At 40.4% G+C, this 108,795-nt stretch overlaps 2 protein-coding genes across 2 annotated transcripts; both read left to right on the top strand.

Moving 5' to 3' along the window:
• Nucleotides 1-5,225: 5,225 nt before the first annotated feature.
• On the top strand, nucleotides 5,226-58,700 carry megf8 (multiple EGF-like-domains 8). Its single transcript, XM_088326748.1, has 43 exons — nucleotides 5,226-5,532; nucleotides 7,234-7,423; nucleotides 8,820-8,983; nucleotides 9,726-9,935; nucleotides 9,995-10,175; nucleotides 12,757-12,845; nucleotides 12,969-13,182; nucleotides 14,024-14,207; nucleotides 16,109-16,254; nucleotides 16,327-16,437; nucleotides 16,503-16,654; nucleotides 18,093-18,194; nucleotides 19,793-19,940; nucleotides 21,315-21,478; nucleotides 22,715-22,912; nucleotides 24,701-24,898; nucleotides 24,982-25,242; nucleotides 25,905-26,023; nucleotides 26,105-26,236; nucleotides 26,315-26,428; nucleotides 27,182-27,265; nucleotides 27,342-27,581; nucleotides 28,879-29,063; nucleotides 29,140-29,353; nucleotides 30,045-30,288; nucleotides 30,386-30,518; nucleotides 31,261-31,505; nucleotides 32,706-32,816; nucleotides 32,894-33,012; nucleotides 34,601-34,823; nucleotides 36,277-36,612; nucleotides 36,705-36,840; nucleotides 38,172-38,403; nucleotides 39,557-39,683; nucleotides 39,766-39,973; nucleotides 42,263-42,477; nucleotides 43,632-43,827; nucleotides 43,897-44,065; nucleotides 46,707-46,899; nucleotides 48,361-48,531; nucleotides 48,611-48,741; nucleotides 54,047-54,179; nucleotides 55,235-58,700. Exons 1-43 carry the CDS (start codon nucleotides 5,503-5,505, stop codon nucleotides 56,708-56,710), a joined length of 8,628 nt encoding a protein of 2,875 aa, XP_088182874.1. The 5' UTR covers nucleotides 5,226-5,502; the 3' UTR covers nucleotides 56,711-58,700.
• A 2,372-nt stretch (nucleotides 58,701-61,072) lies between these two features.
• On the top strand, nucleotides 61,073-66,855 carry LOC148372065 (uncharacterized). Its single transcript, XM_088326747.1, has 2 exons — nucleotides 61,073-61,606; nucleotides 63,770-66,855. The coding sequence occupies exons 1-2, from the start codon at nucleotides 61,339-61,341 to the stop codon at nucleotides 65,149-65,151; spliced, it is 1,650 nt and encodes a 549-aa protein (XP_088182873.1). The 5' UTR covers nucleotides 61,073-61,338; the 3' UTR covers nucleotides 65,152-66,855.
• The last annotated feature ends 41,940 nt before the right edge of the window (nucleotides 66,856-108,795 follow it).

The raw sequence follows: 108,795 nt of genomic DNA, 5'->3' as shown, positions 1-108,795 counted from the left end.
AATAATACAGCATTTAAATTTGAATAATAAATAAAAAGACATGAACAATCATTTAAACCTACATTTTTAAATTACTCGTAGGTGGAGAATTTGTATTTATTTTACATAACATGACCCTCACCTAGAGGGAGATGACATTGTCCGCCATTTTGCTGGTGCGGGTATTGAAAAAAAAACATAAAGCTTACGACTGATCAACAGGCAATAGAAGAAAAATTGGTCACTTGGAGTCTCTGTAGTTTGTTTTCCTCCTCCTGCTTTTTAGTACTCAATTGCATGACACAATATCGCAACACTTAGTGGCCAGTGTCACTTTAAGACTCAAATTGCACTTTTGGGATTTCAGTGATTGCGCTTTGATACCCGTCACTGTCATGTGAAAATATCCCAAAATTTGAATTCTGTACACCTAAAGGGAAGTGACATGTGCTATAAGAGCCCAACTGACTTTTTATGTCCTTGTAGACTACATATTTATTTATTCAACCACTGTTACATGAAATTGCTTTGTCATCATGTTTACATCTTTCTCTGTATTTTAATTGTTGTGGTAAAACTTGTACTGTTTCATACACTGCCCACAGAAATAAACCAACACATTTTTCAGAAAAACATACTTTTAAAGCCCCAGTGTGTATCACATAGGAAACTTTAGTGGTGTGAAAAATACTTTATTTATTTAAATATAAAAGTATTCATTAATTAACTATTAATTCAAGTTTTAAGCAAAAACAGATGAACTATCTCGGAAACATGGTTTTAGGCTTGGAAAATTGTAATTACATTACTCAATTTGAAGAAGCTGAGGTGTTTGGCTGCCATCTTAGCAGACATGGGGACTTGAGACTTAGTGACTTGGACTCGAGTCGACTCGAGTCGCTGTTTTTATGACTTGTGACTTGACTTGGACTTGGCAATCTAAGACTCGGGACTTGACTTGTGACTTGACTTGCCCAAGAAAAAAATACTTGGGACTTACTTGGGACTTGAAGGTGAAGACTTGAGACTTACTTGAGACTTGCACATGTGTGACTTGGTCCCATGTCTGCATCTTAGTACTGCGGAAGCTTGTATGACCATTTCGGAAGGTAGCTCGTTCTGGTGATGCTATTGGCATTTAATGGACACTTGCCGCACACTGCTGAGTCCCAAAACTGATGGTGGCCAAGTCTTCTCATTCAGGCTTCTTTACTGCCCTTTTTTAGTAGCTTCTCCCAGTAGCTGCTAAAGTTAGCCATTTACACCAACTCGTACCCACTCCAGCTATATCAAATAGGCCCAATTTTTTCAAATGGTATTCTTTGGGCTTCCGTAGTTTGCCTTTTTCTATAGTGCACGCTCCAGCTACAGTACATTCCAAACACAACAACCTCTATTAGTGAATGATTAAACACCGTCATTTTAAAATAATGTGCAGAACTGACAGTTTTTGACATTTTTTTATTTTCTCAAACATAATTCTCTACATGTTATGGCCTTATAGATGTATTTGTAGGATGTGAAGAAGCAATATTCCAAGAAAAATGAAATTGACAAGGTAAAAAGTAGCAAATGAAAAAAACAGACTGATATATTTACCAGAAATAAACAACCTTTGAATCCCACGGGCGTTGATTTAAGTTTGTGTTATTTGTTTATATTATTTGTAGCACTACAATCCTTTTGAGGGCAGTGACATCAGACTTTAAAAATCAGTTCCAGATTCAAAACGTCTATCAATTCATTTTTTATTGTATTTTTTCTGACTGGGCAGTATATTTGCTTATAGTATAGTAGCTAAATATTATTAGAAAGATAAGAGAAAGATAAGCTTACATCCTTATCAGTGTTCCCGTCATCTCAAATGTTGCACAAGTGCTCGACAGAGTTGAAATAACCCGTCTTTTTTACTCTATCAAGCAATAATATGATAACAGTCACACAGTTTCTCAACTGATGAAAAAAATATAGGAAATAACGTCAATTATTATTTTTTTAAATGTTATAAATTCTTCCACTGAAAATATTTTTAAATTCTCTCAAAACCGCACATTACTCTTTTAATACGTGTAGTTTTTCTATATTTGCTGATCATCTGAGTTTTTTCTTCTTCATTTATCATTTTCATTTTTGGGAGAAATTGTAACTACTATTTTTTTCTTCTGAGACATATGCTTTTTTGTTTTTGCAAATCATGTCACAAAAATATGAGTTTTCTTGCATAAAATGTTGGGTCTCTTTTTTGCTAAATTTTCATTTCATAAGGTCACATTATTACAGTTTTCCTGTATTCAAATTTGCAACTTGAATTTGCAGGTTCTGTGGTTTGAAATTATTATTTTATTTTATTTTAAATGTGTGACTAGTTTTTGGGCCAAAATTATAAATCTGCAATTGTTTTGTGGGGAAAGTTGTCCTGTTATAATGTAGCAAAACTCCCTGTTTCTTCTTCTAAATGATTGCCTATTTACGACATCATTTTACAAGCCTTTGTCATAATGTCGCAAAGCTACAATTCTTCTTATTAATTTGTGTTCTTTATATGCCACACAAATCTGCAAGTTTTTTGGGGGTTAAATTGTTATTTTATGATGTGGAGAAACTTCTTATTTTTATTTTTATTCGTTTTATATTTGTATTTGTATTTGTTTTTTGTGAGGCAAATGTGCCAAGTTCTCATTTTTGTAATCTCTCTTTTTGGTGGGGGAGTTTGTAATTTTATTACGTAGAAAAACTTGTTATGTTTTTCATTACAAATTTGGGATTTTTATTCTTACAATATTCGACAACATTGTTAATTTTTGTGAGAAATTTGTAAATATATAATGTGATAAAATTACAATATTTTCTTCTACTAAAATTATTTTCTCTCAAATTTTCCACATATTAATGACTTTTAGGGAAAAAAATCATTGTGCTATAACATCACAAAACTACAATTTGTTTTTGAATGTTGTTGCTTTTTTCCGTGCTAATTTTCTGTAAATGTGCTGATATGCTTTATGAATTTGTTAAAACCTGGCTGTTTTTCTCTGTTGAGCTTGTCCAAATGACCCGCCACTGCCAGAAGAAAACCTTAATTATTATCTAAGTTTAAATGCCATGACTTTTCTTAGATTGGTCCCAACAACAGAAAACAATGAAATGTTATTTTCATTCACATTTCAATGTTAACTGTATAAAAAAGTACAAAAAAAATGATCTTTAAAAAGAGGTCATAACAAGGGTTAAGCAACACTTTGATAACAGCTACACAGTTTTGCAACAGGCATGTTTCAATGCCGAGGAATTTCCTCCTGGGCAAATCCCAAGATACTTTAAAAAAGTACCAGTATGTTTTTGGAGCCAGAAGATCCATGGGTGTGATGTCATAGGTCATGTTTCTATGAAACTATTAAAAGCTTCTGTGTTTGGACTCGCCGTCGATTTGAGAGGGTTTGTCTCTCGCTGCTAACCAGACTAACCTGATTTGCAAGTCGAAATCGTGTTAATGCAAAGACGCCGTTTACAGAGATGTCTCTGTGTACAAGAAGAGGAAGAACCTTTTACGGTGTTTATAAAGTTTCTCTGGTGGCTGCACAAAATGTATAGAAAAGGTCATAACACATGTTGTGGGTTCATGTGGGTTCATGTTCTGTGTTAGCAAAGACAAAAAAGGAATGTGAAGAACCACTGTATAGCTGCTTGGTGTTTTTGTTTTGTTTTGTTTCTTGTTACTATCCTAGGAGACATTTATGTTAAAATCATTAAAAGTCTGCATTGCAAAATCGTTTTTCTCTGTACACAGAATTGTTTTTTTGTTTTTTACATTGTATAATGCACAATATGTATTATTTAGTGACTTCTGGTGGTTAAAAAACATTAATTAAAAGTAAACAATATTGTTTAAATAATTAGCAAAAATACATAAACTCATACACACATGCTGTTTTTAAAAATACTATTTTGTGTTAAATTTACATATCATGAACTTCACCAAGAAGGAGCTCCCATTATTGTCCGTCATATTGCTACAAAGGGTACCACAAAAAACAAAAACTTTGTAAACGGCTGGTAAAAACAAGAAGAGTAGAGCTTTTCGGCCTTTGTAGTTTGTATTCTTCCTTGTGCTTAGTAGCACGCGTTATTTGTTGCACTGCACAAGACGGCAATATCTAGTGGTCAAAATATTACACATTGTCCATTTACTATTCAATCCTCATTCTTTCAAAATTTGCTAAAGACTCTAAAACTGAAACTTTTACTTTAAGATAACAGAAAGTGGCCGCACATGAGATATCATAATATAATATATACTGTAAAATACTTATTATAACATTTGTTCTTCAAACACAAAATCAATGACTCAATATCATCTTAATAATTTGGACTTGCTAAAAAATAAAACTATATGTATTCCCAATCAATAAACAGTAAAGTGTACTGAAGTAGTTTGCAGACAATATACTGCATTGTTTAGCCAACGTTAATGGTCTAAAGTTTTTGAAACATTTCAGTTTAAAGCTGCACATAGTGATAAGAAGAACGTTTTTTTCTTCACCAAATATATTACATCAAATCACTCTAGATAACAAGTTTTTCCTAGAATATGATTGCATCACATTTCCATCCATCCATCCATCCATCCATTATCTGCACCGCTTATCCTCAGTAGGGTCGCAGGGGTGCTGGAGCCCATCCCAGCTATCTTCGGGCAGTGGGCAGGGAACACCCTGAACTGGTTGCCAGCCAATCGCAGGGCACACAGGGACAGTCAATTTGCTCGCTCATTCACACCTAGGAACAATTTGGCCCTGTCAATTAACCTGCATGTTTTTGGAATGTGGGAGGAAACCCACGCAAGCACGGGGAGAACATGCAAACTCCACATAGGAGGTTTGATCTCACGACCTCAGAACTGTGCCGCACACGCGCTAACCACTGCGTCGTACTGCCCTGCGTCACATTTCTAATAAAATCAACATAGTTGCAACGTTTGCTGCAAGAAAGCAGACGGTTGCCTTGACGATGGAGGGAGCGCTCTACTGCTATCTGCTGGAGATTTTATATTACAGCAACACCCACGAGAAACAATTCCTGTATTTTTTACGAATTTCTTTTGTTTTGTTCTTCCAACAAAATTCAAACTTCAAATTAATACGTTTGAATTAAATGAACAAATGAATAGACTCCAAAATAAATGTGTTTTTTTCTGGATGCGGTGCGCCATCGCTCCTAGGTTACGCCACTGAGTCAGTTTTTGTGTCTGTGTCGACCATCACCACAACAACAACGAGCATCCGTATTGGCAAATATAAAACAGCTTTTTGGTCTCATTTTAGTCAGTTCCAAGAGCGATGCCCTAAATCAAAAATGATCGATCCGGAGTAAGTCCGCATCTGGATCGTGCACAGTCGCCGCCTAACGGATGCAGCCGTGTTGTTGTTAGCATTCTGCTAGCTAGCCGGTTTTCTTCTTGCTGTCTCCTCCATCACGAGGACGTTTCGCTTAGGAGACCGACACGGAGAGAGACAAAAGATGTAAATGGCGAAGGAGTCGGGGAGACGGGAATTGGTGCGTAGGAAATGTGGAAAAAATACAACATGTTGAAAAAAATGGCATAGAGTAGATGCGAGATAGCTAGCTAGCGATTAAGCTAACGGGCCATGGCTGGGTAACGGTGTACACCTCTTTAGAACACTGTGTGTTTAACATTTTTATCGTTATACATTTAATATTGTTTGTTTACTCTGCCAAATATAACAACAACAAGCGGGTAATAATCGTTTTTTATTCTACTCAACTCAATTGTGTGTCTATGGCATATTAAATCAACCATTGTTGCGTTTTAAATAAGTTTTTAAAGAGCAATTTGCACCAAATTATATATCCCCCGAAATGTCACAACAATTAGAATCCAAAGATACCATATGTGTATTTTATTCTAACTTGTGCATAATGTCGCTCCTAATCTCTTTGTATTAAGTAGTACAATTCACGATGCACTTGAGCCAGTCTTCAAGCTCTACCTTGTAAATATTGCCTACCTAAATAATATTATTATTTTATCGTGGTTATATTGAAATATCCTATTAAAGTTTTATTGTGCAGTGCCACTTGAATCCTGTTGTAAACAATGTATGCTACGTTGTAATAAATTTCTATAAATACATCTTTTTTTCACACTTTAAATAATTGTAAACTTGATTTGTATTACAATTTGTTTCATTTTCTCACGTAAAATTATTTAGAAATATATAAAAACGTCTATCCAGTCCATTTTTTTTTCAATACAAAGTAAGAAAATAAAACAATTAACCACAAGTCAAGTCAAGACATGTTTATTTGTATAGCCCTATATCACAAAGAGTCTCAACGGGCTGCACAGAGCACATATTATTGTAAACCACAGATTATTATTACACCATCCCTTGATCTAAACCCTACATAAGAGCAAAGAAAAACTCAAAAACCTCAACATGAGGAAAATGAAGAAACCTTGAGAAGGGACTGCACATGAGGTAATCCCCCTTCCAGGATGACCAGGCTGCAATAGATGTTGCAATAACAAATAATAAATAGACATTGACAACATAAAATATTGGTTATTCAAAATAATATAAAACAGCTGTGTATAATTGCAATATACTAAATAACATTCCCCAAATAAAAACATATACCTAAAAAGAGATGATTGACCATTCCAGTCCATGTAGAATTTAGAATTTACTTTTTATCGTCATTCTTTGTAACCATGCACGCAGAACAAAATGTCGATACACCTGACCCGTACAGTTAAACTGTAGCGAGTCGATGCAGCCGCAGCCAAACAGGGCTGCCGCCATTTTAGACCCAACTGCTGTTTTGGGAGTCATTAGGTGACCAAACCCCCCAATTCCAACCCTTAATGCCGAGCGCCAAGCACGGAGGCAATGAGTACCAATGTTGTAAGTCTTGTATGACTCGGCCGAGGCTTGAATCAGCGACCTCCCAGTCTCGGAGTGGGCGCCCTGCCATCTAGACTACCGAGCTGGTATACCAACATGCTCTACACTCTGACACTGTAAAAGGATACCACCTTTTTTTGTCTCGGTTACTAACAAAATAAAGCATTTGGATTCATCTTCAAATATGTTGATGATGCAGAAAAATGGTCGTTTAGACTTGTTTACCTCTGGGTTGAGTCTACAAACTGTGGCAGCATTTTTGCATTGTCACTTAATTGGTAATTCCCTATGTACACATATTAAAACATCCACCATTTTTACCACCCAGACAGCACCAGGGATGGCTTCCCCCCTGCCCGTCTGCTTCCTTCTTGTGCTGGCGCTGCTGGCCGGTCCGCCCACATGCTGGGCGGGGGACTGCAAGGGCAACCGGCAAGTCTTGAGGGGCCCACCAGGCTACGTGACAGATGGACCTGGGAACTACTCGGTTAATGGCAACTGCGAGTGGCTCATCAAAGGTTTGAATTTTTATATTTTATTATATAATTGATTTACATTTGACCCCGGGATACAACGTTGTCTGTTCTAAAGTGGGAATCAGAAATGGGGAATTGCAGTATAGCCGGGGATAGGAACCCATTATAATGAGCTAAAAAAACACGGTTCCCCTGATAAAAACATTAAATTACAATATTGTATTGCTGACTTGCTAAGTCCTTACGAATAATCCAATAGGACAAGAGTGTCATAGTCAAATAAGCGCAGGGCCAAATAAAACATTTTGAAACTAGCCGAGGTCTGGACAGATCAACTATTCATTGAAACTCATTGAAAAAATTACACATATAGTCTAGTGAACATTCTGAAAACTACAGAAATACATTTAAAAACACTTTGATAAAAAAAGCAATATTTTCTTATAACAAACATTGACTTTGAGGATGTTTGCAAATTTATTAACAACAAACCTCTATGTAACACAAAAATAAAATAAAAAATCTTCTTGAAAATGATTGTCTGTTACATGTACATACTGCAGAAAGGAGCTAGCCAAAAACATTGAACGGCGGATGTATTTCCTGTTCTTTCTCTTGTCTGTCTCTCCAGTATCACTAATGCATTGTGGGGGGATTTTTGCGTATAAAAGATCTGCAGGCTTTCTGCAGTCTGCAGCCCTGTTTTATTAATGACTTAAGACTTTTACATATGTGCAAGATCATATGGGTATTTTTTTCTATCCTGGTGCTTAATTGATGTATAGATAATAGCATAGAGGGAGTACGCAGATGAGTGACTAGCGTGTCTGCGGCACAGTTCTGAGGTCATGAGTACAAATCCAGCTACCAGTCTTCCTGTGTGGAGTTTGCATGTTCTCCCCATGCTTGCGTGGGTTTCCTCCCACATTCCAAAAACATAAATGTCAGGTTAATTGGCCGGTCCACATTAGGCCTAGGTGTGAATGAGAGAGTGAATTGTCTGTCTCTGGCTGGCAACCAATTCAGGGTGTCCCCCGCCCACTGCCCGAAGATAGCTAGGGATGGGCTCCAATACCCCCGTGACCCTAGTGAGAATAAGCGGTGCAAATGATAGATGGATGAATGGATAGCTTATATATTGTATATCTATATGGATGTATTTATTTATCTGGGTATTTATTAGCACTTATTTATTATATGTATAATTAAAGAACTATCTACAGGTTTATAACCTAACTAATGTGGACATGGGACTAACATAAATCAATATTTTGAGTTGTATCTGACGCCTGCTCATTTGGCACCCTTTTTGGCGGGCAAAAACAGTCAAAGCCAAACAGGGAGAAAAAACATATCTTGATGGTCTACTGTATGCAAAGATCTACTTAATAAGTTCTGCTGATGTCATTCAGTGATATAAACCTCCTGATCTTTCCAGCTCCGAGTAGCAGCTACCGCATCGTGCTGAACTTCACCTTCATGGACACAGAATGCACTTACGACTACCTTTTTGTGTACGACGGAGACTCCTACCAAAGCCCCTTACTTGGCAGTCTGAGCGGCAACACCCTGCCCGAGACCATCGAGGCCACGTCTGGGAAGGTCTCACTCATTTTAGCCATTATACAACCCAATCTTTTCAAATGGCGTTCAACCTTGTGATTTTTTTATTACTGTCCTTAAAGTGAAACTGCACCTCTACTCCCATTAGGGGTTAGTGGCACTCTTATTTGCAAAGTTTGCCGTTGTTCGCACTGAGCATTTGCGCTTTGCACATAAGACTGAAGTGTAGCTAATAAGTATAGAAAACCTTCCAGTTACACCATGAAAAATAATGAACAGAAATGAAAAGACTGGCGGAGAATGGCGGCGGTAAATAGACAGGCAAGTGTCCTTCGAAAAAAACAAGAAGAGAAAATATGACAAATCCTATGTAGCGCTTGCCTTGGCTAATCACCAATCCAGACATCATCTTTGATTAAATTATAAATCAGCACTAATGATTTTATATATTTTTGTTTTGCAGGTTTTTAATATTGTGCTCTCTAATGATAACGATCAGTTTGAATGCATTTTTTTTTTATTTTAGCAATTTTGATTTTCAGTAACCTATGGTTTGACATGGTCAGTCAAAAAATGTATATAGTTTATAAAGATTTGTATTTGATATTTGAATTTAAAAGGCACATATGTACAATTATATGTACAAATATGGGAGATGAGGCCTCGGGCGTTCAACAGGTTTTCTTCTTACTAGGAGGCATGACAGAAAACAATTGTGAACCAATGTTTAATTTAAATCCTGAGTTTTCTATTTGTGTTTTCATTTTCTTCTTTTTTTTAGATGCTGCTTCATCTGTTCAGTGACGCCAACTACAACCTGCTCGGCTTCAACGCAACCTACGTCTTTTCTGTGTGCCCTGGAGCATGCGGTGGGCACGGGCGCTGCGACCCATCCACACACAAGTGCCACTGCCAGCAGGGTTGGGGCGGACCCTCTTGCACAACCCCACTGTGCTCCCACACCTGCTCGGCACATGGTCAATGTGACAAGGTAAGGCTTGGGATGAACACGGGAGGGATAGCAAATAACTCGTGTGTGTTTCCCATCAGAAAGGAGAGCGCTGCTCGTGCCAATCCGGATTCTTGGGCCAGAGTTGCCAGCTCGGTCTCCATGACGACGTAGGGGCGGGGCAGTGGTGGCGCGTCAGTGATGGAGACCCCTATATGTCCTCGAGGACAGGCTCGGCTGGCGTCTATCTTCACTCTACTGGAGCTATGTACTTGTTTGGAGGTGAGATTTAATTATTCCTGATTTGTTTTAAAAACCTCGTGTGTGTTATATAGAAAACCACTAGTGATTTAAAACGTATGTCATTCTTTTATATACTACAAGGCATACAGGATTATAAAATAGTCTTTTGTCATAATTGTTTTTATACATAAGGCGGACTGGTCTTTAAGGCGCAAAGAATTAAAACTTCAGTAAGAGCAACCGTATTCATTCATGTATAACTGTTGCCTGGTTCATAAAACTAACAGCATTTATTAGTCCAATGATTGATCAGTCATAAAACTTCACTTATCGATATCACAAAATATTGGATGCAATGAGAATTGAATTGATTCGCGGCAGTTAGCGCGCCCACACTTAACCCCTAGACCGTCAGTGATACAGATGACATATGAGAGGGATTCAATGTTAACTCATTTATTACTCTGCTTTTACCCACGGTGCCAGAAACGAATGATAGAGACTTTAGAAAATAGAAATTAGTCCTGAAAGATGTAAATAAATGTAAAAATGCACAACAAGGGAAACAACTCCTAGGTGTGTCTGATATTGGATCAGACTTTGCGATTATTTGTATCTTTTAGGCAATTATCTTCATTTTGTAATATTCGTTTCGGGCATTGTAGGTGAAAACAGTGTGATAATGAGATAAGATATAATGCCTAGTCATATGTCATCTGTATCACTGGAGTTATATTGGTTAAGCAGCGCCGTTTTCAGCGTCACAACACTGGTTCGATTTACAGGACTGTCTCAGAAAATTAGAATATTGTGATAAAGTTCTTTATTTTCTGTAATGCAATTAAAAAAACAAAAATGTCATACATTCTGGATTCATTACACATCAACTGAACTATTTCAAGCCTTTTATTATTTTAATATTGCTGAATTTGGCTTACAGCTTAAGAAAACTCAAAAATCCTATCTCAAAATATTAGAATATCATGAAAAAGTATACAAGTAGGCTATTCAACTAATCACCTGAATCATCTAATTAACTCGAAACACCTTGCGAGGGTTTCCCGAGCCTTAAAAACACTCAGCTTGGTTCAGTAAACTAAATCACAAGTATGGGGAAGACTGCTGATCCGACTGCTGTCCAGAGGACCATCATTGATACTCTCCATCAGGAGGGTAAGACACAAAAAGAAATTTCTCAAAGAGCAGGCTGTTCACAGAGTGCAGTTTCAAAGCATATCCACAAAAAGTCTGTTGGAAGGGAAAAATGTGGCCGGAAACGCTGCACAACCAAGAGAGATGACCGCAGCCTTAACAAAATTGTGAAGAAGAGCCCCTTCCAGAATTTGGGGGAGCTTCAAAGACAGTGGGCAGAAGCTGGAGTCCAGGTATCAAAAGCCACAGTTCACAGACGTGTCCGGGAAATGGGCTACAATAGCCGTATTCCCATGGTCAAGCCACTTCTGAACTCAAGACAACGGAAGAAGCGTCTGACTTGGGCTATGGAGAAGAAGCACTGGACAGTTGCAGAGTGGTCCAAAGTCCTCTTTTCAGACGAAAGCAAGTTTTGCATTTCATTTGGAAGTCAAGGCGCCAGAGTCTGGAGAAAGGCTGGAGAAGAGCAAAATCTAAGTTGCTTGAAATCCAGTGTGAAGTTCCCACAGTCAGCAATGGTTTGGGGAGCCATGTCAGCTGCTGGTGTTGGTCCACTGTGTTTCATCAAGTCCAGAGTAAATGCAACTGTGTACCAAGAGATTTTAGAGCACTACATGCTTCCATCTGCTGAAAAGCTCTACGGAGATGAGTATTTCATTTACCAGCATGATCTGGCACCTGCCCACAGTGCCAAAACCACCAGTAACTGGTGCACTGACCATGGCATCACTGTCCTTGATTGGCCTGCTAATTCCCCTGACCTGAACCCCATCGAGAATTTGTGGGGTATAGTTAAGAAGAAGATGAAAGACACCAGACCTACAAATGCAAATGAGCTGAAGGCCGCTATCGAAGCATCCTGGGCATCAATAACACCTCAGCAATGCCACAGGCTGATTGCCTCCATGCCACGCCGGATTGATGCAGTAATCCGTGCAAAAGGATTCCCAACCAAGTACTGAGTGCATCAATGGACATTTTCAAATGTTTGATTTAGTTTTGCTGTTATAAAATTATTTTTTTTACTTGGTCTGAGGAAGTATTCTAATATTTTGAGATAGGATTTTTGAGTTTTTTTCAGCTGTAAGCCAAAATCAGCAATATTCAAATAATAAAAGGCTTGAAATAGTTCAGTTGATGTGTAATGAATCCAGAATGTATGACATTTTTGTTTTTTTAATTGCATTACAGAAAATAAAGAACTTTATCACAATATTCAAATTTTCTGAGACAGTCCTGTATGTTGAAAAAAAAGTTTTGCGATTTAGGTTAGCAATGTTTTTCGATTGAATTATTATATATAGTATAGTATTATACCGTAAAACCTCTTGTTCTTGGAATGCGCACACTTCAGCTCCATTCTAAGCTACAAAGACTAATAGTGACATATTACACACTATCACGTTGAAGTTTTTTTTTTTCAATATTAATTTTGTTTTCTTGTCTTCCCCATCCCACACAATTTTAGGATTTGACCTGAACAGAGCACTTGGTGACTTGACAAAATACAACTTTACATCCAACCAATGGGAAAGCAGGTCATATGGTCATTCCCCTGTAAGTTTTGCCAATTCTACTGACCTCACCTTTATTAACATTAGCTTACTGTTAGTTTTCGACAATGAGTTTATTTTGAGTATAGCAAATTGTGTTTTATTCATATTTCAATGCTTCTTTCAGTTGGCCCGGCACTCTCACACTGCTGTGGAGTGGGCTGGAAAAATGGTGGTTTTTGGTGGGGAGCTAGCCAACGGCTCCTTAGCAAGCGACGTTTGGGTGTACCGTCCCCTGGAAGACGACTGGCAGCAGCTCGGCTTTCCCAACAGCGGCGGCGCTCCCAGTCTTGCTAATCATGCCGCTTCCGTGGTAGACAACTACCTCTACGTGTTTGGAGGTTGGTTTTACAAGTCGATTTATTCCATCCACTTTAACCTATCAAAGATGAAGGCCACGAAAATCAGAGCTTTTCTTGAAAATTAAACTGTATTGTCAACACCTGATCAATCATGATTACTTTAACCCAGTGCATCTCAATTATTTTGTCGTGCTCCCCCTCAAGAGAAGAAACACTCTTGCGCCCCAACAAGAAACACCTAATATCCGTGGTCACATGGTACTCTATTATTATATTTTGTTGATATATTGTCAATATTATTGTATTTTTTGTACTTTTATTTCTATAGGTGGTATTTGGTGATTTAATAGCCCTAGCTATGAGTCTCCTCCTTATTTACTTATGATCTGACGTTCACGTTGTCAGTATGTCGAGCTTTGTTTTCGAATATGAGTTTATTTTTAGTCAAATGTGATTAAATACTGCTAATGAGAAAAGTATAGGTGTATTACCTTGGATTCTGAAACACTATTTGGCCATTTTTTACCTTGGAGGGGTAAAGATTTTTCCTCCAGTCCGTCAAAAAGTTGTCAATCTCGTCTAAAAGTTTAAAATCTTAAAAAGAATGCAAGGGACTCAAGGTTTTCTCATTTTCATATATTTTTTGAATTTCAATCAAACATAATCTCCTTAAGAATTAAGGAAATTAAGCAGAACACCATAATGTGTTCATTCGAATGCATTACATTAGTTGGGAGGCTAGAAAAAAGGTGGTAAAACATATTAAAACATATAGACATCCTTCCGTCACAAGTGGGTTATAAAAAAAAAAATCATCATGTTAGCGTAGCGATTAAGAGCATAATTCAACTTCACTTTTAATCCTGATTGTCAATTCCAGGTCGCACTGTAGAAGACATGTTTTCCTCCACCCTGTATCGGTTCAGCCTGCAAGGTTCTGGGCAGTGGGAAATCGTCCAGCCCACTGGCGGGAAGCCCCCGGCAACCGCCGGCCATTCCATGGTGTTCCACAGCCCCTCCAGGACATTGTTGGTTTATGGAGGTCACCGACCGACCACGGCCAGGTAAAAAAAAGAAACATGAAATTAAGATTTTTCATATTAAAAGTCCATCTGTGGCACTTAAGGAGGCAGCTAGCACTAGAACAGGGGTGGACGACCCACGGCCTGCTGGCCCATATACAATCTGCAACCTCAGTGGAACTGCTTAAATCTAGGCTGACAACACACTTGTATTCTATGGCTATAAATGACCTATATTTCATGTTGACAATATCTATGTATTGTTTTTTTATTGATACATTCATTGCAACCTGGTCATCCTTTTGATTTTATTTTTGATTTTATATTATGCTTTCATTATTTTATATATTTTTTTAATTTTATTGTTTGCATTCACTGCAGCTTGGTCATCCTGGAAGGGGGATTACCTCATTTGCGGCCCCTTCTCAAGATAACTTCTCGCTGAGGTTTTTGAGTTTTTCCTTTCCCTCATGTAGGTTTTAGATCAGGGGATGGTGTAATAAGTCTGTAGTTTGGAATAGTCTGTGGTCTGTGCAGCCCTTGTGATTAAGGACTATACAAATAAACTTGACATGACTCGACATATGTTGGGCTTTTAATTCAGGTTCGCGAAGCAAAAATGGTAATATAGTTTTCCTTCAAGTGTCTTTGCCCCCCCTATTTTTAATTGGCATTTTTTCATTGCAGAGTTGGCATCTGGGTATAAATTTAGGGTGTGTCAACAACAGCTCATACTTATTATTTTGGACCGCCAAAAAAGTAAAGAGAAATTGTGTTAATAATAAACAAACATATAAAGTAATGTTAAATAAAGTTTTACTAATTTATCTTGTTGTTTTGGTGTCACTCCTGTCCTCAGTGTCCCTTCGTGGGCCCCTGTTATATATCCATCGTTTAATCTATTATATGCACTGCTTATCCTCAGTAGTATTGCGGGGGTGCCCGAGCCCATCCCGGCTGTCTTCGGGCAGTGGGCAGGGGACACCATGAACCGGTTGCCTGACAGTCACAGGGCACACACAGGCAGACAACTCACTCGCTCATTCACACCTAGGGACAATTTGGACTGGACAATGAACCTAACATGTTTGTTTTTGGAATGTGGGAGGAAACTGGAGTGCCAGGGGAAACCCACGCAGACACGGGGAGAACGTGCAAACTCCACACAGAGAGGCTGCTGTAGCTGGACTTGAACCCTGAACCTCTGCACCTTTGGGCTGCACGCTAACCACCCAGCCGCCGTGCCACTCCCATTAAAAAAAAAAAAAAATGTGTATATATATATATATATATATATATATATATATATATATATATATATATATATTTTTTTTTTTTTTTTTTTTTTTTTTTAATGAATTATTCATGTGTACTGCACTTGAAGCTTACATCTAAAAAGCTTCCTACATTTTTTTGAAAGTTGTTATTTTTTTAATGACATATTTATTTTATTGAGCAAGATATGTATCAAATACCATGCAAGAAAGACAAAAAAACAATTGAGCTAGTTATAAATTGTAGCGCTTAAAAAGGGACATGATACCTGGCTTTAATTCTGAAGGTTTTAAAAGCAATTTGACATTAATTAACAAGTTAATATAAATTGAAATATAACGTTTACCTGTACATACTTGCATTTATATTTATTGGTTAATGCATATGAGAAGAAATTGATGCACCAACATATTTTTTCTTCCTCATGTCTTGCTGAGGTATGGGATCAAGATTCGTTTTTGACAGATACAAAAAAAAATTAACATTCAATTTTGTTTTTTTTCCTGGCCCGGCCCCTCTGTCAATTCATTTAGCCCAATGTGGCAAGTGACTAAAATAGTTGGCCTACCCTTGCGCCAAAAGCTAACATAAAAGTTTAAAAATGTGCTCTAGGATTGTTTTTTAAAGCAACGAAAAGTGATATGGCACAATATTTTGCTATATTTTAGGTTTAGTGTGAGGGTGAACAACACTGACGCTTTCCACGTTGACCAACGTTTTTGGACTGCATTCCGCTCCCGTTACCCAGCAACGGGACCTCGAGAAAGAGCCTTCCACACGGCCACTGTCATCGGAAACTACATGGTAGTCTATGGTGAGACAAAATGGAGACATAAACCAGTTCGTAAATCTTCTGGACATCAATGAGCTTCAACTGCTCCTCAAGGTGGGAACGTTCACATCCACTACCAAGAGGAAAAGTGCTACGACGAGGAAATCTTCTTTTACCATTTGGGCTGTCATCAGTGGGTGTCGGCTGGCGAAAGATGGTCACTCAGTGAGTTTATATTTTCATATGGCTTTTTCTTGTTGGTCTGGTTTAACTTGCATTGTTTCCTGTAGGTGGGGAAGGCATCAAGGGGCGCTATTCCCATGTGGCTGCAGTGATGGAGGGACGGGTGTTGCTTGTTGCCAGCGGTTACAACGGCATCGCCCAGGGAGACCTTATGGCTTTCAAAGTCCCGCTGTTTGTCACTAGCACCGAAGGTGATAGGGTAAGAGAAAAGTAACGCTTTGACCTTGCAAATCCATTAACCAATTTTTTTTACTTGTTTGAAAAGGCCTGCACCTATTTTATTTTAGTTGTATTTGTATCTTGTATATATTAGATCTGGACGTTTATTACAATTTAATCTGGATCAGGTGTCACCAACCTTTTTGAACATAATGGCTACTTTCTTGTTACTGATTAGTGGCTATTTAAAACAAGTTATCTTCTTATTACTATATAATTACTATGCTACTAATACGTTATTACCCTGTTGTAATATTTAGAAGTAGGCTTAAAACAGGCTCAGGCAGCCACTTAACATATGCCTTGTAAAAGGTCACGAGAGATTTGAATATGCACATGCTAATTTTAAAAATAATTGTGTAAGAAAGAATTGCTCATGTCACTGATTTCTTATGCCAGTTGGGTATCAGATTTCCTTGAAAATCACAACGACCCATCACAGGTGGGCTATTTATTCATTGTGGTACCACTTTGGTGACCCCTCATTTAGCTAAATCTTATTTCAATTCTGGTGTTAATCTAGATTAATCCAAAAAGCTTCTATTGAACATTTGTATACATCGGTATAGCTCTGTTTTTTAAAATGTATTTTATTTTCTATTATTATTTTTTTAAATAAAATAATTCATTTTAATTCTGATTTATGCAATATGTGACAAAAACAACACCACTGTATTTTCACACCTATTAGGCGCAGTGTTTTAAAGGGTGCACTCCCTTTGGTTCAAATAATTTCTCTGGAAGCTCATATGGCGCACTGTCTAATAACGAATGTCTCACACGACCGCCTTTAATACCACAACAAGTGTACGTATAAAAAAAGGACAGGTAACATAACTGAGTTTGGTTGCGGTTTATTTCGTATTTATCACAAAGTAAAAACCAGAGTACAGGGAAAAAAAAACACAATTAAAATTTTCGCGTAGAATCCTACACTGCTGTCTGTCACGTCCGCAATAAAGGCGCGCTGTGTGATAGGGCGCGGCTAATATTTTGAATTAAATTATAGATTTTTGTGTGCGCCTTACGGGTGTGAAAATACATTCTATAATTTTTTTTTAATAATGTGAAATAATTTCAATTGATGTCTTGTTTTGTCAAGTACCTGATAAAGCCAGGAAAGAATCAATTCGAAAGTCCAAATCAACAATGCTAATAAAATCTTGGTATACCAGCATGCACTGTAATTCTGGCCACATTTGAGTAGATTATGTTATAAAAAATGTTATACCAGACGTTTTTTCTTTGGGCTATGTGTGTGTTTCTGATCCATGGTAAATTCTCATAGCATCATGTAATACATATATATATATATATATATATATATATTACATCTCTGACATTTCTTTTTATCACAGCAATAACGCCAAATAGGGCCCAGGTCTAATTTATATCTCATATATATTCTTTTTAAATAGGATGCTCTTTGTGCCGAGGCCTTGGATGAAAGCATGTGTCTGAAGAACCCAGAATGCAGCTGGTGTGAAGGCCGCTGTCGAGAGTATCAGCCCACCAATCAGGTAAAGTGCCACTCAAATCAAAACAGAGCGTCTCACGAGGAAGGACGCTTCTAACACTTGCTTCAAAATCTTTCCTTTTCTCTTCTTCACTCCCTTATGGTATTGCTTTGGATTCTACTTAGTTTGTATTTTAATTCCAACAAACTTAAAGCCCTAGCTTTTAATATTTGACCACTAGATGGCACTGTTTTCCAATGCAAATAAAAATCAGTGCCACAGCATGCAATAAGGCGTAAGACAAACATGGTGACGAACTCAGTAGGGATTCCACTCTGTAAAAGAAATACACGTTTCTCAAACCATGATTTTTTTTTAATAAAACTGACATTGGTATAATAGTTTTTGTATTTATGCCTAGTATTCAAATCGATGTTTTCTTTTGTTTTACTGAAAGTTCTTTTGTGCCACTAGGAATCTCTAAATATACACACCCTCTCTTTAAATATTAACTTACAAATGTCCAAAGAAAGGAAAGCTGATGACTTCTAATTGATTAAATCAGCTTTGGAAGGATTGACTCGGGAAAAAAACACTCTACATCCCCAGCTCTTGCTGGAACACTGGAGGTTATCAATAAAGCAATTGCTAAAAAAAACTGTAATGGAGATCTTTGTTGATAATAAAACATGTTTTCATTAATCTATATTAATCAATAATCTTAAAAACTTTGGAATCAGATGTGTTGTATTAAGTTGGCTACAGAGCTATCTAGAAATACATTTAAACAATATCACCAATATTGAAAAAGTTGTGAATATAATGTTCACCGTAGACATGCAATCACTAATTACAAGACCCTCCAGAATTTTGACATATAGTGCAACCCTCATAGACAGCATATGAAATGAAATGAAATGATCTGCATTTATATAGCGCTTTTTAAGTCAATGACTTCCCAAAGCGTTCTACAATGTGCTCCGCATATCCCAATAGCGGCCTTGCAGCCATGTAACCTGCTTATTGGGGGTATTAGGGGTTCAGTGTCTTACCCAAGGACACTTCGACATGTAACACTGACGAGCCGGGATTCGAACGGGGATCCCTTGATCCCAAAACGAGCGCTCTACCTCCTGAGCTACTGCCGCCCCATATAAACAAACATAATAATAAATGAGACAGAAAGAGGGACGTTGATCAATTACAAACTCAGATCATTTACCGGTTTTCACGCACTTTGACTGGAAACAACATACTCCAAAAATAAGGCAATAAATTGTCTATTAAAGATTACAGACCTAACAAAATATAACTGCTATTAAAAATGAGTCACGATGAGAAGGATGGGGAGAGAAAAACGCTTATCTGTAAAATATAGAATGTGATTCAAACAATCTGATCATTTCAAAATTGACTAACAAATGACATAAGATATGATCATTTTTTTTAATTTATTGATAGAAGAAGCGTCTAAAGTAATTTTTGGGGGACAGGTCTCTCAAAAAAGGGTTCGGCTTAAACCTGTCGACCCATTTTTCTTTTCAGATTATTTGTTAATTTTGAGATTTTGTGGTTTTGTGTTGTTTGTTTCAACATAATTGTAATGAACAATAAACAATAAAATACAAAATAAAAAACAACAATATGTGTCGCCCCCCCAGTGCGGCAGCACCGGCTGCCTGGGCCTGTCGCGCTTCCTGTCCGACTGCCAGTCCTGCCTTGTGTTCAGCGGCACACCGGCCAGCCTGGCCCGAGCCCCCGGCGAATTCGGCTGGTGTGTTCAGAACGAGTCCTGCCTGCCTGTTTCAGGTGAGGGGCAAAGAAGGGAGGAAGGAGGGCCGGTATGCTGAAAAAAATATTTCGGGAGGGACTCGATTATGGGTCGGGCGCTTGTCAGAGATCAAACGTTTATGGGTGTTTTCTCTGTGTCAAAGGCAGGCACCTCAAGTAGATAAAGCATTCGGTGAATTTTGCATTATAAAACTTCATTAACATATCTACAAAAAGTACCGTAAAAAAAAAGTAAAGCTTTCCAGTGCCTCGTGCACATTATGAAGAGACGCAGAGGAGACACAACCACGTTGTGCCACTACTTGTATAAAGAAGTAACGGATCTTTCTAAGTGGTGTCTGCTAATTGAATATTATAGCAGGGCGTCAAGTGACTAAAAGGGATAAGAGAGGGGACACACCCAAGTTGTTTAACTACTTCTCTAGAAAATCAAAATATACTCAAATGAGCTACAAAATTTTTTTGAATTTTTCTCACAAGTAGTGTCGGCTTTTTGAATATTATAGCATTGCTCAGATGACTAATTATCTCTCAGGCGTCTTGCGCACAATAAAAAGAGGTAATAGAGGAGACCCGGCCATGTTGTGCTACTACTTCTATAAAAAAATCAAAATATGTATAAATCAGCAAATGCTTCTAATTCTTTCTAAAAAGTAGTGTTGGCTGATTGAATAATAGTGACTTATGTTAAATATGAGCCACATGAATGCTTAGAATCTATTTAACAAATATCAGCTCATTAAATATTATACCGTGGCGACAAGTCACTAATTATCATGCCTCTCTGCTGTTTCATGCACAATACAAAGATATAGAGAGGAGACACAACCAAGTTGTCACACTACTTCTCTAAAATAATCAAAATATAGTTTAAAGCGGAGCATAAATGCTTCAAATCTTTCTAGCAACTTATGTCAGCTAATTGAAAATCATAGCGTGGCGTTAAGTTACTCATTATCGGGTCTTTTTTGTATCGGACTGATAACTTTGCTCATTTACATTGATCTATGACATTTGTTTAGATTTTGAATAATTTTCTTATCACCTCAATAAAGAAAATCACAATAAAAATACAAACAAAAATTAACGATTATTAATTTATCTTGAATTGATCTCGTTATCTCTGAATAACATTTTGCACTGATAGAGAGCAGCCTCATTGACACTGCAAAACACCAACACTTGGCTGAATTGCGCCTGGGTGCAATAGTAGACGTCCTTCAAATTCTTTAAAAAAAAATGCCATGCCTCTACTTTCTCAACAGCGTAGCTTGGCAGAGTTCCTCCACTCTGACTCTCGCCCGACCACAACCGCCGTAATATCATTGAGATCTCACGAGGTCAGATTGTTTTTTCTCGCCTGTTGCTGACCTCTCCCTCTCGATCTCGCAGAGCAAAGTGCGTGCCGTGTGGACCAGATCTCAGGGGCGTACGGCTGGTGGGGGGAGCGTACCCTTTTCCTAACCTCCCTCCACTCCTGTCGCACCGAGAACTATGTCCCGGGACTGCACCTGCTCACCTACCAGCACCCCCGCAACGACTCCCAGCCTGACAAGGTACGGAGTCCGAGTGTTGATTGCTTGTGTTAAGCTGCCCTTCCTTCCTCCAATTCTGCTTTGATACTTGTGGCTGGGATTTGCATACGTGTGAACCATTCATGACAAGATCATAAAAAAAAAGTTCAAGTCTTTAAAGTTTGCCATGTACTCTTCTTTCATTGATACAAGCATCTATTTTTTCTTTACTTGCTGAATTATTCATGTGTTATTTTTCAAGTGTCACCAAGACCGTGTGGTTTAAATAACAGCCTACAGTTGTTTTCTTTGTTTTTTTTTTGGCAATTTACACACCTTTCCTTTTTTTCTGTCTTCTAATAATTTCATATCGATTGAGGCATGTTTTGTGCACCATTTTAGCATGATCTTGTAGGGTTGTCTCGATCCAACATTTTCACCCCCGATTTTATACCAATTTTCAGTTCCCGTGTTTTCTCATAACTGGTATAATCCAATCTGATATCAGCTGGAATTAGCCTGTGTATTTTTTTGTACTTTTTTTTAAACTCATTTTCTTTAGAAAATTGAATTGGGATCGCCATAATTGGATCATTAATTTTGTATTTGTAAACATCCTGAAAATAAAAGAAACATAAAAACAGCATAGTTTAGCTAAGTTGACAATTTTTTGCGCCGGTTATTTTTTTTAAACAGCAAGTTTTTACTCTTTATGATAATTGCTATGTATTTATCCAAAGTTATTTTTAGACAACATATATAAAAGCAATAAAATCAAAGGAAGAAAAATAAACTAGGAAGAGATATGACTTTTTTCTCAGCAAAAATGATCTTCCATGGAATACTTTTTTTTTGTTCTTACTTTTTTTTGTAGAATAAGAAAATTATATTCATGATCAGTGAAATTGTGTGCAATATTTCTATCTTATTTGATACATTTTATCTTTTGCATCTCTATCTTGAACAGTTTTCTCAAACAAAATAACGTATTATTTATACTGAACTACTTCACAAGCAGATAATGAGTATGTAAAAGAAAGTTAATAGTAATCTGCTGCCACCTACTGAAGTAGAAAGAAACTAAAGATGGTGAACAACGGCAAGCATTATTGCAAGGACAAAGCTTTGCAATTTCTTGTGGACACTAGACAAGCTGTCATGGTACACTCGCCTGCCCTGGCTCAATGCTTAAAAAACGCTGCTATATAGAATGGTGCCTCTGTTGATGTCTTCACCCTCCCTGTCCCATCATCCGCCGCCCCCCCGTGCTTTTGCCAGGTGTCCATCCTACGAAGCACCACCATTATCCTCAGCCCGACAACCGAAATGGACGTTGCCCTGCAGTTCAGGGGGTTCATCCATCCCCTTTGGGGGGCCCCGACCAGCCATCACGCCGAGACGGTCTCCATGTGGGCACGCATCCAGAGGCTCCACTTTGAGGCTCGCGTGGCATCGGGCCCTAACTCCAGCCAACTTGTGAGAATAAAAGAAAATTCAGTAGACCGTTGGGATACGACATGAATCTGTTCTAAGGTTGGGCTCATGGGGATAGAAACAGTTTCAAACCCCAGTTACCTCAGATAAAAACATTAAAATAACAAGTTGGTTTTGAGTAAGTATTCAAAATATGTGTATATTATTAAATAAGATTTGAAATATACATTTAAAGAAAAAAAAGACATTTAATTTTAGTGTGGTACAGTGGAATTAGCGGGTGGATGCAGCTGGGGATGATACAACGGATTGAAATAAAAGCTATTTTTAAACTTTCTCATCCACTCTGACAAGAATTTGTCGCTTTCATCGCTTCCATATTCTTAACAACTCTTGCGATTAGCAATTGTTTACAGCAGTGGTAGGGAACCTTTTCAACCCAAAGACCCAAAAATGCAAATTATTGCGAATTTTTTTTTTCTTTTTTTTGGGGGGGAGAGAAAGATACTGAGAGAGCCACGCCATATATTTGAAGACCAAACAAAACTGCCGAACCCGCACTCAAGACAAAAGCTAATTCTTCCGCATGTTTTATTTTACTGTGTGATGTTGGATAAGTTGATTAAATCTATGAAATAATTATAATAATGCCAGAGCCCGTGTCCCATATAAATATACCACTTAAAATTTGTTACTTAGCTTTAAAGGCACTCGAAAGTGTTGTCACATTTTGACTGCAATTTTTGTGGTTTCAAAACATGGTGCAACAGAGATTTTTTGTAAAAATGTCGTATAATACTTCAAACGAGGATACCACTGTATTTACCTTGAGTGCAGATGGTGCTGGGCGAGAAGAGTGAGACACCCTGTGTATAGCTTCGCTTAATTTCCATTTTCTCTCCGAGCCTTATATGGCTCATGAGCCATAGCTTCCCGTGTCCCGGGTTACAGCCATATTCCTTAACAAGGATAACTATGCGCGTCTCAGGACGATAAATAGTTCAGCATATTCAAATTTGTTACATAGGATTCTGAACTGAACAAAGAGATAGAGAAAGGCATTGTGGGAGGTAGTTCAACCAATAGCATATCTGTCTTTTATGACCAACATTTTATATGGCATTGACCAAAATAAATGTCTTTACTATCATTGATATCAATGTTGTGAAACATTGTCATGCAACGGGATTAAACATGGCACTACAGGGTAAACAAAGTAATAAAGACTCTGTAGAGAAAAAATAAAAGACTGTCAGGGTAGATAAGCAAAAAACATAATTACAATGAAGGGCTTAAAAACTCTCCCAAATTTTAATAATAATGCAATGAAAATAATAGTGCAAAGTAACAATAGAGCAATGAAAATAAGTGCAGTAACATTAAGCAGCAGCAATAAAAAGAAGGTTTTGAGCAAAAGTATCTATTATTTCAGTTTCATTTAGCAACAACAAAAAGAGAGGAAAAAAAACCTGTGTCAAGATCTGGAAAGAAGCTGTCTCAGCCTGTTTGTCTTAGTTTTGAGGGACAGACACCTTACAGATGTAAATCGTCATATACACAAACAACAGAAAGTTTGAATTTTGAAGTTTTTTTCTCACGTTAAATCATTTGTCGTTGATGTCGTATGGTGGGAAAAATGCCGTAAAAAACATCCCAATACACACCTAATATCAAAACATCCTAAGTCAGGGACATTGTATCCCGGGGTTTACTGTATTTCTAAATGTTACATAAATGGTTGTACTCTTTTACATTAAAAATATTTTCTGATGAAAATCTCTCATGGTCTGTAGATATATTACAAATCATTGTTCTGTTGTCTGTGAGCAGGAGGTGGTAGGTCATTGGGCAGCTCAGCAGGAGAAAGAACTGAAGCTACTTTCTCGCGCCGACGGGAGTAAGCTATTCTCCAACATGACCAGAGGCAACCACTACCTGGTCCAGGCCGAGGGCTACCTGAACAACTCGGGCTCCGGACAGACCAGTGAGATGGCTCTCATCTGGAACAGAACTCTGCCCGGAGGGAGCGTGAGTATTTGTTTCCATCCCGTTTGTCTCAGAAATGCATATTTCATCTCACCTTCTCTTTTTTTTCTTTTATTTTCACTCAGGAAATTTCCTTTCTGTTCTTGGAACCTTATCGATCGGGTTCCTGTTCAGGCTACATGTCCTGTTTGTCTTGTCTTTCGGACCAATCTTGTGGCTGGTGCCCATCGCTGTCCCGCTGCCAGCTTCGGAGCCCGGAATTAGAGCCCTGTCCTGAGGGGGAGCTCGAGGGAGGGACAGGGGCCATTACACAGCGGCACCTGCTGCTGGCACCTCAGCACTGCACTCTGTGTGAAGAGTACAGGGACTGCTCGGCATGTACTCAGGTGAATAAGTCAGATTGATTGAATGGACGATCGGTCGGTCGGATTTTTTAAACACTAGGGTCGTAGGGGCACCATTTCCTGTGCTGTGTTTTGGGTAAGTACAGCCTGGTGGCGCCCAAGCCTCTCCAGGCCAACATATGTTTCCACCCGTTCTCAAACTGGGGACTTTTCGCAGAACAGGCGAATATGCTAACCAAATGGCCTTTAGTGTCATTATACAATAGTATAACAAAACTGGAGAGCTTCTTTTTTTCAGTTCAGGTAAGACAAATTAAAAATATAAAAATGTGTAAAAGCAGAACAACTTTTTCATTACAGCAATATACTAAAGTTGGGGTATGTAGTTTGAGGTTTCCTTAAAAAGTTTCAAATTAAATATTTTCTCGATTAAGTATGTGTTAACAATACCGAACTTTATACTTAAAGAGCCTCTTTATGTTTTTATGTTTTTTTTTCACCGCTCCTATCTGCTTTTATCTTTTTTTGTACCTTTGTTAATATTGTTTTTCCTGCTGGCTCAATCTTATAATGTCTTACTATCCAATGGGGCCCACTACTAAAAATGGTTGCTCCACCCCTGCTCTAGATTATATAGGCCTGGGATTGAACCTACAATTTATGGGCTCAGATTACATTTTTAATAATGTGAGAACAATTTTCAGGATCCATACTGTGAGTGGCAGATCAACTCCAGCAAAAAAGGGGACTACCAATGCAGCAGGAGAGGACGTCTGGAGGGCTCCATACGACAACCAGTAGGCTGTCCCAGAGTCTGCAACCAGTAAGCTGACCACAATGATAAATGAATTAGTATAGCCGTTACACAACATACACTGATAATTTTGGGATTTGCTCTACCAAGGCGAAAAACATGTTCCGAATGCCTTTCCAACTCCAGCCAGTGTGCCTGGTGCGAATCCGCTCAGGCTTGCTTTTATTTTGCTGCCTATCTTACAAAATACCCTTATGGAGAGTGCAGGGACTGGTATGACAGGTAATGATCACACAGCGCTTCTCAGACACACATTATTTCTTTTCATTTTCTTATTCTTGCCCTTTTTTGACTTCCTAGTGTGCATTCTGTTCCACAATGCAAGCAATGTTCCTTTTTGAGCACTTGCAACGACTGCCTGCGAACGTTTCAGTGCGGCTGGTGTGGTGACTACAACAACCCCACCATTGGAAAGTAAGTTGTACAAAAAAATAAAAAGTTAGGGTCATTTCCCCAAATAGGATCTTTTTTCTTAACCAAAGATTATCTATTTTCTTAAAGGAGGGGTGCGCCATTTGAAGTGTCCTTAAAAATTTGAAAGTAGAATAATTTCTCTATTAAGTATGTGTCACTAAACGCCAAGCTGAGTTCAAAGAGCCTTTATCATTTTTTCCCACCGCAGTTTTTATCTTAATTTTGTAGAAGGAAGGGGGTTGTTAGAGATTGACGTTTTGCTTGTTTTTGTTAGTGTAGCATGAACATAGTAAAAGTAAGTAAAGGCTTGTTTCAAATACACTCCAAACGCCAACCCAAACCCCAAACTAGATTGTTAATTTTAATATTATTTTTATTTTTTTAAGAAGATGATATGCACGTATTGATGAATGAACTGACTGAAGCTGTGATCATGACTTCAAGCCAGGGGATGGTGGCAGATAGTTACTAAGTTTAAAATTCCGCACACCATAAAAATGTTTTCCACAAAAATAACCTAGATTTGTGTAAGACTCCTGAAAAGGTTGGTCAAAATAATCCAACTTTGCTCAAGCTTGGACAATAACTTTGATTTATTTATCACACCTCCTACAAAAACTTCCCAAAATGGCGTGATATTATCTGGAAAACCTCAAAACATTGATTGAACAAAACAACCTAGAAGATATAACAATGTAATGTATTGGTTATATTTATTTTTTTCACCAAATTGCTTAATTCTTTAATTCTTAGATGTTTGAAAGGCGATTGGGCTGGAATGGATGACCCATCTGTATTCAACTGCAGCGTTGCTGTTGCCGAAGCCCGAGCTTCTAAGTAACTTTTATTTTACTCACAACAAAATAAAGTACAAAAATACAATACAACTTCAATTTTGTTTTTTCCTTTCCAGCCCTGAGCCGCAAACGTCTGCGCCCCCTCGCCCTCTGGATATGGAGATAGAGCTGGAGCACATGGTAGAAGAAGAGCAAGATGCTGTGTGGTCCTACCCCTCGTGCCCCGACGTAGAAGAATGCCGCCTGGGCCTCCACAACTGTCACCTCTTTGCCACCTGCATCAACACACCCAACTCTTATGAATGCCACTGTGAACGAGGCTATACAGGGGACGGGACATTGCACTGCAATCAGACGTAAGAATTTGTGATTTCCTGATTCAGAACAGTAATAGATATCATATACAGTAGACCCTCGGGATACGACATGAACCTGTCCTAAGGTGGGGATTGCAAAGAGAAATTGCCGTACAACTGGAGATATAAACCAATGCTAATTAGCGCCGACCTCCCGGTACACCAGATAATAAACATTTAAAAAAAGGACATAGTAAGTGCTGCTAATGTGTAATATGCGTGTACTTGATCAAAAAAAGATACATAAGAGAAAAATTGCAAATTTTGTTTACCCTTTGCGTAATATGACTTTGCTTGAACAGTGGAGTTAGTGGGTGGATGCAGAGGGAGGACAAGAAGGCAGATTCAAATTTTAAATAATTTTAAAAAGAGGACTGTCATGCCCTCACACAACTTTATTGTTTTGATTGCCTCCTTATTCTTAAAAGTAGTCCCGATCGTTGATTAGCTGATGCCATATTCCTTAGCCAGTGTAACGATGCATGTCCCCACTTTGGATTTGTTGATTATAACAAGCTTTGTTTTCACAATTACTGTATTTTTGCTTCTCCCTTTAGCATCACTGCAAGGTTTGGGACCCATAGCATACAAATACCGTACAAAATATATGGTATTGTATCCCCAACTTTGAAAGTCTTTAGTTATTCTGAACTGAATGAAGAAAGAGGCAGTTCAGGCAATAGCATATCGGCATTTTCATATTATGCCGTGAAGTAAACCAATGGCGGAGTAGCATTTTATTTGATTTCAATCAAAGCGGACAGGCATCTTAGAGACGTAACTTGTCATATGCACTCAATAAAATAATTGTTGATATTATAGGGTTGGAAAAATTCTTTAAAAAAATTAACTAAACATTGTAAAGCAAAAACTTTGGAAGGTGTGGTTGTCATGTCCCGGGGATTACTGTAACTTAAAAGAAAAAATTTGCTTTAGATGAGATACATTTTCTGCCTGATTTTTTGCAGTGATAATATAAAGTGTAACGTTGTGTAATAGTTATTTTTTGCGCTCTATTTTAGTCAGTAGAATATATTAATATATTTACAGGAGTAGTCAAAGTTAAATCAATTTTGGAAGTAATTATGTCACAAGTATGTAATTTCCTCTTTTTTGAGGGGGTGCTGAGAAACTACTACAGTGTGTGCACTGCTTTTCAAGTTTTTTGGGACACTTTGTGGCATTTTAACTAAATTGTTATCCTTTTCAGAAGGATATGAAGTTAACTATAACGAGAAACCACTCTACAATTGTATTCAATATATTTTTCACAATATGGCCCCTTTTAAACACACAGATGCTATAACGAGTGCCGAGAGGGTCAGTGCAGTGGCAGCCCACGTTTCGAGTGCGAGTGTTCACTGGGCTGGACGTCCGATCCTGCCACTCTGGTTCTGAGCGGCGTGGAGTGCGACGTAGACTGCGGCTGCAACTTTCACTCCACCTGCATCACTGCGCCGGGAATTTGTGACGAATGCCAAGGTGAAACTTCAAAACGATATTATTTTTCTTGTGCAGTTCTTCAGGACTCAAGTTTTTTTCCGGCTCATGTGTTCAGAATGGACAACAGGGCCCCACTGCGAGCACTGTCGTCCAGGGAGCTTCGGCTCAGCCTTGGCCGGCGGCGGTGGATGCGTGCAGTGCGAATGTAACGGTCACGGTGACCCGCTGCGAGGATATTGCCACAACCAGACCGGCCAGTGCTACTGTACACATAACACTCAGGGTACCCGCTGTGAGTCCTGCCTGCCTGGGTACTACGGTGACCCCAGGTAAATTTAATACAATTTTATCATAAAGGCTCCTTCGCCCTTCAGTGTCACTTGCCTTCCGCAGCGGGTTATGCACACAAATACCGCAGAGTTTTGTGATTCAGGCTCCCAACCCTTGACAAATTAAAAATTTTAAAGGCCTTTGTAGAAGCTTCTTTTGCTAGCTGATTACACCAGCTCTTACCAACTCCAGCTAGTGGCTCTTTTCAGTCATTCCGGTTTTACCTCGTGGGGAATAACAGTAGCTTTCACGTCTCGTTGCTGGTTAAAAATAATTCTTGCTCGTTAAAAAAAAATATTTAAGTAGGTTTACAAATGTTTACCAATAGTATCATTCAATATCAAGATTTAATTTATTGTCATTAACTTAAAAATGCCAATGTTTAGATATATATACTATGTACATATATTCAGTTTTATCTGTACACCAAGGTGCAACAAAGTGTAAAAAGTGCATTGTGTTGTGGCTTACTACCTATGAGTTATTGTCCTGCTGTTGGGGGGGCTGATGGACATCATTTGGGCTTCCGTAGTTTGTATTTTGCCACTGCACATGCTTCAAAACCAGTGTCTCTTAGCACCTTTTCTTACTTTTTCATTTGCATCTATTTCAACATAGCATAGCATAAATAGTAGGTAACACATACTGTACTAGCTGGTCCATGCTAATGAATTTTTTCCCCTCCTTTAGGAATAATGGGACATGCTACCGGCAGTGCCAGGGTCGCTCCGTTTTGCTCTCATCTTCCTCCTCGTCCACTACTGTACCTCTTTCCTCATCTTTGGGTTGGCGAAGTGGCACGGAAAAGAAAGGCGGACTCTCACATTGCCTTTGGGTGCTTTCGGTGACTGAAAGCTTGGCGCCATGTCACCCCAGACAGCCATGCCCGCCTGTTGCCCTCACGTTGCACCCCGACTCCCATACACACTGTAAAGTGAGTTAGTGTGCACATAAATGTTACCTGTAATGGTGAAATGTTTGTAATGATTTGAGTTCACATACATTATGAATTAATTATTGTTTTTTTGCAGAGCTCCTACGTTTACGTGTTCGATGGCCTTCCTCGTTTCCTGGACAACGGCGTTGTACATTCTGATCATAACCTCATAGGTGCATTCTGTGGCACCACTAGGACGCAGCCAATCACCGTCGAAGCCACCTCAGGTATCACGTCAAACATAGAGAAAGCCCAACAACAAAAAAATCAAATGTATTTGTAAAGCATTTTTCAGTCAATGAATTGCCACTCAAAAGGATAAATAACAGCATTCAGTGTACAATGAGAAAATAAAATCCCCTTCTTTGTCCAGACGCAACAACCCAGAAAACCTAATACACAGACATACACAAAAATGAAAAGAAGTATTGATGTAAATAAAATATAAGTATTGCAAGGCACAGAGTAACCATGTGAGGAACGGGACCTAAGAAAAGCTTATCCTTACTGATGATGGCAGAAGATGGCCTCAGGAAAGGATTTTCAGCCATTTAACCACACTTTACAGGTGCATTAGTTTGTATGGCATTATCCTATGAAGCGGCATTGCCCCCAGTGGGTCGCACCCAATGCTACTCCTAAACAGGACACTATGCACTTTGCATTAGTGCAAGGATTACTTATTAATTTTGACCATCTTTTATGGGTCATGCAAAAAATGAAGATAGCGTTTCCTAGTGCTAAATTGTAATGGAAAGAACTTCCTGCAACTAAAATTGTAAGCTACGTATTCATTTTTTTTCAAAGTCCTTAAAAAGTGCTTAAGTTTAGGCATGAAAAAACACATTGTATAATGAAAACAAATGGGACAAATAAGATAGTCCAAGACTGTTGAGACATTTAAAAACTAGTTAAAGCACCTTAAAATCGCTGAATGAAGATGAACACTTGCCTGTCACCCTCTCCCAGGCGTAATCTCCGTTTACTTTGAGGCCAACGTTTCGTCCAACGAACCCCAAGGTTTCAACGCTTCTTTCTGGGTACGGCGATGTCGACAAAATGAGAGTGGCGACGGGTCACCTGCTTGTCTGGGTGGGGCGCAGTGCCAAGGCGGGCTTTGCCTGTGCCCCACAGGATACGGGGGGCCCCATTGCGACCGGCTAATGTGTCCTCAAGACTGTGGAGTTGCTGAGGGCCGAGGAGCTTGTAATATCGTAAGTTGAATGAACTGTATTTGTACAGGACACGACTGGGGATATGACAACAATATATTCCGAGGTGGAGATCATAAGGATAAATTGTCGTATGGCGAAGGAAAGAAACAAATAGCAATTAATAACATCAGTAACTTGATAGTACATAGTAGGTACTACAAAACATGTGTCTAAGAGTTATTAACACAATAAATAACTATGTGTAAAGGGAAAATCCATTTTGATTTACTTTTGGTGTGACATGACTTGAGCTGGTACAGTGGATTTGGTGGATGGATTTAAAACGAGGATTGTCATTAGAGGACTTTGTTCCTTTATTTTTAATAATTGTCACAATCTTCGATTGGTTACAGTCATATTCCTAAGCCAGGTAACAATGCTTGTGTATTCTTAATATTTCTGTTATTTCAAGTGTTTTTTCATGGTTATCATCTTCTTGCCTTTCCCTTTAGCATCAATTGCAATTATTGGGACTCATAGCTAAACAAATTAAAGGTTGCTACATGAGATTTTGAACTGAACAAAGAGAGAGATAGGCATTGCAATTTCATTAAGTTGTGACGCAAACCAGCATCTAATATGACTTCTGTCATTATTTGACTCACTAGAGACGTAACTCGTCATACTTGTGAACATTGTAAAATTTTTGGGCATGCCAAATAATTTTCCTTTGATGTCGAATGTTGGGGAAAATGCTGTAACGAGGGCCCGAAAGAAAATCAAATCCCAAAAAATAACGTGAAAATAGTAAGCTTTGGATGCTGTAATCTAAGGGTTTACTTTATTTGCTAATATTATATTTATTGTACTAAATAACTAAAATGGGCTGTAGTCAAGTAAATGTGCACATTACATTTGGGATAGGTAATATATTAAACGTTAATTTGCCAAAAATGTAAATCACAAAATGATGAGAATTGTTAGTATGATTTGATTGATGAATGGCCATTATTCTCGTTATACAAGTATAACAAAATTGGAGGGCTTCTCCTTTCAGTTCAAGTAAAACAAGTTAAAAAGGTAAAAATGTGCAAAAGGATAAAAACGTTAAAAAAACAATATATTGATGAAATGTAATAAATCAGGGCATATTCACAGTGGCGGTTGTACAGAACGTCATGCTCATAAATGCTATTGATGTGAGTTCAGGGTGGTAATGGTCTTAAGCGACACTGTCATAATACTCTCCGCTTCCGTCAGAGCCTGGGAGTGTGTGTGTGCTCTGAGAACTGGGCCGGCGCCGACTGCTCAGTGCCTCGAGACTCCAACAGCCTGGTTTGGGAAACACTCCTGGACACACAATCGACTGTGGTAAAGAACGCCTATTACAATTCATTAAACATTAAGTGCCATATCGCGCCAACATTTCGACATGTTTTTCCCTGCAGAACCAGGCCCACAGGTTCCTGCACAGAATGGCCCACTCTCTTGTGTCTGGACCTCATGGAAATATTTGGATGTATGGGGGACTCTCTCTGTCAGAGGGAATTCTGGGAAATATTTACAGGTAGGGAGCATTCACATCTAATTTAAGTTGGGTATTGTTTAAAGGGATCATCTTTCACCAAATATATTTGAATGTAGATGATCAAAGTGCCATATTTTCTGGACTATAAGGCGAACTTAAAAACCCCAATTTGTCTAGAAATTGAAATGGCCCCTTATATACTGCAAAATACAGAGGACAAGATTAGTATGTGCTATCATACTGGAAATGCACTTAGGTATAGTTATGCATTACCAAACAAAGTTTTCCGGTTCTGAGCAATGATTGTGCAATTATTGGTCAAATCAATAAGCATCGCTGACCTTATTTTACAAAAACATTGCATGCAACGCAAGTCAAAACGGAATAGTGATGGTGAAAGTTCCGGGACTGTACCACTTGACCACCAGTGGTACTAATGACATTCGACAACGCATTAGACCGTATTTCATTATCACACTACAGACGCTGCCCTACTTACGAACGAGATAAGTTCCGGACGATCGTTGGTAAGTTGAATTTGTTTGTAAGTTGCCTCAGTGCTATATTTTGTATGTCTAAGGTTTATATAAGTATGTTTAAGGCTTGTTTAAGTAACCTGTATTGTTTTGTACTAAAAAAATAAACATTTCATAAGGTAATATGCTCTATAAAGATAAATAAAGTTGAGTGTAACTCACTTTTGAAAGATGGGCTTCAAGAGCTCCTCCTCTATGGTAGAGAGTGGACGAAAAAAAGCAATCCAACCATTTTCTCAACCGCATCAAGCTTTCTTATTCCACTTTCATTTCAAAAGAAACGTTTCTCCTCTTCTTTATACTTTACACCAAGCATATTGAATGGATGCACGAGATATGAACAATAAAAACTCCAAAGTTCTTAGCGTGCTGGAGACACAGAACAGTTTATTTACACACGAACTAGGATGAGGAAGACGGATTTCTTCTTCAGGGTGGATGCCGGGTGACTTCTCACAGCACCGCCACACGCCCACAATACAAAATCTAACTTACAGCAATGTCCGGATATTTTTCAACGGCATGACATTTTTTTTTGTATTTACCGTTTTTTGTAAGTAGGGGAGCGTCTGTATTTTTACTCACTATGCAAGAAACACTGATTTGCATAGTAAAATCTGATAACTTAAACAGTCTCTCCACCTCTTCACCAACGAATGTTAAGAGTATGGAGAAAACGAGGTCTTTAAAAAAAATCTACACAAGCTCTTAAGTACGCATACATATTAAACAGGGAGGTTACTGACGCACAAGCGAAGAAGCGGAGCGACTGCTTAATGTATTAAAATCCACTATGCAATTCAATGTTTTGGCAACGTGAGTAAAAATGGTATAATAATGGGATATGTTCTAATGCCTTTTCGTGTGTCTTTTGAACTACTAGTGATCGAGTGATAATGTATCTGCGCTTGCCGCCACAACTTGGGTTCAAATCGCATTGCATTTTATGTTTTGCCATTTAGTTCAGTGGCTCTTATTAATGAATTGCATTCATATGTACCCATACAGTCAAAAGCTTTTACTCAATTCAACGCTCCTTAAATTTTGGTGCACCTTACAGTGCGGAAAATACAGTATTTTTTCTTGTTCAGATACTCTGTGTTAGAGCGCCGTTGGACTCAAATGTTGACAAGTTCATCTGACGAGGGTTCCACGCCAGCACCACGCTACCACCACGCCGCTGCTCTTCTGAGCAGCCACAAAATGGGAAACAGTCACAGCAGCATGCTTGTGGTTGGAGGAGTCACCCAGCACACTGTTGCTATGGATACTTGGAGTCTCAATCTTAGCAGTTTGGTGTGGAAAGAGCACAAGGTAGAGAGCATTTCATTCCAAACTTTAAAGCAGGGGTCAGCAACCTTTTTTTGTGTGGAGTACCACTTTCAAATTTCCTTGTAAATGTGTGCCACACCAAGATTAATAACTCGCACAACATTTTTTTTAATATCCAACAGAGTTGTGATTTTGCACAAGTCCAAATATACAACATGGATACACATTGAAATTGTATAACTGACCAATTTATCTTCCACTATTCTTGTTCATCAATAAACTCTAAAATGAATGTGAGCAACATGAGGAAGCGCCTGTAGACATCCATGACTTCAACTTTTTACCTAAAGAATCAACCATTTTTTATTAAAAATGAGCTACAATCAAAAAACAAGTGATATGGACAGCTACCATAGCATTAATCAATAAAATATAATTGCAGAAAATATCAAAACTTTAAATAACAGCAGGAAGGCAGAAGGCTACTTGAAAATAAGTGCAACTGAAATAACAGCTGAACAGCAGTACACACACACACACACTCACTCAGAGTACATTACAGTAGGAGGACACACACACACACACACTCACGCTTTCTGCCAGTTCCTCCACTCACCGTTCAAAACTTCTGTCTGACATGGGTAAGTCTTCATCCTTTTCTGATTGTCTCTTTGTTAGGCAAGACATCAGACAAAATCTCTGGGCTCGACAAAAGCGCTTCTTTAATATATTCCCCATCAGTAAATGGTTTTCCGTGCTTTGCTATGCAGTGAGCAATGTGATAGCTTGCTTTAGTGGTGGTGTTTTTCGCAGTGACAAAGGTTTTCAGGGTCCGTGTTTGTTTGCCGTACTTGGACACAGTGCGTTTTAATGTTTCCGCCTTGTCAGACTCATCCTTGAATTCCTGTTCATGTTTTGTCATGTTTCTCGAAGCATAATGCACAAACAGCACGGTCAAATTTTTGCACAAAGCCCCAGTCATCTGTCCACTCTGGTTGGAAAGGCCGAGATTTTTTTCGCTGGAGGAGCTGTCACGATTTATTCATTTATTGCGCATCGTGTGTTTCTGTGGCTGGGTTAACACACGAATCTTTCCTCCTCCTACACTCCTCGGCGCCGCGCAGATGCACACTCACACACTGAGCAGAGAAGAAGGGGCGCTACCGTAAAGCCCCTATCACAACGCGGCGCGCAACTGAAAATGGCTAAATTTAAGGTGAAAATGTGCATTTTTAAACATAATCATTATTATTTGTATTATTTTGCCGTGACCTCGCATGCCACTGGTTAACCCCTTGCGTGCCACTGCTGGCACGTGCGTCATAGGTTGCCGACCCCTGTTTTAAAGTGCAAATATTGTAAGGCCGGATTATCTTATCCATATCCCTGGTGTCTACTGCCTAATTGATATCCCAGCATTCTAATCTTTCGAATGTTTTACCAAATTGATATCAATGACAACAAAGACTTTATACGTCTATATCTTCTGTGACAGAGCGCAGTACTGCCCCCGGTTGCAGGCCACACGTTAACTGTGCGTCGAGACCACTCCGTGCTCCTTATCGGAGGTTACTCCCCAGAAAATGGCTTCAACCATCACTTGTTGGAGTTCAGCCCTCACACGGGAAACTGGACCATGGTGGCGCACATCGGCACGCCGCCAACGGGCTTATACGGCCACTCAGCTGTCTACCATGAGCAAACAGACGCCATCTATGTGTTCGGAGGATATCGCTTCCACGTAGAGGCTGTGGAGCCGTCTGGGGAGCTTTACAGTCTTTACTACCCCAACTTTACTTGGTCGCTCCTGGTACCCTCACAGGGTAATAAGGTACATGTCATTTAAATTTCATTATTGCCTAATGAATAGTTGAGCTGGGAAAAATAAGAATAACTCTTCTTTTTTTCCCCCTATCTTTATAGCCCATCACCCGGTTTTTCCACGCAGCAGCCCTCGTGAAAGACACCATGGTCATTGTCGGGGGTAGGACAGAAGCGGAGGATTACAGCAACTCTGTGTCCTTATACCAGATCAACTGTAACACCTGGATCCAAACTGGTTGGGCATTTTGTCTCATCTAGGGCTGCTATCAATGACAATTTTAGTCAACTAGCCACCGCCTAAACTATTAGTCGAATAATCAGATAACTATTATGTTTTTCTTGAATTTAGCATGAAGTTGACTAAAATATGTGGCAAATGTTAACAAACACTAGAAAAATGGGTACAATGAGAAATGTGTATTTTATTTAATATACTGCCATTCATTCCGAAAAAATGCTGAAAACAATTAGGCGCAGTGCTCGGTCAATGGCCATAAATAAACCTCTTAGGAACAGGCAAATAAATGATACGTTAAAATCAATTAAACATTTCATCATCCCCTCTAAACCAAGAACAGGTTTATAAGCAGCAGCAGTAGAACAGTAAATTAAACAAACATGTTTTTTGAAGTTCATTCCTGTCAACCTCAGCCAACTGCTACCCTTATTAATGATTGCAATTCCCGTTTTTAGGCGTTAATAAACCTTACAAACAAAATTCGGCACCTATTTGCTCAAAATAGAACAGACTATGTAAAATACTGCAATAATATTAGCAATCTGCAATGAGGTATTTGTCTGCTACCAGTTACCAGGCCAATCCAGATTAGAGCCGTATTGGGCAGGACGAGATCGGTCTAACAAAAAAACGAGTTTTAAGAAAAAAAATTCCCCTACAAAAATTATTATATGGCGTACCTAATTTAAATGATCAAAAACATTTCAGGAAAAGTGTGTAAGTTGACAGGTATGACATTTATTGGTCATCTGGAAAGTCTCTAACCCAAGTACTTAATGATTCTCAACAACTGATTCTTCTAACAACTGACGTTTGTCATTTTTAACGTTTTAAGAAAGGACATTAGTTTTTCAGATTGCATGCATTGAATATCTAACTCATTTTTCAGGAACAGTCTGGCAGAACGCTTAAGCTCTCTTTTATAGCGAAATATACACGTATAAAATGTATAATGCAGGTCATCAAAACCATATTGGCTTGAACGTTACTTGAATCTTACCAAGACGTGTCATTTAACTGTCTGGCGTGCTCTTTAAATGTTTGTGCATCACATAGCTACAGCCATGAGACTCAAGGTCTTCTTCTTTTATTGTCCGCATCAAGGCTAAAATGCCCTCATATTTTAGACGTTTTTCTACGCGCAGATGTTGTTGACATGTTCATTTGTTGACTTTGTCATTTGGCGACAATAGTCAACAATGGAATTCATTGTGAATTATTTTAATTATTAATTTTTCTAGACAACGTTGACTTATCGTTGCAACCCTTCTCTCATCTGCACCATCTGCATTTGCAGTCTTTTAATGGAACTCCTGCTTTCGCCCCAGAATCGGCTATCGGTGATTCGGTCAATCGCTCGGTGTCCCTCGCCATGACCAGCTGGGGAAGCAGCCTTATTTTATCAGGGGGCTTCAACGGCGTCACCCTGGGACGTCTCCTGAACCTCACGGTGCCCGCCGACCCTTGTGCAGTGATGGCCACGCCCGAGACCTGCAACACCACAACTGGCAGCTGCGTTTGGTGCCTGGGCACCTGCGCGTCTTCGGATAGTGCTGAACGGTAACGCGCTAACTAACTTGACTGAAAATCGTTTTATAAAATGTTTTTGTTCCAATAGTTGATAATTTCACACATTTTAATAGTAGTTTTCTTTTGCTCACAAAAGGTAGTTCTTAAAATTAAATGAAATAAACATCGTAAAGCCGAATCTCTTCAAAGCGATCAAAGTCAGGCAACAATTATTTATTATTAATCACAAAAGATCTCAAAGGGCTGCACAAACCACTATTACACTATTCCCTGATCTATAACCTACATGAGGTTAAGGAAAACTGAATACAAACCACAAATGTGGCTAATTCAAACAATTCTTTTTTTTTTTTGGCCAATATAAACCAATTTGGTAAACGTAATGTAACGATTTCACTCTTACTTCCGGCTGAAAATCATCTCCACCAACATAATTGTTATCTTTTAAAGTTAATTTATCACTATTGCGTTACAGGTAAGTTATAATTGTATTAATGTGTAGTTAATGATGAAAAAGTTGAAATTCATAGGATGTGTCCTTTACGTTAGCTTCAAAAGTGACTTTTTTGAAATGTTCTTTCTTTACATAGGTTAAGTTCTACCAACTTGAAAAGCAAAAACATATACACAATTACAAATGTAATTTATATATATATATATATATATATATATATATATATAATATATAATGTGTATGTGTATGTATGTATATGTGCGTGTATGTATGTATGTACATGTATTTATATATGTATGTGTATGTATGTATGTGTGTATATATATATATATATATATATATATATATATACACAAACATACATATTAGTGTTGAGGAGTGCATCAACCCTTTGCATATAAAGGGGCTTAAAATCACAGGATGAAGTAACTTTTTTTATGCCGCCTTAAAACAGTAAATAACATCAGTCAAATATTTGCAATATTTTCTCCGCGTATGTTTCAAGTTCCACAACCTTCCAAATATAATCTTCAGGTATATGCCCACACAAAAACAGATTTTTTAAAAGTAATATTCAAAATGAGAAAATGATGAGTGTTTATTTTATTTAATGCGGCAATTATCTGCAGACCAGTCCAGGGTATCAGAGCAATCCACCTGCACAGTCATTTGGACTAAGATTCAATTCAAAGATTCAAACTAAGTAAGTGTTTACATTCTTTCAAAAAGGATGGGCTGTTTCACTGGCCAGTCAGTCTGTTCGCCAACTCCTCGCCAGCCAGATCAGTGCCGAAGACTCAAGACTTGCAGCGAATGCCTGGCCCGACATCCTAAGACCTTCTCTGGTCCATCACAGGTTGTTTCTCCCCTCCGAGCATCGTCACCACTGTGGCCCAGGCTCTATTGTGTTAAATCTACTTTTTTTGTGTTTCCACCAGCCTTTTCAGTGCAAGTGGTGCACAAACTGCCCTGAGGGGGCTTGCATTAGCAGCTCAGTGAGCTGCACGTCGGAACACGATTGTCGCATCAACCAGCGGGAGATATTTCTGTCCAGCAACTGCACGGAGACCAGTTGTGAGGCTTCCGACTGCCCCAAATGCACCGCTTCGGGAAAATGCATGTGGACCCGGCAGTTTAAACGCACAGGTACCAGGAGGTGTTTTAGAAAATACAGGCTGGGTAATGTAGCCTTTACATACAAGTCAAATGCTATTTTTTGTTTCAAAAAATGAAATAGGGTTGTATCCTTTATCCTCGGTGAAAAAAACAAGAAAATACAGTTGCATTATAATAGCTGGGTTTGCCTCAGCTTCACATGTATGTTATTTAATGCAAAAAAAGCATTAAAGCGTTTTAAAAATGTTTGTTTCTTAAAAATGCATAAACTCGCCACTAGGCAGGTTTTGTGATATGGCTAAAATATGATTGTGTTTTTATTTTAAAAGAGTTCTGAACAGTTTCAATTTTATCATGATTTCTCCCCCAAATATTTTGTGAAATATTTATATTTCTGACCATTTTACCCTCATGTCTAACCTCATGTGGCAGTGTTGATAAACAAAAAACGTGTCTGTACAATGTCACCTGTCTCTAAATACATCCATGCCACATATCATTGGAAAGCTTAAACTCTTGGGATTCACAGAAACATCACAATCAGTCTAAAACATGATACCCGAAAACTGTAAAGCCGATGCTCACCAATTACGTCCCCCGACTTGGAGTCGTTACTTCCATGATTGTCCAGTGATTCCAACCGTGTGAAATATTTACTCCAAAATACGCTATAATGTAGACGGATGAAAAAAAACAGCCTAAAAGCATTTCTGAATCGTAGGACGTTCCTCTTTGTAGTCTGTTTGTTTTTCGCCACATAATTTTCGTTTACAAGAAAACAGATTTAAAAAACGCTGTACTTAGATTGACACCACTCTTGTCCAGTATCGGGATTTTTTTCCACGGTCCACTGACCGCATTAACCTATAAGGCCCTGTATTGATAGAACCAAGATCGCCTTTTTTAGCTTTAAATATCTTTAGCCAGTAGTAATCGCATGAAATGATGACTGACACATTGGTTAGCCAATAATATTTTCAACATGAAAGTATACAATTTTTAAATGAGTGTTCATATCAGAGCCGAAAAAAAACGTGCGAAACCCAGAGATCCATTTTTACTCACCATTATTATACGCAAATGTGCACAATCATGGATTGACTTGTGAAAAGAGATCTCAAACATTTACAACTCCTTTAATTTTCTAAAAATACAAAGTCCAAAAGTAAAATACAGATTTGCAAAGGTTTGAGTGTTGTAAACTGGTCGTCCCCACTTTTGGAAACGCATGTCTGTATGTTCCTTGTTTTACTTAATATTAGTAGCACTTGCAGTGATTATTTCAGTTTGGGACAAAGCTTCAGAGTGTTACCTTTCAAAAGAGACCACGCCCCCAACCCCATATTCTCCAAATGGTTCAAGAACAGCATTCAGTTCATCTTGATAAAGTTTACCTTGGATTGCAGGAACGTTAAGAGGTTACTAAACAAAATTATAGGAAATGTATTTCTGAACAGGGTTTAATTCATTTTTTCTTAATCCAAATTTGCATTACCTAAAAATTAGACACGGATGCAAAGACGTTAGGAGCTAGAATTAGTGATTAGTGTTTGTGAAACTAGGTTTAGCTACTAAATGAACTGCTAAAGGGATACTAGCGGTTGCACTAGCAAAAATATGTGCCAAATTTCCATGATTAAACATTAGACATTGTTGCAAAGACGCTGTGCCACGGCTGGTGGCTGCATCCATGATGCTAGCATTAGCGGATAGTGTTTTAGATATAGCAGCTAAATTATCATTATCTACTAGAGCGAAGCTAGCCATTAAAGCAATTCCCTTTGTTAATGCAGCTAGGGTTTGCTTTTGTGAAAATCTGTGCTAAATCGATTGTTTCAGTCTTTCACGATTTAATTTTGTCATGTTGCCCACTTCTGCTGTTGGTCTTTTATTTTGTTAAAGGCGCTGTACGGAATTCAGATTTTTTTTTTTTTTTTTACTCCCAGCCACCATCTCCTGGTTCGTGTTATGATCCTCTGTCACTTTGTGATGTGTGAGCAAGTGTGGCGTTTCTTAGACCCTATAAAAACACTCACTTTTTTTGTTCATTGTTCTTGGGGTTTGGGTTGGAGTTTGGACTGTTCTTGAGGCAGGCCACATATTACGTTCAATGTTGTCCTGCTACACTAATGAATAAAAATAAACAAAAAAACATTGGGACAACTATGATGTCCTCCTACCTAAAGTGTTTCGCCCCACCCAAACAGCTTTACTTAAAGTAAGATAAAATGAGAAAAAAAAACCTTCAAAGGTGTAAAAAAGTCCCTAATTGTGGATGAATCTTTTGAGGAAAAAAATCAGATTGACATTTTTCCACAGGCGAAACGAGGCGCATCCTGAGTGTGAACCCCACGTACGACTGGACCTGCTTCAGCTATGCCCTTCTCAACGTCTCACCCATGCAAGTGGAATCCTCGCCTCCGCTGCCTTGTCCTCCGCCCTGCCACACCCTCCTCAACTGTACCCTTTGCCTGGGCTCCAGAGGCTCCGACGGGGGCTGGCAACACTGTGTGTGGAGCATGGCCTTGCAGCAGGTAATATGCTTTGTGAAATCAGTAGCCCTCTCCTTTCCTGGCTTACGATATTTTTACGTTATGGTGCGGGATAAGATGTTTTTTCAAATTATTCAAATTGTTTTTCTGCCCCAAAACGTATAAAACTCTACAATGTTTTTGGTTAAAACTGTGCGAGATCCATCTCTATCATGCCAGTCTGATATTGGTCAACGTCATATAAAATGATGGTTTGCTATTGGTTGGTGTCACAGCTCTTAAAGATTCCAATATGCTATTGATATGCTATCGGCTGAACTCCCATAATTCCTTTCTCTCTCTTCGTTCAATTCTGAATCATGTGTGCATCGTAAAGATTTTGTGGGCCATTTATACAATTCTGTACTTTTTGTATGGTATTCAATAACGGTGGGTCCCAAGACTTGTGTTAATGCTTAAGGGAGAAGCAAGAAAGTGACAACAATGAAGCAATGAATATGAAGAAGGCACACGCATCGTGCACATTAAGGCATATGGCTATAATCAATTGATGATCTGGAGTAATATTAAAAATAAGGTGGCGATTAAAACACGTAAATCTCCCTCAGGTTTGACCGAGTCATCCGAAAACGACTTTTTTGGATGGATTGATATGTCGCCAAAAGAAAGGTGTTGAATAGCAAAGATGAAAATAACTAGAAATTAAAGTGTAGATGAAGAAGTGCTGTCAAGATAAGGTCAAAGGAAATAATTAGAAAATGAAAAACCAAAAAAAGAACATTTTGTATTAAGAAAAAAAATCGGTTTCATTTTTAATTCGCTGACACTGCATCCAGCTGCTAACTCTACTGTGCCAGCTCAAGTCACGTCACAAAAAATGTAAATAAAATGTAATTTTTACTTTGCATGTACCGTATATTTCTTTGTTATGTCATCATGAATATATATATTACATATAAGTAGTACTTACTATGTATATTTTCTTTATTTTAATGTTTTTATCTGGGGTACTGACAGTTAGGGATGCGTATTTATGAAAGGTTTCTATTCACAGTCATATGACAATTTCACCTTACAATACCCACCTCTGAAAGGATTCATGTCGCATACTAGGGTCAACTGTAATCTACTAAGGAGATGCTGAAAATCCAAAAAGTCCACTTTGAACTACGTATTTTCTTATCGTCTCCCTGCAGTGTATGAGTCCATCATTTGTGCCCCTGCGATGCGAAGCGGGCCAGTGCGGCCGTCTCCTCTCCGGCGGTGATTCTTGCTCTCCCCAATGCTCCCAGCTCACCCAGTGCTCCCAGTGCATTGCCAGGCCCCAGTGCGGCTGGTGCGCCACCAAAAGGGGAAACGGAGCAGGATATTGCCTGCAAGGTGGACTTAACGGTAAGAAAAGTTTGTTTGTTCGCTCCACAAATCATTTTTGCCTTTTCGTTTAAAACATTGTCCTCACAGGTGTGAGTGAGGGCGTGTGTCCAGTCAGGAACAGCAGCTGGTCTTTCCTGCACTGCCCTGAAGAGGATGAATGTGCCAATGGACATCATCACTGCAACAGCACTCAAGACTGCCATGACCTTTCTCAAGGATACCACTGCACTTGTAAACAAGGCTACATCCTCAGCAGGTGAGCTCTCCTGTCACTGTTTTTCTAAGTTGCACATTACAAGATTTTTCCCATATGTCCAGGCAACATTTTTAGTCTGCAAGCACCAACTTTATTTATTGCGAGTCTGTATTTTCTGTTTTCTTGATCTTTTTGTTGCCAAATAATACCACACCACCTACATTGCATATTACCGAATCTTATTGCAATATGTATTCTGTGTAGCACTATTTAGTTATTCTATATAACACGCTACAGTGGGCATTTGCACGTCACACTGGGTATTTGTATATTGTATTCTTTTTGCTTTATTATTGTATTGTTCTCAGCTCAGGGATGCTGCTGGAAATGTGAATTTCCCTTCGGGGATGAATAAAGTATCTATCTATCTATCTATCTATCTATCTATCTATCTATCTATCTATCTATCTATCTATCTATCTATCTATCTATCTATCTATCTATCTATCTATCTATCTATCAATGGGTGCATACTGCTCTTGTTGCTTCCTAATTGTTAACTGGTCCGTGTAAATGAAGCTTGCTTCTTCAATGTCATTTGCTGTCCACAGTGGGTCATGCATTTTAGTAGCTTTTTCTGCTAGCTGCTACAGTTAGCTGCTTGCACCAGCTCTGACCAATAACCTCCATTGTCTCTTTTCAGTAGCTCCAGGTGTATCCAGCTTGCTCAGTCTTTAGTTTTTGCCAGTTTTAATGTCCTGTTGCTGGTCGAAATACATCAAGAAAATATGGAAGTAGGCCATTGAATTTTACCATGTAGTATTCTCCTGGCTTTCACAGTGTGTCTTCTTTAAATCAACATGAATCAGTTCCATTACAAGGTACAAAGACCTCTAGTGGCGAAAAATTATTCACTGTCATTTTAAGTTAAATTTGAGGATTACCATTGACTATGTCACATTTTAGAATAGGTTTGAAATGGCTTTACAGTTGTTTCTTTTTTATTTTGTTTCTTTTACAACATCATGTACTAATTAATTTAAAGCCATTTTCGAATGTATTTGTGATGGCTTTAGTAGGGATCGACCAATATGGGTTTACCAGGGCCGATACCGATTATTAGTATTAAGAGGACGGTGATAACTGATATTTGGAGCCATTAGTATTTTGCTGTGAAAGCTTAAAAATTGGCATAATAAATGTTCAATAATGCAAAATTTTTAAAAAAAAGTTATAAATTCAAAGGAAACTTTAATAGCTCTATGAAACATTTTACAGTAAATAAATTGGAATTTCAACTCAACTAACATGAGTAATCTTTCACTTAAACCGAAAACAGTGCAGGAAATAAAATTGGCTACAAAGGTACATAAAAACTTAAATAGCTCCCTGATTTTTTTTATACAATAAAAAATGTAAATACAACCAACATGACTTAAATCAACTTAAAACAAAAAGTGCAAAATTCATAGAAAATTTCCACAGAGCTGGCGAATTGAAAAGTGTAGGCACTGTGTTAGAGCCATATAGACAAACTAATATTATGGTAAAGGATTATCACTCAGCCTTCTGCTTTAGCTGGCTTTTTATGCTCTCTCTCACAAATACACACGCTTGATTGACGAATTATAATTATCATAAAAGCTAATGTATCTGGTTCACCTGAATCTGTTTTCCTTAAACATGCCAACTACACTTTTAACGCTATCTCTCAGTCACACACACGCTCTTTTACCTTGGCACAGACTTTTTAAAATCTCAATAATATCAGCGGCTTGACTCACAGGCATTTTGGGACTCAGGAGTTAGCATAGATGCTGCTATTTACTCCGGGCTAACGTTATTCTCCTGCTCATTGTGAAGTTAATAATAGCCGTGTTATGTAGAGCACTGGGATGTTTAGTACATTTTCAGAAGAGTTTTCTGTGTTAACCTTCTACACGTCTATCCTTTCTGTGTTCTGAAGTCTGTGACTGGGGACAGTGCGGTTTGGGGACAGTTTGGTCTGCGATAAGCGAATCGGAAGGCAAGGGTGGGTAGCAAGCAGTGTGGAGGAGGGGGCGGAAGGTGTAGGAGCCATGGAGAAGCTGGGCTGCTTTGAGCCATAAAAATCAGCCTGATGGGGGGAAGAAGCCGTTGCCGATACCCGTCAAATTTCCTATTATCGCTGCACTAGTTGTCAATGGCACTTAATGAGTTTTAGGTGCGTGAAAAATGAAGTGATTTTCCAATAAGACCTGGATAAGCAGGGGGAGTTTGACTTCGTATCTCTGAATAGATCACCGCATATTTGCGCCATAAAGCGCATTGGATTATAAGGCACACTTTCAAATTTTTAGTATATGTTTACTTTTTACGCATTTTAGGATGATCTTAGTGAAATCAAGACAAAGTGTCTTGAAAATGAGAGATTCTAACTGTTATGCAATAAACAGATGTTCATGCCGTTCTCGGAATTTGCTGAGGGGATTTTGAGTGTTTTGCTTTTCCAATTTTATAATTATATGTTTTTTTTCTATGTTTTAAATAAAAATGATAACTTATCTTTTTTTATAGATTATAAAGTGCACTGGATTATAAGGCTCACTTTCATATTTATCGCAAATTTTGGGTTCTCTAGGTGTGCCTTATAGACCGAAAGAGTACATTTCCTGTATGTGCTTATGGATACATAATGCAGTTGTTTTTATCTTGTGTCCAGCCTAAGTGGTCAGTGTGAGCCAGTGTGTGCACTCGGCTGCGTGAACGGAACATGCGTGTCCCCCGGCGTCTGCCACTGTCACTTTGGCTTTGTGGGGGACAACTGCTCATCGCAGTGCAGCTGCAACAAGCACAGCAACTGTGCCAGCGTGGCCAAGCCCGACGTTTGCCTGGAGTGCCATAACAACACAATCGTAAGTGAGAAATGCAAAAGCTTGAAATCTTTTTTTTTTGTGTTTCCAAGGTTTGAAATATGCTTGAATTATGGGTGAGGTGACTGTAAATGCTTGAAATTGTTCCCTTGTTTATCAGCCGTCAAAAACAAGTCTGTTAAAAAATGCAGCTGGTGCTGCTCTCTAGTGGTTTCACCTTGCCATTGCATTTCTTCTTCCCTCGCAATTAACGGCAATTGGCAATAGTTAGTATGGCGCTGTCTTGTGAAGCGTCATCGCCACTCATGCATTGCGCCCAAGAGAACGGGTGAAAAGATGCTCTGAGACTGCCGTTTAATAATGGTGGCTAGAAAACATCAAATACAAACATCTGCCAAAATGTGGAACAATTCTACGCCCAGCATACTGCAAGATGAAAAAAAAGAGATCCAACTCTCAACAATGGGAGAGTCGGCTCTCTCCAGTCATATGAAAGGTAATTCCAGGAGATGACTAGCTTAGCCATGCTCTTTTTGCTAACTGTTTGGTTGACGCTACACCTAAACAGGGCACTATGAAATGTGTATCAGTGCAAAGATTACGCATTTATTATGGACATCAATCATGGGCCATGTAAATAATTAGGATGGCAATTCCTAGTAATAAAGTGTAATGCGAAGAACTTCCTGCAACTGTAAATGTAATCTACATATGACTGTCATTTTTACCCAACTCCTATATCGGGAGAAGTTTGTTTGAACAAATATTTGTTGTTCAGATCACTAATTATATTTACAATTTACTCAAGATTTACAAATCATGTCTTAATAAATGCAGATGCAAGGTTAAAAATTGCATATGTAAATTGCTCCTTTCGACCCATTTCCGTGTTTGTAAACAAGTGTGATGTAGCCAAGCTGCGCACACATTGTTGAGGCAGAACGGTGGATTTAATGTTAGTTCATACCAGCCCATTGAAAGAAACGTATCGCCGATCGCAACATCTCAAATAAACACAACGTTTGCGCAAGCAGCAAGATGGCAACTTTATTTTATTGATCAAAGTAAATAAAAAACTTTTTTCATTTGCGCTTCTCATAGCTTGTGCAAGTCACTTTGTGGCACATTTATGTGTAATTTGTCAGCCTCATGTACAATGCCATACTGTGTAAGTATCAAGTAAAATATATTTTTAAGTTAAATAGACGAAAATCGTGGCTCAGATGACCTGATCATATTTACAGTAGCTTAGTTCTCAGTTCAAAGTTAAACTTTAGAACCATTTTTAGTGTTTGTGGTATAGATATTAATTATTGCAACAGTTATTATTATTAACAATAAATGTATAATTTCTTCCTTTAGTGTTGCTGAAGACATTGGAAAATTGGCTTTGAAAGGCCTTAAAATGTGTTTGAATTTGGCCATGAGAAAGGTGTACCAACACTGGAAATGTTCATGTGACATCTATTTGACGCATACTTAATTTGATTCACCTGATTGTAGGGAAAGCATTGCGAGAAGTGCAAGCCGCTGTTTGTGGGTTCGGCCAAAGGAGGCGGCACCTGCCGGCCGTGTCGGGAGTTCTGCCGAGGCAACAGTGTGTTGTGTCTCTCTCGAGATGAACACAAGAAGGCTCAAGAAAACCCTCGTCGCTTTCCTCTTGAGGCCAACAGCGTGAGTAGCGAGGCAAATTTCTGTTGCATTTTTATCAGATTTGCCTCTTCCCAGTTAAGTTTTCGGTTTTATTGTACAGATCCACAACTGGGTCTCAGAAGGACCCACTGAGGAGAATGCGGTGTGTGTGAATTGCCAGAACAACAGCGTCGGTGATAAATGTGAGAGCTGCCTCAGTGGCTTTTTCCTGCTGCAAGGGAAATGCGAAAAGTGAGTGATTGACATTAAATACATTAAGAGCACAGCAGCAACTATAAATAATAAGCAGGGGAACATATTTACTTTCTAAGAAACATTAGTTTAGATTTAGAAATGTGTAATTGTATCACAAAACTTGAAGAAACTGACATGTTTGGCAACCATCTTATAACAATAAAAGCCTCACTTACTATTTTGCGAAGGCAGCTTGTCCCAGTGCTTCTTTTAGCACTTAACAGCCACTTACCGTACACAGCTGAGCCTTGCATGTGATGTTTACGAGTCCCGTTATTCAAGCATCTGGCACCTTTTTTCTTCACTGATTCCTCTAGCCAGTCATATTAGCCACTTGGTTGCACATAATGAGCAGCCTCTAGTAGCTATGGTTATAGTTAGCTTCTCTTGCTTGATCCTTTGGTGTCACTGCCTTTCATGGCTGTTCATGCAATTGAACTGTAAGGGAATTTATGGTCTAAATGTGCCTTTTATACTATATTCTATACTCTTATACCCAAAATATACTTTTATAGTCTTCTTATATCTATATACGTTTATATTTCGATAGTGCTAAATAAGTGTGTGGTTTTACGATTTCACTTGGTGTTCAGAGGCAAGCACCTCCAAGGTCAAAAAATGGCTTTTCCTCCCACATTCCATTCTTATCAAGTTATCAAGAGACGCATTGTGTATAGAAAGTTTACTATCACTATTGCTCATGTATTATACTCGCACGCCATCTACCGACCAACATCATACACTGCATTTAAATATGTGATTCCTGTCCAAACCAATCAGAGTACTGTTACGTGCACATGTCAAGTCAAGTCAAGTCATTTTTATTTGTATAGCCCTTAATCACAATTAGTCTCTAAGGGCTTCACAAGTTATTACATATAAGAAGATTAGGTTACTCGTATGCTATAGAGTAGAAGTGAGTTTTAAGCCTAGATTTAAACATTTCCACCGAGGTTGCAGATCGGATATCAGGGGGAAGAGCATTCCACAACACCGGTGCCCGGATGGAGAACGCTCTCGAACCAGCGGAACACTTCTTGGCTCTTGGGATCACCAGGAGACCGGCGCTCTCGGAACGAAGGCTTCGGGCCGGGACATAAGGGCAGATCAGATCTGAAAGATACAAGGGGGAAAGTCCATGTATGATTTTGTATAGTAGTAGGAGAACCTTAAAATCGCATCTTAGGCTAACAGGGAGCCAATGCAGGTTAGCCAAAATTGGGGTGATGTGATCATACTTTTTTGTCCTTGTTAAAAGCCTCGCTGCAGCATTTTGTACCAGCTGAAGACTCTTGAGTCTGGTCATCGGAAGACCGGAAAGTAGTGCATTACAGTAGTCGAGACGGGAGGTAACAAACGCATGAATTATGATTTCCGCATCCGACTGAGAAAGTATAGGACGAATTTTAGCAATGTTACGGAGATGGAAGAAAGCGGTTCTAGTAATTTTCTTCACGTGTGTTTGAAAGGACAGATCAGGGTCGAAAATGACACCTAAATTTTTAAGTGAGTCACTCTGTGTGATGTGGCAATTGTCCAAGTTCACTGCGGTTTTAGAGAATAAGTCACGGGACTTAGAAGGACCAATTACTAACATTTCAGTCTTTTCAGGGTTAAGACGCAGGAAATTGAGTGACATCCACTCTTTTATCTCAGTGAGGCAAGCCTCCAAATTTCCACAAATTAGTGTGGCAGATTCCTCCAACGGAAGATATAGTTGAGTGTCATCTGCGTAACAATGGAAACTGATGTTATACTTGCGAATAATATCACCTAGTGGAAGCATATAAATGCTGAAGAGAAGGGGGCCAAGCACTGAACCCTGCGGAACACCACAAGTTACACTAAATGGCTCAGATGTCAATTCGCCATATTTAACGCAGTGTGTCCTATCTGAGAGGTAAGATCTGAACCATAATAGGACGTTTCCTGAGAGACCAATCCATTTTTCCAACCGTTCTAGCAAGATAATATGGTCCACTGTGTCAAATGCAGCACTAATGTCCAGCAGCAGCAAAAGTGATGATGCGCCCGAGTCCATTGCCCGTAGGAGATCATTGGTTACCTTTATCAGAGCTGTCTCAGTAGAGTGGTTAGCCCTGAATCCTGATTGCATCGATTCAAAGAGATTGTTATCGGACATGAAATCATTCAGCTGCTGTGCCACTACTTTTTCAAGTATTTTAGAAAGAAACGGTAGGTTTGACACAGGTCTATAATTACATAAGTTTTCTGGATCTAGGTTGGGTCGTTTCAGTGTGGGTTTAATGACAGCGGACTTAAAAGCAGCTGGAACTACACCAGAGGCGAGTGATATGTTTAAAATATTTAGAACTGAAGGTGCAAGAACGCCAAAGAGACCTTTAATAAGTGAACCTGGAAGTGGGTCGAACTGGCAAGTCGTCGGTTTGGCAGTATTCACCATCTGTTTAAGATTTTCGAGTGACAGTTCACTAAAACGGGACCAAGTCCCTGGACAGCCACCATGTCGTGCATCTAGGGATTTGAGTGCTTTAGTATGTGTTGAATTAATATTGTCTTTAGCAATTTCTTCCTGTATGCTCTGGATCTTCTTAGTAAAGAAGACCATTATGTCGTGAGCAGAATGGGTGGAGCTATCTGGGATAGTCTGTTGCCTTGTAAGTGATGCTACAGTGTCAAAAAGGGCCTTGGGATTGTTCTTTTGTGACGCAATCACTTTCGAAAGGTAGGCTGATTTTGCAGAGGCCAGGGCCGCTTTATACTTCAACAAACTATCACACCAGATTTGATGGAAAACTTCAAGCTTGGTAGCGCGCCATTTTCTTTCAGATTTCCTGCATTCTCGTTTAAGGGATCTAGTTTCATCATTAAACCAAGGTGTGCGTCTTTTAGGTCGTAATTTATGCCGGATGGGCGCAACTAAATCCAGGGCATTGGCCAGGGTAGCGTTAAATTCATTTAGGAGTGGTTCTATGGAGCCTATGTAGGAAGGAAAGGACGCAACTGCTCCTGGAAGAATATCGGAGAGCTCAGAAACTGTGCCTGTGCTTATATTGCGTCCGGTGAATCCTTCAGTTTTTTTGGTACTACATTTAGCTAGCACCTCAAATGTAACTAAATAATGATCCGAGATAACTGTAGTACACGATAGCACCGCCATGTTTGAGGTTGAAACTCCTCGAGTCAGAACCAAGTCGAGCGTGTTTCCATCTTTATGGGTTGGCAAATCAACCAGTTGATTAAAACCAAAAGCATCAATTATAGACTGAAACGCAACAGTGAGTGAACTGAGTGGAGAGTTCATATGAATGTTAAAGTCCCCCATAATAATAATTTTGTCTGCGTAGGTTACTAGTTCAGACAGAAGTTCGGCGAATTCGTCTAAGAAAGTTGTGTATGGTCCTGGTGCGCGATAGATAGTTATTACGTCAATTGACAATAGGGGGGACCGCATCACAAGAGCCTCAAACGTTTTGTAATTATTAGAGGTACGTGGATTAAATTTAAGCGATTTTTCAGAGATTAGCGCGACACCGCCACCCTTTTTCAACGTGCGTGCTATATGGCTGCTCTCGTAATCTGGGGGAGAAGCATAATTTAGAGCTAAATACTCATCCGGGCGTAACCACGTTTCACAGAGACCAATACAGTTAAGTTTATAATCACGAATAATATTATCTACAAGTAAAGCTTTAGGAGCGAGCGATCTAACATTCAAAAGACCAAATTTTAGCTTTGAATCATTTGACTTAGCTGTAGCCTTTGTAGAGATCGTCACGAGATGCCGGTTGTGTGCGTTGGGCTTCGGTTGTCGGTTTACTCGTAGAATCGACGAAGAAATGATGGTTGGATTAGACAGATCTTCATGTCGTTGCTCCATCAACTTCACACGCTTCCCTGCACGACATCCTCGCTTCTGTTTTCTATCTTTTCGCCGTCTTCGTCTCCGATTTTTCTTCTTTTTCTTCGGTGGAGCGGGAAAGCAGGGCGAACCCGAGTCCCTTTGGAGCTCATTTGGGATGTCGTGGGTGGTATAAAAAGTGCCCGAAAAGTCGAAATTTAGACACCCACCTAGTCGGATGAGCTCCTCCCGACTGTAGGTCTTATTGGCCACGCATGTATCCAAAAAGGAAAGCAGGAGGACAGTTGTAAGTAGTAGGATAACCGGGTAACAATCAGCCGCAACGTAAACACGCGCCGCCATGTTGGAAACCGGATGTCAGGATTCAAAGTCATGGTTTATTCTATCCTCCAATCAGAATACATGAAACTGTATATGAAGGGCTTTTATGCTTCAGACTGTGGAATTCATTACGTGCCAATCTAAGAGTGCTTCTACCTCATCCGTTGTGCTTGCTTTTTCTTGAATAAATAAGTTTGTTTGTACCTCAAACGTCTCTGACATCGTTTTGAATCTTACAGAACGACGCAGAGTCACATTACACAGGCATCTGGCTCTCTCCCACCATCCCCCCTTTCCCTCTAGCCACTCATGTTGGCTCCAGGCTATGTCTCACCTTTATTATTATTGTTAGCTACCGGTGGTTGATTATTTAGTGTCGCTCGCCATACTTCCACAGCTGGTCATAAAAGTGGATCTCAGTCCCATCATTCAGGCGTCTTCCTAATTTTTTTTCAATTATTTTTTTCTCCAGACACGTTAACCACACGGCTCCAGGATATGACTCACCGCTTGCTGCTACTGTTAGCTGCTCCATATAAATAAAGCTTGCTTCGTCACAGACTCCTGTGATTCAGGCATCTTCCGCTTTTCATATTTCACTTTATTTTGGAATGTTTTCTTCTCTAGCCACTCATGTTAGCCACTTAGCTTCAGGCTTCAGCTGGCCGCCAACCATTATTATTGGCTGCTTTCTTTGTCCTTTAGTGTCACCGCCTTCCTCAGATGGGCAAGTGAACGTGGCCAAGTTCTGTGATCCAGACATTCTAAATTGCTCTTACAATTGTTTTACTGGCCTTGCTAGTACTTTCTCCTAATAGCCACTTAGGTTAGCCACTTACCTGCCTCGGCTCTTTTCTGCCGCTCCGGATGTATCCTACTTATTCAGTCTTATGTTGTTGCTGGCGGGGATCAACAGCAGCTTTTATGTCCTCTCCCTGGCTGGAAATCATCCTTGCTCACGCAGGAAAACATAATAATAGGCTTCCAAATTTTGCCAAATGGTATAATTCCGGTTTCAGTAGTGTTATTTCTTTGAATGTGCATTACCTCTAGTGGTGAACTATTTCATTTCACGCTCTAATGAAAAATGTTACAGACTCATAAGGTCAAACACAATTGCCGTCCTTGTAATTTCAGATGTCAGTGTAACGGACATGCAGACACCTGCAATGAGCATGACGGCACTGGTTGTCCATGCCAAAACAACACCGAGACCTCTTCCTGTCTCAGTAGCCCCCAGAGCGACCGCAAAGACTGTTACAGACAACAGGTATGTCCAAGAATTAGAAGATGAGATGATCTTCATTAATTATTGCATTATATTGTACAGCAATAATTCTGTGTATAGCCAACAGATATTTTGCACCATATTGTATTATATTTCAATCAATATTTATTTTTATATTTTAGATGAGTGAATGATATATTTCCTTGTACCAAATAAAGAAGGCGCACTCTTGCTAAAACAGGAACCCTGCGCTATTGAATTATATCGGCTTTTTTAATTTAATGTCAACTAGGGTTACATGATTAACCGAAATCTAATCGATATCTCATGTGACTGCGGTTTGAGCCTTGTGTGAGCAGCCAGCAACCATGACAAAGCTCCCCAGAAGAGGGCGCTTTTTTATTAAGGTTAAAGAATGTCAATATGATCAACCCTTGTGTTGGCCCCTCGTTTCACACAGCTTACATGGAAATGTGAATAAAAACAACATTTCAATTTTCTACTTTTGGAACCAATCTTGGAAAAGTTCTAATACTTAAAAGATAAAATATAATTCAAGGGGATTTTTCTGTGTTTTTAACAAGAGTGGCGGGTGATTTTGCCCAGAGGACAACAGGAGGGTCAAGTACTTACAAAAAAAAACTAGCACAAACAATGCACTTTTGTTTTAATCGCATCGTAATTGCAAAGAAAAAATTCAAAAATCGTGCAGCCCTAATGTCAATATTATATGTGGGGTGTATGGTTTGATGTTTCCTTAAAAACGTTTAAAGTTAAATGTTTTCTCTATGTGTAACAATGCCCAACTGAGTTCAAAGAGGCTTTATGTACTATTTTCCACGCACCTATCTGCTTTTGTTTTACTTTTACTACTTTATTTATCTGATAAGTTTTTACTTTATTTGTTTGGTTTTCAGATTTTAAGTTCAAGTAGGTTCACTACACTTTGTGTCATTTTAAAATTGTTTAACATTCAATCAATCCGGCCAACTGCTTACAGCCTAATTGTTTTTTTTGTTTTTTTGCCCTATGTCAATTTGACTTTGACAACCCGTTTTAAGGCATTCGATCATCAGACTTCTATTAATTTCCTCCAGTGCGCCAAGTGCAAAGACTCCTTCAACGGCACACCAGTGAATGGCCGCCAGTGCTACCGTCAGTTCAACGTGGACACGGAGTGCTGCTTCGACCCCACGTCGCAAACCAACTGCTTCCACGACCCGTCCATCCGCAACCTGCCACGGGGCCGCACCGTCTTCTTTGCCGCCCAGCCAAAGTTCACCAACGTGGACATCCGGGTTACCATCGACGTGACTTTCGGCGAAGTGGAAGTATACGTCTCGAACTCCCACGACACCTTTATCGTGGATGTGGATCGCCGGTCAGGCATCCATGCCATCAAGATAGAGGAGGAGGCCCGCGGGACCACGCCGGCTGGAGCCGACAAGGACTCGCCGCCGTCCCCAATTCGGGTTTTTGCCAACGCTTCCTCCGGACTCGGAGCAGGCGTCATTGCTCACGGTCCATTGCAGCTGCAGGCGAAACCGCCGGGTTCTGAAAGAGAGATCCGCGAGGAGCGAGCCCAGGGGCTCATTTCTTATATCACTGTTTGGAAACCGCAGACAGTTCTGGTGGTTCGCGGCGTTCGAGACCGGGTGGTGATCACCTTCCCTCATGAGGTGCACTCTTTAAAATCCAGTCGCTTCTACATCGCCCTCCGCGGAGTGGGCACGGGGGCCAACCAAGGCGAATCCCAAGGATTGCTCTTTCTGCGCCAGGACCAAGCCCACATCGACCTGTTTGTCTTTTTCTCAGTCTTCTTCTCTTGCTTTTTTCTTTTCCTGTCTGTTTGCGTACTCTTGTGGAAGGTCAAACAGTTTCTGGACTTCCGTCGGGAGCAGAGGCGGCACATTCAAGAGATGACCAAAATGGCGTCACGGCCTTTCGCCAAGCTCACCATCTACCTGGAACCAGACGAGCCGCAGCTTATTTATCTCCCATCTGCTGGTGGCGGCGTAGCGGTGGCGCATGCGCGCTCCTCCAAGCTAGGCGGGGTAACTTTGGGTCACAGGGGCCGCCCTGGAGTGGTGTCTTACAAACCCGAGCCAGTTTCTGGACCCACGGGGCACCACCTTCACTTGTCCCAAACGGGGGGCAACAACGGGCAGCACCTTCCTCTGCACTACCTAAACACCCACCACTATGCCGGCACAACCACCGGCACTCAAGCCTCCTTGCAGCACCATCCCTCTACCTACAGCGGCTACCAACACTTCTGCCGATCCGACCCCTTCCTCTCGCAGCTCATGGGATTCTCCTACTCATCTTTCAAAGTAGGGCCAATAACCCTGGAGCCCACGGACGACGGCATGGCCGGGGTTGCCACGGTGCTTTTTCAGCTCCCTGGCGGGGTCCTGGCTCCTAATCGGGCCTGCCTGGGCTCAGCGCTGGTGACGCTTAGGCAGAACCTGCAGGAATACTGTGGCCACGGCAACGGAGGTGGGCACCCGGGGGCTGGAGGTGGACGCAAGGGGTTAATGGGGCATCAGCACCTCACCACCATGGCCATGTAGAAAAACAGTTGTCGTTGTTTCTTCGTATCTGTATCAGCGTTGCTGCGAATTCAGTTAAGCAGTCTGGAGATCTGATACAGAATCTCCTTTCCGTGTTCTCTGTCATCGTGAGTTGCTTTTCTTTGGCCTACATTCCAAAAAGATGCATGTCAGCTAAAAAAAAGTCTTATAAAAAGTCTTATTAGCCTAATCTTGAGACTAAGATTGTACTCTAATTATCGACAGGGAAAGTGTCAAACGAAACAAGTTGAAGTTGGAGGTGGCACATTGGGGAAGTGGTTAGCAGATTTGGGTTTGAATCTCAATTAGATGTGCCTTCCACCAGTTGTGAAAAGTCACTACAGTGAAAATGTGATCTGCAAAATTGCATAGAGCCTTAAGCAGGGTCTCCAACTCGGTGCCTGTGGGCCTCAGGAAGTCACCTGAGAACACCTGAATAGCCCACCGACAGGTTCTGAAAATAGCTCACCAGGTTTCTAACTAACATGATGTAACTTCCAATTTTGCAACCTGGTAATACCATTATAACAATATTGTGATAACATAAGTTGTTATTTTAGAAAGGTATACCGTAATGGCAGCCCTTTGCGCCAATCAGTAACAAAAAGTAGCTTTCATGTTCAAAAACGTTAGTGACCCCTGGCCTTAAGGACATTGCATATATGCATATCAGAAACAAACAAAATAAAATCCTTACGTGACAATGGCAATGACCCGCCAACTTCTGGTGTCTGAGCCAGTCAATATAAAGAGCCGGAAAAAAGGAGGCGCAAGTGTGAACAGGTAGGCGCCCTGCAACCACTCACCCCAGGGTGGCGCCCTCTAGGGAAAGAAATGGAACACATGTACATATAAGCACTGTATATGGTTTTGTTAGGAGCAACGTCCTACACGGTGTGAGGCCAAGGCCAGCTCTCCTTTCGATTGCACTCTACTGTACGTACAAAGGCTTTGCATTTTTTTCCTGTTCACTGAGGAGCTGAGTCAGACAACCAATTTGGAACTTCAAAAAGTGACAATCAAGGGTAAAGTAGAGGTGGTGAAAAGTGTTTTTTTTTTAAATTGTGACAGCTAGATTTTTTTAAATTATTATTACCGTAATGTGCTCTGATTGTTGTTTTTTTACTTCACCCTCCTCTTTTTTTTTTCTTCTGCACATCTGCCTTGACTGATTACTTTGCCTGTAAGAGTGGGGACCTCGTTATGAATTATTAGCCTTTGAGAAAATCAGATGCATGATACAAATAATATCAAAAATGATATTTTTTGTACAAAAATTGGTAGACCAGACCTGAAATTTACTATTAGGTCAACTATTTTGGTGTCATATTAACTAGAAATTCGGCCAATCAGAAAACTACTAGTAGATGTGAACAGGTTTTAAATGTTTTGTAAAGAAAAGTTGCATTCTGTTGTTATATAGACACCTGTGGTAGTTTATTGAAAGATGTGCATACTTTTATGAAAACTTTCTGACAAATGTGAGCTGATTTTTTTATCTGTCTAGTTTTGCTAGACTGCCTTTATTTAGGGGCATCCCGCCTAACACAAATGATTGTTTTCGCAATCGGAGCAGCCCTTTAATATGACAAATGGAATTGGATTATGCCTTTTGCGATCTCATAACACTTGTGATGAAAAGTTACTGGGGAGATTCGTTGGCATCGTTATTGATAGAAGTAAGTCTGAATGACTTCACTCTACTCGTTGGTGTTTCTTCCTTTATTTGACTATTTTTTTCATGGATCACACAATTTAGAATGGTGCTATACACAAAATCCTACTACATTAAAGATTCACTATTTAAAACAAGCCCTACCCCCCTGCCAAATAAGTATTACTACTTTCGTTTCGCATTTTTTGCTGATATGTTAAATATTTGTACATATGTTTTGTGTTTGTGGTTGAAAGAAGGGACATGTGTTGTACAAAAGATTTCATTAGGACTATCAGTCCTATATCTTAAGAAATTAAATCTGTGAAACATTGAGACGGTTTTAGACTCTTACATAATTATGAATCATGATTACATGTAATGTAGACTGCGTCACAAACAAAAATTCAAGAAGAAACAGGCATGAAGCAGCAGTCAGGTATAGCGCAGCCAACAAGAAAGTAAGCTTGAAAAATGCAAAGAGGGAAATGTATTGAAGACCAAAAGAATTCCGGTCTAGGGGAAAGTGATGACTTCCCTATCCTCCAAAAAAAGAGTAGAGGCAGCAATTAACTCGCTGAGAAATGAAAAGTCTCTAGGAATCGACAAAATCCTGTCAGAACTCATACAAAATGGTGAATAAATTATAGACATCTTGACAATGCTTTACAGAAATATCTGGCAAACAAGACAGCTATCTGCATGGAAAATAATTACGGGCCATCATGACACCAAAGAAAGAAAACCGAACCATTAATTTCATCAGCCATGCAAGCAAGGTAAACTAAAGGTCCTACTGAACAACCCGTAACCACAGGCTGAAAAAATTCTAGCCGAAGAATAGGCAGGTTTCAGAGAGGAAAGGAGCACCAGAGAACAGATCTTAAATCCGTGCATCACATGCGAGAACTTTCAACAACACTAGAGAAACCTCTATCAAGTGTTTGTGGATATCAAAAAGGTGTTTGACAGAGTATGGCAAGCCGCTGTATGTGCCACCATGTGGAAATACAACTTGGGCCAGAAACTCGTTCAGACCATTAAACAGGTGCATGCCAATACTAACATTGTGGTAATGATCACTGGTATGGATAGAGCATGGTTTCAAACCACAGCTGTTGTGAGGCAAGACTGCTTTCTCTCTCCAATTTCAAAATCTTCCAAGAGAGGATCATGACCGAAGCTCTGGACCAACATGAAGGCACAAGCAGCATTGGGGGACACAATGTAACTAACCTCTGTTTTGCTCATTAAATTCCGGGATTGGCAGGATAAGAACAGAAACTCTGAGATCTGGTGAATCGTCAACTCAGTATTGGATGGAAATCAGCAAGGAAAAAACAAAAGTAATGACCCACAATCCCCAATATATCACCACAAACATCCCCATCAACCTTTAGGATCTTGAACCGGTGACTAAATTTAAATATCTTTCAGCTGTCAACAGAAGAGTGGTCAGAACCAGGAATTATGGCCAGGATAGCCCTAACCACAGCCACACTTGCTAGACTGAAGCCCATTCAGAGGTACAAAAACATAGCAGTAAAATCGAAGATTAGACTCGTGCAAGGGCTAGTTATTTCTATCTTCCTCTATGCAAGCGAGATTCAAAGGGGGCAAGAGGAGAGGAAAACTGAAAAAGAACGGTGCCATCAACCTTAAGGAATGGACAGGTGCCAACTTTGCCACGACCCAATAACAGGGCAGGGGACCATCAACAGATGAGAAAGCTGTCCAGAGTTGTGTCCTCAGTGGTGCCCCAACCACCCAGGCGGTTAAAAGATCCGTGAACCATGAAGTGTTTTACCAATTTTTGTGTTCATATCATCATATGCATCATTATGCATTTCTCATCTCATCTCATTGGCTGCACCGCTTATCCTCAGTAGGGTCGCGGGGGTGCTGGAGCCCATCCCAGCAATCATCGGGCAGTGGGCAGGGGACACCCTGAACTGGTTGCCAGCCAATCGCAGGGCACACAGGGACAGACAACTCGCTCGCTCATTCACACCTAGAGACAATTTGGACCGGCCAATTAACCTGAAATGCATGTCTTTGGAATGTGGGAGGAAACCGGAGTGCCCGGAGGAAACCCACGCAAGCACGGGGAGAACATACAAACTCCGCACAGGAAGTTCGGTAGCTGGATTTGAACCCACACAGGAGGTTCCCAAGACCTTAGAACTGTGCCGCACACGCGCTAACCACTGCGCCGCCGCGCTGCCCTCATTATGAATTTAAAAACAATAAATTACATTTTATATTTAAAACATGAAATATATAGATCATTGATCTTACAAAGGAAATTGAAAATACCCTTGGCATCATCATTCGTCACAGCAAAATAAAGAGTTTAATGAGGACTATAAATGTTAAATATAAATCTGTAATAAAATGTGTACTATTATTTTGCCGTTTTTCATAATAAAGGCAATATAAAACTTGACAGCCGAAATGGGACAAGCTTTAAAGATGGACGTAAATGGCCCACGAAAATTCTCTTTGTGTTACCTTAGTAGTAACACCTACTTACATTCTAAAATCTAACAGAAAATTTAAATTTAAAAAAACAGTTAAATTTGTATCGTTTTTTAAATTGCACTGTTGGCTGGCTGGAGTGGTTGGAGGTCTCACAAAAGGGGGCGGTGTCTGGCATTCCTGCTGCCTCCTGATTGGCCAATCTACCCTAAAGTACTTCCTCTTTTCATTTGCTATTGACACAAATGAAGCAGGTTGGTAAACAAGAGGTGGGCGAAGGGTACTTCTTTCATCGTAATATATATTGAAACATCATAATGACGACTTCTATTCAATAACAGCTCACAGAAAAGGGAACACGTCTGGATATGTAAGGCTGCTGCAGCAGTATAGTTAGCAACCGTGGCTGTTTTTTTGCAACTAGCCGCAATGCTAACGCTATTATGCTAACCAATGGAGACTCAATGACATTGAGACCGTCTTAAAATCAAGAAACATGAAGATAGAATCAGAATATGTCGCTGTCACGTTTAAAAGCGAGGAAGAGTCGTCCCGTGAGCATTGCGTTAATGGAATGGACCTCGAAATCCGAATCAAAGAGGAGCCAGATTACCCTCAGATCAACGAGGTTTTTGGTGGTTCTTGTCCCATTAAATATGAGAACGAGGCTGTCGTCAAGGAGGAGGTTGTCGTCAAAGAGGAAGAAGATAGTGAAGTGATACAAGATAGGGATCTGCTGGAGGAGGGAGACGAGGATGACACAAGTAAGATCGATTTTTCTTTATTTTCATTGATAACATCGTGTACATTGTTTACAGCACGATTGGACGTGGCACTCCAGAATAAAAATGTAACAAACGCTCAAAAAAAGAATGCTCGGATATTCACAAAGTGGTGCATGTAGACTGCCTTAAGTTGTCCTACATGCCAACATGTAGACATTAAAAAGCAGATGTTATTTACAGGCGAAACGATCTGCTTCCAGAATATTTTATTGCTGCAGTCCAAACTATTAAAATTAGATGATTTAGTAAATTTTTTCACTGCACAACCACTATTTAAGGTCAACGAAAACATAGTGCCAGAAAACATCCATAAATTATTCATTCGAAAATAAGGAAATTATAACTTAAGGGGCTGTAGTGAATTCATGATCCCAAAGGTGAGAACCACCAGGAGAAATATGTGTGTGTCTGTGTGTGGAGTCAAGCTGTGGAACGGTTTGCAAGACAAGATCAAACGCTGTCCATCTATTCACTTGTTCAAATTTAAATACAAAAATCAGTCCTTGCGGAATACAGGGATGAAGAAAATCGGGTATGAGTGACACGAGTGGGTCTTGAACTATGATCAACTTTTTATACCATAACTGTTATTATTAATAGTATTACAATTGTTATATATTTGCTGTGTTTAATAGGGAAGATGAAGGGGTAGGGAATATAAACATTTGCTTCTGACTACCCCTTTCGAACATTTTATGTAATATTATTTTGTTGTTGAGGTATATTTTTTGTTCTGTTTTTATTTTAATGTTCAAATTAAGTTTTCATTCATTCAAATATCAAAAAACAAACATGTGCCCTTTTTAAAACTGGAAGTGGCAAACTTTTACTAAAACGGAAAGCTAATCGATCGTTGCAGCAGTTTATTCGTGCTAAAAGACTTCATTTCAAGATAAAGCAACCGTTCTAAGTGCACCAGAACACTAGTGCAATGACATTTAGCAGCCATTTTGAAAAAACAATATCAACACAGCCCAGAAAATATCTGTTCTCAGCCCAGTCTGGACGACATCGCTAGCTCCCCTAATTCTTCTTATACAATGCTGTTCAAAATAATAGCAGTGCAATGTGACTAACCAGAATATTCCTGGTTTTAGTATATTTATTGTTTCAGCCAACCTTTTTTTGCACTTATTTATAGGTTCTACTCTCTTCAACTTTTTAATCAAAGAACGTCAGAGCAGTGTCTTGAATGACCCATTTTCCTCAAATGCATGTTCAACCTGTGCTGGCTCCACCATCCTTAAATAGGCGCCACCGATTGGTTGACACGCTGCTATTTTTTTTAACACGCCCCTTTGAACTATTTGCCCGATTGCACAGCCTTCGGATCGTGCCTATTATGAAAGCTGGGTCTTGTTTGTTTTCTGATAATCTACTGCACCTACTGGTAACTTGTTTTGCAGTAACATTAAAAAATATACTAAAACCTGAGATATTCTGGGTAGTCACATTCCACTGCTATTATTTTGAACGGCTCTGTACATAGGCTAGGTATATTTTTCACAGTGGATAAAGCTCAGGGGAAGAAACCTTCTCTAAGTTGTTAGTCTTTGTTTTAACCCTGGAGGACCCATTGGTCATCATTTTCCAAAAAAGGAAATGGTTCTTGGATTTTTCTGCATTAAGGGATGTGTCGTGCCTTCCATAGCTGGTGAAAGAAGTGGGGAGGGTGAGAGGAGTTTACATTAATTTTGTTTTCTTCGCTGAGGTATTGCGAGCAGCCCATGATTTTCTGGTTTGCGTTGATGACTGCAAAGTTCTCTCTGCTGCTGCGCTGCCTCATACCACACCATGATGCCATATGACCTAGTCAAAATTATTATTATTTATTTTGAAAAAGGAGAGCAACAATTAGATATTTTAGTTGTATCGAAAACTCTCTGTACATTCTATAGTTACACCACAAACTAACAAAAAAATCAATTAAAATTTAAGGGCAGTAGAGCATAAAAAATCTTTGTAATTTAATCTATTTAATTTAATTAAATAGCGGAAATGTGTGCCAAATTCAGTCTAGGAGCTGTTGGAACAGATGGAAAATGATGATCTTACAGGTCTTGTTTAAATCTTTTGCAATAAAATATTGTCATTTCGCCCATCTCTAGGTATTATTTCATATTTCGTCTATTTTTCTTTCAGAGTTGTCATCCCAGTTCTTCCCCTGTCCTCACTGTGACGTTTCCTTCACCAATCTGGACTTCCTGGAGAAGCACGTCAAGTGGGTCCACCAGAAGGAGTACCTGGCTGAGCTAAAGAAATGCCTCTCGGACCGCGAGCAGAACCTCATCCCGCAGCACACCTGCACCACCTGCGGCAACACCTTTAGCTCCAAAGTTTACCTGCGGATACACGTCAAGGAAGCTCACCCATGTGCCCCGCCCCGCCGCCTCCACCCTTGCCCCACTTGCGCCCGCAGTTTCCAGTACCTGAAGAACTTGAAGAACCACTGCCAACGCTGGCACCACATGTCAGTGGTCATCAGGGGCGGGCACCTTTCTTGTGTGGACTGTGGTAAGAGCTTTAAAACTACCTGGGGGCAGGGACCCCACCTGTGCCACGCTCCCCACGCCGAATCCGAGGAGGAGCCCATCTGTTTAGATGTGGGCGTCCAGTGTAGTCAGTGCGGCAAGAAGCTACGCACCCCACAGAGTCTGGAGGACCACATGCGCACCCACACGGGTGACCGTCCCTTTGTGTGCCAACAATGCGGGCGGCGCTTTGTGGAGCGCAGCAGCTGGCGCCAACACGGCCTCATTCACACGGGGGAGAAGCCACACAAGTGCCAAGTGTGTGGCAAAGCTTTCCAGAGGGGGCATCAGCTCAAGTGCCATCTCACCACCCACTCCGCCAAAAAGGAGTTCTCTTGCAGCCAGTGTGGCAAGGAATTTGGACTCAAAGCTAGCTTAATCCTGCACCTGCGCACCCACTCCAGCGAGAGACCCTTCGGCTGTTCTGCCTGCGGCAAGACGTTCAACACCCGTAAGAACTTGATCGCCCACAGCAAGCAGCACAACGCAGACAAAACACACCAATGTGGCGACTGCGGCCTGAAAATTAGTGACCTGGGGGCACTCAAGATCCACCTGCGCACCCACACCGGAGAGAGACCCTATCACTGCACAGTCTGCAGCGCCAAGTTCATTCGGCTAGCTCACCTGCGCAACCACCAGCGCACCCACACTGGAGAGCGACCGTACAAGTGCGACCAGTGCGACAAGAGCTTTACGCAGTCGGGCGACTTGGTCAAGCACAAGCGCATGCACTCGGGAGAGAAACCCTTTCGGTGCCCCGAGTGCCCACGGCGATACGCCTCGTCGGGTGACCTGGGCAAGCACCGACGTAGTCACAGCAATTTGAGGCCCTACGTATGCCACGAGTGCGGCAAGAGCTTCCGGCTGTCGGGGCACCTCAAAACGCACATGCTCACCCACACTGGCGAGAAGCCTTTCTCCTGCCCCAACTGCCTGCGCCGCTTCTCCCGCTCGCACCACCTCTCCGGGCACGTGGCCAAGTGTCGCTGAGAGTGCTGTTAATAGTAAATAGATGAAAAAAAGTTGAACATTTTAACCACAGTCAATATGGGAAAATAAAAATAATATGCTTTTTATGAAATGCCAGATCATCAGTACGAGGCACTACTATGTGACGTTTTAACATGTTTAAAGCCTCTTAAATTTAAGCATTTTTCATTTAATTACTAATTACACCCCATCCATTTTCTTCATCTTATCTGGGGTTAGGTCACTGGGGCAGCAGACCTTCATATCCCCTGCCACTTTATCCCGCTCTTCCGAAAGAATGATACCATCTCAGGCCAGCAGGACATGCCTGGAACTCCTTTTCAGGGAAGTGTCCAAGAGACATCCCTACCAAATTCCTAAGCATCTTTATCATAGAAGCCCAGATATCACTATCCCTAGTCACTTCATCCATCCCAAATGTTCCCAGCCATGTCCTTGATGTTTCCAAGGGTATCTTGCTGGCAGGACATGGCATCCCTACTGGATACAACAGCCACTTCAGCAAAGAAACCCAGATATTCTTATCACAAACCACTTTGTCCATGTTGAGTCATTCCCAGGCCAGCTGAGAGACATTGTTCCCAGGGCCTCCTTCCAGCAGGACATGCCCTGAAAGACCCATTCCTACCAGATAACTAAACCACCTAAGCAGAGAAGCCCAAATATCTCTAATCCCAACACATTATCCATCCCAAGGAATTTCCAGGCTAGCTGAAAGACATCGTGTCTCCAGCATGTCATGGGTAGTCCCGAGGGTCTCCTTCTGGTGTGGATTTCTCGTAACAATTCTCCAGAGAGGGGTCCAAGACGCATCCCTACCAGATACCCAAGCCTCTTAAGCAGAGAAGTCCAGATCTCCCTATCTCCAGTCACTTCATCCATCCTGAGGCATTGCCTGGCCAGCCAAGTGACATAATCACCCCAACATTTCCTAGGTGGTTCCAGGGCCTCCTGTGGGCAGGACATGGCTGGAAAGAGGTATTTTCTTATCCTCAACCTCTTTGTCCACCTTGAGGTATTTCCAGGTGGTCGCCTGGGCCTTCTGAGCCCTAGCGAGGCAGCAGCCTCAGCAAGGAATTTCTGAACTTGCTAACCCCATCCGCTTTGTTCAGCTCGTCCAAATGAATCTTAAGGGTGTGTTCCCGGGCCAACAGAGAGACTAACTCTCTCCAGGAGGTTGTGGGTGGTCCGTCGGGGCCTACATTTGGAACACCTCTCCAGGGAGGCGTCCAAGATTATTCCCTACTAGATACCTGTCCCAACTTAATATATAAGCCCAGTTCTCACTATCCCCAGCCACTTCATTTATCCCTAGGCATTCCAGCCCAGAGACCGTGTTTCTCAAGCATGTCCTGGGTGGTATCTGTTCAGGGAGGTTTCCAAAATGATTTATTACCAGAACCTAAGCCACCTCAACTGATTCCTCTCAACACAGAGGATTCATTACCAATTGTGTTTTGAGAAGTCTACATGTCGAACACAAACAAATTAGTGGTAGCATTATTATCCACCACATATCTGAAAAAAATGCTTAAAGCAGGCCTTGAAAAAAAACTAAAGAGTGTCTTCAAGCTATGCTATGGAAGCCAATTTCTTTTCTTATGTAACTTGTGCATGATCAAACCAATGTAAATTCAATTGACGGTCGACGAGCCAATCGTGTTTCGCCAAGTGTTGTCGCATATAAACTCCACGTGAGCTGTTTCATGTTTTCCTTTTCCAAATCTGATCTCAATTATCCCTAATTTTATTTCTACAGTGGTTTTGTGGCCGCACTTCATACAAATGACAAAAAAAAATCCAAAGAAGACCAAGACTTGAAGGCTTTATGAAGGACATTTACAACAAAAATATGTTGTTCATATTCAACGCACCTTTTCAAAGTAAATTTCCAAGTTCAACTGTATATATAACATTGGAAATAGATGCACAATTTCTTCCTCTTTTATTAGGTGCCCTAAAATGTGTGTTTGTTTTAATATACACTTTATTTTATTATAATTATTTAAAGAGTTGTACACATACGTCTTTACTGAACTGTGTTGTATGTATTTCGTGTCTAAATGTAAATGATTCGACCAAAATATGCTGAGTTTAGTGGATCATTTTTAAACCGGAAGTATAACGCCTTATAAGTATATATATAAGTATACTTATAGTATATAAGTATATAGTATACTTATACTATACTTATAGTTTAAATATAAGCTTAAAAGTTTCTGTTTTTTACAGCGTGTCCCGGCTGGGCGTTATCAAGACGAGCCAGAAGGTCAATGATAGAAGCGCGGAGCCGGTTTTAGAAACAATTATTCCCAAAATAATTGTGAGGCATGAAGTCAACTATATGAAATTAATTTGGTCCTAATGTGAACAAAACGAAGACACAAATGATGCTATATTGTTTTTCAACACAGTGGACAGTTTAATGAATAGAACGTACACATATGTTGGTGTGACAAAGCCTATTCTATCAATTTTATCGGATTAGAAGTTAACATCATTTGACGCTAATTGCGTTTTTTGGTGACTATTTGTGATTTTCAGATACACAAAATGGATACAAAAGAAAAGATTATGATGCAGCACAAAATATCCGACGGTCAAAATTGGGAACATTTGAAGAGTGTTTTGAGGGAAAATCACTCAAAACGAGATCCGGTTTTCTATTTTTTTTCTTGCTATATATTCTCATTGCTTTAAAAAATTATCATTTATTTTATTTGTGGAAAAGAAGGATAAATGTTGCTTTCATTACTGAAATTTTATCTGCGAATAAACGAAGAAAATTGCAGTCGTTTAAAATTAATTGTACTGTACTTTGCAGTCTTAGCCAGTAGAGGGGAAGCTAACGCAAAACAAGAATCATGTTTCGAAAGCTTTTAAATGGGTTGAAAAAGAAGCAAAATTGATCATACTTGTTTTGATTTCTATTGAAAAAAGTTTTGATTGTGGTTTCACCAAATTGCAAACAAACGCCGTCAGGAAATAAAAACTGCACCCGTTCTGAATTGGTTGTATTCTGGGCCAACAGAGGGCAATGTTGCCCTATAAGTAAACATTTTACATTATAAAGTAATGACAAGTACGAGTTTTCCCCTCATTTAAAGGGGAAAATTATTTGGGTTTTTTTTTATCTATTTTTATTCTGATGGATACAAAAATGCAAACTTTGCTCTTGCTGGAATGTGTCTTCTAAATATTTTTTAATTATTTAATGTCATCTTTTTGTATTTTATCTACAGCATTTGATTAGGAGAAGGCGTGGTCATTTTGTGTCCATGCTATTTATTTCAATTTTAAAATAATGATAAACACATTTTTTCTAAAAGAGCATGTTTCTCAGCCTTTATTATCAGTAGTAGCATTTTCACTCTTTCCGTTTGATACATTTATTTTATAAAATAAATAATAAAAAACTTGGTCTTTTTAATTATGGTTTTCCATCCATCCATCCATTGTCTTCCGCTTATCCGAGGTCGGGTCGCGGGGGCAGCAGTGTTAAAAGGGAAGCCCAGACGTCCCTATCCCCAGCCACTTCCTCCAGCTCATCCGACGGGACCCCGAGGCGTTCCCAAGCCAGCCGAGAGACATAGTCTCTCCAACGTGTCCTGGGCCGTCCCCGGGGCCTCCTGCCGGTGGGACATGCCCGGAACACCTCCCGAGGGAGGCGTCCAGGAGGCATCCTTATTAGATGCCCGAGCCACCTCAACTGGCTCCTCTCAACGCGGAGGAGCAGTGGCTCTACTCCGAGTCCCTCCCGGATGACTGAGCTTCTCACCCTATCTCTAAGGGAGAACCCAGCCACCCTGCGGAGGAAACTCATTTCGGCCGCTTGTATCCGGGATCGAGTTCTTTCGGTCATGACCCAAAGTTCATGACCATAGGTGAGGGTAGGAACGTAGATCGACCGGTAGATCGAGAGCTTTGCCTTTCGGCTCAGCTCCCTCTTCACCACGACAGACCGGTACAGGGTCCGAATGACGGCAGACGCTGCACCGACCCGTCTGTCGATCTCCCGTTCCATCCTACCCTCACTCGTGAACAAGACCCCAAGATCCATGTCCCAAAAGCCAGTTTCTGTAGCCGGGGATCGTCGCGCCAGGGACCCCTCCCTTGGCTGCTACCCAGCTCTCTGCGCACCCGACCCCTTTGGCCCCTCCTACAGGTGGTGAGCCCATGGGAAGAGGGTCCCACGTCGTCCCTTCGGGCTGTGCCCGGCCGGCCCCCGTGGGTAAGGGTCCGGCCACCAGGTTTTATATTTTTTTATTTTGTGTTATCTTTTCAATTTTATTTCGTTTCTTTACTGCAAAAACTCTTATTTTTTACCTTATCCATGTCGTACCAACGCAAGCCACCTTTAACTGAACAAAACATGAAAGTAAGGCAATGCAGATTTTTTTAGAACACTAGCTCCACCTTAACTAAACATGAAAAGAAGAGAGCACCAGGGAACATATTCAAGTGTAAAATTAACTATGATCCAAAACCAACCAGGCATAACGGAAAAAAACACGTAAGGAGCCAACACAGGTTACGTCAAAGTAACTACTTCTAATTGAACAAAACATGAAAGGAATGCAGAGAACAAACTACATGATATTCTACCACCAATTAGCTCTAACAGAACAACACATGAAAGGGGACGAGGACAAAATGTTAATGCACACTGATTCTGACTGAACAAACCACAAAAGAACGAGAACACGGGCAACATACTACTTTGTGCATGAATAGTGAAAAAAATGCCCCAACCACTTCTAACAGAACAAAACATGAAAATTTGATTGTGCTGCTGATCCAGGAATAATAGGTGTGACCAGTGTTCCCTCTAACTGCGCGCGTGCGCAATTGCGCACTGCTCGCACATTCTCAGCGCACAAAAAAATCTAGCTGGTGCAAAAAGATGAGGGCTCAAAATTACTAATTAAGAAGCGACTTAAGTCAAAGTTACAGTGCATGAAGGTAAAAATACACGGGTTCCCCTGACAATGTGTCCTAAATGCGGTATTTTGAAGTCGAGTCAAAGTAGAACAAAGTTGAGTAAAGTTAGTAGAGTTTGTCGAGAACCGGCTTCTTCGGCTCGGCTCACTAAAAGGAACCGGCTCTCTCTGGTCCTAAACGGCTATTCAGGTTGTTTTTGCTTCTTCAATCCCAACATGACCAAATATTATGTAAAATTATGCACAAAATGACTTAAAGGAATGGGGAATAGAACAAAAAAGAAAAAAATACCAAGATGAAAAAGTAGTGAAAGGCTGAGAAAAAAAAGAAACAAAAGGAAGGAAAAAAGCCAGAAAAAATATAGGAAAAAAGTAAATAGAGAACAAAAAGAAAAAAGTAACAGCTCTGAAAAAATAAACACAATGAGATTTTTTTAAAGGAATTTTTAAAAAAGTAGAACAAAAACACGGAAAAAAGAAGAAAAAGTTTGTTGCATTCAAATAATTTCCAATATATTAAGTGAATCTCTTTGCCAACATTGTACTTCCACCAAAAAATGTGATTAAGTACAATTCTGTATCTTACAACCGACTAAATAAGCCCCCCCCAAAATGTTAATATTATGCGACAAAATATATCAGGAAATAAATAGAAATGGATATCTTGTGAAAGAATTGTAAGAACAGACGACGTTTGTAGGCCGTACAACCTTTGCAGTAGTACATGGGTCAATTCATTCAAAAGAGAAAAATAATTTTGCATCGCCGGAAACTCAGCAAAATGTAACTTGATGTAAAGTTTTGGACATGTTTGATAATTAATTATCTTGCCACACTTGGGATTACGGTGGCTCACTGTTGTTTCAAGCGTTGCTCACCGACTTTGTGTGAACGCTCAGACCCCTGGAAAATTAGAGGGAACATTGGGTGTGACTCTGCTTTCGTGCCCTGTCGATTGTGCAACAATGGCCACATGATTTTTGACGTCCGCAATTACGAGCAGCGAGCTCCGACTAACAAAGATATATTTAGCAGTAAATAATATCGAGCGTGCCTTTTGTTTAAAGCCGAATCGATACTTTTGCAAAGCGCGGCCATTTTTCATTTAGCCGCGTCATGCAAGTGGGGTGGGGGAGTAGGGGCAGTCCCCTTCATGTCCCCCCCTTCAGATGAATGGGTTGGATCCTGTAATTGGCCCCGCTCGCAGTTCTCATAATTGTTGAACAAGCGTTGCTTTTAAAGATCGGCCTGCAGGAGAAAAAAAAATAGATTGGGGAAAATTGAGATGGATCACGTCGTAGGTCGACCCCCATTATTTCTATTTTACCTTCCACCGGTGCGACCTGACAAATAATTCGAACGCATCCCACCGAATAAATGCCTCCTTTTTCGTCTTGCAAAAGTTGCACCCTGGATGCGGGCGACCCGGCTGCAGTTTGCCTTGCAGACACCTGGGGGCGCGCCACGAGTTTGTCAAAAATGAATTTCTGCCAGAACAGGGGTGAGCAAACTTTTGGAGTTAAAAAAAATAGCAGAGCAGCCAGACCAGGACAAAAATATAGATTTTTTTTGGATTAGATATTTTGGTAATAAATGAGTAAATCTCATCTCATTAGCTGCACCGCTTATCCTCAGTAGGGTCGCGGGGGTGCTGGAGCCCATCCCAGCAATCATCGGGCAGTGGGCAGGGGACACCCTGAACTGGTTGCAGCCAATCGCAGGGCACACAGACAACTCGCTCACTCATCCACACCTAGGGACAATTTGGACCGGCCAATCCACCTGAAATGCATGTCTTTGGAATGTGGCAGGAAACCGGAGTGCCCGGAGGAAACCCACGCAAGCACGGGGAGAACATACAAACTCCGCACTGGAAGTCTGGAGCTGGATTTGAACCCACACAGGAGGTTACCAAGACCTCAGAACTGTGCCGCACGCGCTAACCACTGCGCCGGCGTGCTGCCCTACATGAGTAAATATGTTTCCAAAATGTATTTATGAATACATGTTAATGCAAACATTTATATGTTCATATTAAATCTCATTTTCTATTTGTTTATAAATACATTCATTAAATCGAATTTGTTATGAAACACTCAGAACGAGGGCAGCACGGCGGCGCAGTGGTTAGCGCTTGTGCGGCACAGTTCATGTCATGGGAACCTGTCGTGGGTTCAAATCCAGCTCCAGACTTCCTGTGCGGAGTTTGTATGTTCTCCCCGTGCTTGCGTGGGTTTCCTCCGGGCACTCCGGTTTCCTCCCACGTTCCAAAAACATGCATTTCAGGTGAATTGGCCGGTCCAAATTTTCCATAGGTGTGAATGAGCGAATGAGTTGTCTGTCCCTGTGTGCCCTGCGATTGGCTGGCAACCAATTCAGGGTGTCCCCTGCCCACTGCCCGGAGATGGCTGGGATGGGCTCCAGCCCCCCCGCGACCCTAATGAGGATAAGCGGTACGGCTGATGAGATGAGATGAGACACTCAGAACGAAAGGAAGTTGATATAAAATGAAGCACTCAATTTGATATGTATAAAAAATGTTTTGCATTACATTTGGAAGATATTGGGTATAAGTACATGAAACAAAAGAAAGAAAAACAGGATATTTCACGACACTCACTGAACAAGGTCTGCACAAATAAACATGACTTGAATTGACTTAACAAAACAAGAAAATAATATGTGGCATTTTTGAAAATACCAACGAACTCTAACTGAATTAAACACAAAAGGAGGAACGAATGCCATAATGTTGAAACCATGATATATAATGTAGGCAAACAAAATCTAAACAGATAGTCGATGCGGGATATGTTGGAATACCAACTAGTTCTAACTGAACAAAACATGGAACTAAACCAAACAACACATAAAAGAAGGAATGAGGAATGCCATGAAAAAAAACATCAAATATAATGCAGGTATTTCTAACAAACTGAACAAAAAAGGAAGAAAAAGCAGGATTTGTTGTAATACTAACTAGTTTTAACTGAACTTAACATGAAAGTAGGATTGGGTGTCATGATTGCGAAAGGATATATGATCCTGGCAAACTGTAATTGTACAAACAAGAAAGACAATGTTGGATCACCATATTGGTCAAACTGAACAAAAAACAAAAGGAATGAGGAAAGAAAGAACAAGTGATATTATGACACCATCATATGTACTGCAGAAACTACAACTGAATAAAACAAAAAATGCAATGTGGGATGTGATAATGAACGAAACATAAAAAGGGAAAGAATGAGTGCCATGATGAGGACACCATAATATATAATGGAGGCAAACCAACTGGACAAGAATTTTTGGGCAAGTTTAACCAAAACCTAGATTTACCTATTCTGATTAATGACGTACCAATTAAAAATGTGAGTGAAAATGAATTTCCGGCAGTCATTTTTTATCACAAAAATATTTGGAAACCCCACGTCAGACACACAACAAGCAAAATCTCCAAAAGCCATGCAGTTTTGAACACGGTGAACTCATTCCTTGATAAGGACGCACTCCTGTCAGGATGGACCAGAACAGAGCAGGAGACCCCAGAGCGTTCGTTACAAGTCTTTTATTTGGGGAAGCGTACAGGGTTAGCGGGAGACGCGATGACCGTCGAACGTCAGCAGCAACGCCGTGAAGACAACTTCGGGACACGTAGCCAATCGTAGCGTGGGACGGAAGCAGGTCGAGTTTACCGGGACTGGAGAGAAGATCGTAGCGTGGAACGGAAGCAGGTCGGATCGGCGGCAGGCAGAATCAGGTAAACAAGTCAAAAAGACACAGGAAAATCAGGCGAGTCAAACGGGGTAAAAAGTAATCCTCCGACGAAGAGGTCTCCGCGTAGCATGCTTAAAAAGGGAACATAAACCAATCAGGAAGCGCATTCCAGCGCGCCAGATGATTACCCCAGGTGGCTCCACTTGGGTAATCATGACAACTCCATACTTTGTAATATACTTTGGTCCTTCCATACTTGATATACTGTGGCAATAACAAAATACAGTGAAAATGGTTAGTTACATTACAAAAACGAGCACTCGTTGGTATTCACAAGGCTGGACATCTTGATCATACGCATGAGCTATTTCTGCAGTCTGAGATTTTCAAATTACAGGACCTAGTGAAATATAATACAGCTATAATCTTATTTCAAGCTTTTAACAAAATGTTGCCCATAAACTGAAGGAAAATGTTTGAAATTCCAGAAAGGGCATTTCATTTGAGAGGCTATGGAGAATTTAAAATACCTGGAATTTGAACCTACACGGAAAGGGTTTTGTGTGTTTATACGTGGTGTGAAACTCTGGAACAGTTCAAAAGTGGAACAATGCAAAAATATTCACAGGTTTAAACTATTCTACTAACAACTGGTCTGGTCACAGTCTGCACTGCAAGGGTCTTAGTGTGCTCTCTAGCGAATGTCTGTTCTCTTGCCATGTTTTTCTTTTTCTGTCCTTGCCATTGTTGGTACTTTTGTCATGTCTATCTGTTTAGCTTTCAATCACAAGGACTCTCAAAGGTCTGCACAGACCACCGACTATTATTACACAATCCCCTGATCTAAAACCTACATGAGGGAAAGGAAAAACTTAAAAACCACAACATGAAGACACCTTGAGAAGGGACCACAGATGAGGTCATTCCCCTTCCAGGAATACCCGGCCTCTACGGATGTTGCAATAACAAATAATACACGGGTGTATATCAACGTGAAATATAGGTTATTCATATGTTATAGAGTAGAAGTGTGTTTTAAGCCTAGATTTAAACATTTCCACTGAGGTTGCACCCCGAATCTCAGGGGGAAGAGCATTCTACAGCACTGGGGCCCGAATGGAGAGAGATAATGAGATGAGATATGAGGGAGCAAGTCCGTGCATGATTTCGTATACTGTAATTTTAACAGAACCTTAAAATGATATCTTAAGCTAATAGGGAGCCAATGCAGGTTAGCTAAAATCGGGGTAATGTGATCAAGCTTTCTTGTCTTAGTAAAAAACCTCGCTGCAGCATTTTTTACTAGCTGCAGGCTCTTAATTTTAAACTTAGGTAGTGTCATGAACCAGGACAGGAAACCCAATCGCGTAACGTTACTCACAATTTAGTGGGGAGAGAAGGAATGCGCGCACACTCGATCAAAGATCGATGGTCGCGGAAGTAGATTGAAATCACAACTAAAGAGTGGTCAATATCAAACTGATCGGGCCGAAAATAAAACAGGATCAAACACAGGCAAATTCACAGGCCTTGGCATATCACACAGAGTCTAGCAGGACTTTCGCAGACGCTCTGACACCAGGCAACTCACAAGGCTGCGTTTAAGTATTCCGGCAGCAATCTGTCAACGTGTTTCAGCTGGTGACAGTGGGCGGGGCCTAATGGGCGCCGTGGCAACCGTGACAGAACCTGGCGCCACACGGGAGGGACCAATTGGGCGCCATGGCAACCATGAAAAGTAGTGCATTACAGTAATCGAGACGGGAGGTAATGACATTGTTAATATATTATTGCAATTAAATTGTCCACTTTTCCTTTTTGCCAATGTTGGTATTGAATTCCGTTACCACTGCTGTTGAAAAATACACACATATATATATATATGTTTACATATATATTTGTGTGTGTGTGTGTTACGATGTAATATCAGGTTGTTACCTGTAGTAACACAGTTATCAATGTTTTTTGTGTTACAAAACCTTGACCTTTGTTTTCTGAGTTGATTTTGAACTGTACAGCTTCGGTTCGCACACGTTGTGATTATCAGTCAAACGAGGGTTTTAGGAAATGCTCCGGGTTTGTGTGTATTAGGTAAGGGGTCGGATTGAATCCATTTTCTCCATCCTTGTTCCTTTCAGGCATTCCGCTATGATTGAAGTTATAAATACATTTGTTCACAAGGAATGTAATTGCCTGATATGGTTTCAAGACAATGTTGGAACACCAAGTGGTTCTAACAGAACAAAACATGGAGGACAAATGACGCCGTTTCCATCTTTTTTTCTAAATATAACTCGTGAGAATTTCATATCCATTTCGGGATCATTCCTCCAGCTGACCTCCTGACCTTGACCCTCTTAGACAGCTTTTAGCACCCCCCCCCCTCCAAAAATGCCCATTTCTCTTCCTTTGTTGTTTATTTACAATGTTTTTCCTCTCCAATTCGGTCCTTTTTCACATCCAATTTGGGCTGATATTCAGATGATTGGGGGCTGATGTTTTCCTTCCCCGTCCTCGGCTGCTCCATTTTCAGCTCATTCTCGGTCCGGCGGGGGTTACAACCCCCCTCCCCCCCTTATTTTTTTCCGTCTTGCAAACTGACCACCAAATACAATCATAAAATCGTATTTATTTAACCTTCTCCACCTTAAAGTCAAACGGTTCGTCAAATTTTCTTGACGGACCGTACGCAATATTTTTTTTCTCCGTCCGGGAATTGAATTACGGGATAGAAAGCTGAAAGGTATTGTTTTTGTGTGTGTGTGATGTCGTTTGAGGCATCCAATTTTCCTTTGTATTTACTGTCCGGACTTTTTTTTTGCGCGCTCAATTTGCTGGCGGCGATGCTAGCGCCATCCGTCCGGCGGGGGGGGGGTTCGGTCACGCCGTTGTGATTTTGCCTCTTGTTTGGCCTCTGGGTCAACGTGTGGGAAGAGACACTGGACAATTTTTATATCTTTTATTTTTTTCTTCTGTCTCTCTCCGTCCCTTCCGGTCCTCAACCATAGTAGGCGGGCTGCGGGGGTTCTGTTGGGCTCCAACGTACGGTTCAGAATACACTGTTTGACTTGCCGCAATATAGTCTAGTATCTTATTTTTCTCTTTTAAAGTATTCCTTATGTGTTTACATTGGAGTGTCCTGTTTTATCTTGTTGCATACAATATTTCACTATGTTATCAATGACAAAAATAAATTCAATGATGTGGATGGATAGATAGATGGATACTTTATTCATCCCCTGGAGAAATTCACACTTCCAGCAGTATCATTTTGTTGTTTATTAACAGATTAACAGGATGGCCTCGGGGTGCTGTGTTGTAGTTTAGCAACAGTGGAGTGGATGACGTCACACACTAGTCTAACAGTTCGACGGGTAGCTCCACGTTAGCGTCCAGGATGCTAGACGTGAGCCACGTTTCCGTAAAACACAGCAAACTGCACTCCCTGTACGCTTTGGCGATTTTCACCAGCACAGCCAGTTCGTCGGTCTTATTTGGTAGAGAGTTCACATTTACCATGATTACGGACGGTACTGAAGACTTATAACGCCGATAGCCGCTTAGCCTTAGCTCCGGCTCTGCATCCACGATAGAGCCCCCTCATCACGCCGGCACGAGAATTCTTCTACCTGCTAATTTGGGGGCATTAAGGATTCAGTGTCTTGCCCAAGGACACTTCGACATAATTACTTTTTAAAGTAACAGAAATAGTTACTATCCCTGGTAAATAGTTACTTTAACTATAAGGTAATTCGGTTACCAAAGAATACTACATGGTAAAATTCAATGGCCTACTTCCATATTTTCTTGATGTATTTTAACCAGAAACAGGACGTTAAAACTGGCAAAAAACTAAAGCCTGAGTAAGCTGGATACACCTGGAGCTGCTGAAAAGAGACAATGGAGAACAGTTCATATCAGAACTTTTTCGTGGGAAACCTGATTAGGCCCCGGACCTTAGCTGCGTTGGCCCCAAAGTCAATTGAGTTTGTAATCCCTGAACAGCAGTGTTCTGATTTACTGTTGACAGGGAGGCCTTGAGTCTGTGCTAATCTTATTATACCAGATTAGGTCATTCAAAAAAAGAAAATTCAACTTGGAAAATTTGCTTTTTAAAAAAAAAAAAAAAATAATATATATATATATATATATATATATATATATATATATATATATATATATATATATATATATATATACATCATTCATTCATTCATTCATTGAGTGTTTCTTTGTGATTGACTGCTAAGGAGGCTGGATTCTCCAACAAGTGACTCGAAGTGTAGTCCACTTCATAAAGACGGTCTCTCGGTCCCTCTTGACTGGGGTTGGAGGCCTCCTGGGCCCCCTCCCTGCAACCTCCCTTAACCCGAGTCTCTTTAGCAGTGGGATAGAGATGTGGAGGGCAAACGGGAGTGACGTTGAGCGCTCCCCTGCTCGGTAAATATGAACTTCAGCCCACAAGACAGACTCATTCATCACGGGGGTAAGAAGAGTGAAAAAAGGGAGGGGGCCCATTTAGGGGGGCCGAGAGGACCCGGAGAAGTGTCCGCAAGACGGAGCGAGGGAGGATGGGGAAGAGAAGTGGGAGGACGAGGAAGCAGATGGAGAGGAAGTGGATAGAGGGGAGCTGGGGGGGGGGGCAGTTTGAGGAGGGGGTTTGGGGTTTAGATCACATGCTGAAAGGAGGAAAGACAATCCGGGAATGATGGAATATGCACCAGACGGTCATTTGCAATTACTTCAACAGATTCCTGCTCCTTTTTTTTTTCTTTGAATGCAACCTGTTAAGTCACATGGTGAGTAGGCTCGGGTAGAGGGGCTTTACAGTCTCCCCACACTGACCAGGAAGTTTAAAAAATATATATAATGCATACATAAAAAAAGCAATGCACAAAGTCACATTTGAAGTCACCCTAAAAGGATACATAACCTGTTACCTTAAACCCTTTACGAGTAGGCTCAGAAGAGGCAGGAGGAGGTGTTTGGCGTCGACCCACATACTGGGAAAAAATCTATAAATCAAAGATTACATACAGTGAAGAAAATAGGTCTTTGAACACCCTGCTATTTTGCTATTTCTTTCACTTAAAAATCATGGAGGGATCTGAAATTGTAATCGAAGGTGCATGTCCACTGTGAGAGAGATAAACTAAAAAGAAAAAACAAAAAAAAACAATGCATTTTATTTAACAATTTATTTGTGTGATACAGTTACAAATAAGGACTTGAACACCTGTGTATCATGTTGAATTCTGACCCTGAAAGACCTGTTGGTCTGCCCGTTAGAAGTCCACCTGCACTCCATGTATCATCCTGAATCAGATGCACCGGTTTGAGGTCGTTAGCTACATCAAGACACCTGTCCACTCCATCCAATCAGTAAGAATTTAACTTGTAGCATGGCAAAGACCAAAGCACTGTCCAAAGACACCAGAGACAAAATTGTACACCTCCACGAGGCTGGAAAAGGGTACGGGGCAATTGCCAAGCAGTTTGGTGAATAAAGGTCCACTGTTGGAGCAATCAGTAGAAAATGGAAGAAGATAAACATGACGGTCAATCTCAATCGGGGTGGAGCCCCATGCAAGATATCACCTCATGAGGTCTCAATGATTCTGAGCATGGTGAGGAATCAGCCCGGAACTACACAACAGGAGTTGTTCAATAACCTGAAAAGAGCTGGGACCTCCGTTTCCAAGGTTACTGTAGCTAATACACTAAGACGTCATGGTTTAAAATCATGCATGGCACGAAAGGTTCCCCTGCCTAAACCAGCACATGTCAAGGCCCGTCTTGTTTGCATATGACCACTTGGATGATACAGAGGAGTCTTGGGAGAAGGTTTTATGGTCATATGAGACCAAAATAGAACCATCCCTACAGTTAAGCATAGGGGTGGTAGCAGCATGCTTTGGGGGTGTTTTTCTGTACATGGGACAGGACGAGTGCAATGCATTAAAGAGAGGATGACTGGGGCCAACCTTCCCTCAGTCAGAGCATTGAATATGGGTCGTGGCTTGGTCTACCAACACGACAACAACCCGAAGCACACAGCCAGGAAAACCAAAGAGTCGCTCTGTACAAAGCATATCAATGTTCTAGCATGACCCAGCCAGTCTTCAGACCTCAACACAATTGAAAATCTTTGGAGGGAGCTCAAACTCCGTGTTTCTCAGTGACAGCCCAGAAACCTGACTCATCTAGAGAATATCTGTGTGGAGTAGAGGGCCAATATCCCTCATGCCGTGTGTGCAAACCTGGTGAAAGACTTCAGGAAACGTCTTACCTCTGTAATGGCAAACAATGGCTACTGTATCAATTATTCACATTCATTTTCTCAGGTGTTCTTATCTACTTATTTGCAGCTATATCACTCAAATAAATAGTTAAAAAATCCTGCATTGTGATTTCTGGATTTTTCTTTTTCCTTTATCTCTCTCACAGTGAACATGCACCTACGATGAAAGTTTCAGACCCCTCCATGATTTCAACGTGGGAGAAATAGCATAATAGCGAGGTGTTTTTTGTACTAAGACTACCAATGCCGATTATAGCTAATACTTACAATGTTTAATGTAATGCTAACAATGTATTGCTCACAATATCCATGCATTATCTGTACCGCTTATCCTCACAAGGGGGGGTGCTGGAGCCCATCCCAGCTATCTTCAGACAGTGGGCAGGGGACACCCTTGAATGACCTCAGAACTGTGCCGCGAACACGCCAACCACTCAGTTGCCATGCAGTAGCTAACACATATCATATTAGAACGCTAATGATTTAAAATGTGGTGCTAATACTGTATGATATAATGGTAATAATCTATTAACTAATTTTAACAATATAATGTAATGCGACCAATGTATATCGTGATGCCTACAATGTGTAACTAATGTTTATATGGCAAATGCTAACAATATTATGGAAGCACATTGATAACCACATAACCATTTAAAGTTGTTTCTTTGCATGGTAAAACTTTTATTTCATAAAGTTAATATCCTTTTCAAGCCGTTTTAATGTATAAAATCTTATCGAATTGTAATTGAAAAAGCAGAGCTGCCCTTGATGTGGCCGATGTCACCTTGCCCGTATTGCTAACGCTATCAATACCCGTATGGCAAATGTTTTATGCTAATATTGTATAATGTAATGTAATATCAATGTATAACAAAATGCTAACAATAAAACAATGATAAAAATGTATAATGTATTGCTAACAATGTAATGCCAACAAGGTGTAACTTATGTATAGCTAACGCTAGCAATGTTTAATCGTGAAAGCTCAGTTAAAACAACATTGGCAGTTTAAAGTTTTTGAAACCGTTTTTAACAAATAAAATTGTTTATCGACGAGCAGCATTTTTATATCTCAACTAAATTGGGAAACGCAACACTGCAAAAGCTAACGCTAACATTGTAATTCCTATTATGTGTAGCTAATGTATGACTAATATAACAATGTTTTATTTTGAAACTGCAATAAAAACATTGCCATTCAAAGTTGTTGCTTTTAATATGTGATACAACTTAGAAAAAAAAAGATTTATATCCTTCTAAAACCATTTTTAAGTATACAATTGGTCTTGACAAGCAACCCTTTTATATTTCAGCAAGCTAAATTGGAAAAAGCGACAGTGAAAAAGCCGAGCTGCCCTTGAAGTGGCCGTGGTCCCTTATTGACCCGTCTTGCCAGAGGTAGGTAGAATAGCCAAAAATGTTACTCAAGTAAAAGCACTGTTACTTTAGAATAATATGACTCCGGAAGAAGTAGAGTAGTCATCCGAACAATTACTGCTAACTAACTACGATAGTGTCTTACATTTTTTACCACGTATATTAAATTATTTTTGTGATTTACCCAGGGATTCAAAACAGTGATCTTCCAGATATCACATAGGTTGAAAACCTGTTATGTGCTCTACCATAAAGCTCATTACGCCGACATGAACTGCCAAATTGTGAATGTTCAGAAGTGAAAACATTATTTCGCCAAAGTGAATATTTTCAACATGCCCAAGTGAGTTCTATTGTGCAAATGCCCCTTGCTTTGCTGTTCTATTAAATTCCCCCAACATTTAGATACAGTCATTTTAGTAACGTTTGCGCAAGGGGCACATTTTACGCTGGGGGTGCATTTGTCGGCAAAATGAAGCGTAGTGACGTGTACCAGCTACGAATAATTGGTCAGCAACCAAGTCAAGTCAAGTCACGTTGTTTTTATATAGCCCTTAATCACAAGAAGTATCAAAGGGCTGTACAGACCACAGATTATTGATCTAAAACCGAAATCTAAATACAGACTTTTAAAAGGATTTAGATCAGCACTGGTGTATGGGGATACTCCATTCTGAATATAGTGGTACAGATCGTGGGGACTGAAGGCAGGCAGACTGGACAATTTGTGAATATGTCAGGAGGAATACTGTACGGCTCGGTAGCCAGCACTGCAAATGCTCTACTCAGTTTGTCTAACTAGCGCCCTCTGTGCTTTCCGATAAGGTGGCCACCCCAACCGACAGCTGGACAATATTTGTTTACTACTTATTGCCAATGATTTTGAATACTACAGCTGTTTTTGTGTTTGGTGTCTACTGATAACTGGCCTCGTCCACAGTTTACTACGAGTAACTACCGTCCGTCATGGTGTCATCGCCTGGTTAGGTCACGTGTGTGTGCAAAGGGTCAATAGCTAGAGCTAACAATGTTTATCATAAAGAGCAATAATAACATTGCCGTTCAAAGTTTTTGTCTTAACGTGAAGGCCGTAAACCTTATAAAAAGAAGATTTATATCCTTTTGAAGCCATTTTTTTTTAACAGTCAAAATTGTTATCGACGAGCAGTTTTTATATTTCAGTTTACTAAATTGGAAAACGCGACGCTGAAAACGCCGAGCTGCCCTTGAAGATGCCGCGCTCATTTATTGACCTGTCGATCCTCTGCAGATAAAAAGCAAAACTGGCGAGTTTCACCTTTTTATTCTTTCCTCCAACTTAGGCTTCTTTCTGGTCCACGTCCGCTTCGTTTTGTTTTTTTGTTTAGTGGTTGTTGCCCCCCAACCCCTCCGGTTTTCCAAGAGAGGTGCCAGATGATGTGTGACAGATGGCGTCTTTCGACGTTCTGTCAAGGAGATTAATATTGACACGGCGCTCTTCTCACCGCCGGCTTTTGATTTCATTATCCTCCGCTCGGACAACTTGTTTTTTTTTTTTTTTTTAAGAATCAGACGATAACAAATGTGGCAAGCCAAACGCAGCGAACCGGTCGTATTTTGCCGGGAGTTGTTCTGAGATACTCGCGTCCTCTGCTAGGAATTTAGCGACTAAAAAATTTTCTAAAGCAAAAAATTAAGGATTAAAGTTGCTACTTTGTTCTACACAGTAAAATCTATTTAAATATATGAGATCCATCCATTATTTGCACCGCTTATCATCAGTAGGGTCGCGGGGTTGCTGGAGCCCATCCCAGCTATCTTCGGGCAGTGGGCAGGGGACATCCTGAACTGGTTGCCAGACAGTCAGAGGGCACACAGGGACAGACAATTCACTCACTCATTCACACTTGGGGACAATTTGGACCGGCCAATCAACCTGACATGCATATTTTTGGAATGTGGGAGGAAACCGGAGTGCCCGGAGAAAACCACACAAGCACGGGGAGAACAAGCAAACTCCATACAGGAGGTTCGATCTCATGACCTCAGAACTGTGCCGCACACGCGCTAACTGCCGTGCTGCCTAAATATATGAGATATAGGAAATATCTATCCCCTTTCTCACTGTTCAGGCTCACACAGCTTTTAAGGCAGTTTTAGTACCGTATTTTTTGGACTATAAGGCGCACTTAAAAACCCCAAATTGGCAAGTAATTGGAAAGTGAGCCCTATAATCCGGTGCACCTTATTTACAGAAAAAATATGGCGGCTGGAATTGGAAGCGCATGGTCATGTTAAAATGATACTGTAACTGTTCTGCCTTTGACAAACATATAGAGTGGTCTTCGAGTGCCCTCCTTTGGTTAACATGTTAATTGTTTGTTGCCAAAATTAATTTTCCGATAGAACCAGATGTTTTGTATAAAAAAGTATTTTAATTTAAATGCATTTATTTGTTATCTACGCGACCCTCGCTTTTACTATAGTTTTAATTCCATGCGCCTTATAGTCCAATGCGCCTTATATATATAGAAAATATATCACAAAAGACTATTTTGGGGGGATGCGCCTTATAATCCAGTGCACCTTATAGTGCAGAAAATACGGTACATACGGGACACTGCCGCCTTTTCTATTTTGTCCATTCAATTGATAAGGATTTAGGGATTCAAGTCACAGTTTGGAATAGAATTGTCTTTGTCATTGATATCAACAATTTGAAGAAACATTATCTTTAACAAGATTAGACATTGCTCTGGGCAAGAAACTATAGAAGTTGGTTTTATTTCCCAGGGTGTAAACATTTCACTTTTGGACTCATTCTCTATTTTCCTGAATCCAGAAATAAGAAAATGACAAGAGCTGACTTTGTAATAAATCTAATCAAATATACTAGATAGATGACATATGAGACCCTCGTCCCTTTTCACAGTTTTCTCACCCGTGCAACATTTAAGAGAGTTTAAGTATATACAGGCTTAAACATTTAGAACGTTTTAACAGAACACTCCGATCGACCTAAAATTTCAGATTCAGTTTTTTTTTATTGCTAATAACAAGTACACTAAGGTTTAGCCAGATCAAAATTTCTATGAGGGTCGATTTGGCGCAGAATGACTTTGTATTAGCAAAGTTTGAGCTTGAAAACGTCTGATTTCTTCAATGGCAGACCACGAGTTCCGATTGACCTCCAATTTTGGATTAGCATTTTGTTACTTTTAAGAACTTGTCATGAACCGGAACAGGAGGGGAAAAATGCGTGACGTTTCTCACACAAGCCTTTTATTTTACGGGAAATGGGGGGTCATGCACGTTAGGCAGCAGTCTGGCGTGGAATGACAGGAAGCCAGAGACCGACGAGATCGATACAAATTGCCCGGGCAGATATCGGACAGATGGGGTTGATACCGGACAGGACGGGACAGACAGGATTGATATCGAAACAGGATATCGAAATTAAGCAGGACAAACTAGACAGAAACAAAAACTGGAGAGAATAATAAACAGGACAAAAATAGACAGGAACGATACCGGGCAGGAAACCGGACAGAGTCAAAACCCACATCTTGCGGAACAGAGGTTCGTTGACGGACTGAGAAAGGGTGAGTGAGAGTACTGAGCTTAAATAGAAGGGAAGCCAATCTGTCAACGAGCCGCAGCTGGCGCCACACGGGCGCCATGGCAACCGTGACATAACTAGTACACCAAGACTCAGTTAAATCAAAATTTTCATGATGGTGGATTTGAATTTGAAAGACTTTGTACTAACAAAGTTTGAGCCTAAAAAGCTCTTTAGCGGCAGAACACGAGCTCAAATAGACCTCCAATTTCAGATGTAGTCTATGGTCGTTTTTGCTAATAACAGGTACACCAAGTTTCCATCCTACGCAAACTACCTCGCCTCGGAAAACGAGACTCCGTTTTTCAAGTCAAGGCCGCTAACTGCGTGAACTTTTCCCGCCGACGCTCGAACACGTCTGCTCTGGAAGCGTGAAGCGGCGTCCTACAGCTTCCTGATTTTGTCATTTCAAAGCTATCTGCCAAGCGGCGGAATAAAATCAATAGCGCTCTCCGGGGAACGAGGCGTTATAAGCTCCGAGGCCTTTCGCCGTAAGAAAGCGGATCTCCGATGGGGGAAAAAAAGGGAGGAGCTAACTAGCTTCGGCATATAAACAAATAGAAAGTCGAGTCGTTGGGGGGGGGGGTTATAATGCAGCAAGGAGACAAGAGAGAGGCCCGGGAAACAGTTGTCGCCGACGACTTGTATTGACTTTTCCCTCCCCCTGCCTTCTTCCTCCCCCTCGTTTCAGGTTAAATTCGCAGCGAGAGAGCATTGCCAGAAACGGGAGAGAGGGAGAGGAATGAGAAAATAAATGACTCTGGAAAGATATGACGATAGGCTACACGCAGCTTTAAATCTAAACGGGAATTCCTGACACACTCAACCAATTTGTCATTGCCCCGCTCTCCTCCTCTGCCTTCTTCTTTTCATTTCTTGTTTCTCTCACCCCTGCAGATTTTTGCAATTCTTCTTCCTCCCCATCTTTTTTCGGGGGCCACGTGGGGTCCGCGTCATCGATCTCACTTTGGACAAACGGACCCGGGAAAAAAAATGCTTTCCACTTGCTCCGATCACGTTTTTGTCGGCTGAAAAATGTGGCCAACGCACGTCTAGTTGGCGCTCACCCCGTTTAAAAATGTAATTATTATCAAGCAGCTTGTCCCAAAAGGAAGGCAAATCTTTTGACATCTAGATTTGGTCCTTCGAGCTGGAGTCTGTAATATGTTCATTATTTAAATCCTCCCTCGATGGATGATTAGTGATTTAAAGAGTCAATGTTTTCTAAAACAGTCCTTTTCCTCACATGGTTAGTCTATTCCTTGCCGTAATTTCCTTGCCGTAATTGTATTTTAATTCATCATTTACTTACTATTATTATCATTTTCGTAAATGGCGGCGCCCTCTGTTGGCTGCGGCTGCATCGGCTCGCTACAATGGGTCAGGTGTATCGACATTTCGTTCTGTGTACATTGTTACAAAGAATGACAATACAAAGGAAATTATTATTATTATTATTATTTTCAACTTTGTGTCTTTGTTGGGTGTGTATTTGCCGTTCCGGGTTGTTGGCTGGGGGAAAAACTTATTCGCTTGCTATACATTGAATGTATTTATACAGCACTTTGAGTTGCAATTTCTTTTATGAAAATGCGACTCCTTCAAATTTTATTTTGAAATATGTCATCTTTCATATAAAATAAATGACCAAGCAAATTTTTGGGAGTGGAATATTATCGTGAAATCCTTTTGAGTTTTAAATTGGTCCTTCCAGCCAGATAGTATATTTATTATCTAAATCGTCTATCAATGGTTCATTAAAGACAACAAGGGAGGAAAGTGTTTTTTACACTAATAGACTGATATCTAATTCTCTTTATGAGCGGCTTGGCCTACCCCTTGAAGCAAAATCCTTTGAGGTTTTATTTTGGTCCCTGGACCCGGCCAAATAGTATATTTTTTAACAAAATCGTCTCTCAATGGTTTATTTGAAGTGAAATTGTTTTCCAAATCTGTCAATATTAAATATATACTGTCATGATTGCCGATTCAGAGCACATGCAAGTGCTTAATTGGCGCCAACAGCCCGGACAGCTGATTGGCTGATGTACTCTTTTTAAACCCCTGGCTTCCAAGAGGAAGCCGTCAGATCTTTATGTGAACCGTTGCCTCCAGCTCAGTAAGCTCTTACGTCAGACTCTGTTCCTGCCCTGCTTGTCTCTGCCTGATCTTCATTGCCAACCTGTTTCTGGACATGACTCTGCCGTGTTCTGCCTGCCTGTTGTCCGATCTGTTTTGCCCCGTTACCTGACTGCCTCCTGTTGCCGACCTCGTTTTCGAACTTGACACTGCCCTTGCCCTCCAGTCCCAGCTAGCGACTTGTAATTCCCACCTGTCATCGACCCTCCTCGCTAGACACGGAAGTGCCACTTCCGCATCTCCTTCTCCTTTTGTCCGTCAACCATTGGATCGTGGAAGCAAGCCCTGCTCTCCCTCTTTATTAATAAAAACTGAGAAAACGAGCGCTCTTGGGTCCTGTGTCCGTTTCTGGTCTCTGACATATACTTTCTTTCATGTTTTTTTGGGGAAGAGGGGCTTATTGTGTTTTTTTCATTCTTGTGAAAAACGGTTTTTTTTTCCAAGTGATTTATTCCTCCAATTACTCATGGGTTTGGCTCCCCTTGAAAGTAAAATACTTTGACGTTCTACTTTGGTCCTTCGAGCTGGACTATATTCATTAACACCACTTTTGTCACAGACCAGAAACGGAGACAGGACCCAGTAGCGTTAGTTATTGATAGAGAGGGAGAGCAGTGCTTGCGTCCACGATCCGATGTTCGACGGACACGCCTAGCAGGTGGCTGGAACGCGGAAGTAACACTTCCATGTCGAGCGAGGATAATCGTAGACTGCAGGGATACTGGTCACTAGCCGGGACAGGAGAGCAAGGGCGGTATTGAGTTCGGAAAAGAGGTCGGCAACAGGTATCAGGCAGGAAACGGGGCAAAACAGATCGGTGATCGGGATGGCAGATCAGGGCAGATACGGGTCCAGAAACAGGTCGGCAACAGGTATCAGGCAGGAGAAAAAAGGGCAGGAAAATGTCGGACGGAATGAGCTTCCCTAGTTGGGAGAAAACGTTCGCAAGGATCTGACTGCTTCCTCTTGAAAGGTTGCTGTTGACACATAATTGATAGAGAAAATATTTGATTTTCAACATTTTAAGGACCTTCAGACAACGCACCTCACTATAAGCATCTTGTTGCCTTAAGGTAAAGAAATAATTGCCATAATTATTTTTGGACAGGAATAATGGTGTTTTCTATCCTCCTGAAAAACACCTTTTTTCTTTTTTTTTTACATAATAGCAATATTTAATGTGCCCCTTTTTAAATGGCTTACTCCCCATGCAAGACAAGTCCTTTAACATTTTAATTTGGTCTTTTAAGCCAGTTGGTAAAGAGTTGTTTAAATAGTCAGTGTTGTCTAAATCGTCTGGTTGTTTAGTGCAGAGGTCCGGGGTTCAATTCCAGCTTCTGCAGCCTGCCCTGTGTGGATTTTGCATGTTCTCCCCGTGCCTACATGGGTTTCCTCCAGGCACTCAGGTTTTCTCCCACATTCTAAAACATGCATGTCAGGTTAGATGACCGGCTCAAATTGTCCCTGAGCGAGTGAGTTGTCTGTCTCTGAGTCTGGCTGCCAAGTGTCCCAAAATAGCCGGGAGGGGCTCCAGCACCCCTGCGATCCTGGTGAGGATCAGCGGCGCAGAATATGGATGGATATTTTTTAAATCTGTCAATATTAAATATATTCTTGCTTTTATGTAAAATCTCCATCCATCCATTCATCATCGGCATCACTTATCCTCGGTAAGGTCGCGGGGGTGCTGAAGCCCATCCCAGGTATCTTTGGGCAGGGTGAAGAGGACACCCTGAACCGGTTGCCAGCCAGTCGCAGGGAAGACAGAGACAGACAACTCACTTGCTCATTCACACCTAGGGGCAATTTGGACCAGACAATTAACCTGACATGCATGGTGGGGGGTAACCGGAGTACACTCAGGAAGACAACCAGTGATGCTTTTGGTAGATTTTTTTTTTTTTTTTGGTCCCTTTGAAAAACAGGAATTTTTGAGACTTTTTATCCTAAAATATAAGGATAATTATCCCATTTTAGTGGCACATATACCACCAACCCTCCCCCAGTTGGGACGGATAACCTTTGCCATTTTAATTTGGTCTTTCAAGCTGGATAGTATATTCATCATGTAAATGGTTTATAAAAGAGTAACTTAAGGAGTATTCATTTCTAAATTTGTCAATAGTAAATATATTGTTGCTTTAATGCTTTTGTCTTTGAGAAAAACAAATTTTGGTGAAGTTTTTCTATGACATTTTTGGACCTACCCCTGAAATCGAAATCACATCGCATTTACGCCGCCGTCACCGGGAAATGAGATGCATAGCGGAATAAGAAAAAAAAATCCCCATCTGAAGGATGGCCGGGAAACGGCCCCGGATGAACGGAATGGAAAAACGAAAAAGAAAAAGGCAAAGCCTGGGCCTTAAAGCCGCCACCCCCCCACTCTTTTATTTAATTTAGACGCCAGGCGAAAATCGATCCTGCCATTCGATACGCAATCCGAATCAAGGCGAATTAAGCGGGCGGAAATTAACTCTGAAAATATTTTTGATGGAGTGGCTTGTAGTCTGTGGGCCAAATGGACTGCAAAGTGGAACAAATGACGGCGGCCTAGTGGTGGAGACAGCGCCGCTCCATCTTCCATTAGGCCGTAATGGGATAGGTCCAGCCCCTCGCCTCCACTCCCGTGCATTAATCAAAACGGCTCGCAGATGAAGATTTATGCTTCTACACTCCAGCGGAGACGCTGCCCCGCACACTTCAGGGTGTTTGAAGAACGGGGGGACCGGGGGGGCCACACAATGTCCCTCCCTACGTCCCCCCTCCCAGTCGGTTTGTTAACTCCGGGATTTAACTCCGGTCTGACCCTCGGACGGCCACCGTCAGATTTAAAGGAGGGATTTCACGTTCGGCCTCATCTGCGAGGTTTTTTAGGGGGAAATGGAATTTCCATTTTGTGTGTATGATTTAGAGCCTCGGAGCAGCGCAGCGGCGCAGTGGTTAGCGCGTGTGCGGCACAGTTCTGAGGTCATGAGATCGAACCTCCTGTGTGGAGTTTGCATGTTCTCCCCTTGCTTGCATGGGTTTAATCAGGGCACTCCGGTTTCCTCCCACATTCCAAAATATGCATGTCAGGTTCATCGACTGGTCCAAATTGTCCCTAGGTGTGAATGAAAGAGTGACTTGTCTGTCTCTGTGTGCCCTGCGATTAGCTGGCAACCAGTTGAAATGAAATGAAATGAAATGATCTGCATTTATATAGCGCTTTTCAAGTCAATGAAGACTTCCCAAAGCGCTTTACAATGTGCTTCACATTTTTACCCATTCACACACACTCACACACCAATAGCGGCCGTGCAGCCATTCAAGGTGCCAACCTGCTTATTGGGGGCATTAGGGGTTCAGTGTCTTACCCAAGGACACTTCAACATGTAACACGGAAGGTCCGGGATTCGAACCTGCGATCTCTTGCCCCCAGTTGAGGGTGTCCCCTGCCCACTGCCCGAAGATTGCTGGGATGGGCTCCAGCACCCCCACGTCCCTACTGAGGATAAGTGGTGCAGATGGATGGATGGATTTAGTGCCTCCTACAGGTAAAAATGGCCTGGAGAGGGATGGGCGCCAAAAGCCTGTACTTGCTCAGGACACACAACATGAAATGGTGCCCCTACGACCCTAGTCTTCAAGGGATCCAATCGACCAACCAGTGGTAGAAAAAAAATAAACTTCAGTATTTTATTTTTTGTAATGAAATAGTTTGATATTAAGCAAAAATACATGAACTATCAATGAAAAGCTGGTGGGAAGTAGAAAGCACCTCTATTTTTATCCGTGTATTATTTGTTATTGCAACATCCATTGCAGCCTGGTCATCCTGGAAGGTGGATGACCCCATCTGCGGTCCTTTCGGTTTCTTCGTTTTCCTCATGTTGAGGTTTTTTAGTTTTTCCTTGCCCTCATGTCGGTTTTAGATCAGGAGATGGTGTAATAATAGTCTGTGGTTTGCAATAATCTGTGGTTTTTTACAGCCCTTTGAGACTCTTTGTGATTACGGCCTATACAAATAAACATGACTTGACTTGACTTCCTCCTAGTATAAAAGAGATTTTCAGCAACAAAGAGTCTCTGTGGTCTGCACAGACCCTCGTTACAACTTCCCTTGGACTTAACATTGCCTGGAATATTCTGTAATGATATTCAACATCCTTTATGTGCCACCATACAGCCTGTATACAGTATGCACCCAAACAAAACTGCTTAGCTCCAGTGCATTCGATTTGTGTTTTGATAAAATATTTTTCTTTTAATATTCAGGAAACGGTTTGTGTTTCTTGCGTGAAAATAGAGTGCATGACAAAATGCAGCACTTTTTAATACCAGAACATTGGCATGAATGTGAAGAAGAAGCAACAATACATAAACTGTCATACAAGGGCTAATGTGAAGTACAAAGTTTCCTTTTTTGTCATAGGCCCCACCTCCCCCCACCCTTCTAGCATGAAAGTGATTGACAGAGCATTTTTGAAACCATACAGCCTTGTTCTGCCTTGTTCACATTTCCCAGAATATTGTGTAATAAAAATGTGGACCTCTGAACCTCCAAACATTTGCTGCCGTGCCATTCCTGACAAAAATTGATTTAATTTACGTATCTACTTTCTAAACACGCATACTTTAACATTGGGCTTTAATGCTGAGCTTATGGCCGTGTCAACAAAGTGCTAGCATTATGATAAGTAGTTAAAGGGACATTGTGTATTATTCAGTGAATCCTAGTGGTAAAATACTTTATTCTTTAAAAAAATTGATTTGAATAATAAGAAAATTTACACCAACTATCATTAGGGCTTGTGTAAATTATAGTTTCCTTTTTGTTTTATGTCACTTTGTAATTTATTTTTCCTAGCCCGCCCTCCTGGAATAAATGTGATTGTTGGCCGTTTTCTCAGCACATTTGTGAAACCAAACTGCCTCATTCTGTACCTAACATTGCCCAGAATATTCTGCCATAAAAACTCAAAAGAAATGCTCAGCTCCAAAACTTGTTTTACCCGTCACAACCAGGATTTTGAAAAAGGACATTTTATTAAAAAACAAGAACAAAACAAATTTGAAAAACAAAACCCGAAAATAATTAAAAAATTATCAAAGTTACCAAAAGAGTTTTTTTTGTTTAGAAACTAGATAAATAAATAAAAAAAACAAAATCATGCAAAACATCTTTGAAATAATTTGGGTTGTTTTATTTAAAGATAAAATATTAAAAATAGTCCCGCAAAAACGTAATTTTTCTGCCCAAAATCATTCAGCTAAAATGTGCCTTTTTGTTTATATTAGTCACCTAAAATTGTTCTATTTGTTTGGAATAATAAATATATTAAGAAACATAAAAATGGGTCATATTATATGAAATGAAATGAAATCTGCATTTATATAGCGCTTTTCAAGTCAATGACTTCCCAAAGCGCTTTACAGTGTGCTTCACATTTCCCAATAGCGGCCTTGTATTGCAGCCACAACCTGCTTATTTGAGGTATTAGGGGTTCAGTGTCTTACCCAAGGACACTTCGACATGTAACACGGACAAGCCGGGATTCGAACTGGGATCCCTTGATCCCAAGACGAGCGCTCTACCTCCTGAGCTACTGCCGCCAGACTACAAAACAAATACCCCCAAAGGGTCATTTAGATTCCATCCATAATAGTTAAATAACTCAACAAAAGATTTGCAATTTTTGATGTTATGTCGTTCACCCCCAAATTGGGTGAATTTTCTTTTTTTCCAAAAAACAAAATTTCTAATTATTCATAAGAACTTCCCAAAAACGGGATCATTTTATTTAAAAGGAAAAAAAAGGGGGAAGAAAATACAAAAACTGCTGTATCATACAAATAAATTCTTCTTTTTAGTTTATCCCTCACACAGTGGACTTGCACCTATGATGAAAATGTCAGACCCATACATGATTTCTAAGTGGGAGAAATAGCAAAATAGCAGGCGTTCCAATACTTATTTTCTTCACTGTATATATATATAGGATTCCTATCTACATATGGAGCCCTGTGTCCTGCCAGTTACCTGTTGCCGACCTCTTTTCTGGACCCGTTTCTGTTTTGCGCCCCCGTCCTGGTTATCGACCTGTTTTCTCGCTGTCAACGACTACCCTCGCTTGACGAGGAAGTGCCACTTCCGCGTTCCTGCCATCAGCTACCTGTGACCGACGATCATCGGATCGTGGATGTGACAGGCCAATTCACCTGAAAATGCATGTTTTTTTATATATATATATATATATATATATATATATATATATATATAAAAAAACATGCATTTTCAGGTGAATTGGCCGGTCCAAATTGTCCCTAGGTGTGAATGAGCGAATGAGTTGTCTGTCCCTGTGTGCCCTGCGATTGGCTGGCAACCAGTTCAGGGTGTCTCCTGCCCACTGCCCGGAGATGGCTGGGATAGGCTCCAGCCCCCCCGCGACCCTAATGAGGATAAGCGGTACGGCTAATGAGATAATAATGATATATATATATATATATATATATATATATATATATATATATATATATAATGTATGTGTGTGTGCGTGTGTGTGACAACATCCAAAAAAATGGGCTCCATATGTAGATAGGAATCCTAAAATTGTAAATCAAATAATCCAAAAAGTGTTTTTGTCCATTTTTGTCATAATAGAAAATACTGTAAATAATCAGCATAAACTTTGAGTGATTTAAATTGGAAATCTCCTTGATTATTCCAGTCAGCATATTTTAAAAATAAAGTATTCAAGGTGTATTCTGGCCCCCTAGTGGTGACGTCTTAATGTTCCTTTTTTCCTGGTGCTGCCAGTTTGAGTCTAGCCAAAGCTTCGTTTAAATTAGAGACGCTTCAGTGTCCCGGCTGGCCGCCGTTGCCGTGGCGACTCTCGCCTCCGGGGTCCCCTCATTGGTCGACCACTTCATTTGGCGGAAATACGCCGGCTCCCGCCGCTTCGGGATCGCACAGAGGCAGCTGCTTAAGCACCTGCCGACGACACCACACGGCTGTACAAAGTTTTTTTTCACGTGTGGCCTTCCTTCCTTCCATTCTTCTTTCTTTTGTGGTCCTCCTCCTTTCCTTATTATCCTTCCTTTCTTTCTTCCATACTTGACTTTTTTCTTTCCTTTTCTTCTCCTCTTTCCTTGTCCACTTCCTTTCTCCCATATCCTCCATCATGTCTTCCCTCCTTGTCCTCCTTCCTTTCTTCTTGTTTTATTTTTCCTTCCTTCGTTGTCCTCCATTCTTTCTTTCGTCCTTGTCTTCATTCCTCCTTTCCTTGTCCTTATTCCCATACTTCCTTGTTCTCTTCCTTCCATGTCCTCTTCCCTCCCTTTCTTCCTCTGTTGGTTCGTACCTTCCTTCCTTCCTGCCTTTTTGCATTCCTTCTATCCTTCTTCGTCCTGCTTTCCTTCATTTCTTTATTCTTTCTTTGCCGTTTTTCTCCCTTTTTTCTTTACACCCTTCTTTCCTTGGAATCCTTAGTTTTCTTTTTTGCCATCCACCCTTTTTTCTTTCCCTACCCTTTTCTTTACTCCTTTCCTTCCATCATTGACAAGGTGTTTGGATTTGATTTTGTCCTCAGATTACACTTGAACAACTTGAAAGAGTTTTGCTCACACAGGGAACAAATCCATCTATTTCCAGTCTTTGTTTTTGATGACGTTTGAGTTGGTAATGATAGGGTTCCTGTCACATGCCAGGAACGGAGACAGGACCCAATAGCGTTTGTTTTACTCAGTTTTTGTTGAGAAAGAGAGCAGTGCTTGCATCCACGATCCGATGATCGTCGGTCACAGGTAGCTGATGGCAGGAACGCGGAAGTGGCACTTCCTCGTCAAGCGAGGGTAGTCGTTGACAGCGAGAAAACAGGTCGATAACCAGGACGGGGGCGCAAAACAGAAACGGGTCCAGAAAAGAGGTCGGCAACAGGTAACTGGCAGGACACAGGGCAAAACAGGTCGATGGCCAGGACGGGGGAGCAAAAGCAGAAACGGGTCCAGAAAAAGGTTGTCAACACGTATCAGGCAGGACAACAGGGCAGGATAATGTCGGAAGCCTAGCTGAGAGCATAGGTTCGCAGACGGTCTGACGGGTTCCTTTCGGAAGACGGGAATTTAAAAAGAGTCCAACAGCCAATCAGGTCCCGTGGCTGTCGGCGCCAACGAGGCAGCCGAAGGTGCCCCGAATCAGTAATCATGACAGTTCCTTGTTACAGTAGTAGAGGTAGTGGTAACGGATTGTGTAGAGTTGGGTAACAAAAGATAGTAGTTATCAGGTTAAAAACCTTAAACACGAGTAAGAAAAAAAAGAAAAACGAATCCCCCACAAAAGAATTCAATGTCCAAGTAGTTTAACACCGAAAAGCTTAGCATCGGGTTGACTCATTACAAACGTCTGAGATAGAACTAAACTTGAAGGCAAGTAACTCAGTGTCTGAAACTCATGACAAAGTGAGCGGACACAAGGCAGACAACGCTGAAAAATTGCCTGCCCAGCAATAAATTTGCATGCCCCATTTTTCACAACTTGAAACCCAATAGGACGACTAATCGCAAAAAAAGGAAAAAAAACACTGTTGCAAAGTATTAAGGATTGATAATCAATATATATATATATATATATATATATATATATATATATATATATATATATATATATATATATATATATATATACAGAACAACACTGTAAAATTAAGTTTATTATAAATCGACTTATAACATTCATTGCATGTATATGACATCGCTGTTTTCCATCTGCCATCAGTATGTACCTGTATTTACTCATCTTCATTCATGCGATGTTTGCGTTGCGTCGTCTGCTACAAGCCACGTGAACTCCTCTTTCCACAATGCTTTTCATGAACGTTTACGTTTTGTAGCGTCATCAATTTTGCTTCTTTTGAATCTTTCTTCTGGGGCTGAGGTTTTGGCTCGATTCCTAACCCCTTCTCGATTTTTTTGTGTTCTCTGTGCGTCTACTTTGGAAAATGATATGCAAATACCTTAACGCTCGGGAGAGTCCGTAAGCACGAAGTTGTTCGATGCAGGCTTCTGATCGGCTGCCGAGTATGCAAATTGCCAAACGGACCAAAATTTCCATACAGAACAAACATTTCGAAATAGAAATAAAGCAAATGTTTGATTTGGGAAAAAAAAAGAAATAACTAATGATATTTTTTGTTTTTCTTGAAAAGGTTGTCGGCCACCCGGGCGGAGACATTTTGTAAGTTGTACGCCCGACGTGAAAGATGCACGCCCAGGGTGTCCGGGCAGAAAGATGAGTGGATAACGGTTCATAATGATGGCAGATGGAAAACAGTGATGTCATATACATGCAATGAATATTATAAGTACATTTATAATAAACTGAGAAACTCAAATAAGCATTTAACATACGCATCATTAATCTACAAAATGCACATAGAAGTAATTCAATTGATTATATCTGTCAGGAAACGGGCCAGGAAGCAGGAAGTGTGAACTCAAAAGCGTAGATGATCTGTCACTTTAATTTAGGAAAGAAAAGTTACCTAACACAAGGCATTTACTCAGAACAAACAGGCATGAACAGGTTTTCCTCAAGGTTAAGCAATGGTCTGGCAATGGGCAGTCCCAAAAGGAGCGTTTAAATACTCCACAAGCAATCAATTCAATGTGTCTCAGCCGTTGTCAAGGGGCGGGGCCAGCTGGGAGCCGTGCAGGACATGACAATATGTAAACATAAACCAAACTAATATCTGGCCTCAACCTCCAAAAATCTAATAATCGTCGCCATCAATCAAATACATGTGCTCTTCAAACCATATATGTCAATAAACTATCACATCAAAGTTAAGTGAACTATTTATGATATTTAACTTTAGTAGTCATTGCGAACCAAACCTTAACACTTATTTCCCGCATCAGAGATAAAAAGCGCTTCCTTTTGTCGGGAATTAATTATCAAAATGTACCGTTTACCAAATTGTTCAAATTAGCTATCTGACTCCATTAACCAAACACAACCTACATTCATCCAACTATTTATGCGCGCTCGTTTCTTGAGAGAAAAATGACCAGGAAGACGACATTTCCACAGGGGGGCGGATTTATTTTCTCTAACAGAAGAGCTAGGTGTATTTCATCGGAGTCGGCTAAAGAAGTGACGTTTGAGTGTGTGCGGGAAGCCTTTTTTTGAAGTCCTTTAGCTTTCTCTTGTTGGGCCACGTCTCCCAGCAAGATGGCGTCTAGGCTCCTCCCATGGGCGTGCCCAGCAGTTGTTTTGCGCCCAACGTTCTCACAACACAACGCCTTCATGTCTGGTTTCTCAAAACAACGCCGGGCCGTTCTGCGTCAACAACGTCTGGGTGTGCTGATGTGCTATCCGCAGTATGTTCCGTCCCTGTAAACAACATCCACCACTTATGCCTGCCCTGAACTTTCACTTCTCATTGAATACAGGCATAAACAGTAAATATCTATTGCATTAGTCAATCGTATAAAATCCTTTATAGTCAAAATGCATAAAATCCTTTAATTTCCTGATTAATTATTAAAGAATATATTTTAGCAAAGTCATCTTCATATCGCAGCACGGCGGCGCAGTGGTTAGAACATGTGTAGCAGTTCATGTCTTAGGAACCTCCTGCATGGGTTCAAATCCAGCTCCAGACTTCCTGTGCGGAGTTTGTATGTTCTCCCCGTGCTTGCGTGGGTTTCCTCCGGGCACTCCGGTTTCCTCCCACATTCCAAAAACATGCATTTCAGGTGAATTGGCCGGTCCAAATTGTCCCTAGGTGTGGATGAGCGAGTGAGTTGTCTGTCCCCGTGTGCCCTGCGATTGGCTGGCAACCAGTTCAGGGTGTCCCCTGCCCACTGCCCGATGATTGCTGGGATGGGCTCCAGCACCCCCGTGACCCTACTGAGGATAAGCGGTGTAGCTAATGAGATGAGATGATGATATTTTAGTAAAGTCATCCTCATATCGCAGCACGGCGACGAAGTGGTTAGCACATGTGCAGCACAGTTCATGTCTTGGGAACCTCCTGCGTGGGTTCAAATCCAGCTCCAGACTTCCTGTGCGGAGTTTGTATGTTCTCCCCGTGCTCGCGTGGGTTTCCTCCGGGCACTCCGGTTTCCTCCCACATTCCAAAAACATGCATTTCAGGTGAATTGGCCGGTCCAAATTGTCCCTAGGTGTGGATGAGCGAATGAGTTGTCTGTCCCTCTGTGCCCTGCGATTGGCTGTCAACCAGTTCAGGGTGTCCCCTGCCCACTGCCCGGAGATGGCTGGTTTTATGAACAAAGTATTTACTTGGTCTATCTCTGCCGCACATAGTGGTTTGAAGCCGATATGGCTGTCTTCAGCAAGTTGTCGTTACCTGACAGGAAGTGGGGAACTTTTAGTCATTGATTGGCATGGATGAAAACATAGATGGTGGGAATGTGAATGAAGATGTGGGAGTTTTTATTTTGTTTAGTTTAGTTGGCGTGGCAATCAGTATCCCCCTTCCTTTCTTTAAGCCTCTGTTCATTACTTACTTGACTTCGTTCCTTTTCCTTCCTTCCTCATGTTCTTGTCCTCCCGTCTTTTCTTCCTTTCTTGTCCTTTTTTCCACCCATCTGTCAGGACCAGGACAGGAAGCAGAACCCACTCGCGTAACGTTACTCACAGTTTATTGGGGAGAAGAGAAAGGAGCGCACACTCGATCAGGAGATCGTTGGTCGCGGGAAGTAGATTGCTCGGAACGTGGAAGTGGTCAAAATCAAACAGATCGTGGTGAGACCAAAACAGGAGCAAAAACACAGGAAAAAAATGGAGATTCTCAGTGCTTGACATGTCAAAACAGAGTTTCACAGACGCTCCGACAAAGGGCGACTCACAGGAAAGCGTTTAACTAGTCACAGGGAGCAATCTGTCAACAAGTTTCAGCTGGTGTTCATAGGCGGGACCAATTGGGCACCATGGCAACCGTGTCACCCATCCATTATTGCTTCCTGTCCTGTTCCTCCGACCTATGCTACTCTAGTCTTGTTATTTACATATTATTTCTTTTTAAACTATTCTATGTACCTTGTATTACACACTACAATATCTTTTTTACTCTGTTCTTTTTAGTCTTTTAAATTTATTATTTTATCATTATTGAGTGTGTCAAATGATTTCTTGTATATATCATGTTTACGTTTATACTGGCTGAATAAATAAATACAATACAAATTCAATACAATACAGTTTTGCTTCCTGTCATTTGTCCTTCCTTCAATTCCCTTTCCTTACTTTCTTACCTTCCTCCTCGCTTCAGTCCTTGTCCTCATTTTCTTCCTTTCTTTTGTTGTCGCCTTTACCTCCCATCGTTTCTTATTCCCTTGTTATTTTTTCCACCCATCCTTCCTTTTTACCTCCTCCCTTCCTTCTTTCTTCCTTGCTATTGTCTTGTCCTATAAACCCTGTTGCTTACCTACTTACCACCTTTCTTGCTTTCTCCTTAGTCCTCTTTTCCTTATTGACCTCCTTCTTTACCTGTTCTCTTTTCCTCCTATTATTTCTTCTTGTCCCCTTTCCCACCATCCTTCATTATTTCCTTCTTTACTTGTCCTCTTTTCCTTTCATCATTTCTTTTTGTCCCCTGTTCCACCATCCTTCATTATTTCCTTCTTTTTTTGTCTTCTTTTCCTCCAATCATCTCTTTTTGTCCCCCATTCAACCATCCTTCATTATTTCCTTCTTTACTTGTCCTATGTTCCCGCCATCATTTTTTTCTCCTCCGTTCCACCACCCAACATTATTTCCTTCTTTACCTGTCCTTTTTTCCTTCCATCATTTCTTTTTGTCCCCTGTTCCACCATCTTTCATTATTTGGTTCTTTCCTTGTCCTCTTTTCCTCCAATAATTTCTTCTTGTCCCTCGTTCCACCATCCTTCATTATTTCCATCTTTACTTGTCCTCTTTTGCCCCTATCATTTCTTTTTGTCCCCTGTTCCACCATCCTTCATTATTTCCTTCTTTTCTTGTCCTATGTTCCCACCATCATTTTTTTTTTGTCCTCGGTTCCACCATCCACCATTATTTCCTTCTTTGCCTGTCCTTTTTTCATTGTTGTCCCCTTCTCAACCATCCTTTAATATTTTCTTGTTTACTTGTCCTCTTTTGCTCTAATCATTTTTTTTGTCCCCTTTTCTACCATCCTTCATTTTTTCCTTCCTTTCTTCTGTGCTTCCTTTTTTGTTACCTTCCCTTCTTGTTTCCTCCCTTTCTCGCTTTCCGTCTTATGTCCCTCCTTTCTTGCTTCCTACCCTGTTTCCTTCCTTCCACCTAATCTTACCACCATGGCATTCCTTTGCCGCCTCCTCCCTTCCTTCATTTTCTTCTCCTCACCGGCCTTAAATCCTCCCAAGCAGCAAAGGGTCAGTCGTCTTAGCTAATCATCTCCTCTGTTAACAGCGACCCCTTGGCCCCATAATCCTTCCATCCTCACTTGCCGGGCCCTAATCCCCCACTTCACCCCTCCCCCTCCCTCTCCCATTAACACACAATTATTTTGTAGAACGGGGGATGAGGAGATGTGGAGAACACGGAGACAATGTCTCTTTAATGGCTGAGCGACACCAAACGAGATCGTAGATCATGGAGATTATTAATACGGCTGTTGAAGCAAACCCTCTCCTCCCCTCACTCCTCTACACAAAGACATCTTCATCCCGGCCGTCACTCAAGCATCAATTTGTTTGGCCCGCTTTAAACGATGCTCGTTAAGGACCAGGATCCTCTTTCCTTTCTTTTTTTCCTTTTTTATTCCTTCCTTCCTGGCTTCCTTTGTTTTTCCTTATTCTCTCTATTTACTTCCCTATTTCTTTTTTCTTCTCTTTCTTTCCTAATTCCTTACTTTCTTATTTTATTCTATCCTTAATTTCCTCCTTTTTTCCTCCTTTTCCTTCTTTCTTTTCTTCATCTCCTTTCCTTTTTTCCAACTTTTCTTCCTTTCATCCCCTCCACTCTTACACTCCTTTTAATACTTCCTCTTTCATCTCCTCATTCCTGTCCTCCTTTCTTCCATTTCTCCTGTCTTTACTCTGTACTCTTTTTTTCTATTTCTTTCCTTCCATTTTTACTTTCTTTTTTCTTATTTTTTTCTTTCTTTTTTCTTCCATTAATTCCTTCTATTTCCTACCTTTCATCTTCCATTCCTTCGTTTATTCTTTTTTCCCTTTTTTCTTTTTCCACTTTTTTTCTTTTCTTTCTTTTTCCCTCTTTCATCATTTCTCTTTCCTATTTTCATGCCCCCTTTCTTATTTCAAGCTTTACTTCCTTTTCCCTTCCTTTCTTTCTCTCCTTTCAGTCCTACTTCCCTTCTTTATTTCATTTTCCCATTTCTTTTCTCCTCCCTTCCTTTCCTATTTCTCACCTTTTTACCTCTCATTCCTTCTTTCTTTCCACTCTTCCTTAACTTCTTCCACTCATTCCCTCTTTCCTTCCTGTCTTCCCTCTTTTTCCTCCTTTTCTTTTCTTTACTTCTTTTTATTCCCCTTTCACTCCTTCTTTCTTTCTGTCTTTCCTTCATTCCCCTCCTTTTAATCCTACTTTGCCTTCCTTTTTTTCCTTCCTTCCTTCTATTTGCCTTCATTTACTCCGACCTTCTTTACTTTCCCTATTTCCTTGTTTCATTTGTCTTTTACCTCCATTTGCTCTTTCCTTCCTTTTTACATTTCTTCTTTTCTTACGTTCTTCTGTCATTTCGGTCTTCATTCCCTTTCCTTCTCTCCTTGCCTTCCCGCTATCTTCTATCCTTGTTTTTTCCCTCCTTCTTTTCTTCTTTTCTTCCTTCCTTCTTTCGAATCACATTTGCCTGAGGGGTTATTATTCATGAGGCGGTTTCCTTGAGGTGAGACATTCCTTCTGACTCGCCGGTAATGACCAGGGAAATGCAGCCTTTACGCGGGGAGGGGGCCCGGCATGGTCGGGGGTGCCCGCGGGGATTACTGATTGAAGCGCCGGGTCGGGCCGCACGAGTGTGTCAATGACCTGTCCGTTTAGGCGGCGGGATCCCGGGCGGGAAATGGCAGGGTGGAGGCTCTTAAAGGGTTAGGGTCTTCCCTGGGGGAAAGGGTCTGGGGAAATCAACTTTGGCAGAACGGCAGCTGGCAGCCAATACCAGCAATACTCCCACTTTCCATATCCTCGTTTATATGCAAAAGAGGAAACAATTTGACCCCCTTCCCAAAAAGAAAAGAAAAACATTCTACCCCTGCCTTCATCCACCCCACACTCGCCATCTTCACAAAGATAAAATGATGAGGTAAACTCAGTAGCAAGATCTTGACCTGGATGAAGAGGCTGTCGTGACTTCCGTCATGCAGTACTTGAATTGATACCTAGGGGGCAAAAATGAGCAGAGGCCACAAGAGACGTCCATACGTGTCAACCTCCATGCCCTTTCAAACTGTCGAATTTTCCCTTACAAAATACAAAATAATCTTACACCATATTTTTCTTTTCAAACGTGTTTATTTATGTAGTTAAACATGTTGTATTGTACATGTTGTACGTGTTTTGTTATATCATATATATTGTTAATTAACATTTTGTTGTGTGAAACTGAGTTGCACGACATGAATGAGGCTTATCATAAAAAAAGTTCAAAAATGAAGTCGCTTGGACGTTCACTGTAGAAGGAAAAAAATACATGCAAATATAATTAAGTAGAATTTTCTTATTTAAATTATTAATTCATTTTCTGCATTAAATTTTTGTTGGTAGCATACTGATTAAAGGGATAACCACAAACCTGTCTTTTTTCATTTTCTCCTTTTATAATTCCTTTTTTCTGAACTTCTTTATCTCATCTCATCTCATTAGCTCCACCGCTTATCCTCAGTAGGGTCGCGGGGGTGCTGGAGCCCATCCCAGCAATCGTCGGGCAGTTGACACCCTGAACTGGTTGCCAGCCAATCGCAGGGCACACAGGGACAGACAACTCACTCGCTCATTCACACCTAGGGACAATTTGGACCGGCACAACATCATAATTCGTAATATAATGCATAAAAGCAAGTGAGCCGTTTGAGAGCCGGCTCTCTTTAATGAGTTGAGCCGAAAAAGCCGGTTCTCTAAAAAGTCGATGTGAAATTGATTGAAAACAAAACCTCCTCAAAATGAAAATTATGAATGTTAAAATAATTCATTTGGAATTTACAATTTCGTGAATTTTTTCTCCAAATTTTCATTGTCAAGACATTTATTCGTTAGGTCTGTTAATGTTATCACTGCTGTTTATTTTTATATTCGAAATTGTTTTAATTTAAAAAACAAACTTGGCATCAATCATTATTTGCATTGGTCAAATATTTTACGATTATAAATATATTTACTGAACATAAGATAAGTCCAAATATCAATAATAGGGAGTGAGAACATGTTTTGCTAATAAACATTAAGATGGAACCATTTACAACAGAATTAAAGTAAGAAATAATTCCATGTTAAAAAAGAAAAAAAATCAATAATTTTGAGGAAATCTTATCTTAAATATATATATATATATATATATATATATATAATAAGAAATAATAATAAGATAGTCTATAATCCAAAATAAAACATGTATTTTGGGTTACCTGAATACAGTAAAAAACAATAGTAAATTGTCATAAAATAAAAAATCATAATTTAAATACAATTAAACAAGAAAATTCTAAACTGACCTTAAAGCGGGAAAAACATGAATTTCGGTGTGTTTAATTACAGTAAAACGTTTACAATAATAAATTATAATCTGATTCAAAAACAATTGCAGTGAAATTCTAAATTAACCTTAGAATAGAAAAAAAATGATTTTCCCCTGCTTAATTACAGTAAAGAAAATTGATTAAAAAACAATAATAAAAAATGAAATGTAAAAACGATTACTGTAATAGTGTGCTTCATTACCTTAAAAATAGAAACAATAGTAAATAACAATGACATAAAACATATGATTTAAAAACAAACATTTTTTTGGATTAACTGTAGGGCAAAAAAAAGATGTTGCCATGCTTAATTACAGTGAAAATAAAGAGAAAAACAATAATAACTAATAATAAAAAATGTGTTTCAAAAACAATTACAGTAAAATTCTAGATTCACTATTAAGAGAAATAAATATGGACTTTGGTGCTCTTGGTAACAGATACAAAAAATAAAATAAAAACAAAAATAAATAATTTTAAAACCAAAGACAGTAAAATTCAAAATTAACCTTGAATCAGGAAAAAATACAGAATTTGGACTATTTAATTACAGTAAAAAAAATGAATGCTAACAAAGTAAAAATTATTTTCCAAAAATAAATTCAGAAAAAATTCTAACTTTAAAACAAAAAACAGGATTTGCCATACTCAAATACAATAAATCGTAACAAATGATAAAAAAAACATAATTTCAAGATAATTACAGTAAAATTCTAAATCAGAATAACACACAGAACTTAATAACAGTAAATTATTGCTAATGAAATAAAAATATATAATTTAAAAACAATTACTGTAAAATTCTAAATTAACCTTAAAGCAAAAAAGAATTTGGTCGATATACAATAAAAAATATTACAAATAATGATAAAATATATATTTTTAAAAACAATTACAGTAAAATCCCAAATTAACCTTCAAGCGGGAAAATACAGATATTAGTGTGCTTAGTTACAATAAAAAAACACACGAATATAAATAATAATAAGATTTAAAAACATTATTTAAAAACAATTCCACAAAAATTTGGTAAAAAAGAAGATGGAAACTTTTGGACGGTTAATTTTCTTTTTTAAATAGATTTTTGATATCATACAGTTTGCTGTGTTGAAAAAAGACTTTAGAAAAAACGATTTATTCATACAAACACAGACAGAAAAGAAAACCAAATGATCCGCCACCCCAACAAGTAGCTGAAAATGCAGCACGGTGGGGACTTGTTTTCCAACAACAGAAAAGGATAATGACAGGTGTCATTTGTGTGGTAACGTGGTGTGCCCCTGTGACAACACCACAAAATTGCATAAACATGAAATAATCTGATTTAACACCCAAAATAAAAAAGCTTGTTAAAGGCTGGGCGAAAAATGAGAACTAAAATTGTGCTGTTTCGTCACTTTAAGTCTCTATAGTTTGTTTTTATGTTTATTAATGTCTACATATAATCCCTTTTAAGTGATTAAGTGGCTAAGGAGGTAAAGCGCTGGTCTTAGGATCAAGAGGTCGCAGGATTGATTCCCGGCTCCTCCGTGTTATATGTCTAAGTGTCCTTGGGCAAGACACTGAATCCCTAATGCCCCCTAAAGCAGGTAGGCGCTTGACGCTTCCATCGGTTAGTTATTGTGTTTAAAGGGAAAATTGTGCGGCACATTGTAAAGCGATTTGGGAGTTCTTCATTGCCTTGAAAAATATAAATGCAGACCATTTACATTTTTGTGATATAAATTGGCCTGGAGAGGGATAGGCGCCACCAGGCGTAACTTGCCTAAGACACACCACAGGAAATGGTGCCCCTACAACCTTTTGTGGTTAAGGGATCCAACCAACTAACCAACCAACCAACAATTTATATATGATAGATATTTTATTTTATGTATGTATTATCAGCCTCCATGTCTGCCATCTTGGGGCCAACTGTGCACAACCTAACTGACATACACCAACGCCTATTTATATTTACGGAAAAGAGAATCTCAATTTTGTGTACTCATAACATTTATTTTGAACAACAAAAGGCGGACTTGATTGGCCCATTAGAGTGAACCGGAGGGGGGGAGCAAATAGGAGGAGGGGGGTTCTTTGCCAGTGCCAGCTCATTGATTCCTTAACTAATCATCCTAATTAAAATGCCTTTTATTCATCGGGCGCTTTACATGGCAGCCTCTGACAATCAATCGTCAGAAGCGCTCCTGGAAAATCTTTCTTTGCTTTTTTTGTTTGCTGTGTGAAAGGAAACAAAACGCCACGCACAAAAAAACGCTCTAAAAGCTAGAAGAACAACAACAAGAGGCCATTTTTGTTTTTCAAATTGGTCCTTCAAGGACTTTTAGGTAGGAACTGGATGTCCCAAGTGGGCTTATCCAATATTCCATCTCCCTTGAATGCAGCTTAGTTTGTTCTGTATTTTGTGTTTTGTTAAAAAATACGAGGATCCTTTAAAATAACCCCAAAAACTGCATCATTCATTAAAAAACTTACAAAAATAATAGAATGAATTAAAAATTTGGCAGCACAGCACAGTGGTTAGTGCGTGTGCGGCACAGTTCTGAGGTTAGGAAATCGAACCTCCTGTGTGGAGTTTGCATGTTCTCCCCGTGCTTGCGTGGGTTTCATCCAGGAACTCGAGTTTCCTCCCACATTCCAAAAACATGCATGTTAGGTTAATTGGCCGGTCCAAATTGTCCCTAGGTGTGAATGAGCAAGTGAGTTGTCTGTCTGTGTGCCCGAAGATAGCTGAGATGGGCTCCAGCACCCCGGGACCCTACTGAGGATAAGCGGTGCAGATAATGGATGGATTGATGGATTTAAAAATTACAATTGAATATTTGTTTAAACTCTGGTCTTTCAAAACAATCCACAAAACTAGATCATTTCATTAAGAACAATAAATAAAATAAGAATTAAAAAAAAACAATTAAATATTTGTCCAAAAAATGTGGTCATTTAAACAATCTCAAAATCATGATCCTTTAATTTAGTCTATTCAAACATAGGTCGGCCGGAAGAGGGATGGGCGCCACCAGACTGTACTTGCCCAAGACACACCACAGAGTGTGGTCAAGGGATCCAACCAACAACCAACCAAGTCAAGTCATGTTTATTTGTATAGCCCTTATCTCAAGGAGTCTCAAAGGGCTGCACAGACCACAGATTATTGCAAACCACGGACTATTATTACACCATCGCCTGATCTAAAACCTACATTAGGGCAAGGAAAAGGTGCATGTTCACTGTGTGAGAGAAAAAGAAAAATCTAGAAATCACAAGGCATGATGTTTTTTTGAACAATTTATTTGTGTGATACGGTTGCAAATAGGTATTTGAACACCTGTGCATCATGTTGAATCATGTATCATGTTGAATTCTGACCCTAAAAGACCTGTTGGTCTGCCCATTAGAAGCCCACCTGCACTCCATGTATCATCCTGAATCAGATGCACCTGTTTGAGGTCGTTAGCTGCATAAAGACACCTGTCCACCCCATACAATCAGTAAGACTTTAACCTGTAACATGGCAAAGACTAAAGAGCTGTCCCAAGACACCAGAGACAAAATTGTACACCTCCACGAGGCTAGAAAGGGATACGGAGCAATTGCAGAGCAGCTTGGTGAATAAAGGTCCACTGTTGGAGCAATCAGTAGAAAACGGAAGAAGCCAAACACGAGGGTCAATCTCAATCGGAGTGGAGCCCCATGTAAGATATCACCTCATGGGGTCTCAATGATTCTAAGAAAGGTGAGGAATCAGCCTGGAACTACACGACAGGAGTTGATCAATGACGTGAAAAGAGCTGGGACTACCGTTTCCAAGGTTACTGTAAGTATTATACTAAGACGTCATGGTTTAAAATCATGCATGGCACAGAAGGTTCCCCTGCCTGAAACAGCATATCTCAAGGCCCGTCTTACATTTACTTATAGATAGATAGATAGATACTTTATTCATGCCCGTAGGGAAATTCACACTTCCAGCAGTCTACCTCGTTGTTTATTAACAGATTAACATGATGCCCTAGGGGTGCTTGTAGCGGAGTGGATGACGTCACGCCAGTCCAAAAGTTCGACGTCCCTGCGGCAGATGGAAATCTTTTCTTTGTGAAAATCCAGGGATACACCACCTCGTGTTAGCAAGTCCGCCTCCTCTCCGATTCCCCCCGGCTTTCTTGTCTCTATATACTGGCGTTGAAGCCGGATAGCTCTGGGTAGCTCCGGGTGGCTACACGTTAGCGTCCGGAATGCTAAACGTGAGCCGCGTTTCCGCAAAACACAGCAACTGCGCTCCCTGTGCGCTTCGATGTTTTCCACCAGCACTCGATGATCTTATTTGGTCGTGAGTTCGCATTTACCATGATTACGGATGGTACCGAAGACTTATAACGCCGCTAGTCGCTTCGCTAGCTCCGGCTCTTCTTCCACGATAGGCCCCTTCATCAAGCCGGCACGAGAATTCTTCAGGGCAAGGAGTTGAAATTCCTTGAATACACGCATTTTTGTGCGCTAAAACCCATGTCCCATAGGATAGAAGTAATTCATAGGCCCAATCCCATTTCTCTCACTCGGCCCTGAGGACCCTCCAGTGAGGTCCCTCGATAGAGGAGTGCCCTCCGCCGGTGGAGTGCAAAGTGGAGATGGTTTGGACAAGACTTGCAAGGTTCCACCCCTGTCCAGGAGATGGCGGTAATATTAATTGGCTGTAGACCTCAGTGACGTATAGGTCTACGTCACATGTAAACAACTCGAGTCTCAACCTGTGGTGTGTCAGTTGGAGAGTTCGTGCAACGTTAAAAATGCCCGCTACAGCTGTGTTATTACCGATTGCCTGAAAGCTCTTGTGAAATGTGCTATACTGAAGACAGCTTCGGCGCTATGTAGTG

This window comes from Urocampus carinirostris, chromosome 2 (assembly GCF_059441175.1).
Source record: "Urocampus carinirostris isolate Australia breed hairy pipefish chromosome 2, RoL_Ucar_1.0, whole genome shotgun sequence".
Classification (NCBI taxonomy): domain Eukaryota; kingdom Metazoa; phylum Chordata; class Actinopteri; order Syngnathiformes; family Syngnathidae; genus Urocampus; species Urocampus carinirostris.
This window is presented reverse-complemented; position numbering and strand designations above follow the sequence as displayed.

Bases quoted from the DNA above. Each gene is read 5' to 3' on its own strand.
- megf8 (XM_088326748.1), top strand. From the start codon at position 5,503: ATGGCGAAGGAGTCGGGGAGACGGGAATTG. The intron at 12,846-12,968 runs GTAAGTTTTGCC...TGCTTCTTTCAG, and splicing joins GGTCATATGGTCATTCCCCT to TTGGCCCGGCACTCTCACAC. The intron at 21,479-22,714 runs GTACGGAGTCCG...TGCTTTTGCCAG, and splicing joins ACGACTCCCAGCCTGACAAG to GTGTCCATCCTACGAAGCAC.
- LOC148372065 (XM_088326747.1), top strand. From the start codon at position 61,339: ATGAAGATAGAATCAGAATATGTCGCTGTCACGTTTAAAAGCGAGGAA. The intron at 61,607-63,769 runs GTAAGATCGATT...TTTTTCTTTCAG, and splicing joins GGGAGACGAGGATGACACAA to AGTTGTCATCCCAGTTCTTC.